The 144179-nt window shown below is 45.8% G+C and overlaps 2 protein-coding genes across 2 annotated transcripts in view; one reads left to right on the top strand and one right to left on the bottom strand.

Annotated features, from left to right (window-relative positions):
• LOC139276218 (cell adhesion molecule DSCAM) overlaps window positions 1–5310 on the top strand; it is a 699015-nt gene extending 693705 nt beyond the window's left edge. Inside the window, exon 32 of the mRNA XM_070893864.1 lies at window positions 4218–5310. Coding sequence (XP_070749965.1) covers window positions 4218–4558 — 341 coding nt within the window. The 3' untranslated portion in view covers window positions 4559–5310. The remainder of the gene's footprint in view (window positions 1–4217) is intronic.
• Window positions 5311–52964: 47654 nt separating this feature from the next.
• Window positions 52965–143419, bottom strand: pcp4b (Purkinje cell protein 4b). The gene is made up of 3 exons (XM_070893034.1): window positions 143256–143419; window positions 60793–60844; window positions 52965–53287 (listed from the first exon to the last, which is right to left on the bottom strand). The coding sequence occupies exons 1-3, from the start codon at window positions 143262–143264 to the stop codon at window positions 53154–53156; spliced, it is 195 nt and encodes a 64-aa protein (XP_070749135.1). The 5' UTR covers window positions 143265–143419; the 3' UTR covers window positions 52965–53153.
• Between the last annotated feature and the right edge of the window lie 760 nt (window positions 143420–144179).

Raw genomic sequence — 144179 nt, 5'->3', positions numbered from 1 at the left:
AGACTGGATAAAACCTAAGCGATGAGTGCTAGACTGCCCCGTTCCCGGCCATGCATGGGTCAGGCTCAATACCAGCAACAGGAATTATGGAACGATAAAACAAGCATATTGTCCGGACTGGAGAATTTTGGCTATGAAGGAAGATTGGTGATGCTGGGTCTGTTTTCTTTGGAACAGAGGAGGCTAAGGGGAGACCTGATTGAGGTGTATAAAATTATGAGGGGCCTGGATAGAGTGGATAGGAAGGACCTGTTTTCCTTGGCAGAGAGGTCAACAACCAGGGGGCATAGATTTAAAGTAATTGGGGCAGGTATAGAGGAGATATGAGGGGACATTTCTTCACCCAGCAGGTGGTGGGGATCTGGAACTCACTGCCTGAAAGGGTGGTAGAGGCAGAAACCCTCACCACATTTAAAAAATACTTGGATGTGCATTTAAAGTGCCGTAACCTACAGAGTTATGGACCTAGAGCTGGAAAGTGGCATTAAGCTGGGTAGCTCTTTGTCAGCCGGCGCAGACACAATGGGCCAAAATGGCTTCGTTCCGTGCTGTAAATTTCTATGATTCTATGAAAATGGCACAGCACAAAAAAGACCATTTCTGCTCAACAAACCTGTGCTGGTGCTTTTTTTCCACGCAAGCCACCTAGTCTAATCCTATCCTCCTGCAAGCTCCCCGATATCCTTTAATATTCCTCTTTTCCAATTATCTTTTAAAAAAAATGATGGATTGTTTCAACAATGGTTAATGCCAACCAATCCCACATTTTAACCACCTGGTATGTAAAGAATTTTTTTTCTTAACATCCCCTTAAATTCTTGGCTTGATCATCCTACAATAGGCCCTTTGACGGTGGTCTTACCAACCAGACAAAACACTGCGATCCCAGGAGGCCACTTTCCAAGTATGAGAGCCCAGAGTTTTGGGTGCTGTGAGCACACAAAGCAGGAATCCCAGCAAAGCGATCAGCGTACTTGATTCATTGCCCATCCACTCTTTGCGCTCACGCGCAATGTTTCCTCGTGCTGTGCATGGGGAGCACTAGCTCTATTTTTAAAAGTTTGCTACTTTCCAGACTGTCCACAGCCTTGCCCTCAGCATCCCCGTAGACCCTCCAGGTTGGTGGGGGGAGTTGGGGGTGGGGCACAAATCCTTCCACCAGCTACTTCAGGCACTCCAACACTGGGCTACATCAATGAATCAGAAAACCAAGAAGACCCCACCTCCAGCCGCATTGTAATAAGTGGTTTCCAGGTGCAGGCCCAATCTCAACACGACAGAGAACATCACCGTGTCCGAAGGCAGCACAATGTGGACAGAGAGCTGCCAACACAGGATTGCCAGCTCCACAGGTGCAGGGTAAAGGAGAGGAAAATCCCTCCTACTTTAAGAAGGATGTGCAATGAATGCGCAGTGGGATGTTGGAACGAGACACCATTCACTTGTCCCTTGAGCATCCCCCATTTTAATCACTCCACCACTGTGGCCGTGCCTTCAGCTGCCTAGGCCCCAAGCTCTGGAATTCACTCGCTAAACCTCTTCTCCTTTAAGACGCTCCTTAAACCTCTTTGACCAAGCTTTTGGTCAGCTGTCCTAATAGCTCCTAATGAAGCACATTGGGATGTTTTGCTACGTTATATAAATACAAGTTGTTTTGTAGAATGATTCCAAAGCACCACGAACAGTGATTGCAAGTTTTTTTAGAGAACAGTCACGATCTGGCTTTGTGTGTGTGTGTTTTTAAGTATTGATTGAGTGTTATTTTTTCTTTGCTGTAAGTCACTCTAGTAAATTCTCTCTATCGAACCCAGCCACAAAGTTAGAGTTACAGAGGACTCTGTAATGGAGCACTGTACTAGAGGATTTAATTTAAAGAGACACTCTGTGGATGAGTGCTTAAGAATAATAGATCTTGCCTAGAGAGTGTTCTTTCCCTTTAACACTGAGGCAGACAGCAAGGAACTGGTCCGATTACTCTTTTGGAAACTTGACATTGTGCTGAATGTCAACACCGAGGTGAGGTCTGAAGGCTTCTGAAGTGTTTGTGTTCATTTCACTAAAAAGTATCATGTTGGGACAGTGGGGGTGGGTTGGGAGCGAGAACGGGATCTTCAATCGTCCTGAAAAATACATGAAGTAGATTATGTTCAGATATTTTGTGGACAGCTACTAGCTCCTGTGTCGCATCGCTAATATCATTCCTTCATCTTTTATTCAGGCATTTTCCAAGTTTAAATGTGGGAACTGTTAACTGAGGTGCATCTCCCATTTATTACAAGTTCAGCAATCGTTATTGTTCTTGTGTAATTGTGCACGTGGTGTAATTAGAGGTGATAGGGTTGCTGGTTTGTAGCCCTCACTGGTAACCTTTAGTATGAATATCTGCGCTGATGATACTATAACTACATTGGAGCAGAAAGAGAAGGGGAATGCGCTAGGGAATGTCCATTCAACTAAAGACATCTTCTTGTCGCAGTTGTTATGAAGTTCAGCTGGTTGCTAACTAGGAAAGGCTTCAGAGCTTCACTGTTATTTGCTGACCAGCAACTTTAACTCAACCACCGCCCTTGTCAGACATACAAATACCAGCAGATCAGAGGAAACGGTGAAGGAACCAGAACTAGGGGAGTCAAAGGTTATGGGGAGCGGGCAGGGAAGTGGAGTTGAGGCCAAGATCAGATCAGCCATGATCTTATTGAATGGTGGAGCAGGCTCGAGGGGCCGTATGGCCTACACCTGCTCCTATTTCTAATATTCTTATATAAGTAGCTGTGCTTGGCTATGGATTATCAGTAGTCGCTTTTTCCATCGTACTCAAGATTGAGCGTACCAACAAAGAGGGGAGCATAAGTTCATGGTGGATGGGCGCTTTGATGACTATGTCAGTTAGTACGTGACACACATTGTCTACCACAAATCCTCACACAACCAAGTACCTTGGTGGGGTGGGGGGAGAGGCGGGGGCATGGGAGGGTACTCCTACCGGTCTCTATGTGATAAACTACTGTATGATTTATCTCATTTGTTCTTGGGATGCGGGCAACACTGGAAAGGCCATATTTACTGCCCGTTTCTAGTTGACCTGAAAAGGTGGTGATGGGCCTTCTTCTTGAAGCACTGCAGTCCTTGTGCTGATCGTGCTCCACAACCATGTTAGGCAGGGAATTCCAAGATTTTGATCCAGCGTCAATGAAGGAATAGTGGTATAAGTCCAAGTCGGGATGGTGTGTGAATTGCAGAGGGACCTGCAGGTGATGGTGTTCCTGTGACATTGCTGCTCTTGTCCTTCTCAATGGTAGAGATCAGAGGGTTGGGAGGAGCTGTTGAAGTTAGCTTGGTGCATTGCTGCAGTGCATCCTGTCAATGGCACATACTGCGGCCACGGCGCGCTGGTGTTGGAGGGGGTAAATATTAAGTTTAGTGGTATTAGTATATAAATGCAAGTATTAGTGTCGATTGGCTGTTCCAGTTTAATCAACACATACAAAGTAGCCCAGAGTTTTTTTTTAAATCAGAAACTGTTTCCATTTTAACTATAGGGGCAACTAACTGAATCTTTTCCCCAATGTTCTTTTCAGTCTAAGAGACTACTCACCTTTATAAAACACTGGTTAGGCCTCAGATGGAGTATTGTTAATTCTGGGCACCGCACTTTAGGAAGGATGTCAAGGACTTGGAAAGGGTGCAGAGGAGATTTGGTAGAATGGTACCAGTAATGAAGGAATTTACTTACGTGGAGCCGCTCGAAAAGCTGGGATTGTTCTCCTTAGAGCAGAAAAGGTTAAGGTGAGATTTGATAGAGGTGTTCAAAATCATGAAGGGTTTAGATAGAGTAGACAGGAAGAAACTGGTTCCACTGGCTGAAGGGTCAGTAACTAGAGGGCACAAATTGAAGTTAAATGGCAAAAGAGCAAGAGGGGAGATGAGGAGAAATTATTTTACGCGGCGAGTTGTTGTGACCTGGAACGCACTGCCTGAAAAGGTGGTGGAAGCAGCTCCTGTATTAACTTTCAAAGGGAGTTGGATAAATACTTGAAGGGGGAAAAATGGCAGGGTAATGAGGAAGGAGCAAGGGAGTGGGACTAAATTGGTTAGCTCTTTCAGAGAGCCAGCACAGGCACGACGGGCAAAATGGCCTAGTTCTCTGCTGTCAGATTGTATGATTATATAATAGTCTTGTACGAACAGCAATGATTCAGTTGTGATTGTCTACGCAGGTGACCTTATGCATCTTCCGCCATATCTAAGGGTGGACTTCCTGATTCACCGAGGGGTGGCGGGTCCGAGCAGAGACCTTGGTCAAGGGCATGCCTGTCTGGAGCCACAGAGAAGGGCCACCATGAAACGCACACAAGTCATGGAGCCAATCCCAGTGGAAGCAGCTACCAGGGACACTCAGCAATGGCAATCAACCGCCACGTCGACATTACCTCAGAGGGAGGGAGCGGACCATGGCAAAGCTCCCAAATTGAGCAGCTCGCAGGAATCCCTGCTGGACAATCGCGGTCACTTGAAGCAAGGGAACAACCCTTACGCAAAATCGTACACCCTGGTATAACAACCGCATGTCTGTACAAGGCTGTAAATAGTTCAATTTAAAGCTACCTTTTTTACTGATTCCAATATTTATAATCAAAGATTTGCCAAAATATTTAAAAAAAAATCAGATATTGCAAGGACTTTGTTGTGACCCGGGGTGTGACATGTCTGAACAATTGAATGTCTGTGCATTTTTTTTAAAAAGCCCTCTGATTGTCTGGTATGCACAGATGGTGTTTTTATTCAATTCCTATGAAATGCATGGAGGCAGAATCCGAAGACATTGACAACAGCAAAAAAAAAACCCGAGAGGATAAAATAAAGAATACCGATTTCTGTCACCCGCTAAAACGAGACGTGAATGGTTTAAATATCGCACAAATAAAAAAACAAACAAGCAAAAGCTACATTTGTGGTTGAGACAGCGATCTCCCTGATTGATTGAGGAGTTTGCAGCCTAGTCCGGGCGCACCTTTTTGCAGTTAGCTCGAAGTAGAATCAGAGAAGGATACAACACAGAAGGAGGCCATTCGGCCCATCATGCCGAAGTACTTCAAGTCCAATTTTTTTTTCTAGTGTCCATTAGGGCAACAATTAACGTTATTAAATATTTTTTAAAATGTAATTAATCTATTTAAAGCGACATTACACTAAGAACCCACAAGGCTGGGTATCACCGAGAAAGCTCGGTATCTATGTTTTCCTTGATTTGGTTGAGTTACAATCCGTATATATGCATATATGTATGTATACATATATTTAGCATACATATATGTGTATGTATATATAGTATACATATATATAGTATACATACATGTGTGTATATATATATATATACTTGTCAAAGTGTAAATGTAAATGGGTCTAACTTTATTTTAGGTAAATAAACATTAAGAGAGAAAGGAATTAACCCCAATAATAACTGGTGTTCCAGCTACATGTGTGTCTACCTCCTGAAGCTTGCATTGGTCAGACAGGTTCTGGCTTCAAGTACTAACCAAAGTTTGGTGACCTTTAGTTCTTTGCTACATAGTGTGTTTGTGTGTATTTTCTGATGTTAAATTTTAACAGTTGCCTCATGCGGAACTTTCCAGTCTTGTTGTTATAATAAAAAAAAAGATTTTGAACAACAAAAAACAAAACAAAACAAAAAAAAATATATATATGCACTATTGTACAAATGAGTGACTGCTGATGTAAGGTAACGATTACCCTGAGGGGGGGTGACTGATAGTGTTATTTGATACTGAAAGGCTTTCTTCTTGTCGAGGTCACTGGTTGGCACTTTTCACAGAAACGGAGCCGGTTACTGTGGAACAAGACCCCGACCCGAATTACAAATGACCCCCCACCCCCACCACCAAAAAAACAAACTGGTCATATTCCCGTGTAATAAAAGCGGAATTAATTTGTTCGGGCACTATAAACCAATGGCCCTAATTATTGCATCTTGCGACCAGAGATGATTTAGTCGTGTTTCTCGGTGCATGGGGTACATACACGCACATTCCGTCAGCTTGTAATGAGGGTGTTTCAGTCTGTGAAGAGCCGTGGATATAAAATCAATGAGGCTTCGGGCTCTCTTCCCTCCTCCTCTTGGGTTTGCCACCCTTGTAAGGTTTGGCCGAGATAGTTTTGGCTTTTCCAGGGAACTGCCCGTATAATTCTAATGGGGCGAACCAGACACCCGTAGTCTGCTTTTAAAATAGAAGTCAACCATTCTCCACGTTGCTTCTGCTGCAGAGCCATAAAGTTTTTCAATGAATTGTCTTCAGTTGCAATGATCAGAATTCAAGCCTTGATCCCACACCCTCTGGTCCATGTCCAGCTGTGGTCCTGGGAAGAGGTGGTAGTCCACAGATGTGCTGGCTTAACTCTAACTCCCACCATGATTATTAACTCTAGCAAACAGTTTGATTTGTTTTTATTCACCTCCTGACCCTCTGCCAAAAGCACAAGAAAGGACCATTTTAAAGACTGTAGAAGACAGAGTTTTGCAGAATATTTTCATCTGATGAAGGTAGACTATCAGATCCCCCCCAAAAATTGGCAGGTGACCAGATGGTTGTCTAACACGGTTAAAAAATATATATAATTTTAAAATCATTCCATCTTCTGGTTGAATACAGTACGTGTCTACAGAAGCTACAGCCTAGCACAAATTTGTCTGGAATGCAACGACAGATTCCAGCATCAATTCTAAGTGTTACAATCAAGTTCATGGTGGGATGATGGCGGGTTCCTGTGGCAGGATAAGTTATATGCACCAAATTGCCTCCCTCCTCTGAATTTATCTCCGTGAGTTCTCGAGGCAATTGGTCTCGCTCACAACTGAAGCATCCAGTTGCTGGTTGGGCAAGACGTACTGAGTGTACTCAGTCACACATTGCAAGGGCATGCACCAGCTTAACTGAGGGCATAGACAGAATGAAAGATACCACGGCGGTGGTATCAACTGCAGTGATAACCATTTTGTTCCTTTTTGGTATCTCTGTCGCAAAGGAAAGCAATAGAAATGAAAGAATTGATGTAATTGAATATTATAATGATTCTCTGGTTGAATCTCAGGTCTGCAAGGATGATATGACCCCTCTTTATATCGCCTACAGTGCACAGTAGGTGAACAGTCCACCATTCATATAGGTATAACTACTTCTCAGTGCGAGGGAGCTGGCTAATTGGTGAGAGAGGAGCTGATATCCACTTGTCTACCACGGGTGGATAATGTAGCCAAATAAATGGCATGTCTCTGGAGTTGGCTATTGGCACTTCAATGGGTTATCCTATGGAGAGGAAGGGTGAGTGAGGGTTTGTGCCTGTGATTCCCCAACATGCCAAGTTCTCAATCTTGGTTGTATCAATCAATGAAGAGAAAATGCTTCCTGACAGGAAGATGGAGAATCAGTGGACAAATCATCTCTCACCCCGTCTCGTGGCCAAATTACAAGCACTATTGGAAGCCTACTTGAGTGCCCATTGGTGCAAGGAAACATGATAAAGGGGGAGAAATGTTTCAAAATGCTGGGAAAGGAGAAATTATTGAAATAAAATGGCATACATGTTCCCTCCGAGGAGCGTATGTCTATTCGACATGCAGGATAATGCCCTTTTGTGCCACATTTAATACACATCTAAATGCTACCATTTACACCATGTGTACCGTGCCTTTTTTCATGTGTTGGCTCCAGGTGCTGCATCAATAAGATCATAGCTGGCCAGTTTATATTGCACTCCCAACAGCAATGCACTTCTTATTAAGCACAGTATGTGAATGCAACGGTTTCTGAATCACGGACTCTGTGAATCTAGTGCCTCATTCAGTGTTTTGCAGTCATCGGATTTTCATCAGTTTTCAAACTAACCATTGCAAGCTCTCACGCTAACCATCTATGGGCTCTCGACCTAACTACTGCAAGCTCTGAAACTAGCCATTGTAAGCTCACAAACTACCCAATACGGGCTCTCAAACTAGCCTTTACAAACATTTCATCTAATTATTGCAAGTTAAAAATAGCAAATGCCCAAACTAACCATTGCCATTTCTTAAATGAATTAGAGCTAATGCTTAAATTAATCATTGCAAACACTCAAACTTACCCTTGGAAACATTCAAACAAACTATCGCACGTTCTCAAAGTAACAATAACAAATGCTCAAACTAACCATTGTTAGCTCTAATACTTCAAATTGACCAAGTTCCACCCACAGCCTCGAGCCTCGAGGCTCAAACTGGCAGATCTCCCCCCCGGGAAAACATTTTCAACTTTTTCTTTAAAAAAAAAGTAATTAATATTTTTCTAATTTTCTTTTCCATATAAGGGTTGGGGTAATACTCTGAACAAAATCTCCAAGAACTTTCCTACTCTTTAAATCATGTAAAATAGTAATGTAATACTTATGTATATTTCCTCCACTCCAAGAATTAATCGTCAAGCAACACCGCTGACAAAGAAATCTCATTTTAACATTTTTATAATAAAGAATGACCGCACTCGAGAAATATTTGATAAATTTATTTAAAATAAACATTTTTTTTAGTTTTTAGAGAGGATGAATATTCACTTGGCACATAATGCTCAGGCTCCAAGATTGGGAAAGTATCTCCTGGGACATGCAAGGTTTCCCTCTGTGCAATTGTGCCTCCCTCGCTGAGGGAGGGGAAAGGAGGGAGAGAGAGAAGGGCTCTGTCATAACCTCAAAATTGAAAGACTATTTTGTACCATAGTTTAGTGGCCCTGCGTCATCTGACCTTTTTAGGAATTAAAACCTTTGTTCCGTCCCACAACTCTCTTACATCAGTCAGTCTGATATTGATCGCTGTTTGATTGCAAATGGTTTAAAAAAGATTTTTCTTTATTTACTGTCTGTGGGACGTTCCACCAATAATTGTGCAATAAAAACTTAATTTTTGATGCACACCAATGTTGAATGTGTACTTTCTTATGGAACTGGATTTTAAGTGTTCAGCTACGTATTGAGCATGCAAGCCTCAGTGAGTTTTCGCCATTTGTTTTCGGGGTGTGGACAATGCTGGCCAGGCCACATTTATTCCCCATTGCTAGTTGCCCATAAATGGCAGTGATGGACCTTCTCCTTGAATCGCTGCAGTTCATGTGGTGATGATGCTCCCACAATAGCGTTAGATTAACACTTTCAGGATATTAATGGAGGAATGGAGATAATGTTTGACTTTGGTAAGGCACTCGGAGGTGGTGGTGTTCCCACAATATCGCTGCTCTTGTTTTCCTTGATGGTAGAGGTTCTGGGAAAGAGAGGTGCTGTCGAAGTAACCTTGGTAAGTTGTGGATGTGCAAGCTGTAGATCATACTGCAGCCAGTGTACACTGGAGATGGAAGGGATGCAGTTTGCTCCTGGTGACAGGGGCATCAATCAAGTGAACAGCTCTGTCCTGGACGGCATTGAGCTTCTTGGGTATTGTGAGCTGCTCCCATCCAGGAAAGTGGTAGGTATTCACATTCCTGACCTAAGTCTTGTAGATGGTGAACCGCTTTCAGGAGATGAATTATTCAGTCTTTGCCCTGTTCTTGTAGCCACAGTTCTGGTCAATGGTGACCACCCCAGCTCCCCATCGCACCAAGATGTTGATGGTGGAGAACTCAGCAATAGTGGAGCCATTGAAGGTCAAGGGGAGATGGCTGTGCTTTCTCTTGTTTGAGCTGGTCATTACCTGGTACAAATATGACCTAGCATTTGTTAGCCCAAGCCACGGTGTTATACAGGTCCTGCTTCAATCTGTCTGCTTCATTTTTGAAGAGTTATGGAATCATCAGCAGACAGCCCCTCTCCTGACCTCAGGACTTCCCTCTACAAACTCTTGCCCCTCCTTCACCCCTCCTGCTGTGCCTGCCCGCACTGCAATCAGCGACCTGGCTTTGCAGCCGTTGCCCTCCTGCAGCAGCACACGCTGCTCCCTGCAGTGGTATGCCGCCACATGCTGCTCCTTGCAGTGGTCCCGGCCTGCTGATGGTCTTGCAGGCCAGGACCTCGCTGATTTCCGGGCCAGGCCACCGCACGCTGCTCCCTCCAATGGCCCCAACTGCTGATGGTCTTGCAGGAGAGGTGTGAATCTGGGGCCCAGAAGAGGTGAGGGCCCAGGGGCAGCATAGGCCAGCCCACAGTACAATATGTGTACGTGCTCGGTCTGTGCAGCACAGCTGGTCTCCAGTTAGTCTTGGGTAACCCTTGCCACTGAATCAAGACCTAGCTCTGTCAAGCCCGTGTGGTGGCTGGTGTGCCGTTAAAAAATCCAAGCACAGGCATCTTCCACCCTTCACGATGTACGGGGCCTGGAATACCAGGTCCTTCATTGAAACACCTGTGAACTCATCCTTTTTGGCGTGGAACCAAGTCATCCTCGCTTTGAGGGACTGCCTATGATGATGATGATGATCTTGGCCAGAGTATAAGACATGACATGTAGGCTAGATCAGGTAGGGATGGCAGGCTCGCTTCCCTGAAGGACATTAGTGAACCAATTGGGTTTTGTGACATTCTGGAATCCTTCATGTTTATTTTTTGCTGCTAGTCCACAAAATTACCAAATTTGTTGAATTCAATTTCACTGGGGCGAAATCGGGGTCAGTAACCAACTGGGGCCAGGACTTTGTGTGTCCGGTGCAGAAGTCTCGCCCCCGCTGCTGAATTGGGCTTACTGCCCTTCAAAGGAAGTGGAGCGCAATCTCGCACTCTCCACTTCCTTTAGGGGGGGTGGTGTTTCTGAGACACTACTGGGTTGGGGAGTTTGCTGAAAGGGGAAGGCCGCTGGGCACTCTTCAAGGCCTCTGATGGCCTCCACCGGGCCCACCAGGGCAGCGAGGGATCGGGCCTGCTGCCTGGACCCCAAAACGGAGTGCCGGGCTGCAGGCTGGCGGCCCGGACCATGTGATGGCCGCCATATTGGTGCCGACTCGAGAGTCAGCAAGCCACTAAAGATAGCGGCACAGGGTACTTGGCGCACTCCCCTTTAAGTTGCGCCCTGAGAGTTGATGTCAGCCAGCACTGCGACCCGTGAAGCTGTCATTGACAACTGCTCGTGCCAGCCTTGCGGCCCTTGAGGCAATTACCCCGCGAGGCGGTAAGGGGTCAGCGCGGGACGGTGAGGGATCGCCGCGCACGCTGATGACGTCATCGCCGGTTCCACGGCAGCGTGTGGCAGCACCTTTGCAAATTCACGGGCAATTTCTCGGGAACCGATAGTACCCCCCCCCCCCGGGTGAAAACTCTCCTCCGCCCTGTTAGTGCCCGCCCGCCCCCTGCCGGAGGTGCTAATGGGCCTCTAAAATGGGGCAATTTTGCCCGCTACAACTTGTCATGTTGTGGTATGAACTAGTCTCGTACCATAACCACTACACAACTGCACCCATAATATCACAAATATACAGCATAGTTACATACCACACATACCTTGCACTCTGAAGTTATATTTTCAAGGTAAGGTATTATCGTTCACTTTCCGATGCCCCTACTTATTTTATGTCAGAAACACACACGTACACATGGACGCATGGGAGAGAGAACCGAACAATGCAGTGGATTGCAACACTATCCTTCCTTCTCTGCTCAATCCAGCTCAGGATGAAAGTTCAAAGTGGAATGAATTTATCTCAGCCGTGTCTTCAGTTGGTGCAGGTGTCGGTAAGAATTAATTTGCTCACTGTTTGAAAAGACTTTTTTCTACACTGCCTAGCAAAATTGAAATGACTATGCTGATGACTACACTTGAAATACTGAATGTTGGAAATCTTTACAAACAAATTTAGGATATCGCTACACATTAGTGATCAGAGCAATGATTACCATCAACTTTCTGTATTTCGACACTCATTCCCGCTGAATTGGAAAACTCATTCTAAAGGGCCACAGGGTGAGTTGTGTGGTGGGAATGGAAATGTCACACATGCATTTGGAGGTAGTCTAAGATGTGGGGGGGAGGGGGGGATTAAGGCGCATTGTTGAGACAGATGGAGGCAGCTAGACGCCATGCAGTGACTGACCACCTAAGGTTAAAAATGATCCATTCCTTAGCACTGACACCCCTCTTTCTGATAAGAATCAAGATTCACTCAAGAAAAAAAGGAAAGGTTAAAAAGAGAATCATTGTAAAAGTTCACATTGCTGCAGGATAATGTAGCCTAGTGGTTGCGATACTGGACTAGTGTTCCAACGGGAACAAGATATGAAGTTGAATTCAAATAAATCTGGTAAATCGAGACTAAAAACCAACAAATCCCCTGAAGCTGAAGGCCTACATCCTCGGTTTTTAAAAGAGTTGGCTGCAGAAATAGTGATGCATTGGTTTTGATTTTACAGAATTCCCTATATTCAAGAATGGTCTCTGAGGATTGGAAGGTAGCAAATGTAACCCCGCTATTCAAGAAAGGAGGGAGAGCGAAAACAGAAGTATAGACTTGTTAGCCTGACATCAGCAGCAGCTGGAATCTAGTTTTAGGGATGTGGCCACAGGGCACTTAGTAAATAATAATAGGATTAGACAGTGTCGACACGATTTTAAAGGGAAATCATATTTGACAAATCTATTAGATTTTTTGAGGGTGTAACGAGCAGGGTTGATAATGGGGAACAAGTGGATGTAGTGTATCTGGATTTTCAAAATACATTCAATAAAGTGCTGCATAAGAGATTGTTACATAAGATTAGGGCTCATGGGATTGGAGCTAATATATTAGTTTGGATTGAGAATTGGTTAACAGACAGAAAAGAGAGAGCAGGAATAAACGGATCATTTTTGGGTTGGTAGGTTGGAACTGCTGGAGTGCCTCAAGGATCAACGCTTGGGCCTCAGTTATTTACAATCTAGACCAATGACTTAGATGAGGGGACAGAGTGTAATATATCCAGGTTTTATGACAATACAAAGCTAGTTGGGAAAGTAAGCTGTGAGGAGGGCACAACAAGTCTGAAAAGAGACATAGGCAGGTTAAGTGAGTAGGCAAGAAGGTGGTAGATGAAGTATAACGTGGGGAAATGTGAAATTATTCACTTTGGTAGGAAGAACAGAAAAGCAGAATATTTTTTAAAAGGTGAGAGACCAGGAAATGTTGCTATGCAGAGGGACCTGGGTGTGCTTGTGCACAAATCACAGAAAGCACAAAACCTGCAGGTACAACAAGCAAGTCGGAAGGCAAGGGGATAGGAGTACAAGAGTAAGAAGTCTTGCTGCAATCTGGAGTACTGAGCAATGAAGGATATATTTGCCTTAGAAGGGATGCAATGGAGGTTCACTCGACTGATTCCTGGGCTGAGAGGGTGGTCCTCTGTGGAGAGATTGAGTAGAATGGGCTGATATTCTCTGGAGTTTAGAGGAATGAGAGGTGATAGCATTGAAATGTATAACATTTTTAGAAATGTATAACATTTTTAGAAATGTATAAAATTCATAGAAATGTTTAAGATTCTGACGGGACTGGACAGGTTAGATGCAGGAAGAATGTTCCCGATGTTGGGGAAGTCCACAACCAGGGGACATAGTCTTAGGATAAGGGGTAGGCCAATTAGGACTGAGATGAGAAGAGACTTCTTCACTCAGAGAGTTGTTGACCTGTGGAATTCCCTGCCGCAGAGAGTTGTTGATGCCAGTTCATTGGATATATTCAAGAGGAAGTTAGATATGGCCCTTACGGCTAAGGGGATCAAGGGGTATGGAGAGAAAGCATGAAAGGGGTACTGAGGGAATGATCAGCCATGATCTTATTGAATGGCTGTGCAGGCTCGAAGGACCGAATGGCCTACTACTGCACCTATTTTCTATGTTTCTATGTTTCTATGACTTGACAGGGGAGAAGCTGAGGGGCCTGAGCGGTACGTCTCTGACGGCAATATTTGCCAACATTATGTCCTTCAGGGAAGGAAAACTGCCACTCCTACTGCTCTAGGGGAGCTCACCTAGACCTCACCACTGCCTTGAACCAGACATGCATGCAAAAACTGAATGTGAGAGGAGAGGTTATAATAGCTGTCCTTGACATCAAGGCAGCATTTGACTGAGTATGATGCCAAAATGGCATCAGCAGGCCGGGGCCATTAGAGGGAGCAGCGTGCGGCGGCATGCCACTGCAGAGAGCAGCGTGTGTTGCTGCAGGAGGGTGACGGCTGATTGCATGTGGGCAGGTACAGCAGGAGTGGCAAGGGCGGGGCAAAGGAGCGGCAAGAGTTCATAGAGGGATGTGATCGAGGTCTAGGAGAGGCAAGAGTTCGAGGCCCAGAAGAGGCATGGACCCAGGGACAGCATGGGCCAGACCACGCTGCGATATGTGTGCGGACTAGGTCAGTGCAGCAGAGCTGATCTCCAGTCGTCTTGGTTAATCCTTGCCACTGGACCAAGACCTAGCTGTCAAGCCCATGTGGTGGCTGGTGTGCAGCGGCCACCACACATTAAAAAAAATCCACACACAGGCATCTTCCACCCTTCAACATGTAGTTCGGGATACAGAATATTAGGTCCTTCATTGAAACACCTGTGAACTCATCCCTTTTCGGCGTGGAAGCAAGTCATCCTTGATACGAGGGACTGCCTATGATGAGGTGATGATGAGGTCCCACACTAGATGGTTGACCCCTGATGACCTCAGGGCTATAAATACTGTCTTGCCAGTGGTGCCCACATTCTAATATCAAATATCATTGTTGTGGTTCTGGTGGACCCACAATGCAAACAGCTATTATCTGGCTGTTCCAGGAAATCAGGTTAGCACATACCATCAGTTGAAAAAGACCCTTTAATTCACAACTGTGTTAGAACATAAGAACATAAGAACATAAGAACATAAGAACATAAGAACATAAGAACATAAGAATTAGGAACAGGAGTAGGCCATCTAGCCCCTCGAGCCTGCTCCACCATTCAACAAGATCATGGCTGATCTGGCCGTGGACTCAACTCCACTTACCCGCCCATTCCCCATAACCCTTAATTCCCTTATTGGTTAAAAATCTATCTATCTGTGATTTGAATACATTCAATGAGCTAGCCTCAACTGCTTCCTTGGGCAGAGAATTCCACAGATTCACAACCCTCTGGGAGAAGAAATTCCTTCTCAACTCAGTTTTAAATTGTCTCCCCCGTATTTTGAGGCTGTGCCCCCTAGTTCTAGTCTCTCCGATCAGTGGAAACAACCTCTCTGCCTCTATCTTGTCTATCCCTTTCATTATTTTAAATGTTTCTATAAGATCATCCCTCATCCTTCTGAACTCCAACGAGTAAAGACTCCGTCTACTCAATCTATCATCATAAGGTAACCCCCTCATCTCCGGAATCAGCCGAGTGAATCGTCTCTGTACCCCAATCCAAAGCGAGTATATCCTTCCTTAAATAACTGCATGCAGTACTCCAGGTGCGGCCTCACCAATACCCTATACAGTTGCAGCAGGACCTCCCTGCTTTTGTACTCCATCCCTCTCGCAATGAAGGCCAACATTCCATTCGCCTTCCTGATTACCTGCTGCACCTGCAAACTAACTTTTTGGGATTCATGCACAAGGACCCCCAGGTCCCTCTACACCGCAGCATATTGTAATTTCTCCCCATTCAAATAATATTCCCTTTTACTGTTTTTTTTTCCAAGGTGGATGACCTCACATTTTCCGACATTGTATTCCATCTGCCAAACCTTAGCCCATTCGCTTAACCTATCTAAATCTCTTTGCAGCCTCTCTGTGTCCTCTACACAACTCGCTTTCCCACTAATCTTTGTGTCATCTGCAAATTTTGTTGCACTACACTCTGTCCCCTCTTCCAGGTCATCTATGTATATTGTAAACAGTTGTGGTCCCAGCACCGATCCCTGTGGCACACCACTAACCACCGATTTCCAACCCGAAAAGGACCCATTTATCCCAACTCTCTGCTTTCTGTTAGCCAGCCAATTCTTGATCCATGCTAATACATTTCCTCTGACTCTGCGAACCTTTATCTTCTGCAGTAACCTTTTGTGTGACACCTTATCGAATGCCTTTTGGAAATCTAAATACACCACATCCATCGGTACACCTCTATCCACCATGCTCATTATATCCTCAAAGAATTCCAGTAAATTAGTTAAACATGATTTCCCCTTCATGAATCCATGTTGCGTCTGCTTGATTGCACTATTCCTATCTAGATGTCCCGCTATTTCTTCCTTAATGATAGCTTCAAGCATTTTCCCCACTACAGATGTTAAACTAACCAGCCTATAGTTACCTGCCTTTTGTCTGCCCCCTTTTTTTAAACAATCCGCTGATACCTCCCCAGAGTCCAGAGAATTTTGGTAGATTATAACGAATGCATCTGCTATAACTTCCGCCATCTCTTTTAATACCCTGTAGTGTTCCACTACAGACTGAGGATATTTGCACTGGGCTGTTCCTCGGATTTTAGTATGCTTGTAAAAGGGCTGGAAATTGTCATTGAAAATAGTTTACGACACGGTAAGGAGGGTGAATTTTCACAGAATTTCTCCCACATTGCCAATGTAACTTCATGAAAGCCCCAGAAAAATGGTATCAACAAATTAAGACAAGAACACCGTACTCATCAAAAATTAATAACTAACAGTAGGGTGCCAATATAATTAGCAGTGTTTCCCAGGTTAACTGATATTGTGTCCGATGACATTAGGAAGGAATCTTGGTCTTAGTTAGCACTCTTTTAGTCCTTTCCTTCTTCGGACCCCGCCACAAACTCCGTTCCGTTGCCACCATCTCCATCCTTCTCTCTGCCAATCTCCGTCGCTCTCTGTCCATGGCTGAACTAGATGGTTCACAACTTTGGTGTTATATTTGACCCCGAGGTGAGCTTCCCACCACATGTCATCACCATCACTAAGACCACCTAATTCCACCTCTGGAATATTGCCTGGCTCCCTCCCTGCCTCAACACATCTGCCGTTGAAATCCTCACCCACACCTTTCTTACCTCTAGACTTGACTATTCCAAGTTTTGGGTTCCACCAGGGACCTCTCGGCTCCAGACCTCATTACAGCTTTGGTCCAAACATGGACAAAAGAGCTGAATTCCAGAGGGGAGGTGGGAGTGACTGACCTTGACATCAAGGCAGCATTTGACCGAGTGTGGCATCGTTTTACTGTGAGAAAAGAGCATGGCATGGTATGGCATAAGCTAATGGACTAGGTAGTATCTTGAGGTCACAACAGTTTAAAATGTTTAAAATGTTACATGCCGCTGGTTCAGATCACTGTCCGGATCTTAACATGGTTTATGTAACACATTTAAGAATGACAAACTTAAATTCAATGCAGGAGATTCACTGTTGTAATAAAAATGTGCATGCATGCATTAGTAAAATATGAAATATAACATTTGAAATAGAAAATGCAATTTACTATTAACATGGTTTAATTAATACAATAAATAATGTCAAACTTGAATTAAATGCAGGACATTCATTGCTCTAATAAAAATTTCCATGCAAAAATAAAACATTAAACATAAATTATAAAATATTAAGTGCAAATTACTGTTAACATGGTTTAACTAATACATTTAAGAATTAGATTCAATGCAGGAGATTCATTGTTCTAATAAAAATTTGCATGCATCAGTAAAATATAAAATATAAAATGCAACTTACTCTTGCTGCAGCCACCAAGCTATTCCAGTGTTTTCTGCACTGGTCACCTCCCCTCGCCTCATGGGATGCAGACGAAACCACATCTGCAATTTCCACCCAAATTTTTCAGTAGACACAGGGAGGAGGTTTCCCATGAACACCCCGTGTCAAATCGGCCCACCTAGCATGCACCTCGTTGACAAGGGCCTCATTTGCCTCATCACTAAACGTTTAGCCCTTTTCCTCACTGAATCAGTCTCATAGGTCATTTCAGATTGCTTATACAATTATTTAGATTTAAATGTAATTATAAAATTGGAAATGCTGCAAATAAATCGACTGTAACATTCTTTCTTCCTCCTTTCTCAATCTCCTCTCTCTCTCTCTTTCTCTCTCACTCTACCCCTCCCTCTGTCTTCTGAGCATGTGCGATGACCCCTGACCTCCCAAAACCAGTCAGCCGAAAAAAAAATCTCACACATGCGCAGAAGGCCATTGCTAAGGAAGCTTTTGACTTCCTCGTTCGGTGGCCAAACGCGACATCGCCGAAAAATCAGATCATTCCACTTCGCCAGCCAAGTGGAAAATTGCAAAAGAAAATGGGCCAGTGATCAGTAAGATTGAGACGTCCTACATCGCTGGAACAAGGCCCATTTTTTGGGGTGATGGCCACCAAGTGGAAAGTCTAGCCCCAAATGAATACAAGTTGTTGTTGTGAGCACAAAGGTCCAAACTGACATTCCAGTGCAGTACTGAGGGAGTCTGCTCTCTCAGGTGGATGTGATAAGATCCCATGGCACTATTTTGAAGAAGAGCAGGAGAGCTCTCTTCCAGTGTTGAGGCCAATATTTATCCCTCAAACAACATCACTTAAATAAAACAGATTAACTGTTCATTATCACATTGCTGTTTGTGGGAGCTTGCTGTGCACAAATTGGCTGCCATGCTTCATACATTACAACAGTGACTACACTTCAAAAGTGCTTCATTGTGCTCGTGAAAGGTGCTACATAAATGCAAATTCCTTCATGTCTTTCTTATTTCACTCTCCTTTCTTTTCAACCTTGGTGAAGTTCTGTACTGTCAGTATTGCTTCCAGACTCAAAAAGAAACCCTTGTCCTTACAATCTAATGTGAGTATACTGCATTGCTCAGCTTTCTACAGAGTGTATGACAATCTATTCTATGTCTGCTGCATCAGGTGACCTTTCCCATCAGTTTCTGTTCTGTACAAGTCTCTCACGGAATGAGATGATTGCATTTGGTGCTATATGCTGAGTGGCAGAAATTATAATTGCTTGCTGTTAATAACTGATAGGAGAGGTAACTTCCACAAGGGGAATTCCTGCAGTGGTCTGAACCAATGCTCGCTATTTTCCGTGGGCCATTCCAAGCCTGGGTGCTGAGATTTTTTAGGGGCTGTGCTTTATACTGTGGTTTGACCCAAGTGGTTTCATCGGTACTAAGGAATATGGATAGGAATACCCACCATTTAAACACTTGGCAGTAGTGCCAACAAGGGAGCTTTTGATTAAAGGACCCAGACTGAAGTTTAATTTTGAGAAGCATGAACCCAAGTCAGACCAGCTGCAGAAGGTAACTTCATGGATGAAGGAGGTCAGAGAAATTTCAGGCCAAATTGTAAATTCAACGGTGGCGAATTTGGATCTCGATCCACCTATTTTCCTGGCGTAAAATGAGACATACAGAAGTCCAATTTAGGAGACCAACCTCCAATAGTTGGACAGTGTCGGAAACATGCCCGACGCAATGTTGGTTCAGGCACTGTAGCGTAAGCCTAAACAGATATTAGGCTCCTTGGATATATTAATAAGGGCTCTGACAGCTGAAATTCTTTTGCCCTGAGCAGAGAAGGCACCGCTCAGGATTACTCGTTCCACATGCGGCCTACAGGAACCAGCGAGTCTGTCACTAAAAAGGCGAAGTATTTTACTTATGTAGCCAGGACGTGCAGGAGCTATTTTTCCGACCCTGACAACTTGGCATCTCTCAATGTCCTGAGTCCTGATTTTAACCTAATCCATCTGGTGGGCACGGGACAGGTTTGGATCGGGTGCCCATTTTATCCTCTTCCCAAGTTTACGCTCCGTTGACTTCAAATGGGCAGGTTCAGTTAAAACCGGGGCTCTGAAATCAAAAAGTCACAAACAGCTATATTTACCAGGTTTCGAAAATTTAAACCACTCCCTCACAGGGATGCTGTGAACAATGAACTTAATATGACAAGTGGGGTTAAATATAGTTTCACCTCAGCAGCTAAACATTACATCCATGCTCCAGGGTCCACACTATTCACGAGCAATGCCATGGGGGGATCTGCCAATATCGACAATGTGGACTGTTATGTAAGTATGTAAACCTTACCAAAATGTAAGACTTGCCACTAGGGGGCACACCTGTGGGAGACCTAAGGGTCTCCTGTGCACCCTGGGGCAAGCAGGTATAAAAGGTGATTCACCATGCTGCTTCCCCACTCTAGAGTCTGAATAAAGAGACCAAGATCACAACAGTTTGAGCTTGCGATACAGTCCTGTGGATTTATTCTGAACATAACAAATTGGCGACGAGTAATGGATCACAAACTTTCATGTGGTAATGGCTGCCGTTGGTATTCTTGACAGATTTGTTGAGGGTGATGATTTGGAAGCCTTCATTGAGTGCCTCGATCAGTACTTTGTGGCCAATGAATTGGATATGGCTGAGATGGTGATCAAGCGCAGGGCGATTCTCCTCACCGTATGTGGTGATCGGTATATGGCCTCCTTAAAAATTTGCTGGCACCGGTCAAACCAACGGACAAATCTTACACAGAGTTGTGTACGCTAGTTAGGGAATACCTCAAGCCAAAGGAGAGCATCCTGATGGCCAGGTATCACTTTTACACGCACTGTCACTCCGAGGGCCAGAAAGTGGCGAGTTTTGTCGCCGACCTAAGATGCCTTGTGGGGCAGTGTGAATTTGCAGGATCCTTGGGGGAAATGCTGCGGGAATTTTTCATACTTGGAATTGGCCACGAGGTCTTTCTTCGCAAACTGCTGTCTGCCGAATCCCTAGATCTGAGCAAGGCCATCACAATAGCCGAAGCCTTTATATCCACGAGCGATAACACGAAACAGATATCTTCACAGAATCGAAGCTCACCGGCAAGTATTGTGCATAAAATAATGTTTTCAGCAGGCAGAACGGCACAGGGCAAGGCCCACACGACCGCAGAGGCCAGACGTAGGCCTAGAGTGATTCAGAGTTCGCCGTGGGGCGAGAATGCGTATCAATTAGCACCATGTTGGTGCTGCGGGGGCAGCCATAGAGCTCATCAATGTCGATTCAAGCCCTATGTGTGCAAGGGCTGTGAAACAATGGGGTATCTCCAGTGAATGTGCAAATGATCTCTGACTCACCACGTGGCAGAGGCAGGAGAGGATGACTGATCCAGCGAGAATCACGTGAACGAGCAGGAGAGGCAACTGAACCTGAGGATGAAGAGGAAGTATATGGTGTTGTGTATCTGCAAAGCATGCACTCCCATATTCCGCCACCAGGGAGCTCGTCCCCTGAAGTTCCAAGGGATCCCAGCATCCCTTGGGAGCACTGTATATAAGCCGGCCCCTAAGGCCTGTTCCTCAATCTGGAGTGTCTTATTAAAGACTGAGGTCACTGTTACTTTAACCTTGCTGTGTGCAGCCTCATCTGTGTTAGGAACACAATAACTGGCGACGAGAATACGAATCCAACTCAAAGATGCAGCAAACTGTGGGCATCCTGGAGAAGTTCTCGGAGGGTGAGGACTGGGAAGCCTATGTCGAACGGCTAAACTAGTACTTTGTAGCCAACGAGCTGGACGGAGCAGGAAGCACTGCAAAAAGGAGAGCGGTCCTCCTCACAATCTGCGGGGCACCGACCCACAGCCTCATGAAGGATCTTCTGGCCCCGGTGAAACCCACAGATAAGTCGTATGAGGAGCTGTGTACACTGGTTCAGGAGCATCTTAACCCGAGGGAGAGCGTGCTGATGGCGAGGTAACGGTTAATATGTGCCAGCGATCTGAAGGTCAGGAAGTGGCGAGCTACGTCGCCGAGCTAAGGTGACTTGCAAGACAATGTGAGTTTGATGGCCACCTGGAGTAAATGCTCAGAGACTTTTTTGTGTGGGCATTGGCCACGAGACCATCCTACAAAAACTTTTGACTGTAGAGACACTAACCCTCAGTAAGGCCATTGCGATAGCACAGGCGTTTATGTCCACCAGTGATAACACCAAACAAATCTCTCAGCACACAAGTGCTAGCAATGTTCACAAATTAACTGGAACTGTGTTTGCGAGCAGAAATGTACAGGGCAGAACCTACGAGTCTGCAACTGCCAGCAGGCCTCAGGTGACCCAGATGAACCAGAGTCCCCAACAAAGGATGAATGCAAGGCAATTCACACCTTGTTGGCATTGTGGAGGCTTCCATTCAGCCGAGTCATGCCGCTTCAAAGGGTATGTTTGCAAGAGCTGTGGAACAATGGGGCACCTCCAACGAGCTTGCAAACGAGCTGCAAGCTCTGCAAAACCTGCTAACCACCATGTGGCAGAGGAAGATCGGTTCATGGTGGATCAAAGCAATTTCGAACCTCAGAGAGAGGAGGCAGATGCTGAAGTACATGGGGTGCACACTTTTTCGACAAAATGTCCACCTATAATGCTAAACGTAAAATTGAGTGGCTCACCCGTAGCCATGGAGCTGTACACTGGCGCTAGACAATCCATCATGAGTAAAAAGATGTTTGAGACTGTGGTGTAACAAAGCATTCAGACCAGCCCTGAGCCCCATCCACACGAAACTGAGAACGTACACCAAAGAGCTTATCACTGTCCTGGACAGCGCCATGGTCATGGTCACCTACGAGGGCACGGTGCACGAACTGCCACTCTGGATTGTCCCGGGCGATGGCCTCACACTGCTTGAAAGGAGCTGGCTGGACAAAATCCTCTGGAACTGGGATGACATCCGAGCGCTATCACATGTCGATGACACCTCATGTACCCAGGTTCTTAACAAATTTCCTTCCCTTTTTGAGCCAGGGGCTTTTCCGGGGCGAAGGTACGGATCCACTTGGTCCCAGAGGCACGGCCCATTCACCACAAGGCGCGAGCGGTACCTCACATGATGAAGGAGAGAGTGGAAATCGAGCTGGACAGGCTGCAACTTGAGGGCATCATCTCCCCAGTGGAATTTAGCGAGTGGGCCAGCCCGATTGTTCCAGTATTCAAAAGTGATGGCGGCGATTATAAAGTAACTATTAATTGTTTCTCGCTATAGGACCAATACCCGCCTCCTAAGGTGACGACCTATTTGCGACGTTGGCAGGAGGCAAGACATTTACCAAGCTTGACCTGACTTCGGCCTACATGACGCAGGAACTGGAGGAGTCTTCGAAGGGCCTCACCTGCATCAACACACACAAGGGACTGTTCATCTACAACAGATGCACGTTTGGAATTCGGTCGGCTGCAGCGATCTTCCAGAGAAACATGGAGAACCTACACAAGTCAGTATCACACACGGTGGTCTTTCAGGACGACATATTGGTCACGGGTCAGGACACCGCCGAGCAACTACAAAACCTGGAGGAGGTTCTCCAGCGACTGGATCGCGTAGGGCTGCGGCTGAAGAGGTCGAAAACCATCTTCATGGCAACAGAAGTGGAGTTTTTGGGGAGAAAGATCGCGGCGGATGGCATTCGGCCCACAGACGCCAAGACAGAGGCTATCAGGAATGTGCCCAGGTCACAGAACGTCACGGAGCTGCGGTCATTCTTGGGACTCCTCAACTATTTTGGATCTTCCTACCGGGGTTAAGCACCCTTTTAGAGCCCCTACATGTGTTATTGCATAAAGGTGAGAACTGGGTATGGGGAAAAAAACAAGTAATTGCTTTTGAGAAAGTCAGAAACATTTTATGTTCCAACAAGCTGCTTGTATTGTATAACCCGTGTAAAAGACTTGTGCTAGCATGTGACGCGTCGTCGAACGGAGTCGGGTGTGTATTACAACAAGCTAACGTTGCAGGGAAGTTGCAGCCATCGCCTGTGCTCTCAGGAGCTTGCCAAAGGCCGAGAGGGCCTACAGCATGATTGAGAAAGAGGCATTAGCGTGTGTGTTCGGGATAAAGAAAATGCATCAGTACCTGTTTGGCCTCAAATTTGAGCTGGACCCAATCACAAGCCCCTTACATCCCTGTTCACTGAAAACAAGGGGATAAACACTAATGCCTCAACCTGCATACAAAGGTGGGCACTCGCGCTATCAGCTTATAACTACACCATCCACCATAGGCCAGGCACCGAGAACTGTGCGGATGCTCTCAGTCGGCTACCATTGCCCTCCACGGGGGTGGAAATGGCGCAGCCTGCAAACTTTTTGATGGTGGCGCAGCCCGCAGACTTGTTGATGGTCATGGAAGTATTTGAAAATGATAAATCACCTGTCACGGCCCGCCAGATTAGGACTTGGACCAGTCAAGATCCTCTGCTGTCCCTCATAAAAAACTGTGTACTGCATGGGAGCTGGGCCAGAATCCTCGTTGAAATGCAAGAACCAATCAAGCCGTTCCAGCGGCGAAAGGATGAGCTGTCCATTCAGGCAGACTGCCTGTTGTGGGGTAACCGCGTAGTGCTACCCAAAAAGGGCAGGGAGACATTCATCTTGGATCTCCACAGCATACACCCGGCGATAGTAAAGGTGAAAGCGATAGCCAGATCCCACGTGTGGTGGTCCGGTATCGACTCTGACTTAGAGTCCTGTGTACGGTAATGCAGCGTATGTGCTCAGGCAACGCGCCCAGAGAGTTTGTGGTCCTGGCCCTCCAGACCATAGTCGAGGATCCATGTCGACCACGCGGGCCCATTTCTCGGTAAAATGTTCGTGGTGGTGGTGGATGCTTTTTCAAAATGGATTGAATGTGAAATAATGTCAGGAAACACCGCCACCGCCACCATTGAAAGCCTGAGGGCCATCTTTGCCACCCATGGCCTGCCTGACATACTGGTCAGTGACAATGGGTCATGTTTCACCAGTGCCAAATTTAAAGAATTCATGACCCGCAATTCGATCAAACATGTCACCTCGGCCCCGTTTAAACCAGCCTCCAATGGGCAGGCAGAGTGGGCAGTACAATCCATCAAACAGAGCCTTAAACGAGTCACAGAAGGCGAGACCCCACTCGCTTACAGGGGTACCCCCGGCTGAGCTACTCATGAAAAGGACACTTAAAACCAGACTCTCGCTGGTTCACCCCAACCTGCATGATCAGGTAGAGAGCAGGCGGCAGCAACAAAATGTAAACGATGGTCGTGCCACTGTGTCACGGGAAATTGATCTGAATGACCGTGTGTATGTGCTAAGCTATGGACATGGTCCCAAGTGGATCGCAGGCACGGTGATAGCTAAAGAAGGGAATAGGGTGTTTGTCGTCAAACTAGACAATGGACAAATTTGCAGAAAGCACCTGGACCAAACGAGGCTGCAGTTCACAGAACAACCCACAGCCGACACCATATTTTTCGAGCCCACAACACACACCCAAAGGATCACGACACCACCCCGGACCAGGAAATCGAACCCATCACGCCCAACAGCCCAGCAAGGCCAGGCTCACCCAGCAGCCCTGCAGGGCCAACAACATGCCAGCCCAGCGAGGGCACAGCCAACACACCAGAACAGACATTTGTACCGAGGAGGCCCACCAGGGAAAGAAAGGCTCCCGTCCGCCTCACCTTGTAAATAGTTTTCACTTTGACTTTGCGGGGGAGTGATGTTGTGTACCTGCAAAGCATGCATTCCCATGTTCCGCCACCAGGGAGCTCAGCCTCTGAAGTCCCAAGGGATCCCAGCATCCCTTGGGAGCACTGTATATAAGCCGGCCCCTAAGGCCTGTTCCTCACTCTGGACTGTCTTATTAAAGACTGAGGTCACTGTTACTTTAACCTCCCTGTGTGCAGCCTCATCTGTGTTAGGAACACAATATATGGGATACACACCTTCACCACCAAAAGCCCTCCGATAATGTTAAAAGTTGAAATTAACAGCACTCCAGTCTCCATGGAACTAGACATGGGGGCGAGTCATTCAGCCATGAGCCAGAAGGCATTCGAGAGGCTGTGGGGCAATGAAGCACAGCGACACGAGCTGACCCCGATTCAGGCAAAGCTGCACACCTACACCAAGGAACTGATACCAGTTATTGGTAATGTGGACATTAGTGTATCCCATGAGGGAGCAGTGCACGATTTACCACTGTGGATTGTTTCAGGTGATGGGTCAATGCTGCTTGGTAGAAGGTGGATGGGGAAGATTCGATGGAACTGGGAAGACCCCTTCGTACCTTCTCCAGCGAACGACATCTCCCCTCTCAAAGGTTGAGCAAACCCCCACCTTCAGCTGAACCAGGCATCGAAGTGCAGATCCATTTGCAGAACCCTGAGGCACAGGTCGCTCATCACAACCACGAGGAGGTAAAGTTCAACCGAGCAGCGGTACAGGCCCGGTACCCACCACCTGAAGCCGACAACCTCTTCACGACGATGGAAGAGGCTCCAGGTCGACCATGCAGAGTGGGACTCCGGCCGAAACAATCCGAATGCGTCTTCCCGATGTCAGAGACAAAATCCCTGGGGTGGAAGATCGCAGCAGTCGACATGGAAGAGAGTGCATCCAGACCACGGGACGAGAGGGCGTCGAGACCACGGGACGAGAAGGCGTCCAGACCACGGGATGTCACCACAACGGAACGGAGTAATGTGTCGCTCAGCAAGGAAGACGACTGAGTTTGGGGCAAAGGTAAAGGGGCGGCCGCTGAGAAGGCCAGGAACCCACCACATTCCAATAAGTTGCTTGCATTATGTAACCTATGCAAGCAGTCCTTCGCAGCCAATGATGTACCATTATATGGGGTCGGGGGGACCTTACAACAAGCCAAAGTAGCAGGTGAACACCAGCCGGTCGTATATGTATCTGGCAAAGTACTTGTAACAAGTGATGTGTTATCACACGGGGTTGGGTGTGTTGTTCAGCAAGCCAAAGTAGCGGGCGAACCCCAACCAGTTGTATATGTATCTAACAAAGTATTCGTAGCAAATGAAATGTTACCGCACGGGGTCAGGAGTGTTGTGCAGCAAGCAAAAGTAGCGGGCGAGCCCCAAACAATTGAACATGTATCCAATAAGTTAAACAGAGCAGCAGCCTGTGTTCACAGGACTGAAGAGACGTAGTAAAGAGTGTCCCAATATGTGCTCGAGTCAGACAAGCTTCTCATCCCACGAGCTTGGGAGAGCAGAGGCACCATTATCGATGTGCTGTTTTGAGAATGTCTAACACTGTCTGTGCACTGTAACATGATCCGCCACGGGCCAGGCACTGAGAGTGGCACTAAAGCCCTCAGTTGGCTACCGTTGCCCACCACCGGGGTGGAAACATGTAGCCTGCAGACCCACTTGCAGTTGTGGAAGTGCTAGAAAGCCAGGGGTCAACCGTAACAGCCCCGCAGCTTTGGGGCTGGACCAGCCAGGATCCCATGTTACCGCCTGCCAAAGGTGAACTGCTAAATGGGATGTGACAATCTATCTGTCACAGTGACGAAAGACCCATCCCAACGTTGCAAAGTAAGGCAGGGCGGCTACACACAGTTGGTGGTCCGGGGCCCGCACACTACAGCCCAAGATCCACAGGGACCACAAGGCCTCCCGCCACTACCGAAAGTCTCAAGGCCATTGCGGTCATCCTAGGCTTGCTAGAACTGAGGGTCAGCGACAATAGCCCGGGGCAGGCGGTCCAAATCACTAAACCTGGCATCACGCATGTCATGGTAGACTCATAGAAACATAGAAACATAGAAAATAGGTGCAGGAGTAGGCCATTCGGCCCTTCGAGCCTGCACTGCCATTCAATAAGATCATGGCTGATCATTCCCTCAGTATCCCTTTCCTGCTTTCTCTCCATACCCCTTGATCCCCTTAGCCGTAAGGGCCATATCTAACTCCCTCTTGAATATATCCAATGAACTGGCATCAACAACTCTCTGCGGCAGGGAATTCCACCGGTTAACAACTCTCTGAGTGAAGAAGTTTCTCCTCATCTCAGTCCTAAATGGCTTACCCTTTATCCTAAGACTATGTCCCCTGGTTCTGGACTTCCCCAACATCGGGAACATTCTTCCCGTATCAAACCATTCCAGTCCCATCAGAATCTTATACGTTTCTATGAGATCCCCTCTCATTCCTCTAAACTCCAGTGAATAAAGGCCCAGTTGATCCAGTCTCTCCTCATAGGTCAGTCCAGCCATCCCTGGAATCAGTCTGGTGAAGCTTCGCTGCACTCCCTCAATAGCAAGAATGTCCTTCCTCAAGTTAGGAGACCAAAACTGTACACAATACTCCAGGTGTGGCCTCACTAAGGCCCTGTACAACTGCAGTAAGACCTCCCTGCTCCTATACTCAAATCCCCTAGCTATGAAGGCTATGAAGGCCAACATACCATTTGCCTTCTTCACCGCCTGCTGTACCTGCATGCCCACTTTCAGTGACTGATGAACCATGACACCCAGGTCTCGTTGCACCTCCCCTTTTCCTAATCTGCCGCCATCCAGATAATATTCTGCCTTCGTGGATAACCTCACATTTATACACATTATGCTGCATCTGCCATGCATTTGGCCACTCACCTAACCTGCCCAAGTCACCCTGCAGCCTCTTAGCATCCTCCTCACAGCTCACACCGCCACCCAGTTTAGTGTCATCCGCAAACTTGGAGACATTACACACAATTCCTTCATCTAAATCGTTAATGTATATTGTAAATAGCTGAGGTCCCAGCATTGAGCCCTGCGGCACTCCACTAGTCACTGTCTGCCATTCTGAAAAGGACCTGTTTATCCCGACTCTCTGTCTGCCAACCAGTTCTCTATCCATATCAGTACATTACCCCCAATACCATGTGCTTTAATTTTGCACACCAATCTCTTGTGCGGGACCTTGTCAAAAGCCTTTTGAAAGTCCAAATACACCACATCCACTGGTTCTCCCTTGTCCACTCTGCTAGTTACATCCTCAAAAAATTCCAGAAGATTCATCAAGCATGATTTCCCTTTCATAAATCCATGTTGATTTGGTCCGATACTGTCACTGCTTACAGGATCCTCTCACTCCCTACAGACCCAGCTATCCCGGGTGCTACGCAGTCAGCAGACAGAATCACTCAGAACCGAGCCTTCTGTATGCCATCAGCAGAGAATGCACCATAATTGCACGGCCCCTCCACGCTACATCAGAATAAGTGATGTAGTCCATGTTCAGGGCCCCAGATGGGCCGCTAGCATCGCACTAGCCAAGGGGTGGAATGGAGTGCATGTGATGAAAACGGACCGTTTGCTTGTGAAACCATGTACCGGGCTAACGAGTAAAGCATTTGGACAAAACCAAACTGCGAACTACAGATAATCAGGAACCACTATGAAAGGACCTGGCCCCCAGCGACCCACTAACACGATCAACTTCGCCATAAACCACGAGGATGAACCCACCACGTCAGGACTTCAGCCCAGACGATCGGCCCGGGGACGCAGGATGCAAGATCGCCTCAACTTGCAAATAACTTGCACAATAAGACTTTGTGGGGGGCGGCGGGGGGGGGGAGGGAGTGATGTTATGTATGTACGTAAACCTCACTAAAATGTAAGACTTGCCACTAGGGAGCACACCGGTGGAAGACCTAAGATCACCTGTAAACCCTGGGGCAAGCAGGTATAAAAGGTGATTCACCATGCTGCTTCCCCACTTTGGAGTCTGAATAACGAGACCAAGGTCACAACAGTTTGAGCTTGCGATACAATCCTGTGGATTTATTCTGAACATAACATGGACCATTTCCCATAGCTCAGGAGCCTCTTACCAACAAAAGCAGACATTGATAAGGAGATTCAACACCGCCTCCAATGCACCAGTGCAGCCTTCGACCGCCTGAGGAAAAGTGTGTTCGAAGACCAGCCACCAAAAAACTCACTTCAGGAGTGGAAGCAAGTCTTCCTCGATTCCAAGGCACTGCCTATGCTGGATGAACAAATAAAAATCATTTGCAGTGTGTCCAAGGCAAAGCGAAGATGCCAGGAAACGTAAATATTGCTCCCTTTATATTTAAGATTATAAAGATATTCAGTGGGCTAAATTCCCTTGAAGTCTTGCAAGTCATCCAAAACTCAATTGCCCGTGTCCTAACTCGCACCAAGTCCCGCTCACCCATCACCCCTCTGTTTGCTGACCTACATTGGCTCCTGGTTAAGGAACGCCTCAATTTCAAAATTCCTTGTTTTCAAATCCTCCATGGTCTCGCTCCTTCCTATCTCTGTAATCTCCTCCAGCCCCACAACTCCCCCCGCCCCGCGCCCCCACACATCCCCACGAGATGTCTACATTCCTCTCATTTTGCCCTCTTGGGCCTCCTTGATTATAGTCCCTAAACCTCTCTGCCTCTCTACCTCTCTTTCCTCCTTTAAGCTGCTCCTTAAAATGTATCGCTTTGACCAAGCTTTTGGTTATCTGCGCTAATTTCTCCTTATGTGGATCAATGGCAATTTTTTTGTCTTATAACGCTCCTGCGAAGCGCTTTGGAACATTTTACTACATTAAAGGCGCCATATAAATGCATGTTGCTGTTGTGTTTAAAGATTATTGACAGGCAGACTTTAATGGCATGATACTCCCTGGAACTGAAAAGTTATCTGTCAGTTAACTAGTTGAACTGTTGATGATGGATCGGATTAGGCGGTGGTCCGTCCAGCAATCGTCAGCTCCCGTCATGGCGCAGGTGATGCACACATCTTTGTGATCCCTGGCTCAGACGAAAGCAGGGAGGTCTTGCTGCAACTGTATAAGGTATTGGTAAGGCCGCACCTGGAGTACTGCGTGCAGTTTTGGTCACCTTGCTTAAGGAAGGATATACTAGCTTTGGAAGGGGTACAGAGATGATTCACTAGGCTGATTCCAGAAATGAGAGGGTTACCTTATGATGATAAATTGAGTAGACTGGGTCTTTACTCGTTGGAGTTCAGAAGGATGAGGGGTGATCTTATAGAAACAGTTAAAATCATGAAAGGGATAGACAAGATAGAGGCAGAGAGGTTGTTTCCATTGGTAGGGGAGACTAGAACTAGGGGGCACAGCCTCAAAATACGGAGGAGCCAATTTAAAACCGAGTTGAGAAAGAATTTCTTCTCCCAGAGGGTTGTGAATCTGTGGAATTCTCTGCCCAAGGAAGCAGTTGAGGCTAGCTCATTGAATGTTTTCAAGTCAAAGATAGATAGATTTTTAACCAATAAGGGAATTAAGGGTTACGGGGAGAGGGCGGGTAAGTGGAGCTGAGTCCACGACCAGATCAGCCATGATCTTGTTGAATGGCGGAGCAGGCTCGAGGGGCTCGATAGCCTACTTCTGTTCCTAATTCTTATGTTCTTATGTTCTTATGTTTAAAAGTATTTCGGTTGAGAGTCTAAAATGTAAGTTTTAAAAGTTCTCCCAGATTGTTTACTAAGTTTAAAAGTTGGCTAAAAGTTTAAAAAGTAATTAAAAGTTGGTTGGGAGTATGAGACGACGCCACGCCTCGGTCCCTTCAGCTGGTTCGGTGCCAGCCTTGGAGTCTCTTCGGCGGATTGAATGCCAGCCTTGGAGTCTCTTCGGCCGGCTATCCGCCCTCCGGATCCGGTACAGAGACCCTTTGGGGAGAACCCTCTGCAGAAATTGAGGGCCTGCCTTCCCCAAGCGGAACTCAAGTTTTGTTCCCTGCTTCCAGAGGCAATGCAGCAAATGTAAGCGGCCAGCTTACCGCTTGTTTCATTGGGATTCCATGCTGGCCGTTTCTGTTCAAGGCTGAAGGGGCTCCTTACAGACCGCGTCTGTCCCTGGCCGAAGGGAGTCTGCACCGGCCCGGACCAGCTGCTGGGGTTGGGCCGCGTCTCTGGTCGGTGTCCCGCTGGGGGTGGGGAGCGGGCGGGCTTGGGGGTGCTGGTGTCGGTGGTCTGGGCGCGGCTGGTGTCCCTGGAGCTCCGCTGGGCTGGGGTCCCCGCTCTCCCGGCGCCTCTGCTTATAATTAAGAACACGCTTCCTCTAACAGCCTGACAGGGAGACACCGGGTTCCCCCAGGAACTGCACCCTTAAAGGGCCGGGGTCTCAATCACCACGGCCAAAATCAGCTCAGTCAGCCATCATTAACATTGACATCCGATTCATCATCAACATTAATTGCCCCAAAGCAGAGGGGACAGCAGAAGCAGTTCCGCAAAAAAGTTAATGCTGGTGCACTTAGAGACCCAGCTAAGAGAGTCCTATACAGCCAGCGCCTCACAGCCAATCTGGCGTACCTTGATGACCCTGAGATACTGAATCCCCATAGCGCTTGGTCTGCCCTCCAGGCCTCTATGACCAGTGCCTGTGAAGAGACACTTGGGTCACTCAACCAGAAAACATCAAGACTGGTTTGATGAAAATGATCAGGAGATCAAAGAACTAATAGATCGCAAGTGCAAAGCATTTCTGAGCCTCAAGCAACAGCCCAACTCGGGAGCTACAAAACAACATTACAGAGGGCTCAAGGCTCAGGTCCAACAAAAAACGCGGGACCTAAAGAACAGGTGGTGGATGGAGAAAGCACAGGAGATACAACAACTGGCCGACAGCCACGATATACGAGGATTCTTCACTGCAGTCAAGGCCACCTACGGTCCAAACTCCCAAGGCCCCACCCTACTCCTGGCCAAGAACGGGGAAACACTCATCAAGGACACCGAGGCTGTCAGGGCCCGATGGAAGGAACACTTTGAAGATCTCCTCAATCGAGACACTGCCTTTGACTCGAGTATTCTTGATGCCACCCGCCACCAACTCAGTGAAACTCCAACGTTGCACGAGGTTGGCAAAGCCATAAAACAACTTAAGAATAACAAGGCTATTACAGATGTGGATGGAATCCCTGCTGAGGCGCTAAAATATGACGGAGAGACGCTGTTGGCGCAGATACATGACCTCATCTCTCTCTTCTGGAGGGAGGAGAGCATGCCGGGAGATCTTAAAGATGCAGTGATTGTGACCATTTTTAAAAAGGGGGACAAGTCCGACTGCAGCAACTACAGGGGAATCTCCCTGCTATCAGCCACTGGGAAAGTTGTCGCTCGAGTTCTCCTCAATCGTCTTCTGCCTGTGGCCGAAGAGCTCCTCCTGGAATCACAATGCGGATTTCGATCCCTACAGGCACAACAGACATGATCTTTGCAGCGCGCCAGTTGCAGGAAAAATGCAGCGAGCAGCGTCATCCCTTATACATGGACTTTTTCGATCTTACAAAGGCCTTTGACACTATCAACCGTGAGTGTCTATGGAGCGTCCTCCTCCATTTCGGATGCCTCCAAAAGTTTGTCAACATCCTTCGCCTGCTTCCCAACAGATCCATTACAGACCCAATCCACATCCGGACCGGGGTCAAACAGGGCTGCGTTATTGCTCCAACACTCTTCTCAATCTTCCTCGCCGCCATGCTCCACCTCACAATCAACAAGCTCCCCGCTGGAGTGGAATTAAACTACAGAACCAGTGGGAAGCTGTTTAACCTACGCCACCTCCAGGCCAGGTCCAAGATCACCCCAACCTCTGTCGTTGAGCTGCAGTATGCGGACGACGCCTGCGTCTGTGCACATTCAGAAGCTAAACTCCAGGATATAGTCAATGTCTTCACTGAGGCATATAAAAGCATGGGCCTTACGCTTAACATCCGTAAGACAAAGGTCTTTCACCAGCCTGTCATCGCCGCACAGCACTGCCCTCCAATCATCAAGATCCACGGCGCGGCCCTGGACAACGTGGACCATTTCCCATATCTCGGGAGCCTCTTATCAGCAAAGGCAGACATTGATGCGGAGATTCAACATCGCCTCCAGTGCGCCAACACAGTCTTCGTCCGCATGCGGAAAAGAGTGTTTGAAGACCAGGCCCTCAAATCTACCACCAAACTCATGGTCTACACGGCTGTAGTAATACCCGCTCTCCTGTATGGGTCTGAGGAATGGACGATGTACAGAGGCACCTCAAGTCGCTGGAGATATATCACCAACGATGTCTCCGCAAGATCCTGCAAATATCCTGGGAGGACAGGCGCACCAACATCAGTGTCCTCGACCAGGCTAACTTCCCCAGTATTGAAGCACTGACCGCACTCGATCAGCTTCGCTGGGCAGGCCACATAGTACGCATGCCAGATACGAGACTCCCTAAGCAAATGCTTTATATGGAGCTCAACCATGGTAAACGAGCCAAAGGAGAACAGCGGAAACGTTATAAGGACACCCTCAAAGACTCCCTGATAAAGTGCGACATTACCACTGACACCTGGGAGATCCTGGCCGCAGACCGCCTGAGCAGGAGAAAGTCTATCCGGGAGGGCGTTGAGCTCTTTGAGGCTCGACGCAAAGAGCATGAAGAGGCCAGGCGCAGGCAGCGGAAGGAGCGCGCGGCAAACCAGCCCCACCGACCCTTTCCCCCGACGAATGTCTGTCCCACCTGTAACAGGGTCTGTGGCTCTTGTATCGGATTGTTCAGCCATCAAAGAACTCACTTTGGGATTGGAAGCAAGTCCTCCTCGATTCTGAGGGACTGCCTATGATGATGAGTTGAACAGCAGAATGTTACACCAACTACCATTTCATGCTCACTATACAAAGCTGAGGGCAGGAGTGGGGATGATTAGTTCGGAGAGAAATAAGCTGTTTGATTTGCAGAACTATAAATATAGAAATAGATTAGTTCACTTGCATCCTATCTAAATCACCTTCAGTCTGTTTTGATTAAAAAAGGAGAGAATGATCTAATCGATTTTCAGCCCAGAAGGCATTACCAGTTCTATCTAGGAATGATGTGCTGTTTGAAGGGAATTACCTTCCTGGTTGCTCATTTTTTGATTCTTCATATCCTTACTGTGCTGAAAAAACAGGCCCCATTGCATGGTTTATTACATAGATAATACCTAGAATATGCAGAACAGAAACAGGCCATTCGGCCTAACCAGTCTGTGCCGTTTATGCTCCACTCGAGCGTCCTCCCATCTTCTTCAGCTAACTCTATCAGCATAATCCTCTATTCCCTTCTCCCTCACATGCTTATCTAGTTTCCCCTTAAAGGCATCAATACTGTTCGGTTTATGGGAGTTTGTGGAAAATAGCCTGGTTTCTTTGCATCTCTATAATGTCTTGGGCTGTTGGTGTGACGGCCTTGGTATTTAGGAATGACTAATTTATATTTTCACTGGTTTACAAGCTCAAAGACACTTTTGGCCCGTTTGGAATATCCCACGCATTTTATTGATTTTAACCTTTTGAAGATTTCAGCAGTGGCAAGGAAGGCTGCAGAGAGGACAGCGAATTGAAATACTCAAGATTATCAAACACTGCCAGCATAGAAAACTCGAATAACAGACAAAAGTGCTGACAGCTCAAAAGCAACCTTGAGCATAAGTCTACGTGTGGAACGTGTGGTAAATCAGTCCCACCCCTGCCCCCCTTTCCCTGACAAATGTCTGTCCCACCTGTGACTGTATTGGACTGTTCAGCCACCAAATAACTGACTTTGGGAGTGGAAGCAAGTCTTCCTCGATTCCGAGGGATTGCCTATGATGATGTTGATGATGTGTGAACACAGGCTGTTTCACGGCCAATGCAGTGGGACGTTGGCTGGTTGTAAGTTGTATGCTCAGCATTTCATCACATGTGTTACAACGGGAAAAATAAAGTGCAATTTGCAACACCGACATCTTACATTTATATAGCACCATTAATGTAGGAAAAGATTGCAGCATTAATACATTTAAAATATTTTGCAGAGTGTCAGGCTTATTTCCTGGGAGGTATTGGAGTTGGATAAACATAGAAACATAGAAAATAAGTGCAGGAGTAAGCCATTCGGCCCTTCAAGCCTGCACCACCATTCAATAACATCATGGCTGATCATTCACCTCAGTACCCCTTTCCTGCTTTCTCTCCATACCCCTTGATCCCTTTTGACGTAAGGGCCATATCTAACTCCCTCTTGAATATATCCAATGAACTGGCATCAACAACTCTCTGCGGCAGGGAATTCCACAGGTTAACAACTCTCTGAGTGAACAAGTTTCTCCTCATCTCAGTCCTAAATGGCTTACCCCTTATCCTTAGACTGTGTCCTCTGGTTCTGGACTTCCCCAACACCGGGAACATTCTTTCTGCATCTAACCTGTCCAGTCCCGTCAGAATTTTATATGTTTCTATGAGATCCCCTCTCATCCTTCTAAACTTCAGTGAATACAGGCCCAGTCGATCCAGTCTCTCCTCATTTGTCAGTTCTACCATCCCGGGAATCAGTCTGTTGAACCTTCGCTGCACACCCTCAATAGCAAGAACGTCCTTCCTCAGATTAGGAGACCAAAACTGAACACAATATCACAATATTCCAGGTGAGGCCTCCCTGCTTCTATACTCAAATCCCCTAGCTATGAAGGCCAACATACCATTTGCCTTCTTCACCGCCTGCTGTACCTGCATGCCAACCTTCAATGACTGATGTACCATGACAGGTCTCATCGCACCTCCCCTTTTCCTAATCTGCCGCCATTCATATAATATTCTGCCTTCGTGTTTTTGCCACCAAAGTGGATAACCTCACAATTATCCACATTATACTGCATCTGCCATACAATTGCCAACTCACCTAACCTGTCCAAGTCACCCTGCAGCCTCTTAACGTCCTCCTCACAGCTCACACTGCCACCCAGTTTAGTGTCATCTGCAAACTTGGAGATATTACACACAATTCCTTCATCTAAATCATTAATGAATATTGTAAATATCTGGGGTCCCAGCACTGAGCCCTGCAGCACCCCACTAGTCACTGCCTCCCATTCTGAAAAGGACCTGTTTATCCCGATTCTCTGCTTCCTGTCTGCCAACCAGTTCTCTATCCATGTCAGTGCATTACCCCCAATACCATGTGCTTTAATTTTGCACACCAATCTCTTGTGTGGGACCTTGTCAAAAGCCTTTTGAAAGTCCAAATACACCACATCCACTGGTTCTCCCTTCTCCACTCTGCTAGTTACATCCTCAAAAAATTCCAGAAGATTTGTCAAGCATGATTTCCCTTTCATAAATCCATGCTGACTTGGACCGATCCTGTCACTGTTTTCCAAATGTGCTACTGTTTCACCTTTAATAATTGATTCCAACATTTTCCCTACTGCTGATATCAGGCTAACCGGGCTATAATTATCCGTTTTCTCTCTCCCTCCTTTTTTACATTAGCTATCCTCCATAGGAGCTGATCCAGAGTCAATAGACTGTTGGAAAATGATCACCAATGCATCCACTATTTCTAGGGCCACTTCCTTAAGTACTCTGGGATGTAGACTATTAGCCCTGGGGATTTATCGGCCTTCAATCCCATCAATTTCCCTAACACAATTTCCCACCTAATAAGTATTTTCTTCAGTTCCTCCTTCTCGCTAGACATTTGGTCCCCTAGTATTTCCGGAAGGTTATTTGTGTCTTCCTTCGTGAAAACAGAACCAAAGTATATGTTCAACTGGTCTGCCATTTCTTTGTTCCCCATTATAAATTCACCTGAATCTGACTGCAAGGGACCTACGTTTGTCTTCACTAATCTTTTTCTCTTCACATATCTATAGAAGCTTTTGCAGTCAGTTTTTATGTTCCAAGCAAGCTTCTTCTCATACTCTCTTTTCCCCCTCCTATTTAAACCCTTTGTCCTCCTCTGCTGAATTCTAAATTTCTCCCAGTCCTCAGGTTTGCTGCTTTTTCTAGCTAATTTATATGCCTCTTCCTTGGATTTAACACTATCCTTAATTTCTCTTGTTAGCCACGGTTGAGTCACCTTCCCCGTTTTATTTTTACTCCAGACAGGGATGTACAATTGATGAAGTTTATCCATGTGATCTTTAAATTTCTGCCATTGCCTATCCACCATCACCCCTTTAAGTATCATTTGCCAGTCTATTCTAGCCAATTCACGTCTCATACCATCGAAGATACCTTTCCCTAGGTTTGGGACCCTAGTCTCTGAATTAACTGTATCACTCTCCATCTTAATAAAGATTTCTACCATATTATGGTCACTCTTCCCCAAGGGGCCTCGCACAATAAGATTGCTGATTAGTCCTTTCTCATTACACATCACCCAGTCTAAGATGGCCAGCCCTCTAGTTGGTTCCTTGACATATTGGTCTAGAAAACCATCCCTAATACACTCCAGGAAATCCTCCTCCACCGTATTGCTACCAGTTTGGTTAGCCAAATCTATACCTGAAGGAAAAAAATTATTTGCAGGGCTACGGAGAAAGGGCGGGAGTGTGGGACTAGCTGAAGTGCTCTTGCAGAGAGCCGGCATGGGCTCGACGGGGCGAATGGCCTCCTTCTGTGCTGTAACCATTCTATAATTCTAGATATGAGGGCTCAGAAATGTTTTATTTTTGCCACTTTATTTCGTGCTGTTCCAGAATTTTGAAGTCTGCTGCCATTCTGCCTTTCAAGCTAAAATAGTTTATCTTGGAAGAGTGAGAGATATTTTAAATGAAATAGTTATAAGGCGTCAATGCAACTCTGGAGGATCCATTTCCTTTCATTGGAAATTAAGTCAAGGCACATAATGTTGATTCTGAATTGAAAGAGGTGGAAATTCGGTGGTGCCACTTTTGCGGCGTTAATCCAGGCGGGACGGTAAATTTTGAACCGGGAAATGGTTTGCGTCTGCAGCCGCAACATTCACCAGCTGGGCCCTCAGTGTGGAGTGGAGTGCTAAGGAAGGTATTCCACACCGCTTTTAGGGCAAATAGGCAGATGCAAAGTATTAATTTAGCCCCTCTGCCATACCCTCTGCCTCCACCCATAGGTCTCCTTTTTGGTCCCTAATCAGCCCCCCGCTCCTCTTACTACCCGCCTCATACTATTTCTATGCCTATAGAAGACTTTTGGCTGCCCGAAATTGATGATCTCCCGCTGCCACCCATTTCTCGGCGGTATTCGAACGGTCTTCAATTTTTTATAGCCTGCTGCCACATAGATCCTCCAGCGCAAATCCTCCTGCTCTCTCTCTCCCCCTGCACCCCCCCCCCCACCCCCAGCTCTCTCACTCTCTACCCCCCCCGTTTCTCTCTCTCTCTCCCCCCCATCACCACCCCCCCCCGGCTCTCACACCCCCTCCCCCCAACTCCCCCCAACCGGCTCTCTCTCTCCCCCCCTGCTCTCTCTCCACCCCACCCCCCTCCCCCCGGGTCTCTCTCTCTCTTTTTCTCCCCCCACCGGCTCTCTCTCCCACTCCCGGCTTTTGCTCCCCCCCCCCCCGCCCCCCCACTCCCCGGCTCTCTCTCCCACTACCTCCGATGTTTTCTCTCCCACAGAAGGCCGTGAAATTGTTCCAATTAATGCAAAAGCTAGAAGCGAAGCTAGCTCCAGGCTCCAGCAGCAGAAAATTTTTCTGCAGCGATGAGCTCCATGGGGGCTCATTGTATGGCCCCACTTCTGACTTCCTTGTATGTCGCACTGCACATGCGCGACCAAATCGCGAGCACATGCTCCAAAATGCCAAAGCGTATGTGCAAAAGGACACAGAGAAACCTAGTACAAATAGTCACTCTGGATACAAATAGGCAGATGCAAAGTATTCATTTAGCCCCTCTGCCATACCCTCTGCCTCCACCCATAGGTCTCCTTTTTGGTCCCTAATCAGCCCCCCGCTCCTCTTACTACCCGCCTCATACTATTTCTATGCCTATAGAAGACTTTTGGCTGCCCGAAATTGGTGATCTCCCGCTGCCACCCATTTCTCGGCGGTATTCGAACGGTCTTCAATTTTTTATAACCTGCTGCCACATAGATCCTCCAGCGCAAATCCTCCTGCTCTCTCTCTCCCCCACCCCACCCACCCCAGGCTCTCTCTCTCTCTCTCCAGCAGAAAGTAAACAAAGAAGTAAAAAGAAATCAAAGTGTGATGTTACAGCCAAGGGGTAAGTGATTGGCTGGTGGATTGGTGAGTATTTTATCTTTCTCTTTTTCTTTTTCTTTTCGTATCAGTTAGAAATCTTTGGCATTGTTGCCAAATTAAGTTCATTAAAAGGTTAAGTCATGGCACGAGAACCCAGACCTGTGTCATGCTCCTCCTGTGCTATGTGGGAAATCAGGGACCTTTCCAGTGTTCCTGACTACTATGTGTACAGGAAGTGTGTCCAGCTGCAGCTCCTGACAGAACGCACTGTGGCACTGGAGCTAAGCATGGATTCACTCTGGAGCATCCGCGATGTTGAGGATGTCGTAAATAGCACGTTTAGTGAGTTGGTTACACCGCAGGTAAAGGGTACACAGGCAGATAGGGAATGGGTGACCATCAGGAAGAGCGGGGAAGGAAGGTAGTGCAGGGGTCCCCTACGGTCATCCCCCTGCAAAACAGATACACCGCTTTGGGTACTGTTGGGGGAGATGGCGCATCAGGGGAAGGCAGCAGCAGCCAAGTTCATGTCATCATGGCTGGCTCTGCTGCACAGGAGGGGAAGAAAAAGAGTGGGAGAGCTATAGTGATAGGGGATTCTATTGTAAGGGGGATAGATAGAAGTTTCTGCGGCCGCAAATGAGACTCCAGGATGGTATGTTGCCTCCCTGGTGCAAGGGTCAAGGATGTCTCGGAGCTGCTGCAGGGCATTCTGAAGGGGGAGGCTGAACAGCCAGCTGTCGTGGTGCATATAGGTACCAATGATATAGGTAAAAAATGGGATGAGGTCCTACAAGCTGAATTTAGGGAGCTAGGAGTTAAATTAAAAAGTAGGACCTTAAAGGTATTAATCTCAGAATTGCTACCAGTGCCACATGCTAGTCAGAGTAGGAATAGCAGGAAAGTTCAAATGAATACGTGGCTTGAGGAATGGTACAAGTGGGAGGGATTCAAATTCCTGGGACATTGGAACCGGTGCTGGGGGAGGGGGGAGCAGTGCAAACTGGACGGTCTGCACCTGGGCAGGACCGGAACTGATATCCGAGGCAGAATGTTTGCTAGTACTGTTGGGGAGGAGTTAAACTAATATGGCAGGGGGATGGGAATCTATGCAGTGAGGCAGAGGGAAGTAAAAAGGGGGCAGAAGCAAAAGGTAGGAAGGAGGAAAACAAGAGTGGAGGGCAGAGAAATCAAGGGCAAAAATCAAAAAGGTCCACATTACAACATAATTCTAAAAGGACAAAGAGTGTTAAAAAACAAGTATGGAAGCTCTGAGTCTCAATGCGAGGAGCATTCGTAATAAGGTGGATGAATTAACTGCGCAGATAGCTGTTAACGGATATGATGTAATTGGGATTATGGAGACAAGGCTCCAGGTTAACCAAGGCTGGGAATTCAACATCCAGGGGTATTCAATATTCAAGAACGATAGACAGGAAGGAAAATGAGGTGGGGTAGCGTTACTGGTTAAAGAGGAGATTAACGCAATAGTAAGTAAGGACATTAACTTGGATGATGTGGAATCTGTATGGGTAGAGCTGCGAAACACCAAAGGGCAGAAAACGTTAGTGGGAGTTGTGTACAGACCACCAAACAATAGTAGGAAGGTTAGGGATAGCATCAAACAGGAAATTAGGGTCGCGTGCAATAAAGGTACAGCAGTTATCATGGATAACTTTAATCTACATATAGATTGGGCTAACCAAACTGGTAGCAGTACTGTGGAGGAGGATTTCCTGGAGTGTATAAGGGATGGTTTTCTAGACCAATATGTCGAGGAACCAACTAGAGAGCAGGCTATCCTAGACTGGGTCTTGTGTAATGAGAAAGGATTAATTAGCAATCTGGTCATGCGAGGCCCCTTGGGGAAGAGTGAGCATAATATGGTAGAATTCTTCATTAAGATGGAGAGTAACACAGTTAATTCAGAGACTAGGGTCCTGAACTTAATGAAAGGTAACTTCGATGGTATGAGACATGAATTGGCTAGGATAGTCTGGCGAATGATACTTAAAGGGCTGACGGTGAATAGGCAATGGCAGACATTTAAAGATCACATGGATGAACCACAACAATTGTACATCCCTGTTTGGCATAACAATAAAATGAGGAAAGTGACTCAACCGTGGCTAACAAGGGAAATTAGGGATAGTGTGAAATACAAGGAAGAGGCATATAAATTGGCGAGAAAAAGCAGCAACTCTGAGGACTGGGAGAAATTTAGAATCCAGCAGAGGAGGACTAAGGGTTTAATTAGGAGGGGGAAAATAGAGTAAGCTTGCAGGGAACATAAATGCTGACTGCAATAGCTTCTATAGATAAGTGACGAGAAAAAGATTAGTGAAGACTAATTTAGGTCCCTTGCAGTCAGAATCAGGTGAATTCATAATGGGGAACAAGGAAATGGCCGATCAATTGAACAAATACTTTGGTGCTGTCTTCACGAAGGAAGACACGAATAATCTCCCGAAAATAATAGGAGGCCGAGGGTCTAGCGAGAAGGAGGAACTGAAGGAAATCCTTATTAGTCAGGAAATTGTGTTAGGAAAATTGATGGGATTGAAAGCCGATAAATCCCCAGGGTCCTGATAGTCTGCATCCCAAAGTACTTAAGGAAGTGGCCCTAGGGATAGTGGATGCATTGGTGGTCATTTTCCAATATTGTATAGACTCTGGATCAGTTCCTATGGATTGGAGGAAAGCTAATGTAACCCCATTTTAAAAAAAAGGAGGGAAAGAGAAAACAGGGAATTATAGGCCGGTTAGCCTAACATGGGAAGTGGGGAAAATGTTGGAATCAATTATTAAAGATGTAATAGCAGCGCATTTGGAAGGATCATTCCAAGTCAGCATGGATTTATGAAAGGGAAATCATGAGTGAAAAATCTTCAAGAATTTTTTGAGGATGTAACTAGTAGAGTGGACAAGGGAGAACCAGTGGATGTGGTGTATTTGGACTTTCAAAAGGCTTTTGACAAGGTCCCACATAAGAGATTAATGTGCAAAATTAAAGCACATGGTATTGGGGGTAATGTATTGATGTGGATAGAGAACTGGTTGGCAGACAGGAAGCAATGAGTAGGAATAAACGGGTTCTTTTCAGAATGGCAGGCAGTGACTAGTGGGGTACCGCAAGATTCAGTGTTGGAACCCCAGCTATTTACAATATACATTAATGATTTAGATGAAGGAATTGAAAGTAATATCTCCAAGTTTGCAGATGACACTAAGCTGGGTGGCAGTGTGAGCTGTGAGGAGAATGCTAAGAGGCTGCAGGGTGACTTGGTTAGGTGAGTGGCAAATGCATGAGACAGATGCAGCATAACATAGATAAATGTGAGGTTATCCACTTTGGTGGCAAAAACAGCAAGGCAGAATATTATCTGAATGTTGACAGATTAGGAAAAGGGGAGGTGCAACGAGACCTGGATGTCATAGTACATCAGTCATTGAAGTTTGGTATGCAGGTACAGCAGGCGGTGAAGAAGGCAAATGGCATATTGGCCTTCATACTGAGAGGATTTGAGTATAGCAGCAGGGAGGTCTTACTGCAGTTGTACAGGGCCTTGGTGAGGCCACACCTTGAATATTGTGTACAGTTTGTGTCTCCTAATCTGAGGAAGGACATTCTTGCTATTGAGGGAATGCAGCGAAGGTTCACCAGACTGATTCCTGGAATGGCAGGACAGACATATGAAGAGACTGGATCGACTAGGCTTATATTCACCGGAATTTAGAAGAATGAGAGGGGATCTCATAGAAACATATAAAATTCTGATGGGATTGGACATGATAGATGCAGGAAGAATATTCCCGATGTTGGAAAAGTCCAGAACCAGGGGTCACAGTCTAAGGATAAGGGGTAAGCCATTTAGGACCAAGATGAGGAGAAACTTCTTCACTCAGAGAATTGTGAACCTGTGGAATTCTCTACCACAGAAAGTTGTTGAGGCCAGTTTGTTAGATATATTCAAAAGGGAGTTAGAGGTAACCCTTACGGCTAATGGGATCAAAGGGTATGGAGAGAAAGCAGGAATGAGGTACTGAAGTGCATAATCAGCCATGATCATACTGAATGTTGGTTCAGGCTCGAAGGGCCGAATGGTCTACTCCTGCACCTATTTTCTATATTTCTATGTTTATCTCTACCCCCCCTCGGCTCTCACTCTCTCCCCGCTCTGTCTCTCCCCCCCTCCTCCCCGCCGCTCCCCCCGGCTCTCTCTCTCTCTCTCTCCCCCCCACCCCGGCTCTCACCCCTCTCTACCCCCGGCTCTCTCTCTCCCCCCACCAGCTCTCTCTCCCACCCCTGACTTTCGCTCCCCCCTCCCCACCCCCCGGCTCTCTCTGCCACTACCTCCGATGTTTTCTTTCCCACAGAAAGCCGGGAAATTATTCCATTTAATGCAAAAGCTGGAAGCGAATCTAGCTCCTGGCTCCAGCAGCAGAAAATGTTTCAGCAGCGATGAGCTCCACGCGAGCTCATTGTATGGCCCCACTTCTGACTTCCTCCTCATATGTCGCACTGCGCATGCGCGACCAAATCGAGATCCCATGCTCAAAAAGACCAAAGCGTATTTGCAGAAGGACACAGCGAAAACTAATACAAATAGTCACTCTGGATACAAATAGGCAGATGCAAAATATTCATTTAGCCCCTCAACCATACCCTCTGCCTCCACGCATAGGTCTCCTTTTTGGTCCCTAAACAGCCCACCCCTCCTCTTACTACCCGTTTTCTATTTCTATGCCTATAGAAGACTTTTGGCTAAGTTTTTATATTAGCCGCCATTCTATTCTCATAGACTCTCTTTGCCCGTTTAATTTTCTTTTTCACTTCTCCTCTCAACTTTCTATATTTAGCCTGATACCCAAGGGCCCAAAATTGATGATCTCCCGCTGCCGCCCATTTCTCAGTGGTATTCGGATGATCTTTCATTTTTTACAGCCCGCTGCTGCATAGATCCTCCAGCACAAATTTCATGGTGATGTAGCGAGTGGCAGCGGGAGCGGGCGTTGACAGGCGTTAGTGGGCATTAGCGGACGTTGGCAAGCGTTGGCAGATGTTGGCAGGTGTTGGCAGGCGTTGGCGGGTGTTGGCAGGCGTTGGCAAGCGTTGATGGGCATTGGTGGGCGGTGAAGGCCAGTAGACTCGGCAAAGTTCGGAGGCCTGCGCATGCGCGATTCATTTTTTTTCTGTTGACGTCTTCTGGTTGATGCTGCATGTGGTCATTGTTGGGCCAGGCCGGCTGACCGAAGGGACCCGGAGTCCGTCATTGGGCCCGGTGAAGGGGGAGTTTGGGGGAACTTGGGGGGGGGGGGGGGGAGAAGGTGGGGGTTGGCCACATGCGTGATTGTTTTTTTTTATGCGCATACGTGATTTTTTTTGACATCCATTTTGTTTTTGGCATGATTGGGGGTCGGCTGCACATGCGCAGAACAGCTTGGGAGGGAAAGCGACTTCGAAAGACAGAGAAGACAGTGAGAAGATTAGAGAGAAAGAAAACAGAAAGTACCGAAGAACTGACAAAGCAGATAAAGTCAGAAAAAAAATTATTAATAAAGATTTATTCACAATCTTAAAGAAAATCATGAGTGAGTAAGAAACCCTGAGAGAAGTCAAAGATGGGCAGAGGCTGAGGGCACCATGGTTTACGGACGAGGAGATGGACGCACTTGTCTCTACGGTGGAGGCAAGGTTTCGGGACCTTACCACGGATGGTCATGGGAAGCCAGACCGGTCCAGTACCAGCGGATCTGGAAGGAAATTGGAGAGGCCATGTCCGCAGTGGGGACAATCGTAAGGGATGGAGACCAATGTCTCAAAAGCTGCAATGACATTGTAGCCGCAGCCAGAGTGATGATGTTATTGATGCACTCCCTTACTACTAATGTAAATCTAAATGGGATTAATGGGACATAAAACTAAGGACTAGTGTTTTGATGGCTATTCGTGTGTGTGTGTCGCATGTACAAATCAGTTAAAGATTGCTTCTTTAATTTCTGCAGAAGAAATTGTCAACTAACGCCTCCAAGCAGCGGCGCACGGGAGGAGGCCCACCAAAGGTGCTGGACATAAGTGATTTGGAGCAGCGTGTCTTAGCCTTAGTGGGGGGGCCTTGTGACCACCCACAGTGGTGTTGGTCCCTTGCCACAGCATGGTAAGTTGCGGTCATGTAATGTCATCTCAAAATAATATAATGTACTGTGATGTTGGGGTCATGTAATGTAATGTCATGCATTTTAATGTATTGTCTGTCGGCCATATATAATGTAGTAATGCAGCAGTGGTGGTCCTTGATATAAAGCTGTGCTACATGACAATACTCATGTCACCCTGACCCCTCCCCTGCTGCTAATCACTGAAATGTTGTTTTGTACTTGCAGATGCTGATTCGGATGACACCGAGGTAGACTCTGCCTCGACCACAGGTATCCAAAACCTCACCGCCTCGACCTCCAGCATCTATTGAGCCTCCGCCTCGACCCCCGGCATCCATCGAGCTTCCGCCTCGACCCCCACCTCCTTCATGGAGATCTGGGTGAATGAGCAACACGAAGAGGAAGAAGACAGCCATGAAGGGAACTGGTTGAACCAGTTGAGGTGGAGTAGGGATTGGGGGAGGGGAAGAGGGGGGCGTGGGGAGGAGGAGTAACCTCTGGGTCTGCACCTGTGGGCACTTGCTCGTCGGCATCAGCATTTCTGGGATTCCCCGACTCTTCCGAACGATCGGGACTAAACGATGTCCAGCAATGTCCCCCTCTAGCCGCTAGGCCGCATGCACGGAGGTTGCTGCAGCAAAGGGGGAATGCTGCAAGACAAGCAGGTGCTCACCAGGACATGGTAAGACTGTCGACGATGAGCATCAACATCGGACGAGAGCTGCTCCGGGCCATGGCTGCGATAGCTGGGAACATTGTAGCACTTTCAGCCCGACATGATGAGAACATACCGAGGCCGATTGCCATGGTGGAGAGAACCATCGAGTCCGTCGATGCCATGCGAGAAGCTGGGCCTTCCACAGCCCGAGCTTGTCATGTGGCTCCAATCATGGCACCTCCATTGTCTACCCGCCAACGACAGCAGCAGTACTCTGGATCCATTGATGCATACCGTCTTGGTGCCAATGTGGGGAGTGCCAGGCCTAGGGGCAGGGGAAATGGGGAGGACAAGGGGAAGGAAGAGGCGGTAGGAGCGGTCAGGGCTAGAGGGTTGGGTGTTGGTTGTTTAGTTAATGTTGTTGATGTTGTTCTTGTTTTATATGTTGTTTGATTAAAACTTTTATTACTGTTGACTGTAAATTGTAAATTGTTCAAAATACTTTATTAAGTTTTAAATTTTTCACATTTTTGAAAGTTATCAAAGTTTTCCAAGTTTTAATGTTTTAAAAGTTTGTATAAATCTTATTATTAAATTTAACCACTTTTGTACAGTGTCTAACTTTTAGAAAATGAAGGGTAACAGTCATGAAGATTCCATACAGTGGGCAGACAAAGCTGGAGTTGAGGTTGGGGCGGGGGAGTGGGGGAGCTGCCATGGCACACAACTACCGTCTGCTTAAGATCTGCTAAGATCAGGTAAGACCTTACTTTTCAGGATGGTATAGGGCGGGCAGTAAATGGATCTTAATGATCAAATTTGCGTTTTTGGTGCCGTGGGCAGTAAGTGGGCAATAATTGAATTTTTTTGACGAAATTTGTATTTCTGGGCGGTAAGTGATAAATTTTGGGCCCCAGATTTTTTTTGACCTGACATCTGTCATACACGCTCTTTTTCTGCTTCATCTTCCTCTCTATCTCTTTCGTCATCCAGGGAGCTCTGACTTTAGTTGCCCAATCCTTCCCCCTAGTGCGAATGTACCTCGACTGTACTCACACTATTTCCTCTTTAAAGGCAGTCCATTGTTCCATGACAGTTTTGCTTGCCAATCTTTGATTCCAATTTATCCGGGCCAGATCCATTCTCATCCCACTGAAATTGGCCTGCCACCAATTTAGTATTTTTACTCTAGGTTTCTCCCTGTCCTTTTCCATAGCTAAATCTTATGATACGATAATAACTTCCCTAAAATGATTTTATTTTCTGTGACCCCCTTAAACTTCTATTTTCTTTGAACATATTTGTTTGCGCATTATTTATTGGGGAGGTCATTTGTTTGTGGCTTTCTTGGAACAATGGATGTTGGATGTGTTCCTCGAGGTTTTATCACATGACCTCCCACCTACAACCACCCTGCCCAGTCAAACAACCTTTTTGTCTCAGCTCCAATATTTTCATCACTAATAAACAAAAGTGTTGAAAAAAAATGAAATGAAAAAACGCAGACAATCTTGATTTAACGTCCCTATGATTTTACCTTGAGCTTAACCTTTAATTCCTGTAGACTCCAGGACAATCCCGGCGGGTTGGGAATCCTAAAGAGGCATGCGGTGATGAAAGCGTTGGTACAAATTTCTGCATCCCATGTGTTAATAGTGCATTTCGCGTGATTCAGTCTCTGTAAAGCGGTGGCCTTGTTAATTTGCAGTACAATTCTTGCTGGTTAGATAGCAGTAATTTTGTGCTGAGCTATGCGGTTCGAAGGTTAGCCAGTCAGTTCAGGGTGAATCGTGAGCCTTCCCTTCACAGTTTATTGTGGTGATTGGAAACATAACATTTAAAATCCTACTGCTGCCTCAAGGTCACTTACTGCTGGTTATTTCCATAAGCACTCAGATGACATCTCTTCGTTCCTCACCCCAACCTTTGTTCACATAAGCAGTATTTAAAAAAAAATAATTCTATCCTTTCAAAAACAACGATACAGCAGGAAATTAACTAGCAATTAACCTCAATAAGCATATTGCTAAAAAGAAAAACATTTCAAATGTAGCAAAGTGCTGCATATAATGCAAGAGCACGAGGACACATTATTCGGGAAATTCAATGCCCTTTACGGGGGAACAGACTTCCATTTTAACGTGATCAAAGCTGCACATAGGTTATTTTTCAGTAAATACCACGGGCCTCAATGCAATTATGACATTCACAAAAACGAATGTTTTGATGGGAACAAAGGGGTTTTGTGTTTTATAACAAACTGGAAGGTGGATTAGGCCAGAAGGTGTCCGTGGGCAGCAGATGGCACTGCCAGAGGTCAGAGTGCATAGCAGACACCAGGTGCTTGCAGATAGCGAGAGGTGGGTGAGGTCGGCTGCTGCGAGGCAGAGGCCAACAGAGTCAGAGAGTGCAAAGACGAGGATGTGGCGATGGCCAGTCTGCATCCATTGTGAAGGTTACTGAAAAGATAGATCCCAGCAAATTGTTCCCTTGTTTTAAATGTTGGGTTAAATGGTGAGCAGGTTAGAAGTAAGGAAGGAAAAGTTAGGCTCAATCTTTTCACCAGAAACGCATTGAAGTTGGGAAATAGAGGGGGGGTTGTTTACTTCCTGATGTGCTGGGAGGGGAGGGGGATCCGCTAGCACGTGGGAAACTCGGGAATCTGGGCATGCCCTGGAGTCTTAACTCCACAGCATGCGTTTTACATCATTGACAGATTCCCTGCCCGGAGGTTCATCTGGGCCTGGGGATTTATCCACTTTCAAAGCTGCCAAACCGCTCAATACCTCCTCTCTCACTATGTCTATTTCATCTAATATTTCACACTCCTCCTCCTCGACAGTAGTGTCTGCATCACCCCTCTCTTTTGTGAAAACAGACGCAAAGTATTCATTAAGAACCATACCCACATCTTCTGCCTCCACACACAGATTACCCTCATGGTCTCTAATAGGCCCTACCCTTTCTTTAGTTATCCTCTTGCGATTAATATATTTTTAAAACATCTTTGAGTTTTCCTTGATTTTACTTGCCAAGAATTTTTCATGCTCTCTCTTTGCTTTCCTAATATCCCTTTTGATCTCACCCCTGCACTTTCTGTACTCCTCCAGAGATTCTGCCGTATTTAGCCCTCGCTATCTGTCATAAGCCTCCCTTTTTTTTGTTATCCTACCCTGTATGTCCCTCGGCATCCAGGGGGCTCTAGATTTATTAGTCCCACCCTTTTTGTTTAAGGGACCATATTTGGCCTGAACCCCACGGATCTCCTCCTTCAATGCTCTGACACTGCTCTGACACTGATTTATCTTCAAGTAGCTGTTTCCAGTCCACTATGGCTAAATCACCTCTCAACTTAGCAAAGTTGGCTTTTCGCCAATTTAGAACTTTTATTCCTGGTCTAACTTTGTCCTTTTCCATAACTATCTTAAATCTGACTGAATTATGGTCACTAGCACCTAAATAATGCTCTTCTACTGATACCCCTCCCACTTGCCCAGCTTCATTCCCGAAGACTTGCATTTATATAGCACCTTTCACGACCACCGGATGTCTCAAAGCACTTTACAACCAATGAAGTAATTTTGTAGTGCAGTCACTGTTGTAATGTGGGAAATGCGGCAGCCAACTTATGCACAGCAAGCTCCCACAAACAGCAATATGCTAATGACCAGATAATCTGTTTTTGTTATGTTGATTGAGGTATAAATATTGGCTCCCCTGCTCTTCTTCAAAATATTGCCATGGGATCTTTTGCGTCCACCCGAGAGGGCAGACGGGGCCTTGGTTTAACGTCTCATCCGAAAGCCACAGGTTAAATCTGAGGCTTCTAGCCTCATTAACATATTTAAAATACCAACCCGTCTCCTGGGAATAGGTTTGACTTGCTGCCCCTTGTTCCCTCCGCCTCAGTAAAACCCAGAAGTTGACGGGTTGGAGCCGATTGCCCGACGCGCTTGCAATTTATGGCCATTTAACCCCCCACCCCCACCTGCTCACCCATGTTCAAATCCCACCCCCCAAAGCGCCAGGAAAGGTTATTAAAGCAGACAATATAAATGGGATCAAACAATGTGTTTCTGAAGAGAGGAGAGCCTGAGGGAAGTGGAAGATAGAAAGAAGGTAAGAAAGAAAAAAAAACGTGTTTATATTGTACGTTTCACACCCTCAGGATGTGCCAAAGTGATTTGGCATCAATGAATTACTTTGCTCTTGAAGGTTAATCACTGTTGTTATGTAGGCCAGTGCCGCAGCCAGTTGGTGCACAGCAAGGTCCCACAAACAGCAAACAGATCCGACCGTCTCTGGGCTGCTGCTCCTTTTCACTGCGTGGGACCGATTTAATCTTGCTCCTGCCCTGTTTACTTCTTAACCGGGGTGGTGGCAGGACAGTAAGTGCAAGACAAAAGTCCCGCAGACTTACCACTGGAGATCTGCACAATCTGATTTTCCGGCTGACCATGATTTAGACTGCAATATTCAAACAGGGGTCAAATGACACAGTCGGGACTCTCAACTCCATTTTACATAGATTACATAGTCAGAGAATCCACAGCACAGAATCAGGCCATTTGCTCCAACTGGTCTGCCGGTATTTATGCTCCACACGAGCCTCCTCCCACCCCTCTTCATCTAACCCTATCAACAGATCCTTTTATTCCTTTCTCCCTCGTGTGTTTATCCAGCTTCCCCTTAAACGCATCTCTGCTATTTGCCTCAATTATTCCTTGTGGTTCCACATTCAAGACCCCTTTCTGCGTAAAGAAGATTGTTTTGAATTCCCTATTGGATTTATTAGTGACTATTTATGGCTTCTAGTTTTGGTCTCTCCCACAAGTGGAACCATCTTCTCTACATCTACCCCATCAAACCCTTTCATGAGCTTAAAGACCTCTATCAGGTCACTCTTCAGCTTTCTCTTTTCGAGAGAAAAGAACCCCAGTCTGTTCAGCCTTTCCTGATAAGTATATCCTCTTCATTCCAGTATTATTCCTTCTCCAGTGCCTCTATATCCTTTTTGTAATATGGAGACCAGAACTGTTCACAGTGCTCCAAGTGCATTCGAATCAAGATTCGATTCAAGTTTACCATAACACCTCTGCTTTTCAAATCTATCCCTCTAGAAATAAATGTTCATGTTAATCAGGGCTTCCACCACTATTTCCTCAGCTCTCCCCTCAGCAAACCACATGGACGATACAGGTCAAGAGGTGGCCATTCACAGCGCTAATTAAAGGGATCATTAGCTGCAGTAAGGGAAAGCTAGAAACCTGAAACATTAAGCGGCAGAACTTGCCTTCCGCCAGTAACGGAGCACCTACCGTTTTTGAAGTGTTCTGGCCACTGCAATGGATGCAGCGGCCTATCGGCAAAATTCAGCACCTCAGGGGATTTTTTACAGCGAGGCGGAAGTGGATCATCGTGGGGGCGGAAGTGGGAGTGGAGCGCTGTGGCCGTCACTAGCGGGGCAGAAATGGGGGCAGGACGGAGTGTCCGCAGCAGTTGGCTTGTCACAACGTCTCTCCCCTGCAGTTAAAGGACGACAAAAAAAAATAACATGGCGGCCGCGGCAGTGACTTTTAAGGGCAGACGCGCCGCCATTTCACACGGAGTGGTCCGACAGCAAAAGCTGCCGGGGGGCACCGGCTGGTGGCGGGGCCGCTCCCGCGGGGCAATTTCGTGAGGGGGTCCCCGCCAGATGGTAAGGGGTCGGCATGTGCACGCCGCAGCGGGAAAATGGGCGGAACGGTCCCGGAAACTGCTCCTGTGGAAGGGCAATTTCTAAAATGGCGGCCCCTCCACGAAGAGTTGGCGGTCAGAGGCTTTATCGAAAGGGGCAATTTTGGCCCCTAAGTATTACCTGTCGCTCTCTCCATGGTTACCGTTAGACCCGCTGAGTGCTTCCAGCATTTTTTGTTGTTATTTCGCATTTCCAGCATCTTACAGTATTTCGCAAATGAGGAATGATCCCTTGTTATGAGGTAATTTGAAAGAAGAAAGTACTTGCATTTATATAGCACCTTTCACGACCACCGGACATCTCAAAGCACTTTGCAGCCAATGAAGTACTTTTTGGAGTGTAGTCACTGTGGTAATGGGGAAACGTGGCAGCCAATTTGCACACAACTAGCGCCCACAAACAGCAGTGTGGTAATGACCAGATAATCTGTTTCTTTGATATGTTGCTTGAGGGATAAATATTGGCCCAGGACATTGAAAACTGAAAGACCAGGTGGGAACCAAACCCCAGCAGTAGCCCTGACCTTCAGCAGAGGGTCTTGTCCAGTAATCACTCCTGTGAAGCGCCTTGGGACGTTTTACTATGTTAAAGGGGCTACATAAATACAAGTTGTTGTTGTTGTCATTGAGAACCTTGGAAAACGAATTTCCTGTGCGAACTGCACCTTCTACTTGTAGCGTTGCGAAGGAAAATCATTGGAAAAGTATCAGATACAATACTGACTTTATTAATGTATGCATAATAATAGGAATAGGTCACAAGTGAATGACTAAGGGAAGTATTACAGAGGCATTTTCAGGAGTTTATTCAATACACACATATCGACGGAGTGTTTTTACTGCATGCACCAACAGAAGAGAGCTATGAGGGAGTTGCCTGGTTACGTGCTGTCTTCCCAGCACCCGACGGAAAGCCTAAGAAGGATCCTGCTTCTTCTTCTGGAATTTTCTGAACTGACTCTGTATAGCGACAGCAGCCTTCTCTGTCTCAGGGGCGTCCAGATCGATGTCAAATTCCTCGGCATCCTCCTTCGAAGCTCTGGCTGCGTCTACAAAGATAGAAGAGTGGGAGGTCAGCCTCGGCTGTCGGTGGGTTTATCCCTCCAATTTGTTCGCAGTTTGCCCACCCCACTTGTTTCCTCTCCTCTCCTCAAGGCCCTGAGTCTCCCCTCCGCGCCCCAGTGTCTTGTTCCTTGACTGAGCCTCAGGGTAGTGGAACCAACTGTGGTTCCCTCACCACATGAGGTTGGGGAGCTGCAGACTCCTGCTGGGCCTATGCAGGCAGCTCTTTGGCAAAGAGGATTATAATTTTATGGGCCGCTGAGTCGCCAGGTAGGTCCAGGATGGGGGGCGGGGTAGGGAAAGCGATCGAGAGACAGAGAGCGACGGTGATCAGGGGAGGGACAATTGGAGAGGGGGACACGCAATTGTGAGGGAGGATGCAATGATTGGGAGAGGGAAGGGAGTGATCAGGACAGGGAGGGGGAGGTGATCGGGAGAGGAAGGGTGTCAGTGATTAGGAAAGGGAGGGGGCGGTGATCAGGAGAGGGAGGGGGGCAGTGATCGGGAGAGGGAGGGGGGAGTGATCGGGAGAGGGAGGGGTCAGTGATCGGGAAGGGGGGACAGTGAGCGGGAGAGGGAGGGGTCAGTAATTAGGAGAGGGAGAGGGCAGTGATCAGGAAAGGGAGGGAGCAGAGGCAACAGTGAAAGAAAGACTTGCATTTATATAGCGCCTTTCATGACCACCAGACATCTCAAAGCGTTTTACAGCCAATGAAGTACTTTGGAGTGTAGTCACTTTGTAATGTGTAAATGCGGCAGCCAATTTGCACACAGCAAGCTCCCACAAACAGCAATGTGATAATGACCAGATAATCTGTTTTTGTTATATTAGGTGAGGGATAAATATTGGCCAGGACACCGGGGATAATGCACCTGCTCTTCTTCAAAATAGTGCCATGGGATCTTTTATGCCCAACTGAGAGGGAAGACGGGGCCTTGGTTTAACGTCTCATCCGAAAGACGGCACCTCCGATGGCACAGCACTCCCTCAGCCTTGCACTGGAGTGTCCGGCTAGATTTATGTGCTCACATCTGTGGAGTGGGACCTGAGCCCACAACCTTCTGACTCAGAGGCGAGTGTGCTACCCACTGAGCCATAGCTAACCCTGAGAGGGAGGGGTAAGCGGTCAGGTGGGAGCTGAGGAGGGGCCGGCAATGATCTATGGCAGTACAGTGAAGCTAAGAGGAAAACTCCTGCAGCTCTAGGCTCAACATTCAGGCAAGAATTGTTTAGAAAACATTCCTTTTTTTGATGACACCGTCCAACAGTCTCTTTAAAAGCCGCTGGTTAGGCCACGTGCAGACGACATTTCTCCGAATGCAGCCGTCCCCAGCGATCAGGGCAGCCTGATTTTGCAAAGGGAGCCTGAAAGAGGCTTTAGGACCTCTATTTGCATATTCATGTTTCAGGCACGGGTTCTTTTCTGCCTTTACCAATATGGCGGGCGGCACACTTCTGGCACATAATAAGCTGGTGGTCCCTCCCACCATTTCCCATGCTCGGGCACCTGTTTTGCACCTGATCGTTTCTAGGCCAGGGAGGGGGGAGTATCTCAGTGAAAGCTATTTATAAGCAAGATCGCATAATCAATCTCCAGCATCTGATTGGTAAACAGTGGCAGACACGGCCAGCATACTCATCGATTGCCTTCCCTGAAGTGCTGATTCAGCAAATTAATTTCCCTACGTTGAATAATGATCTAATGCATGCAGAACCGATTGCGTTTACTGCTGTGGGGTGAAGGAGATGTGATACACCTGTAACATTTGTTTTTAAAGGGCTCACAAAGATCTTTCTGCTCATTAACACCACAGTTGCAATGATTTTTCCACTGATGAACTCCTGGTTTTATTTTATTCTTTCCACTTGCTCGCTATCAGCTCTGATGATAGTATCTGTTCGGCTTCACGGCTGAAGATTGCTACCCTAGCTTCCCCCTCCTCACCTTCCGATCACTGCAGAGCGTTTCCCTGTCGTTCCTCACTTTTTCCCCTTCCCATACCCTCACTATGTTGTCACTAAGACGTATCACACTGTCTCCTTCTCTAAATTATTCTTTCCCAGGATCTTAAAAGTGACGTCAGCACAAGGGAAGTAGCTGATTGGTGAGTAGTGGGTGAGTGTTATTTTTTCTGTTAAGTTAGTCTTTAAGTAAAGGTTAGTTAAATCAGCTGATTGCTGAGTAGTTGCTGTATGTGTTTTGCTAAGGTTTAAGAGTTTATTTTTGTTTGATAGTTCCGAGTCTAATTAGAGGGATGGCAGGGCAGATCATTCCCGTGAACTGCACATCCTGTGACATGTGGGAAGTCCTGGACGACCATGTGTGCAGGAGGTGTCTCCATCTGCAGCAACTCGAGCTCCGCGTTTCGGAGCTTGAGCGGCGGCTGGAGTCACTGCGGTGCATCCGCGAGACCGAGAGCTACGTGCATGGTACGTTTCTGAAGATGGTCAACCCGCAGCTATAGAGTGTGCAGGCAGAGAGGGAGTGGGTGACCAGCAGACAGATGAAGAGGACTAGGCAGGTAGTGCAGGATTCTCCTGAGTCCATCTTGCTCTCCAATCGGTATTCTCTTCTGAGTACCGGTGGGGGCGATGGTGCCTCTGGGGAGTGCAGCCAGAGCCAAATCCATGGCACCATGGGTGGCTCAGCTGCATGGTGGGGTGGTGGGGCGGGGGGGCGCAGGAAGGAGGAGAAGAATGGAAGAGCTATAGTGGTAGGGGATTCAATAGCAGACAGGCATTTCTGCGGCCTCAGACGTGACTTCAGGATGGTATGTTGCCTCCCTGGTGCCAGGGTCAAGGATTTCATCGAGCAGCTGCAGGGCATTCAGGGGGAGAAGGTGAACAGCCAGAGGTCATGGTCGATGTCGGTACCAATGACATAGGTTGAAAGAGTGATGAGGTCCTGCAGGCAGAGTTTAAGGAGCTAGGAGAGAGATTAAAAAGCAGGACCTCAAAGGTAGTAATCTCTGGATTACTCCCGGTGCCATGAGCTAGTGAGTACAGAAACAGGAGGATAGAGCAGTTGAATGTGTGGCTGGAGAGATGGTGCAGGCGGGAGGGCGTTAGATTCCTGAGCCACTGGGACTACTTCTGGGGGAGGTGGGACCTGTACAAGCCGGATGGGTTGCGCCTCAACAGAGCCCGGACCAATATCATCACAGGGTGAGGGGGAGAGGGGAGGCTTGCTAGTGCTGTTGGGAAGAGTTTAAACTAGCTTGGCAGAGGGATGGGAACCTGAGAATAGATTCAGTAGGGAGGGAAGTAAAGCTGGAATTGGAAAGCAAAAATGTAGAAAGTGAATTTGAAGGACAGAGGAAACAAGGGCCAGAAAGTAGTCAACAAGAAGGTCGGGCTATACTAAATGGTATATACTTCAATGCAAGGAGTGTAGCGAATAAGGCAGATGAGCTGAGAACACAGGTAGACACCTGGAAGTGTGATATTATAGCTATTACAGAGACATGGCTAAAAGAGGGACAGGTATGGCAGCTCAACATTCCTGGTTACAGGATCTTCAGACGGGATAGAGAGGGGGTTTAAAGGGGAGGGGGAATCGCATATTGATTAAAGAAACTATTACAGCTGTGAGGAGGGATGATAGGTTAGAGGGAACATCAAATGAAGCTATATGGGTCGAACTGGACAACAAAAAAGTGCTGATCACATTGCTGGGAGTGTATTATAGACCACCAAACAGTGGGAGGGAGATAGAAGAGCAAATATGTAGGCACATTTCTGAGAAGTGCAAAAACTATAGGGCAGTAATAGTAGGGGATTTCAACTATCCTAATATTAACTGGGACAAAATTAGTGTGAAATGTATAGAGCTTGCGGAATTCCTAAAATGCATTCAAGAGAACATTTTTAGCCAGTATGTAGCAAGCCCAACACAGGAAGGGGCAGTTTTGGATTTAGTTTTAGGGAATGAAGCTGCATAGGTGGAAGGAGTATCAGCAGGAGAGCATTTGGGTGCTAGTGACCATAATTCAGTCAGATTTAAGGAAGTTATGGAAAAGGACAAGGATAGACCAGGAATAAAAGTTCTAAATTGGGGAAAAGCCAACTTTACTTAACTGAGAAGATATCTGGCCATAGTGGACTGCAAACAGCTAGTTGAAGATAAATCAGTGTCAGAGCAGTGGGAGGCATTCAAGGAGGAGATCCGTAGGGTTCAGGCTAAATATGTTCCCTGAAAGAAAAAGGATGGGACTAACAAATCTAGAGCCCCCTGGATGTCGAGGGACATACAGGGTAGGATAAAATAAAAGGGGGGCTTATGACAGATACCGAGGGCTAAATACGGCAGAATCTCTCGAGGAGTATAGAAAGTCCAGGGGTGAAATTAAAAAGGATATTAGGAAAGCAAAGAGAGAGCATGAAAAATTCTTGGCAAATAAAATCAAGGAAAACCCAAAGATGTTTTATAAATATATTAATCGCAAGAGGATAACTAAAAAAAGGGTAGGGCCTATTAGAGACCATGAGGGTAATATGTGTGTGGAGGTGGAAGATGTGGGTATGGTTCTTAATGAATACTTTGCGTCTGTTTTCACAAAAGAGAGGGGTGATGCAGACGCTGCTATCGAAGATAAGAAGTGTGAAATATTAGATGAAATAAACATAGTGAGAGAGGAGGTATTAAGGGGCTTAGCAGCTTTGAAAGTGCATAAATCCCCAGGCCCGGATGAATTGTATCCCAGGCTGTTGTGAAGCAAAAGAGAAAATAGCAGCAGCTCTGACCATCATTTCCCAAGCCTCCCTGGATTCAGGTATGGTGCCAGAGAACTGGAGGACTGCTAATGTGGTACCTTTGTTTAAGAAGGGAGAAAGGGATAGACTGAGTAATTACAGGCCAGTCAGCCTAACCTTGGCAGTGGGAAAATTATTGGAAAAAATCCTGAAGAACAAGATAAATCTTCACTTAGAAAGACACGGATTAATCAAGGACAATCAGCACGGATTTGTTAAGAGAAGGTCATGTCTGACTAACTTAAAGTGGCAAGTTGGATCCAAAATTGGCTCAGAGGCAGGAAGCAAAGGGTAATGGTTGATGGGTGTTTTGCAACTGGAAGGATGTTTCCAGTGGGGTTCCGCAGGGCTCAGTATTGGTCCCTTGCTTTTTGTGATATACATCAATGATCTAGACTTGAATATAGCAACTATGATTAAGAAGTTTGCAGATGACACTAAAATCGGCTGTGTGCTTGATAATGAAGAAGAAAGCTGTGGACTGCAGAAAGATATCAATGTACTGATCAGGTGAGCAGAACAGTGGCAAATGGAATTTAATCCAGATAAATGTGAGGTAATGCATTTTGGGAGGGCTAACAAGGAAAAGGAATACACATTAAATGGTAGGATACTGAGAAGTGTAGAGGAACAAAGGGACCTTGGAGTGCATGTTCACAGATCCCTGAAAGTAGCAGGCCAGGTAGATAAGGTTGTTAAGAAGGCATATGGAATACTTGCCTTTATTAGCTGAGGCATAGAATACAAGAGCAAGGGGTTATGCTTGAACTGTATAAAATATTGGTTAGGTCATAGCTGGAGTACTGCGTTACTGGTCACCGCATTACAGGAAGGATGTGATTGGAGAGGGTACAGAGGAGACTTACGAAGTTGTTGCAGGGAGTGGAGAATCTAAGCTATGAGGACAGATTAGATAGGCTGGGTTTGTTTTCATTGGAACAGAGGAGGATGAGGGGAGACCTCAATGATGTGTATAATAATTATGAGGGGCCTAGATATAGTGAATAGAAAGGACCTATTTCCCTCAACAACCAGGGGGCATAAATATAAAGTAATTGGTAGAAGGTTTAGAGGGGATTTGAGGCGAAATTTCTTCATGCAGAGGGTTGTGGGGGTCTGAAACTCACTGTCTGAAAGGGTGGTAGAGGCAGAAACCCTTACCACATTTAAAAAGTGCTGGATGTGCCCCTGAAGTGCTATAACCTGCAGGGCTACAAACCTAGAGCTGGAAAGTGGGATTAGGCTGGATAGCCTCTTGTTAGAAGACATGGACATGATGGGCCGAAATGGCCTCCTCCCGTGCTGTAAACTTCTATGATTCTATGAAAGCAGCCTATCTCTCAATCTTTCCTTCTTACAATCTGCAGTCAATGTCGCTTAATTCCAATTACCAGACAATTCCCTACCAAATTTAATACTAAATTCCCACTTTGCTGTTTCATTCATAATTCAGGCCATTAGATGATTCAGATCTTTTTTGTGAAAACATTAACTTGTCAGGGGTGGACTGTACCAGGTGCTGGGCAAGGTGGCACAGGGGTCAAAGGACAAGAATGCTCAATCTTATAGTTTAATCTTTTTCCATCTGTTTCCTCTTCAACGTCGGCTCCAATCATGCGTTGTGCAACAAGACCACTGCTCAGGCACCCAGGCCTCACCATGGGGCAGTCACCTAACCTGCAGGGACATCAAGAAGCCTATTCGGTGATCCCTAGCTGGAAGTGCCTGTGCATGGTCATCGAAGGAAGGCAATGGTTGGGCTCCTCTGTGATGTGTCCCGAAGTTGACAGTCTACTGATACTCATTGCCTGGACTCAGGCATGAAGAATTGCCTTTTGGTGCAGTATTGGAGGGCTCTGACGCCCAGGGTGCTAACCCCTAGCAACTCCTTCAAGGGAGAAGGAATTGAGAGGAAAAGAACCGGCAGAAAAAGGGAAAACAATATCCGACGAGCCAAGTTTCCCTTTAGGGTGAGTGGTTGATTATATGCTAAACGAGCTTTGGTTCTTTTTAATGAAGGTAATAGCCCGTTAAGTAGATGGGTTATAATGTGGATAAATATATGGCTTTTCACATTGGAACAGGAGAAATGAAGGTGATAAAACAAAGGTGGGGACGGAAGAGTCACGGCGAATCGATTTTCAGCAAGGCTATTCATGTACTGGGGAGCATCTATGGGGCACCGCACTCAGGTTGTAACAAGGCATTCTGACCTCGAGCATATCGTCACTGAGGCCACATCTGGAAAATGGGGGGAAGGATTTCAAGCCAGCTGATAGGTGGAAACTGGATGGTGGCACCCCATAACCGGCGGGATGCGAGTTACCGCATCGTTCACGCCAACAGTGTGGCCATGCAAACTCTTTGCCTAGTTTCAGCTGGAAGTCTGGCCCATCATTGTTATTTGTTCATGTGTCTGGGTCTGTTGTAGACTTGTTGATAGAGAATGATTGGCGTGATTATATCATGGGACTACCAGGATGGTAGGAAGTGAACTCGATGGCCCTTGGCCTATTTTCGTGTAGTGATTCCTATGTTCCCATAAATCCAACTGTAAACCACTAGTATTTTCTGTGCCAACATTTCAAATCATACAAGTCTCTATTCATGGTTCACGAAATGATTGTGTCCCAGAAATGACAGAAGGAAAACCCCAGTGGTGGAGTGCTTTGAACTTCAATCATTGCTATTCCCTGCTGTGCGAGTGTGGATATCAATATAAAAATGAAAAATATTTACCTTTGCTGTCAGATGTCTTCTCTTTCCCATATTTTGCTCCAGTGTTTTTTCTCTGGAAAAGAAAAAGGAAATATCAGTTGAGTTTTGCATGCAGCTTCCTTACGCTAGTCACAGATTCATTTTAACCATCGGAATGTCCTGATAATTGCTGTAGCAATTAACAAGCACTCTACTTCGAGCTCCGTCACAGGAAGCGAGTCCCAGGAGGGCAGAGAAAACGCTTCAAGGACACCCTCAAAGCCTCCTTGAAAAAATGTAACATCCCCACTGACCCCTGGGAATCCCGGGCCTAATACCGCTCAAAGTGAAGGCGGAGCATCCGGGAAGGCGCCGAACACCTCGAGTCTCAAGCAGAAGCCAAGCACAAACAGCGGAAGGAGCGCACGACAACCCAAGCACCCGACCCACCTGTCCCTTTCAGCATTTGCCCCACCTGTGACAGAGACTGTAGATCCCGCATTGGTCTCATCAGTCACCTGAGAACTCATTTTTAGTGTGGAAGCAAGTCATCCTCGACTCCGGGGGACTGCCTAAGAAGGAGAATCCTACGGCATCCATTGTGCCATCTTCAGCAGAGACAGCAGGGCGCTCCAGCCTGGCACATCTCTGCAGATGTTGTCAATTCCACTGCTTGGTTGTCTCATCACCAACTGCCCAAGGGAACGTTAAAGATTTTGGCACCAGTCGAGACCCGGGAGAAGATTGCTTCATCCCAGTCAGGAATGGAAGTGGGTTTAGAGGCTAGTGGATCATTGGGTCAGGGTGCCCAATGGTGATTCAGTCACGCATTTAGTCCTTATTTTTTTTCTGTTATGAAGTCCTAAGTCCATATCTGTAGTGGAAGCTATCTATGTAAACTCCAATTCCGCCCCCCGGTCAGCGGTGCCGTGGAGCATGTAATTACTGCGTGAGAACATTACATAAGCACTCTCCTTTCACATCCTGATCGCTGTGCACTGAAGCATGCCCGGAGGGTGTTTGCATCTAGACGCCAGAAGACGAGTGATTTCCCCCACCCACCATATGGCAAAATAGCTTGCCAACTCTACAGACTCGCACATAGAGTTTGAATTCTATTGTTATGTCCGAGTAACCATTCAAATTGCTCTGGCAATAACTATCTGCCTTCATTTCCGGACCCTCTGAATTATTCCATCAAAGAATAACTAAAGCATTACGAGAGACCCTGGAGTATAATTATTACTACAATGTTCTTACTCCCATCAGGGCACCATCTGAAAGAAAGAAAGACTTGTATTTATATAGCACCTTTCACGACCACCGGACATCTCAAAGCATTTTACAGAGGTACCTTTTGAAGGGTAGTCACTGTTGTAATGTGGGAAACACTGCAGCCAATTTGTGCACAGCAAGCTCCCACAAACAGCAATGTGATAATGACCAGATAATCTGTATTAGTGTATTTGATTGAGGGATAAATATTGGTCAGGTCACCTGCTCTTCTTCGAAATAGTGCTATGGGATCTTTTACATCCACTTGAGAGAGCAGACAGGACCTCGGTATTATGTCTCATCTGAAAGACAGCACTTCCAGCAGTGCAGGGCTCCCTCAGCACTGCACTGCAGTGTCAGCCTAGGTTTATGTGCTCAAATCCCTGGAGCGGGACTTGAACCCACAACCTTCTGACTCAGAGGCGAGCGTGCTACCCATTGAGCCACAACTGACACTGTACCATTTTGCGGCAACAATGTGTTGTGCTGCAGTGAACTGGGATGTGGATTTGAGTCCATGGTCGCCCACAAGCTGAGTTACCAAGTGTGGAGTCTGGGGAACACTCCCCAACCCCCCCGCCCCCTTAGAAGAAAGAAAAAATTGGAGCGAGCAAGAGTTTTTCAGAGTGAAACCTTGTACACCCCCCAGCGAGCTTCACAAAGGTGCAGGAAGAACCAGAATGCAGGTCGCTCAATCACCTGGTCTTAGGTGCAGAAGGTGGGTAGTATAATGGCGATTAAGAAAGCAAAAGTTGTCCTGCGCCAATACTGATCCCTCAACTAACGTGACCAAAACAGATTGTCTGGTCATTTATCTCATTGCTATTTGTGGGAGATTGCTGTGTGCAAACTGGCTCCCGCGTGTCTCTACATTACAACAGCGGCTGCACTTCAAAAGTACTTCATTGGCTATAAAGCACTTTGGTCGTCATCCCGAGGTTATGAAAGGCGCTACAGAAATGCTAGGTCCTTTTCTCTATTTCCAAAAAGGTAATGCAATAATAACTCATCTCAGCAAACAAAAGAAGACTTTCATCGCTCAGAAAGAGTAAGTGAATACAAAATGTTGAGTGATGGGACCAAAAGCAGCAATTTCTGCTCGCTGACAATGATTAACTTTACAGCCCATCTATATTAGAAATCATACTATATTAGATAGGCCGCCTCCGTAATTCACAATTGATAAGAGTTTAATGAGTTATGGTTGTAATAATGCAAGCTTGGTGCAAACAAGCACTTTAAAGTCTCTTTCCATTAACTTGTGTAGAATTGGAATGCTTTGTCCCCTGCTGTTAAAAATATATCTAAGTATAGAAATGTTCAGCGGTTCAAACCTCTTATTATTGAGAGCGAGTGATAATATACTGCCATGTGTTTCTATAGAGATAGGAGTTCCTGTCCAATCACTGAATTTTTCGTGCCAAAAGACTTTTAACTCCTGTATTACTTGCTGGTCATACTGACTTCAACAGTGTTGAAATAAAACGGCACATTGTGAGGTGATGCAGCGCACTGGAGCAATGGCCTGTAGGTTTGGATTCTCCTCTGCAATCCCGCCCCAAATTGGAGGGGACAGTGACAGAAAATGATGGAATAGTGAGGACTACTGCTATCATACCACCTGACCTGCATCTTCCCCCTGCTCCCTTTTACTGCCCAATCCTCCCTCGCCCACTGCAGGTAAGTGGCGGCCAGGAGGGGAAGTCGCAGCCTCAGACCCTGGTGGATTTCCCACTCATCTATCTGTGTTACTGCCAATTCCCAGGGCTGCCGTGGAAATGGTGGTGGGAGACCCTGAGAGATGGCGGTAACAGGCCTGAGGTTCCTCCATGCAGGAAGCGGACCTTGTAGCTGTAATGTATGCCCCTATGAGGATGCTCACAGGTTTGTAGAGCTGTTGCACTGTGAGTGGCTTAGCCAGTCATGTGATGGTCACAAGCCTCAATAAAACCCAAGCCAGTTGGGTCGAGGTCATCCACGATGAGGTATGCAGTTGTGAGCCTAGTGGATCAACTGATAATGTGTAGTGTGATTGTTAAACCTTTTTTACTAAACCAATTGGCTTTTAATAGCAATGTGTTGCTATGAATTCTTAAGCAAAGAAACCATGAAACAAATAGACTACAGTAGCTAACCCCTCTCCTCCTTGATCTACTCCGCCCCCCCCCCACCCCCGGCCCCCTCCCCGGTGTAGGCCTTGGTCTTTGCCTCAGCCTGCAAGGCTGTAGCTCCATCAGTCTTTGGGGTTTCTGTCCATTTAACATATTCCCGTCGCTCTTGTGGAACAGTAGCTGGAATCTACAGATATTTCCATCAGACCAGTTGGTAGACTGTTGCCTTTGGTTCTTCTGCCAATCACCTTAAATCTGTGCCCTCTGGTTCTTGACTCTTCTGCCTATGGGAACAGTTTCTATCTATCTATTCTGTCCAGACTCCTGATTTTGAACACCTCTATCAAATCTCCTCTCAATCTTGTCTGCTCCAAGGAGAACAACCCCAGTTTCTCCAGTCTAGCCACGTAACTGAAGTCCCTCATCCCTGGAATTATTCTCACAAATCTTTTCTGCAACCTCTCTAAGGCCTTTACATCCTTCCTAAAGTGCGGTGTCCAGAAATGGACACAATACTCCTGTTCATCATAATTTCCACACTTTTATACTCTGTACCACTATGTCATTAAGCCCAGGATCCCATATGCTCTGTTGAGATGTAACCCATCCGGTCTGTACAGGTACTACCTCCCCCATAACTGACCCCAATGCCCCAAGAATCTGAAGCCCTCCCTCCTGCACCAGTATACTGGTTGGAGAGTGAGATGCACTCAGGGGACTAATGCACTACCTGCCCGGTCCTCCTTGGCTGCCTGATAGTCACCCAATCCCTCTCTGCCTGACACTCTTACACTGCGAGGTGACCACTTCCTGAAATGTGCTAACCACGTAGCGCTCAGCCTCATGGATGCACCTCTACTTCCGAGCTAGAAGGCGCTATACAGTATATAGATACCTCTTAGCTAAAGGGCGCTATACATTATTTTGTTACAGTCCGGAAATCGGCACGGTCCCGGCCTGCAAGACCATCAGCAGGCCGGGGCCATTAGAGGGATCAGCATGCAGTGGCATGCAACATCCAAGGGTATTCAGCATTTAGGAAGGATGGACAGAAAGGAAAAGGAGGCAGGGTGGCGTTGCTGGTTAAAGAGGAAATCAATGCAATTGTAAGGAAGGACATTAGCCTGGATGATGTGGAATCGGTATGGGTGGAGCTGCGGAATACCAAAGGGCCGAAAACACTAGTGGGAGTTGTGCATACACCACCAAACAGTAGTAGTGAGGTTGGGGACAGCATCAAACAAGAAATAAGGGATGTGTGCAATAAAGGTACAGCAGTAATGGGCGACTTTAATCTACATATAGATTGGGCTAACCTAACGGTAGCAATGCGGTGGAGAAGGATTTCCTGGACTGTATTAGGGATGGTTTTCTAGACCAATATGTCGAGGAACCAACCAGGGAGTTGGCCATCGTAGACTGGGTGATGTGTAACGAGAAGGGACTAATTAGCAATCTTGTTGTGCGAGGTCTTTTGGGGAAAAGTGACCATAATATGGTAGAATTCCTTATTAAGATGGAGAGTGACAAAGTTAATTTGAAAACTAGGGTCCTGAACTTAAGGAAAGGTAATTTCGAAGGTATGAGGTGTAAATTGGTGAGAATAGACTGGCGAATGATACTTAAAGGGTTGACGGTGGATAAGCAATGGCAAACATTTAAAGATCACATGGATGAACTCCAGCAATTGTACATCCCTGTCTGGAGTAAAAATAAAACTGGGAAGGTAGCTCAACCATGGCTAACAAGGGAAATTAAGGATAGTGTTAAAACCAAGGAAGAGGCATATAAATTGGCTAGAAAAAGCAACAAACCTGAGGACTGGGAGAAATTTAGAATTCAACAGAGGAGGACTAAGGGTTTAATTAATAAGGGGAAAATAGAGTACGAGAGTAAGCTTGCAGGGAACATAAAAACTGACTGCAAAAGCTTCTATAAATATGTGAAGAGAAAAAGATTAGTGAAGACAAACGTAGGTCCCTTGCAGTCGGATTCAGGTGAATTTATAATGGGAAACAAAGAAATGGCAGACCAATTGAACCAATACTTCGGTTCTGTCTTCACAAAGGAAGATACAAATAACCTTCCGAATGTACTAGGGGACAGTGGGTCTAGTGAGAATGAGGAACTGAAAGATATCCTTATTAGGCAAGAAATTGTGTTAGGGAAATTGATGGGATTAAAAGTCGATAAATCCCCGGGTCCTGATAGTCTGCATCCCAGAGTACTTAAGGAAGTGGCCCTAGAAATAGTGGATGCATTGGTGATCATTTTCCAACAATCTATCGAGTCTGGATCAGTTCCTATGGACTGGTGGGTAGCTAATGTAATGCCACTTTTTGAAAAAGGAGGGAGAGAGAAAGCGGGTAATTATAGACCGGTTAGCCTGACATCAGTAGTGGGGAAAATGTTGGAATCAATCATTACGGATGAAATAGCAGCCCATTTAGAAAGCAGTGACAGGATCAGACCAAGTCAGCATGGATTTATGAAAGGGAAATCATGCTTGACGAATCTTCTGGAATTTTTTGAGGATGTAACTAGCAGAGTGGAGAAGGGAGAACCAGTGGATGTGGTGTATTTGGACTTTCAAAAGGCTTTTGACAAGGTCCCACACAAGAGATTGGTGTACAAAATCAAAGCGCATGGTATTGGGGGCAATGTACTGACATGGATAGAGAACTGGTTGGCAGACAGGAAGCAGAGAGTCGGGATAAACGGGTCCTTTTCAGAATGGGAGGCAGTTACTAGTGGGGTGCTGCAGGGCTCAGTGCTGGGACCCCAGCTCTTTACAATATACATTAACGATTTGGATGAAGGAATAGAGTGTAAGATCTCCAAGTTTGTGGATGACACTAAACTGGGTGGCGGTGTGAGCTGTGAGGAGGACGCTAAGAGTGACTTGGACAGGTTAGGTGAGTAGGCAAATACATGGCAGATGCAGTATAATGTGGATAAATGTGAGGTTATCCATTTTGGGGGCAAAAACACGAAGGCAGAATATTATCTGAATGACGGCAGACTAAAAAAAGGGGAGGTGCAACGAAACCTGGGTGTCATGGTTCATCAGTCACTGAAAGTGGCACGCAGGTACAGCAGGTGGTAAAGAAGGCAAATGGTATGTTGGCCTTCATATCTAGGGGATTTGAGTATAGGAGCAGGGAGGTCTTAATGCAGTTGTACAGGGCCATAATGAGGCCTCACCTGGAATATTGTGTTCATTTTTGGTCTCCTAGTCTGAGGAAGGACGTTCTTGCTATTGAGGGAGTGCAGCGAAGGTTCACCAGACTGATTCCAGGGATGGCTGGGCTGTCATATGAGGAGAGACTGGATCAACTGGGCCTTTATTCACTGGTGTTTAGAAGGATGAGCGGGGATCTCATAGAAACATGTAAGATTCTGACAGGACTGGACAGATTAGATGCAGGAAGAATGTTCTCAATGTTGGGTAAGTCCAGAATCAGGGGACATAGTCTTGGGATAAGCAGTAGGCCATTTAGGACTGAGATGAGGAGAAACTTCTTCACTCAGAGAGTGGAATGACCTGTGGAATTCCCTGCCGCAGAGAGTTGTTGATGCCAGTTCATTGGATATATTCAAGAGGGAGTTAGATATGGCCCTTACGGTTAAGGGGATCAAGGGGTATAGAGAGAAAGCAGGAAAGGGGTACTGAGGTGAATGATCAGCCATTATCTTATTGAATGGCGGTGCAGGCTCAAAGGGCCGAACGGCCTACTCCTACTCCTATTTTCTATGTTTCTATGTTTCAGAGAGCAGCAGCACGTGCTGCTGTAGGAGGGTGATGGCTGACTGCAATGCGGGCAGATGCAGCAGGAGTGGCGAGGTCGGGGCGAAGGAGCGGCAAGAGTTCGTAGAGGGATTTGAGTTCGGGGCCTAGAAGAGGCGAGGGCCCACAGGCAGCACAGGCCAGCCCACACTGCAATATATGTGCGCACTAGGTCTGTGCAGCTGAGCTAGTCTCCAGTCGTCTTGGTTAATCCTTGCCACTGGACCAAGTCCTAGCTCTGTCAAGCCCGTGTGGTGGCTGCTGTGCAACGGCCACCACACCTTAAAAAAATCCACGCACAGGCATCTTCCGCCCTTCAAGATGTAGTGCGGGACCTGGAATATTAGGTCCTTCATTGAAACACCTGTGAACTCATCCCTTTTCTGCGTGGAAGCAAGTCATCCTCGATACGAGGGACTGCCTATGACGATGATGAGGAATGCACCCGAGTGACGCCAGCTGCAGCTCAAGCTCTGAAACCCGGAGCTCGAGCTCCTCCAGCCGACGACACGTCCTGCACATGTAGTTGTCCAGGACTTGGGAGGTGTCCTGGATTTTCCACACGGCACTCCACGGGACTGAGCTGCCCTGCCTTGCGCCCAGAGATCGTGACATCATCGGCGTGCACATCGCCCCAGGACCCAAAAGTCACGTTCGCCCCCTGCAGCAGCATCGGGGGAAAACACCAGCGGCTGCAGGAGGCATGGATCGGTCAGCCAGCCACTAAAGGCGAGGTGGCTGAGGTAAGTCAAAAAAACAACTTACCTTTGTTGATGCTGTTTTCTTCCCGGGTTCCTGCCCGCGATCGTTCAGTCTGGCACTCCGCTTGAGCGCCGGGCTGATGGCACGGGTTCGCCGCTCTCTTGGTAGTCCGGGTAGGTCCATTTTAAATTGCAGAGCCTTTAAGCGGGGTGGGGGTGCGGGGGGCGGGGAGAAAGGGCACTTTGTACACAGCAGCGCTGCACAGCCCGGTCTAGACCATCTAAAACATGAAGGCTGGCAACCTGGTGATGATTGCCACCCGCCCAAATGGAACTGTACTGGTAAAATCAGGAGCAGGAGTGGGGGGAAATAAAGAAGACAAAAATTGGGGTATAGATTCTCAACTATACATTTTTTTTTAAGTTCAACCCACGAACTACCCTCTGTGATATGCAGAATGAAACCGCAAACCGCTTTCTTGAAGTCATCACTTTTGTTCAAAGAAAATCTATCTGCCCAATCTGCGATGTGATGGTTTACAACGTGGCTCCTGGTATCTATAGCTGATAGGAGTCCTGATCCAGGCACAGCACGTCTCGGGAAATCCAATTACGTGTTTATCAGCATCTGTCTGCGTTGGCAACAAAAGTGCAAGGTAGCATATTCGGCAAAGCAAGGTTAATAAGCTGGCGGAGTCCCATAGATCAGTGCAAACAAGTTTATATTAGATGTAGAAAAATCTCAGCAAGCTCAGGCACTTACTCAGTGCCGATTAAATAGTGCATTCGAGCTTCAACTTCAAAGCAGAGGCTGGATCTCTCTAGAGGTGCAACACAACTTCTAATCTTTGAGCATTCCAACGAGATAGTCACCTGAGACGCAGAAGCTGCTAATATGTTGCATCTGATCTGGCCAGCATCTGTGCAGAACCTTAACCACATCTGTTGTATGCAGATATTTATACCCTGAACGTGTCCCAAATTATAAACTAATTGAAGGGTTTTGACAGATTTTTGTGTGTTAATTTTGTAATAAATTAGCATATTTCTAAAATGTTCTTGCTAGATACTTGCTTCACTGAAGCTGTACCTAATGCAGCCAAGTCTAGTGACATGATCATGCTACTTTGCTACAGTTTATATTGCCAAGAATCACATTGCTAAGATTCAAATTGCTATGAAACGACATTGCTAAAAAGATTCTGCTACATGCGATATCACACTATTAGTAAAGAAGAATGACCTTTCATTTGTATAGCACCTTTCATGACCTCAGAGTATCCCAAAGGACTTCACAGCCAATGATACTTTTGAAGTGTGGTCGCTGTTGCAATGTGAGCAATGTGGCAGCCAAGCTCCCACAAACAGCAATAAGATCATTGGTATGTCTGTAATGTACTTATGAATGACTCCACGAGGCAATGTGCTGTACTCAAACTGTAGTGAACTTGGTCCTTTATTCATAACTCCAGAGTGAGGTAGTCACATGGTGGGCAGCCTTTTATACAGCCCCTGCCACCAGGGCAGGAAACCCCGGTCTTCACCAGTTGCACCCTCCAGTGGTGCCAGCATATATATACACAGTGCAAACCTTATTGATCGTACATTAGGTAAACAAGTCTCCATCTTATGCAACTATACAGTGACTACACAAAGAGTATATCTATAGTCTGCATATATAACAATAAAGACCAAATAATCTGTTTTAATAGTGTTGGTTGAGGGATAAGTATTGGCCAGGACACTGGGGAGAACGTCTCTGCTCCTCTTCAAAATAGTGCCGTGGGATTTTTTATGTCCACCCGAGATAGCAGACAGGGCCTCGGTTTGGCAGCTCATCTGAAAGATGGCACCTTCGACAGTGCAGCACTCCCTTGGTATTAACACTGGAGTATCAGCCTACATTAGCTGCTCAGAACTTTGGAGTAGGGTTTCAACCCACAACCTTCCACCTCAGAGCTAAGAGCATGACCATTGAGCCAAATAATGACAAGTTTTAGTATACAACTGCCTTTCAGGTTAGAAAACTTAAGAGATAATTGTATAAATTCACACACCTTATGGATGGAAAATCATGGAGGAAGGCACGCTGGTTAGTTAAGTGAATCTCAGCCAAGCATCACTGGGATTTTTAGGTTGGTCTCAGGATCATTGGGCATGGAGGATTCCTGCTTCTGAACACTGGGAACTGCTTCATTATACACACTGAAGAGAAGGATGTCAGTGCCATGGAATGGAACATCTTTAGTGTCAGCATCAAGCACACCGGAGTTAGGTGTAGCATGGCCAAATGCAGAATGATGTTCCCTCTGCATAAACATCGGGCTTTAACCTCAACCTTAGAATGGAGCCGTCTAATGTAGCAGTGCCTTATTTCCATTCTCCGCATCGACCATCCTTACAGCAAGATTTGAATGCCAATATGTGGGCAGTTGTGTGCTGTGGATTTGCACCCATGAGGAACTGGAAACTTGACACTGACCAGATATGGCTCTTATTGGATTGGCAGCATAGAGGAGACCTTAGACGCATCAGACTGTACTGAACTCACACCTAGGTCCCAGAGATGGAACAGAAAAGTTCCAGCCTATCACACCATCCAACCCACATTGGAATACTTCCATTTGGAAAAATAGCACATTGGCAAGAACAATTGGAGCCTTATTCAGTTGAGTGACTGCTTTACAGGGCAATATGGTAGAGGTGTTTAAGATTGTGAAAAAATGGGACAAGCTAAATATAAGCAGATTGTTTCCAGTTATTGAGGAGGCAAGAATGAAGGGCAATAGATACAAGATTAAATTAAGGGGATTTAGATCGGAGAGAAGGAGAGACTTATTTTCACAGTGAGGCTGTGGAATTCACTTCCAAGGTACAGTACAGGGCTCAACATTTTAGGAAGGAGATTGAGGCAGAAACAATGTCAATGTTCAAGATTAGAATAGATAGGTAAATGAAGGATAGCGCGAGAAGGTGGATTTGAGGCTGAAGACCAAGCATGATCTTATAGAATGGCAGAGCAGGCTCGAGGGGCCGAATGGCCCACTCCTGCTCCTATTTCTTATGTTCTTATGAAGGAAAAGATGACTAAAATTATATGGAAACAAGGTGGGTAAATGCGATTAGGACTAATGGCTCGAATCATGGGTAAACATTGACAAGGGCTACTTGGGCTAAATGGCCTATTTCCATGTTGTAACTTCCATGTATTATCCAAAATCCACACTGGTGCACTTTTCAGTCAGTGGGGGCGGGGAAAGAGGTCACTGAATAACGATCAGTGGTGATTATGCTGGCTGATTTTTGTCCTCTCACTAGCACAGAAAAACTGAAGCCAACTATAGTACACAGGAACATAAGAACAGGAGTAGGCCATTCAGCCCCTCAAGCCTGTTGCAATTAGATCATGGCAGATCTGTCTTTCAGCTCCAATTGCTGTAATAACAACCGAGCCTGACACTTGAAAACTGCATCGCTCGATTCAGTCTGCTGTTTGAGGAGGTTAGGAGGTCTGCTGCAGCACAAGCATCACCATTCCCCAACAGGTGACATTTTCACAGCATGTGGCACCTCTCTCTCACGTCTCAATGCATAGCAGCTCGTCTCATCTGCACCAAGTGAAGAGAAAATAGCTCGCCACTGAAATAATGTTCGTCTCTCCCCTCTGTCTGAAAAACAAGGCATACGCACAGACTGAAATTAAGACAAGCCCATCAGCTCGTTATCACAGTTAGTTGCCATGGAAACAAAGTATTGCTGAGTGTCAATGGCAGAAGAGAAAGAACTTGCATTTATAGAAAAGATGGAAAGACTTGGATTTACATAGCGCCTTTCTCACCACCACCGGATGTCCCAAAGCTCTTTACAGCCAAGGAAGTACATTTGGAGTGCAGTCACTGTTGTAATGTAGGAAACGTGGCAGCCAATTTGCACACAACAAGCTCCCATAAACAGCATTATGATAATGAGCAGATAATCTGTTTTAGTGATGTTGATTGAAGGATAAATATCGGCCAGGGACAACTCCCCTGCTCTTCTTTGAAATAGTGTCATGGGACCTTTTATGTTCACCTGAGAGGGCAGACGGGGCCTCAGTTTAACATCTCATCTGAAAGACAGCACCTCTGACAGTGCAGCACTCCCAGAGTACTGCACTGGAATGTCAGTCTCTGAAGTGCGACTTGAACCCACAACCTTCTGACTCAGAAGCGAGGGTGCTACCCACTGAGCCACTGGCAGACACACCTTTGATGGCATACCTTTTATGACCTCACGATGTCCCAAAGCACATCAACAATGAGTCAAATTCTACAGTTCAATGTATCTCATTACCGAACTCACTTTAATCCGACAGATTAATTTCCTTTATACTGTTCCTTTCTAGTTCTAGGTGGTACCTACAGGTCGCTGGACAATATTGATGTTAAACGCTATTCATTATCAATAATTACTGATGGTTTGCATGTTTTCCAGAGGTCGGGAATTCTGTGCATCCTCTCAACCCACCCCCCACTGCCCCAATCCATGCCCCAGTTTCACCATCGTGACCCTCCACTGTTAAACACGGCTACTCTGCTACATTTCTCCTGACATTTGGCCTCCTCCTCTATTCCTCGTCTCCCAAATCTTAGTTGGTGCGTTTACCCAGCCACTGTCTTTGTGAAACACCTTATTAATGGTGCTATAAAGAAAAAGCTTGCATTTATACAGCATTTTTCACGACCTCAGGATGTCCCAAAGTGCTTTACAGCTAATGCAGTGCTTTTTGCAGTTCTGTTGTAAAGTAGGAAAGGCAGCAGCCAATTGGCACACAGCAAGGTTTCACAACAGTAATGGAACAATGACCAGGTAATCTGTTTTAATGTTGTTGGTTGAGGGATAAATATTGGCCAGGACACTGGGAGAACTTCTTTGAAATAGTGCAATGGAATTTTTTACGTCTGCCTGAAAGGGCAGACAGGGCCTGGGTTTAACGTTTCATCTGAAAGACGGCAACTCTGACAGTGCAGCACTCCCTCAGCACTGCACTCACTCAGCACTGCACTGGAGTGTCAGCCTCGATTAGTGCTCAATTCTCTGGAGTGGGACAATGAACCTCTGACTCAGAGGCGAGAGTGCTAACCACTGAGCTGCGGCTGACACAATAGAAGTGTATATAAGTGTAACCTATCGTTAAATAGCTCTGGATTACTTCCAGACTGGTCTAACATTGCAAGCAACACTTGAGCTGCTCCAGGTTACAGGGAATGGCAACCATATTAATTCCGCAGCTAAATGCCACCAAACAATACTCTGTATACTTTAAGGCTGTGCCTCTTCTTTGACAAAGATGAGGAGATATATCTCTGAACATGATTGATATTTTTGACTTCTGCGTTGTATGACATGATACAAAGTTGAAGTGCTTTTCTAATATGCAGTAACACTGGATTTTAATTTACTGCACCCACAGCCGACATACATATTATATCATCTCACCCGACATGTCATAAAGCTATAAACAGAACTCAGCCACAAGAATTTGCAAGGATGTCATTTATTGTAAGGTGTGAATTAGGGCATCGGACTTAATGAAAACCCATTACATGCATCATCAGCACCCATTTCATTTCTTGCACCATTGATAGGTTGGATTGTTATTAAAGCCGTATTTATGTGTGGAGCTTGTTTGAAGTGTGGTACATACAATGTATAATTGCTCCCAGCGCAAACACTGTCAAGCCAAGATACTTCGATAAATTAATGCATTCCTCTCACAAACTCTGCGCAGGTCAATTGTGGAATGGAGTCATTAATTATTAGTGACTTGCCCGTGAAATTCCCCACAACTGGTTGATGGATGGATATTTTTTACATATATGCAAGATAAAAGAAATACTTGCATTTATATAGCACCTTTCATGACCTCAGGACATCCCAAAGTGCTTTCCAGCCCATGAAGTACTTCTTTTGAAGCGTAGTCACCAGTGGATTGTAGGAAATGTGGCAGCCAATTTGTCCACAGCAAGGTCCCACAAACAGCAATGTGATAATGGCCAAATCATCTGTTGGTTGAGGGATAAATATTGGCCAGGATACCAGGGAGAACTCTCTCGCTCTTCTTTGAAATAGTGCCATGGGATCTTTTAAGTCCACCTAGAGAGCAGATGGGGCCTGGGTTTAATGTAACATTTGAAAGATAGCACCTCCAACAGTGCAGCTCTCCCTCAGCATTGCACTGGAGTGTCAGCCATATAAGAAACTGAGAATGGACCCAGGTTCCCTTGTGATCTATTGCGTGCCCCACCAATCTGATGCCTGTGAACTCAAACTCCCATACAGACCAGTGGGTAAGTATTTGACTTCCCTACCACTTCATGACAGTTTAAGCAGCCTCAAAAATGTCCATGTGCTTGTGTTATTCAAACTACAGGTAACTCATTCTCAGTGTGGAAACCATATCTCTGTACTGAAGGTATCTGGATTTTTATATCTTGTTTCGTATCTTCTCATGATACTTGTTCTATTCACATAATACAAGTTGAAGCTGGAAGATTAACAATGTTATGACTGGAATAGGACACTCAGCTCTGGTCCTGACTGATATCCGTTAACAGTTTTTGCTGTGGAGTGCCTCCACTTAGAATTGAACAGGCTGCATTCAGAATGGTCTCAACCCAAGGTTTCTGGTTACATTGCTGTCTATCTTCAGGTCTATCACAATAATGGAGCACATTGCGAATTAAATGGATACGATCCAACAAAAGTTTTACTAATATTTTTTTTAAAGTAATTATCAGTAATTAGAAAACATTCCAGGCAATTTATAACAGCTATGAGGACAGGTTGCACTCACTAGGCTTGTATTCCCTTGAGTATAGAAGATTAAGGGGCGTCTAATTGAAGTATTTAACATGATTAAAGGCATTGACAGAGAGAAACTATAGCCTCTGGTGGGAGAGTTCAGAAGGGGGCATAACAAAATTAGCTAGGGCGTTCAGGGGTGATATCAGGAAACACTTCTTCACGCAAAGGGTAGTGGAAATTTGGAACTCTATTCCCTCAAAAAGCTGTTGAGGCTGGAGGGGGTCAATTAAAAATGTCAAAACTGAGATTGATAGATTTTTGTTAGGCAAGGGTATTAAGAGTTACAGAACCAAGGTGGGTACATATAGTTAAGATCAGCCATCATCTGATTGTAAGGTGGAACACTCCCGAGGGACTGAATGGCCTCCTCCTGTCCCCCTCTCCCCTAAAAAAATCGAAGTGTATGCAACCTAAGTCAGTCTTCTGGGCATAGAATTATAGAATGACACAGCACAGAAGGAAGCCATTCGGCCCATCGTGCCCATGCTGGCTCTTTGAAAGAGCCGTCAAATTAATCTCACTCCCCTGCCCTTTTCTCAAAGCCCTGCAAATGTTTTCCTTTCAAGTATTTATTCAATACCCTTTTGAAAGTTATTATTGAGTAAGAAAACATGTAACAAGTAAAGGCCATTTTGGCCGACCCCACACACACACCACCACCCTCCCCCCCAATGTTTTAAATACAAAGCGGGGGATGTCACTAACAGATCATATTCCCACTTTTATCACCCACTATGTGATGCATTTTGGAAGGAAGAATGAGGAAAGGCAGTATAAATTCAATGGCAGAATTTTAAAGGGGGTGCAGGACGAGAGAGGAACCTGGTGATTCAAAGACACAAATCTTTGAAGGTAGCAGCACAAGTTGAGAAGGCTGTTAAAACGGACCTTCATCCATCCCTTTGTGACCTCTGGACTTGACTATTCCAACGCACTCCTGACTGCCCTCCCACGTACTACCCTCCGTAAACTTGAGGTCATCCAAAACTCGGCTGCCCGTGTCCTAACTCGCACCAAGTCCCGCTCACCCATCACTCCTGTGCTCACTGACCTACATTGGCTCACAGTTAAGCAACACCTTGATTTTAAAATTCCCATCCTTGTTTTGAAATCCCTCCATGGCCTCGCCCCTTCCTTATCTCAGTAACTTCCTCCAGCCCCACACCCACCCACCCACCACCCCCGAGATATCTGCGCTCCTTCAATTTCGGCCTCTTGAGCATCCTCGATTTTAATCGCTCCACCATCGGTGGCCGTGCCTTCAGCTTCCAAGGCTCTGAGCTCTGGAATTCCCTCCCTAAACCTCTTTGCCTTTCTACCTCTCTTTCCTCCTTTAAGATGCTCCTTAAAATCTGCCTTTTAGATCTGTCCTAATATCTCCTTATGTGACTTGGTGTCAAATTTTGTTTTATAATGCTCCTGCGAAGCGCTGTGGGATGTTTTACTAAAGGGTGCTATATAAATACCAGTTGTTTTTGTTGTTGGCCTTGGCTTTATAAATAGAGGCATAAAGTACAAAAGCAAGAAAGTTATGCTAAACTTTATAAATCACCAGTTAGGCCTCAACTGGAGTATTGTGTCCAATACGGGGCACCTCACAATAGGAAAGATGTCAGGGCCTTGGAGTGGGTGCAGAAGAAATCTACTAGAATTATACCAGGGATGTGGGACTTCAGTTATGTGGAGAGACTGGAGAAGCTGGGATTGTTCTCCTTAGGGGAGATATGATCGTGGTGATCAAAATTCTGAAGGGCTTTGATGGAGTAGATAGGAAGAAACTGTTCCTACTGACATGAGGGCCGTAACCAGAGGAAACAGATTTAAGACAATAGTGAAAAGAACCAGAGAGGGAGATGATGAGATTTTTTTTTTATGCTGCGAAGCGTTGTGATCTGGAATGTGCTGCCTGAAAGAGTGGTGGAAGCAGATTCAATAGTAACTTTCAAAAGGGAATTGGATACATACTTGAATTGGAAATAAATTCCATGGGGAAAGAGCAGGGGAGTGGGAATAATGGGATAGCTCTTTCAAAGGCTTGGCACAGGTATGATGGGCTGAATGGCCTCCTTCTGTGCCGTATGATTTTGCGATCACTAGCAAGTAGGTGCCACATGATTTGGCTGTAAAATAAAGCTCCCTCCGCAATATCCTTTAACCCCAAAGGCAGTGAGCATGAGTAATGTAGTGCAAGTGGGGCTTAATGCGTATATAATTTAAATTAAATCTTGGCAGTTCCACTAACATCAGAGAGCTTGTGACCTTCATCATTGGTTATAATTGGGAAATGAGTAACAGGAAAGAGCTTAGGTCGCTAAATCCTCCACAAAATGCACCAGGATCCATCACCGCAGACAGATATTCCCCATAAGAGGGCAGCACGCTCAAAACTGCAAACAGATTAAATCAGTAGGTCTGATAAAACGGTATTACAGTGAATGGCAGGAGTTCGATTTATAGCACCTATCAGAAGTACCTTCGAAAGCACTTCAAGCCTGAAAAAGGCCAGCATCAGATAAACCCAAGCAGGGAGACATTTGGAGAATTTGGGGCATACGTGTGGGTACTATTAACAGGAGATATTAATCCGACTAATTTCAATTAAAACCTTTGCCTGAGGAACCACTCCAATCTTAACCCTTCCTGGAAACCAGCATCATTTTTCACTATTATAATGAGGACTGGGGTTTAAACGTGCCCCACCAGGAGGATGCTCACTACATACTATACTAAATTAGGAATGTTTCCAGTTCTGTTATACTTTGATCATAGTGACACGAATGCTACCCTCATTTAACGAGATTAACTGTTTAAAGAGAGCACACTCCAGAGGGATTTGTGCCTTTTTAAAGGAATGAACTTCATTAACTCAACAAAGCAATGTTCTAATAGCAAAGGATTAATCTACATTATTGAAGAGGTGAAGAACATTATAATCAGCAGTTTGGTGGCTTTACCGTGCCGACAGTACTTCACCATGCAACAAGGCAATGCGGAGTTGTTCTGCAGTGCTGATGTGCTCATGGGTAACGCTACATTAAAGAAAGGTCATGGAACCAATCAATGTTGGCCTCATCTAGGAATGTTGCTTTTAGCAGCATGGGAATGGTGGTAATCTTGGAAGCACCTCAAACTGGAAGGAGGACGTATTTAATTTTTTTCCAGTGGCAATAGATAGCAAGAATGCTGTTGGCTGCCTCTGAATGGAATAATCACCATCCCAATCAATATCTGTAGTGCTGCACTCTGCAACTATAGGCATGTGTGTGTGTGTGCGTTTGATTGGGAAGCATGCCTAAATTACTTAGAAAACATTATCTGACATGGTGACCCTCCCGCTAACAAACAATCACCTTGGTTGTGTGTGACCCTTCATGAGTTTGTTACTGTATTGGATGTTAGCACACAGGTTTAAACCAGTTCAGCATATAATGCCCTTTTTCATAGTTTTTCCTCCCTCCAATGTGTCCCCTCCTTCTCTCCTAAGGCTGGATATGGTTTCATGGCTATCTAACCAACACCCAGCACCTCACCAAGATGGCTCCACACTTAAGCCTAGAAATTGGCCTCCTTAGCGCCTCCCATTATCGCCTCCAGGGGCAGGGACGCGAACCAGGTAGCAATCGGGTGCGGCGATAACATTGACTCCTGCCATATTCGGCGGAAGGTTTGCGGCAGCGATGCGGTGTTGCACCCTGATCCCCTTCCCGGAGATCGTGATGTCATTGTTGTGTGGTATCGCCCCAGACCCAAACTTGTGTTCGGCCCCCTGCAGCATCGCCGCGGGAAAACACCAGCAGCTGCAGGAGGCGTTCATCGGGAGGCCGGGCGCTTCTGGGGCGACGATTAAAGGCGAGGTGGCCGAGGTAAGTTCAAAAAATGTTTTACCGCTCTCTTTCAGCTTTGTTGCCGCTCTTCTTTGGCCGCGATTGATCGGCCCGGCACTCTGCTTCAGTGCATAGGGCTGACCGGGCCGGATCACGGCTGCGGTCGGGGAGAATTTAAGTTTTTATTTTGCCGAGCCTGCAGCAACAGCCCTTCCCTTTAATGGAGGGGCGGAGCCTTTCAACGCGGCAGCGCTGCACAGCCCAGTGTGCAGCACAGCTCAACTTACCGCCCCCCCTGCTGCCTCTTGTGCTCCAGGAAGAAGTAGAATGCCTGATTTAGTGCTCCATTTCCTTCCTGGAGCTCGACCACCAAATTTAAAAAAAAAAGTAGAATAAGATTAATTTTTCTACTTTTAAAAGTTAGCACCTCAAATTGAGCGCTCCCGAATTTCTCCCTCTTAGTGTTATGTTGATTTATGACTGCCAGTAAATCCTCCAGCTGGGTATTCATCACTTTTGAGTTTAAATAGTTGGCAGTCTATTCAAGCACATCGTAGCCGAGCCTGAAGCTAGTCTCACCCAATGTACAGACGCACTCATTTAACAGTCAAATTCTTGCCTGGTCTAGGCCACAGGCGCTGAGATAAGTGTCAGCTGTGGCTCAGTGGGTAGCACCCTCGCCTCTGAGTCAGAAGGTTGTGGGTTCAAGTCCCACTCCAGGGACTTGAGCACATAAATCTAGGCTGACACTACAGTGCAATGCTGAGGGAGTGCTGCACTGTCGGAGGGGCAGTCTTTGGGATGAGACATTAAACCGAGGCCCTATCTGCTCTCTCAGATGGATGTAAAAGATCCCATGGCACTATTTCAAAGAAGAGCAGAGGAGCTATCCCCGGTATCCTAGCCAATATTTATCCCTCAATCAACATAACCAAACAACAGATTATCTGGTCATTATCACATTGTGGGAGTTGCAGTGTGCAAATTGGCTGCCATGTTTCCTACATTACAACAAGGACTGTACTCCAGAAGTACTTGGCTGTAAAGCGCTTTGAGATATCCGGTGGTTGTGAAAGGTGTTATATAAATGCAAGTCTTTCTTTCTTTCAGATGAGTAATTTATAAGTCCAGAAAATAATCAAAACGTCTAATGGAATGCCGGCCTTTACGACTAGAGTACAAGGGGGTAGAGGTTATGCTGCAGCTATACAGAACCCTGGTTAGACCACACCTGGAGTACTTTGAGCAGCTCAGGGCATCACACCTTAAGAAGGATATATTGGCCTTGGAGGGAGTGCTGCGTAGGTTTACCAGAATGATACCCGGACTTCAAGGGTTAAGTTAAGAGGAGAGATTACACAAATTAGGGTTGTATCCACTAGAATTTAGAAGGTTAGGGGTGATCTGATCGAAGTTTTCAGGATATTAAGGGGAACAGATAGGGTAGATAGAGGGAAACTATTTCCGCTGATTGGGGATTCTAGGACTGGGGGTATTGTCTAAAAATTAGAGCCAGACCTTTCAGGATTGAAATCTGGAAACACTTCTACACACAAAGGGTGGTAGAAGTTTAGAACTCTCTTCCGCAAACGTCAAATTAATGGTAGATCAATTGTGAATTTAAATCTGAGATTGATAGCTTTTTGTTAACCAAAGATATTAAGGGATATGGGGCAAAGGCAGGTGTATGGAGTTAGGTCACAAATCAGCCATGATCTCACTGAATGGCGGAACAGACTCGATGGGCTGAATGGCCCACTCCTGTTCATACATTCCTATAATTGTAGCACTCATACTGCTACACTGAATGCTCACCAAAGACGTGGGCAATCTTAAAACTCAAATCTCTTCTTTTTTTATTTTATGCTGAGAAACAATTTTACTCGACTATTGAGGGATTGCCAGAGTTTAGATTAGCTTACTCAGCACAGTCTAGGAATTGAACTTGGGGCTGTTCTGATATATAAGGTCGACTTCAAAGTTGGACAGTATTTTTTTTCATGTTCTAAATAACAGTGGCTGACTGTTCTATTTATCTGTACAAGACTAGGCTATGAATCTTTCTATTTCTGAAGTCAGAATCAGGTGAATTTATAATGGGGAACAAAGAAATGGCAGACCAATTGAAAAAATACTTTGGCTCTGTCTTCACTGGTATGTTGCCTCCTTGGTACAAGGGTCAAGGATGTCTCAGAGCTGCTTCAGCGCATTCTGGAGGGGGAGGGTGAACAGCCAGCTGTCGTGTTGCAAATAGGTACCAACCATATAGGTAAAAAACGGGATGAGGTCCTACAAGCTGAATTTAGGGAGCTAGGAGTTAAATTAAAAAGTAGGAACTCAAAGGTAGTAATCTCAGAATTGCTAATAGTGCCACGTGCTAGTCAGAGTAGGAATAACAGGATAGTTCAGATGAATACGTGGCTTGAGTAGCAGCACAAGGGGAAGGGATTCAAATTCCTGGGACATTGGAACTGGTTCTGGGGGAGGTGGGACCAGTACAAACCGGACGGTCTGCACCTGGACAGGACCAGAACCAATGTCCCAAGCAGAGTGTTTGCTAGTGCTGTTGGGGAGGGTTTAAATTAATATGGCAGGGGGATGGGAATCTATGCAGGGAGGCAGAGGGAAGTAAAAAGGGAGCAGAAGCAAAAAGTAGGAAGGAGAAAAACAAGAGTGGAGGGCAGAGAAATCAAGCGCAAAAATCAAAAAGGGTCACGTTACAACATAATTCTAAAAGGACAAAGAGTGTTAAAAAAAAACAAGCCTGAAGGCTTTAAGTCTCAATGCGAGGAGCTTTCATAATAAGGTGGATGAATTAACTGCGTAGATAGTTGTTAACGGATATGATGCAATTGGGATTACGGAGACATGGCTCCAGGGTAACCAAGGCTAGGAACTCAACATCCAGGGGTAATCAATATTCAGGAAGGATAGACAGGAAGGAAAAGGAGGTGGGGTAGTGTTACTGGTTAAAGAGGAGATTAACGCAATAGTAAGGAAGGACATTAGCTTGGATGATGTGGAATCTATATGGGTAGAGCTGCGAAACACCAAAGGGCAGAAAATGTTAGTGGGAGTTGTGTATAGACCACCAAACAGTAGCAGGGAGCTTGGGGATGGCATCAAACAGGAAATTAGGGATTCTTGCATTAAGGGTACAGCAGCTATCATGGGTGACTGTAATCTACATATAGATTGGGCTAACCAAACTTGTAACAGTATTGTGGAGGAGGATTTCCTGGAGTGTATAAGGGATGGTTTTCTTGACCAATATGTGGAGGAACCGACTAGAGAGCTGGCCATCCTATACTGGGTGATGTGTAATGAGAAGGGATTAATTAGCAATCTTGTTGTGCAAGGGCCCTTGGGAAAGAGTGACCACAATATGGTAGAATTCTTTATTAAGATGCAGAGTGACACACTTAATTCAGAGACTAGGGTCCTGAACTTAAGGAAAGGTAACATCGATGATATGACGTGAATTGGCTAGAATAGATAGGCGTTTCTGCGGCCGCAACTGAGACTCCAGGATGGTATGTTGCCTCCCTGGTGCAAGGGTCAAGGATGTCTCGGAGCGGGTGCAGGACATTCTAAAAAGGGAGGGAGAACAGCCAGTTGTCGTGGTGCACATTGGTACCAACGACATAGGTAAAAAAAGGGATGAGGTCCTACGAAACAAATTTAAGGAGCTAGGAGCTAAATTAAAAAGTAGGACCTCAAAAGTAGTAATCTCGGGATTGCTACCAGTGCCACGTGATAGTCAGAGTAGGAATCGCAGGATAGCGCAGATGAATACGTGGCTTGAGCAGTGGTGCAACAGGGAGGGATTCAAATTCCTGGGGCATTGGAACCGGTTCTGGGGGAGGTGGGACCAGTACAAACCGGACGGTCTGCACCTGGGCAGGACCGGAACCAATGTCCTAGGGGGAGTGTTTGCTAGTGCTGTTGGGGAGGATTTATACTGATATGGCAGGGGGATGGGAACCAATGCAGGGAGACAGAGGGAAACAAAAAGGAGGCAAAAGCAAAAGACAGAAAGGAGATGAGGAAAAGTGGAGGGCAGAGAAACCCAAGGCAAAGAACAAAAAGGGCCACTGTACAGCAAAATTCTAAAAGGACAAAGGGTGTTAAAAGAACAAGCCTGAAGGCTTTGTGTCTTAATGCAAGGAGTATCCGCAATAAAGTGGATGAATTAACTGTGCAAATAGATGTTAACAAATATGATGTGATTGGGATTACGGAGACGTGGCTCCAGGATGATCAGGGATGGGAACTCAACATCCAGGGGTATTCAACATTCAGGAAAGATAGAATAAAAGGAAAAGGAGGTGGGGTAGCATTGCTGGTTAAGGAGCAAATTAAGGCAATAGTTCGGAAGGACATTAGCTTGGATGATGTGGAATCTATATGGGTAGAGCTGCAGAATACCAAAGGACAAAAAACGTTAGTGGGAGTTGTGTACAGACCTCCAAACAGTAGTAGTGATGTTGGGGAGGGCATCAAACATGAAATTAGGGGTGCGTGCAATAAAGGTGCAGCAGTTATAATGGGTGACTTTAATATGCACATAGATTGGGTTAACCAAACTGGAAGCAATACGGTAGAGGAGAATTTCCTGGAGTGCATAAGGGATGGTTTTTTAGACCAATATGTCGAGGAACCAACTAGGGGGGAGGCCATCTTAGACTGGGTGTTGTGTAATGAGAGAGGATTAATTAGCAATCTCGTTGTGCGAGGCCCCTTGGGGAAGAGTGACCATAATATGGTGGAATTCTGCATTAGGATGGAGAATGAAATAGTTAATTCAGAGACCATGGTCCAGAACTTAAAGAAGGGTAACTTTGAAGGTATGAGGCGTGAATTGGCTAGGATAGATTGGCGAATGATACTGAAGGGGTTGACTGTGGATGGGCAATGGCAGACATTTAGAGACCGCATGGATGAACTACAACAATTGTACATTCCTGTCTGTCGTAAAAATAAAAAAGGGAAGGTGGCTCAACCGTGGCTATCAAGGGAAATCAGGGATAGCATTAAAGCCAAGGAAGTGGCATACAAATTTGCCAGAAATAGCAGCGAACCCGGGGACTGGGAGAAATTTAGAACTCAGCAGAGGAGGACAAAGGGTTTGATTAGGGCAGGGAAAATGGAGTACGAGAAGAAACTTGCAGGGAACATTAAGACGGATTGCAAAAGTTTCTATAGATATGTAAAGAGAAAAAGGTTAGTAAAGACAAACGTAGGTCCCCTGCAGTCAGAATCAGGGGAAGTCATAACGGGGAACAAAAAAATGGCGGACCAATTGAACAAGTACTTTGGTTCGGTATTCACTGAGGAGGACACAAACAACCTTCCGGATATAAAATGGGTCGGAGGGTCTAGTAAGGAGGAGGAACTGAGGGAAATCCTTATTAGTCGGGAAATTGTGTTGGGGAAATTGATGGGATTGAAGGCCGATAAATCCCCAGGGCCTGATGGACTGCATCCCAGAGTACTTAAGGAGGTGGCCTTGGAAATAGTGGATGCATTGACAGTCATTTTCCAACATTCCATTGACTCTGGATCAGTTCCTATGGAGTGGAGGGTAGCCAATGTAACCCCACTTTTTAAAAAAGGAGGGAGAGAGAAAACAGGGAATTACAGACCGGTCAGCCTGACATCGGTAGTGGGTAAAATGATGGAATCAATTATTAAGGATGTCATAGCAGTGCATTTGGAAAGAGGTAATATGATAGGTCCAAGTCAGCATGGATTTGTGAAAGGGAAATCATGCTTGACAAATCTTCTGGAATTTTTTGAGGATGTTTCCAGTAGAGTGGACAAGGGAGAACCAGTTGATGTGGTATATTTGGACTTTCAGAAGGCTTTCGACAAGGTCCCACACAAGAGATTAATGTGCAAAGTTAAAGCACATGGGATTGGGGGTAGTGTGCTGACATGGATTGAGAACTGGTTGTCCGACAGGAAGCAAAGAGTAGGAGAAAATGGGGACTTTTCAGAATGGCAGGCAGTGACTAGTGGGGTACCGCAAGGTTCTGTGCTGGGGCCCCAGCTGTTTACACTGTACATTAATGATTTAGACGAGGGGATTAAATGTAGTATCTCCAAATTTGCGGATGACACTAAGTTGGGTGGCAGTGTGAGCTGCAAGGAGGATTCTATGAGGCTGCAGAGCGACTTGGATAGGTTAGGTGAGTGGGCAAATGCATGGCAGATGAAGTATAATGTGGATAAATGTGAGGTTATCCACTTTGGTGGTAAAAACAGAGAGACAGACTATTATCTGAATGGTGACAGATTAGGAAAAGGGGAGGTGCAAAGAGACCTGGGTGTCATGGTACATCAGTCATTGAAGGTTGGCATGCAGGTACAGCAGGCGGTTAAGAAAGCAAATGGCATGTTGGCCTTCATAGCGAGGGGATTTGAGTACAAGGGCAGGGAGGTGTTGCTACAATTGTACACGGCCTTGGTGAGGCCACACCTGGAGTATTGTGTACAGTTTTGTTCTCCTAACCTGAGGAAGGACATTCTTGCTATTGAGGGAGTGCAGCGAAGGTTCACCAGACTGATTCCCGGGATGGTGGGACTGACCTATCAAGAAAGACTGGATCAACTGGGCTTGTATTCACTGGAGTTCAGAAGAATGAGAGGGGACCTCATAGAAACGTTTAAAATTCTGACGGGGTTAGACAGGTTAGATGCAGGAAGAATGTTCCCAATGTTGGGGAAGTCCAGAACCAGGGGACACAGTCTAAGGATAAGGGGGAAGCCATTTAGGACCGAGATGAGGAGGAATTTCTTCACCCAGAGAGTGGTGAACCTGTGGAATTCTCTACCACAGAAAGTTGTTGAGGCCAATTCACTAAATATATTCAAAAAGGAGTTAGATGAAGTCCTTACTACTAGGGGAATCAAGGGGTATGGTGAGAAAGCAGGAATGGGGTACTGAAGTTGCATGTTCAGCCATGAACTCATTGAATGGCGGTGCAGGCTAGAAGGGCCGAATGGCCTACTCCTGCACCTATTTTCTATGTTTCTATGTTTCTAATAGACTGGCACATGATACTTAAAGGGTTGTTGGTGGATAAGCAATGGCAAACATTTAAAGATCACAGGGATGAACTTCAACAATTGCACACCCCTGTCTGGAGTAAAAAAAAAACAGGGAAGGTGGCTCAACCGTGACTAACAAAGGAAATTAAGAATAGAGTTAAATCCAAGGAAGAGGCATATAAAATGGACAGAATAAGCAGCAAACCTGAGGACTGGAGAATTTTACAATGCAGCAGAGGAGGACAAAGGGTTTAATTAGGAGGGGGGAAATAGAGTTCGAGAGTAAGCTTGCAGGGAACATAAAAATTAACTGCAAAAGCTTCTATAGATATGTGAAGAGAAAAAGATTAGTGAAGACTAATGTAGGTCCCTTGCGGTCAGAATCAGATGAATTCATAATGGGGAACAAGCAAATGGCAGACCAATTGAACAAATACTTTGGTTCTGTCTTCACTAAGGAAGACACGAATTACCCCCCGAAAATAATAGGGGACCTAGGGTCTAGCGAGAAAGAGGAACTGAAGGAAATCCTTATTAATCAGGAAATTGTGTTGGGGAAATTGATGGGATTGAAGGCCGATAAATCCCCAGGGCCTGATAGTCTGCCTCCCAGAGTACTTAAAGAAGTGGCCCTAGAAATAGTGGATGCATTGGAAGTCCAACATTCTATAGACTCTGGATCAGCTCCTATGGATTGGAGGGTTGCTAATGTAACCCTACTTTTTAAAAAATGAGGGAGTGTGAAAACAGGGAATTATAGAATGATTAGCCTGACATTGGTAGTGGGGAAACTGTTGGAATCAATTATTAAAGATGTAACAGCAACGCATTTGGAAAGCAGTGACAGGATCGGTCCAAGTCAGCATGGATTTATGAAAGGGAAATCATGCTTGACAAATCTTCTAGAATTTTTTGAGGATGTAACTAGTAGAGTGGACAAGGGAGAACCAGTGGATGTGGTGTATTTGGACTTTCAAAGACCTTGTGACAAGGTCCAACACAAGAGATTAGAGTGCAAAATTAAAGCACATGGTATTGGGGGTAATGTATTGACGTGGATAGAGAACTGGTTGGCAGACAGGAAGCAAAGAGTAGGAATGAATGGATCTTTTTCAGAATGGCAGGCAGTGACTAGTGGGGTACCGCAAGGTTCAGTGCTGGGACACCAGCTATTTACAATATACATTAATGATTTAGACAAAGGAATTGAATGTAATAGCTCCAAGTTTGCTGATGACACTAAGCTGGGTGGCAGTGTGAGCTGTGAGGAGGATGCTAAGAGGCTACAGGGTGACTTGGACAGGTTAGGTGAGTGGGCAAATGCATGGCAGATGCAGTATAATGTAGATAAATGTGAGGTTATCCACTGTGGTGGTAAAAACAGGAAGGCAGAATATTATCTGAATGGTGACAGATTCGGAAAAGGGGAGGTGCAATGAGACCTGGGTGTCATGGTACATCAGTCATTGAAAGTTGGCATGCAGGTATAGCAGGCGGTGAATGCGGCAAATGGCATGTTGGCCTTCATAGCGAGAGGAATTGAGTATAGGAGCAGGGAGGTCTTACTGCAGTTGTACAAGGCCTTGGTGAGGCCACACCGTGAATATTGTATACAGTTTTTTCTCCTAATCTGAGGAAGGACATTCAAACTATTGAGGGAGTGCAGCGAAGGTTCACCAGACTAATTCCCGGGATGGCAGGACTGACATATGAAGAAAAACTGGATCGACTAGGCTTATATTCACTGGAATTTAGAAGAATGAGAAACATATAAAATTCTGACAGGATTGAACAGGTTAGATGCAGGAAGAATGTTCCCAATGTTGGGGAAGTCCAGAACCAGGGGTCATAGTCTAAGGATAAGGGGAAAGCCATTTAGGACCGAGATGAGGAGAAACCTCTTCACCCAAAGAATTGTGAACCTGTGGGATTCTCTATCACAGAAAGTTGTTGAGGCCAGTTCATTGGATATATTCAAAAGGGAGTTAGATGTGGCCCTCACGGCTAAAGGGATCAAGGGGTATGGAGAGAAAGCAGGAATTGGGTACTAAAGTTGCATGATCAGCCATAATCATATTGAATGGTGGCGCAGGCTTAAAGGGCCGAATGGCTTTCTCCTGCACCTATTTTCTGTGTTTCTATGTTTCTATTTACTGTTGACCTCCCAGGTTACGAAAAGCTGTTGAAGGTGGCTGACCTGTATCTAGGCTTCAACCATGGCTCAGTTGGTAGTGCTCTTGTTTTTTTTGAGTCAGAAGGTTGTGGTGTCAAGTCCTACTCCAGAGACTGGAGCACAAAAATCTAGGCTGACACTCCAGTGCGGTACTGAGGCAGTGCTGCACTGTCAGAGGTGCCGTCTTTCAGATGAGACACCAAACATCTTTCCTCTCAGGTGAATCTAAAAGATCTCATGGCACTGATTTGAAGAAGAGCGGGGTAGGTCGCCCCAGTATCCTAGCCAATACTTATCCTTTAACCAACATCACTAAAACAAATTATCTCATCATTTATCTCATTGCTATTTTTGGGATCTTGCTATGCATAAGTAGGATGCCGCATTTGCTACATTACAACGGCGACTACACTGATAAAGTACTTCATTGGCTGTAAAGCGCTTTGGGACACCCTGAGGATGTGAAAGGCGCTCTATAAATGCATGTACTTTCTTATTTAAATGAATGTACTCGGAATTCCTTCACGGCAAGCGAGCCCCAAGCTGGGCAGAGGAAATGTTTCAAGGACACCCTCAAAGCCTCCTTGATAAAGTGCAACATCCCCACTGGCACCTAGGAATCCCTGGCCAAAGACTGCGCTACGTGGAGGAAGTGGATCCGGGGTGGGCGCTGAGCACCTCGATTCTCATCACTGAGAGTATGTAGAAATCAAGCGCAGGCAGCGGAAAGAGCGTGCGGCAAACCAGTCCCACCCACCCTTACCCTCAACCACTGTCTGTCCCACATGTGACAGAGACTGTAATTCCCATATTGACTGTTCAGTCACCTAAGAACTCATTTTTAGAGTGGAACCAAGTCTTCCTCGATTCCGAGGGACTGCCTATGATAATGCCTATGTGATGACTTTCTTTCTTCCAATGTCACACACTGGCTGCACAGAGACCATCCTCCCCCGCTGCTAGTTCTTTAGCCTCAGCGCTCGAAATGGTACAAGGCAGTGAATTTTCTTCCCCTGACACAGTTATCTAGGAGATACTTGATGCAATTGCACAGCACCAATCATTAAAACTCATTTATCAATGAGCGGCAATCACATCTTCTTTTGCAGGAAAAGCGATAATTTTGAGCAGTTTACATTAAAATCCAACCACAGGCTGCATTCATCTTGAAGAAAAATCATAGGCTTCTTATTAAAGCTGCTCCCACTCAATCCATAATGTTTAATCTATCTTTAGATGATGAAATTTACTTTGTATCTTATTAATTTAACCCCCCAGTCGCCGCAGTGCAAATATATTTTATTCAAAGTATCATCGTTGGCTCTCGTACTGCCCCTGTACTAACTCTGCACCCAAACCCCTGCTACAGATTCACTGCACTAACCACAGTGAAAGCTTATCTTGCAGCAGTTGTTAATTTACCAATTCTGCAGAACTAGAAAGTGTAATGTTTTGAGAACAGGGTGCGGGTGGGGGGAACCAATAGAAGCCCGTTTCTGTTTCCGCCCTCAATCGCAACCTCTCAGCTTGCTAGCACAATCACCCAAATCGCTTCTCGCTCCAGAAACACACACAATGGTCTCTTCAACTGAAATTAATGAGGAGCGAGACCTGCGAGCGATAACGGACTCAATGCTGGGAGTATCCAGTCATCGCACAGCAGCAGTCACCAAAGCACAAAGAACGTTCTATTACTAAATCAGTGGAGTATACGTGCGAGAGCATCGTGCTGAAGCTTGTAGAGACAGCTCTGTTCAGTCAGCAACTTTAGTCATTACATTCAGTTACAGTTCATAGAGGCGCAAGGGAATCAGCCAGTAGCTGGAAGCAGTGCGAAGAAGGTTCACAAGGATTGACCCCCAGTACAGAAGAAATAGGAGCAGGAATAGGCCATACGGACCCTTGAGCCTGCTCCGCTATTCAATAAGATCATGGCTGATCTGGTCACTGAGTTCTGAAGAAAGGTTAGGAAAATTAAGACTCTTCAGCCTTGAAAGAAAGCGAATGAGATAGGATGGCTTCATTTTAGGATTGACTTATTTTACTGGTGTTCTGCCCCAAAGAAACCTTCTGTAACAGTTATCAATGACTTTGATCCGTACTGGTTGACAGTGCGTCCATTTTACAGGCATAAAAACGGGCACCAAAGTGTACAATATGGCAGGCGGTGTGCACACACACCTCCCACACACCATATTGGTAAAGGTAGAAAAAGAGGTATCCTGGGACCAGGCTGGAGACGGGTGTAAGGGCCTTTGCATATGCAAATAAGGGGCCTAGCGCCGGTTTGAGGCCAACTTTGCAAAAGGGATCTGCCCTGAATGCAGCCAGCGCTGAGCTGACTCTGATTAGGAAAATGTGGTCTGCGTGCAGCCTAACCAGGAAGGTTTGGAGACTGGCAGATAAAAGGTAAGCTTGTTATAAAAAAATATACTGACCTGAACGTTGAGCCAGGAGGAGCAGGAGTGTTCTCTGTGGTTCAACTGCAGTGCTGAAGCTCGTTGCTGGCTTTCGCTTGGCCGCCTCTCAATCGTTCCTCCCTATCCCCTCCCAGGACCTACCTGAGGGTCTCTGCCATTGACTCAGCAGCCCCAAATCCGATGCATACACGCCGGCGAGCTGACTGAGGGCACCCAGCATGCCCGCAAATCGGTCTCATTTAAACAAGGCCCGAGGCCTTGGGCGTGCCTTGGGCCTGTCCGTTCTGTCGCAGAGCGCCCAGTTCACCCGGCAAGCCGATTTTCTGGGCCAATATCTGGTAATGTAGCACTGCTCACGAGTTGAGGAGAAAACCTTTGGTGCTGTATTCAGCCCCCTTGATGTGGCACAAGCCCTCTTGTGATGATCTAGATTTTGGCAGGTGTAGTGAGTATGCCCACAGGTTTGTAGAGCTGTTGCCTCCTGGTAGGACTGCTCCTGGGACTGGCCAAAGCGGCCATTAACAGATCCAGGCAGAGGGCAGTCGAGGGGATCGTTCAGCCCGACTGCCTGCCTCTCTTCTGCGGCTACATTCGAGCCAGGATGCCGCTGGAGAAGGAGCACGTGGTGTCCACTACGCTCGCGGCCTTCCGCAAGAGGTGGGCACCGGAGGGACTGGAGTGCATCATCTCGCCGGGGAACAGAATTTTAATTTAATTTGGTAAAGTTCCCAGTTGGTTTGGAAATTTGTACGTTCTAGTGCCCTTACTAAAAAGGGGTACTTGATTTAAAAGTTCTATCTAAAATAGTTGTAGAGCTGTTGTATTGTGAGTTGTTTAGCCAGTCACGTGATGTTCACAAGACTCAATAAAACCCCAGTCAGTTGGGTCTAGGTCATCCATGATGAGGTATGCAGTTGTGAGCCTCGCGGATGAACTGGTAATGTGCAGTGTGATTGTTAAACCTTTGTTAATAAACCAACTAGTTCTTAATAGCAATGTGTTGCTAGTAATTCTTAAGCAAAGAACCCATGATGCAAATACATTACAGCAGACAATATTAATAAACACTCTATGATTTAGACAATAAACTACAGAACATGTTGATTCAAATAACGGATCAGTAATAAAGCAGTTTATACTAATGTTAACATTTAACTCACAGCCCCTTCTAGGGTACAAAAATAAACAAAATATAACTCTACAGATAATAATAAACCTGGACCAATGTCTCTGACATAGATCGTAGACATGCATCTTGCTTGCCCAGCATGAAATCTCGTTGGATTTAGAGTTCCCAACTCTGGTTGGACATATTCCTGAAGGTGTGATCACATGACCCCTGTCTCCAACTGCCCCGCCCCCATGCTCCTGCTATTGGTCGCCCAACATGTCCATCCTGGTGGTTCATCGCCTTCCCATGCCAATTGGAAAGCGAATCGACACTTTGTTACCCGAGTGGATGATTCTTGACTGTCAGTCAAACAGCCTCTCTGCCCATGTCCAATAATTTTATAACTAGTAAAAAGTGTTCAAAGAAAATGTAAAAATATTTGAAAAACAAGGCTCTCTATTGTCACAAAGACCTTGTAGAGGTATAGAAGGTACGAGAAAATGTTATTCCAGAGCACTGCTTCAAGTTAACCACAGCTGTAGGGCAAAGGTACCTTGACAGAACTGTCAGAAGTTGCTGTTCATGCAAAAAGTGGTCAATACCTGCAATAGTAGGGGCGGAAAGAGCTCTTGATTTAATCAAGAATTGGTTGAATGCTGGACTAAGGACCAATAGATGGATGAGCTAAATGAGTCTCCCTCATCTGTACTTACCTTCGTAACATTGAAGCAGCCTAACCCGAATGTTGATGCCACTTCCCAAATCCTTTCCCCCATCTACAAGGCACAAGTCAGGAGTATGATCGAATATTCTCCACTTGCCTGGATGAGCAGCTCCAACAACACTCAAGAAGCTCGGCGCCATCCAGTACAAAGCAACCCGCTTGATTGGCACCCCATTCACTACCTTCAACATTCATTCCCTCCATCACCGGCGCACCGTGGCTGCAGTGTGTACCATCTACAAGATGCACTGCAACAACTCGCCAAGGCTTCTTCGGCAGCACCTTCCAAACGCATGACCACTACCACCGAGAAGAACAAGAGCAGCAGACGCATGGGAACACCATCATCTGCAAGTTCCCCTCCAAGTCACGCACCATCCTGACTTGGAAATATATTGCCATTCCTTCATCGTCGCTGGGTCAAAATCCTGGAACTCCCTCCCTAACAGCACTGTGGGAATACCTTCATCACACGGATTGCAGCGGTTCAAGAAGGTGGCTCACCACCAATTTCTCAAAGGCAATTAGGGATGGGCAATAAATGCTGGCCACATCCCATGATGCCCACATCCCATGAACAAATAAAACATTTTTTTTAACCATTATTCTCTTCTAGTGATTGTGTCTGAAAGTCATTCACAGCCCATGTGTGTTCATTAACCTATGACTCCATTCGAATCCCCCTTAAAGCTTGACTATCTTGGCTGCTGATCAGGAAGAAGCAAAATGATTGACGGGACAGTAAAAGGTGCATCTGAGCTTAGCTGACAAGCGACTGTGATGGGGGAAATAATACAGTTACCACACTGACAGCACTACCACTGTTATTCTCAATGACTGTGCTAAGCTGGTTTGTATGAATAATACAATAAATTTTTGCTATATATTATATTGCCAGCTATTATATCACAGTTTAAATTTAAAGGGCAAATAATGCAAACTTGTAAGTGTGATATATATCCCTAAACTTGATGAGGAGAATGCATTAAGAGCCACGGTCAGCAACAATAGCACTCAGAGTTCAATAAAACCATCCTATGCTGTTGGCAGTATATTTTATAAAACACAATAATAGTCGCCTTGATTGCAGGACTGTAAACTAACCGGCAATTCATAATTCAGTTTATTATGCTTTTGAAATTCTTCAATAATAATTATAGGGTTATAGCCAATATTTGAGATAACAACTGTTCTTTACCTATAAACTATCTAAACCCTGCAATTATATTAGTCTTTATCCTGATCCTAGGTACTAATTTCTTTATGTGTAGTCTCTATGGGCCCAAGTTTCCACATGATTTGCGCCTGATTTTTAGGTGCAACTGGTGGAGAACGGACTATCTTAGAAATCGCAATTCTCCACATTTTTTTTTCTGCAGTTCTAGTGAGGTAGAACAGTTCTACTTTGGAACAGAATTTTTTCTTCAAAAGGGGGCATGTCCGGCCACTAACGCCTGATTTCAAAGTTTCCACAGTGAAAACGTACTCCAAACTAAAGTAGAATGGAGCAAGTGAAGATTTTTGTAGAACTGAAAAAACCTGTTCTACACATTAAAAAATCAGGCGCAGGTTACAAATTAGGCGTCCAGAACGAGGTGGGGGGGAGGGAACTCATTAAATTCTACAATCAATCCTTATTTATACTTCTACAAATATTATACAAATAAATCCAACCTGAATAAACATTTATAAGCAAAGAAAAGATTAAATAAACCATCTTCCTACCTGTGTGAAAGTGCTTCAGCCATCGTTCGTTCCCGCGGGGGGTGGGGAAGGAAACCGCCGCTTGTTGCCGCGGAGGGGAGGGAGGGGAAGGAGACAGCGGTTTGTTGCCGTGGAGGGGAGGGAGGGGGAGGAAACCGCCGTTTGTTGCCGTGGAGGGGAGGGAGTGGGAGGAAACCGCAGTTTGTTGCCGTGGAGGGTGGGGAGGGGAAGGAGACAGTGAGAAAGGTAACCTCAGTGCTGATGTGCTGATGGCAATGTGCTTTTATTAAAAAATGTTCAAAAATTAAACAGCTACAAAGAACTACAAAAATGGCCGAGTGCCAATGTTTCCTTCACACTGCGCGTGCGCGAACGCTCCAACGCGCACGCGCAGCGTTGCCGGCAGGAAAAAAACTAATTTAAATAGTACCCGCCCCCTCCCACTTACAAAATCGGCGTGAGTGTAGGCTCCGCCCCCCCTGGGCGCCGCGCCAAACAGACAAGGAACTGCAAAGCGCTCGAGAATAGCGCGTTTTTTTTCTGGCGCCGTTTTAGGCGCGAAAAACGGGCGCCCAGCTCGGAGGGGCGCCCGTTTTTTATCCTGTGGAAACTTGGGCCCTATATGTCAACCCCTCCATTTGTGCTCAATCTGTAACTCACTCAGTCCAGTTAAACCATCCAAACATCTTGATTATGTTACAGCCTTTAACTCTTTTTGAGTATCCATTATTTTATATGCAAACAATCCATGTATTCAACAACAAGTTCTATTTACACAGCACCTGTAATGTTTTTTTTAAATAACTCAAAATGCTTCACTAAAGGAATGTGGAAAACAGATTCCAGATCAGGAAAGGTGAGATTAGGGGGGAGGTTGAAAAGCTTGGTTGAAGAGTTCGGTTATGAAGTGGATTTTAAAAGAGAAGAGAGTTGTAGGGTTTAGGGAGGGCATGACAGAGGTTAGGGCCCAGATGGATGAAGATTGTGCTGCCAATGATGGGGGAAAGGGAGAGGGCGCTGAGCACCTCGAGTCTCGTCGCCGAGAGCATGCAGAAAGCAAGCACAGGCAGCGGAAGGAGCGTGCGGCAAACCAGACTCCCCATCCACCCTTTCCTTCAACCACTGTCTGTCCCACCTGCGACAGAGACTGTAATTCCCGTATTGGACTGTACAGTCACCTGAGAACTCACTTTGAAAGTGAAAGCAAGTCTTCTTCGATTTTGAGGGACTCTCTATGATGATGATGATGACGAAAGGGAGAGGTGGATGCACAAGAGGCCAGAGTCCGAGAAGTGGAGCGTTAGAGGGTATGTATGGTGGGAAAAGGGTGCGCTGTGATCATTGAAGAATTTAAAGACAAGGATGAGGATTCTAAACTTGAGGCATTGCAGGTTGAGGAGCCAATTTAGTTCAGGGAGTCAATTTGATCAGATTACAACCTCTTGTATATATTTATTTCTATTTGCTTCTGTAAAAAGCAGTATACAACTTGTCAAAGGAACCCGACCGAGACAGTAAACAGTTGCTGCAGCTGAAACAGATATGACTCACAAGAAAACCGAGCACTTCCAGGAACCTAGAAGATGCCACGGACACGTGTCAGTCGATAACAAGTCAGAAATTAGCTAAAGACTTCCTGAAATCCAACGAGACTTTACATCGAGCCAAAAAGTAAAAGAAATATTTCTCCAGGTAAGTCTACAGAGGTGGGGGCAAATCTAGCTCAGTGTGACGGATTGAAAATCTACTCAAACAGTTGTGAGGCTCTTATGTGAAGTCAGTGAGAGCAGTTTCAATCTGTTTCTAGTGAGCATGGGGCTATTGCACAAAAATATCCCTATTTTCGCATTATATTGGCAATTGTGCTCAGCAAGACCATAAGATGACTGGTGTGGAGAGCGAAAAAATGCTACACTGTTGCAAAAGGTTGCCCTTTTGAGGTCACATACAATCATAGAAATTTACAGCACAGAAAGAGTGCCAGCCAAAAAATAGCCATCCAGCCTAATCCCACTTTCCAGCTCTTGGTCTGTAGCTCTGTAGGTTACGGCACTTCAAGTGCATATCCAAGTACTTTTTAAATGCAATGAGGGCTTCTGCCTCCAGCACCCTTCCAGGCAGCAAGTTCCAAACACCCACCACTCTCTGGGTGAAAGAAATTTCTCCTCATCCTGGCAGTAACGGCAGGAATAGTGGATGCTTTGGTTGTAATTTACCAAAATTCCTTGGATTCTGAGGAGGTCCCAGCAGATTGGAAAACTGCAAATGTAACGCCCCTATTAAAAAATGAGGCAGACAAAAAGCAGGAAACTATAGACCAGTTAGCCTAACTTCTGTGGTTGGGAAGATGTTGGGAGTCCATTATTAAAGAAGCAGTAGCAGGACATTTGGAAAAGCAAAATTCGGTCAGAGTCAGCATGGATTTATGAAGGGGAAGTCATGCTTGACAAATTTGCTAGAATTATTTGAGGGTGTAACTAACAGGGTGGATAAAGGGGAACCAGTGGATGTGGTGTATTTGGACATCCAGAAGGCATTTGACAAGGTGCCACATAAAAGGTTACTGCACAAGATAAAAGTTCACGGGGTTGGGGGTAATATATTAGCATGGATAGATGATTAGCTAATGAACAGAAAACAGAGAGTAGGGATAAATGGTTCATTCTCGGATTGGCAATCAGTAACCAGTGGGGTGCCGCTGGGATTAGTGCTGCGACCCCAACAATTTACAATCTATATTAAACGACTTGGAGGATGGGACCGAGTAAAATGTAACCAAGTTTGCCGACGATACAAAGATGGGAGGAAAAGCAATGTGTGAGGAGATCACAAAAAATCTGCAAAAGGACATAGACAGGCTAAGTAAGTGGGCAAAAAATTGGCAGATGGAGTATAATGTTGGAAAGTGTGAGATCATGCATTTTGGCAGAAAAAATCAAAGAGCAAGTTATTATTTAAATGGAGAAAGATTGCAAAGTGCTGCAGTACAGTAGGACCTGGGGGTACTTGTGCATGTAACACAAAAGGTTAGTATGCAGGTACAGCAAGTGATCAGGAAGGCCAATGGAATCTTAGCCTTTATTGCAAAGGGGATGGAGTATAAAAGCAGGGAAGTCTTGCTACAGTTGTACAGGGTTTTGGTGAAGCCACACCTGGAATACTGCGTGCAGTTTTGGTTTCCATATTTACAAAAGGATATACTTGCTTTGGAGGCAGTGTAGAGAAGGTTCACAAGGTTGATTCCAGAGATGAGAGGGTTGACTTACGAGGAACAATTGAGTAGGATGGGCCTCTACTCATTGGAATTCAGAAGAATGAGAGGTGATCTTATCGAAACGTCTAAGATTATGAGGGGGCTTGACAAGGTGGATGCAGAGAGAATGTTTCCACTGATAGGGGAGACTAGAACAAGAGGGCATAATCTTAGAATAAGGGGCCGCCCATTTAAAACTGAGATGAGGAGGAATTTCTTCTCTCAGAGGGTTGTGGCTCTGTGGAATTTTCTGCCCCAGAGAGATGTGGAAGCTGGGACATTGAATACATTTAAGACAGAATAGACAGTTTCTTAAACGATAAGGGAATAAGGGGTTATGGAGAGCGGGCAGGGAAGTGGAGCTGAGTCCATGATCGGATCAGCCATGATCGTATTAAATGGCGGAGCAGGCTCGAGGGACCGTATGGCCTACTCCTGCACCTATTTCTTATGTTCTTATGTTCTGATGTAACTCCCCTCTAAACCTCCTAGCAATTACCTTAAATCTATGCGTATTTCACAGCTGAGTAGCATTGTTGCATCCGTATAGAGAGAGTTTTAATCTGCATCTAGGTGACAGGCATCTTAAAACTGACAACCAAGTTTAAATGAGCACATTGGAGAAGATAATAACTGTCTCTCAGGAAGCCAGCATCCCACCCACCCTTTCACTCAACGACTCTCTGTCCCAACTGTGACAGGGACTGTGGTTCCCATATTGGACTGTTCAGCCACCTAAGAACTTATGTTTAGAGTGGAAGCAAGTCTTCCTCGATCCCGAGGGACTGCCTATGATGACGATTAAGACTCAGCAGACCTGAGCTACTGGGACTTATCTTGAATCCAACGAATGCTTTCCGTACCTAAGGGCTTGACAGGTTCGATATCGCCATGGGAAAGTCACTGAAACAGCAATATTTATCAACACACTGAGTACAGATCCAGTTCATGTCAGAAGATGTCACCTGTGCTGCTTTGAGCATGGCGCTGCTATGTCCCTGAAATAACAGCAATCCGCTTTTCTTGTACTCTCTGATCTTAACTGCTTGGCGACTGCCCAACGCAGTGACTCTAAATGCAAGCAGATTATTGAGCAACACTAAATCATCTTGCAACCTTTCCATGTGAAAATCTCCCTCCCTCCATTTTTGAGATCCTTCCTCAGGTACTCTCGCCTCAGAGTCAGAAGGTTGTGGGTTCAAGTCCCACTCTACAACTTGAGCGTGTAACTTAGGCTGACACTCCAGTGCAGTGCTGAGGGAGCGCTGCACTGTCGGAGGCGCCGTCTTTCAGATGAGGCATTAAACCGAGGCCCCATCTTTCCCCCTTAGGTAGACGTAAAAATCCCATGGCTCTATTCGAAGAAGAGCATAGAATCATGGAATCATACAGCACAGAAGGAAGCCATTCAGTCCATTGTGCCTGTGCCAGCTCCTAGTAAGGGCTATCCAATTAGTCATGTGCACTTGTGGTGTAATATCATTTGCTTTCCAAAGTCCAATTCTGGCCTCTTGAGCATCCAAGATTTCCTTTGCCCCACCATTAGCGGCCGTGCCTTCACTGCCTGGGTCCTAAGATCTAGAATTCCCTCACTAAACCTCTCCACCTCTCTCTCTCCCCCTTTAAGATGCTCCTTAAAATCTACCTCTTCCCTGTCCCAATATCTCCCTTTCTCTGATAACGCTCCTGTAAAGCGCCTTGGGAGGGTTTTACTACATTAAAGGCGCTACATAAATGCAAGCTGTTGTGAAACCTGAGAGTTATTATACATCCTGGAAGCCCACAGTGCCCTGCTTCATGCTATGTAGACTGCACATTATTGATAGGACAGCGCAGCAGCAACATATTACTTCAGTGCCGAGAACATCGATCATAGTTTATTAAATCACTGGAACACCTCCTTCATTACTTTCTGAAGTCTTAAATTATCTTTTTTCTACCTCTGACAGTAGCAGGGCTGTATCGAACATTTAAGCTAATGAAGGAAAAGAGAAATGTGAAGCAGATGGAGACAGACGGAGAAGTAGCAGCAAAATCCAATCTTTGCAAGGATGGATTGAATTACTGCACTTTGTGTAGCTAGTTTTGGTAAAAGTATCACGATACTACAGGAAACTTATCCCAACACATCTGTTATATATAATAAAAGAATACTCGCCTTCCATCCTCTTAAGTTTGTGTTATAAAAAAAGATAAGCCCTTTGTTTAGTCACTTTAACTAATGGAAAGCCTCTTAGCTTTCAAACCAATTATCTCCATCCATTCATTCGTGCCTTTTTTCTATAAAGCATGCCCTTTCATGACCTACTTGTGCATATGCATGACACCCATCAGATGCTGCATGACTTGTAGTTTAAAACGGGAGCACTCATCGATTTTGTAAATGTTTTCATTGTATTATTCACTGTGGCTATTTCCAAGTCTCTTTTTTTGCACATTTCTTCCATTTTCTCCCCTCCTCACTTGAAAAGCAGCATTTAAAGTGTTAGAGTACAGTCCTACCAGCAACCATGTTACCATCCCCAAGCCTCCATTCCTCATATCTGAGACCAGACAGTGGACGGCTGTGGGGCTGTTTGACTGTGATGGGCATCATGGCAGACTTCAATATTGTCCTCATCCAATGATCATAGATCTGTACACGCAAACACGCACGCGCACATGCACACACAACTTTCTAACAGAGGCAAATGGAGCTGCCTGACTCACTAATGAGGCCCGAATGGGTAGGCCTGTTACTGGGGCTGGGACAGTCTCCACTCAGCTCCATATACACCTGTACATCAATGCACCATAGCGTGATCTTAGCTTGAGAAACTTACTGGTGCTCGGCGCTGGTAAGCTCATAGAAACATACAACACAGGAGGCCATTCAGCCCATCGTGCCTGTGCCGGCTCTTTGAAAGAGCTATCCCATAATTCCCACTCACTTGTTCTTTCCCCATAGCCCTGCAAATTTTTATTTTATCAAGTATATATCCAATTCCCTTTTGAAAGTTGCTATTGAACTTCTACCTGTGTAGACTTATTAGTACAAAAGCCTTGCCTTAGCACAAAAGTCCTGCTTTCCGCCTTATCACAGACCTTCCCTTTCGTTCTCTCCTCCCCTCCCCCCTTTCCCTGCCCCTGCTTAAAAACCCGTTACATCAGTTGGGCAGGCCACATTGTTCACATGCCCGACACGAGACTCCCGAGGCAAGCGCTCTACTCAGAACTCCTACTCAGCAAGCGAACGCCAGGTGGGCAAAGGAAACGTTTCAAGGACACCCTCAAAGCCTCCTTGATAAAATGCAACATCCCCACTGGCACCTGGGAGTCCCTGGCCAAAGACAGCCCTAAGTGGAGGAAGTGCATCCAGGAGGGCGCTGAGCACCTTGAGTCTCGTCACCGAGAGCATGCAGAAAACAAGCGCAGGTAGCGGAAAGAGCGTGCGGCAAACCTGTCCCACCCACCCTTTCCCGCAATGACTATCTGTCCCACCTGTGACAGAGACTGTAATTCCCGTATTGGACTGTTCAGTCACCTAAGAACTCACTTTTAGAGTGGAAGCAAGTCTTCCTCGATTTCGAGGGACTGCCTATTATGATGATGACATCTTTAACTTTTTCCAATTCTGACGAAGGGTCATCGACCTGAAACGTTAACTCTGTTTCTCGCTCCCCACATGCTGCCTGACCTGCTTGAGTTGTTCCAGAATTTTCTGTTTCTATTTTACATTTATTAATAGTTTGGCTTGGAGACATTTAAACTTGATGGTGGGCTTCTGACATTTATTTTTAACAATCCCATTTTCACATCCTTTTTGCTTATGAATATAAATACCCAATTTATTGCTGACTTTCAAACCAAAGGCAATCATGCACGAAGAGCTCGGAACCCTGCTCCACCGATCTCTCATGCATGCACGTTTGGATTGATTTTGAAAAATATCCACCTTTCATTTTATTGCCTTCGTTTACTGACGCTTGTGGATGTATTTCTGTTGACTTTAATTTATATCTCATTGTTATATTCTCACATGAAGGTGTGACCCCCTCACACAAGCCGGTTTCTCCAGGGATGTTTATATGAGTCGTTGGGATAAATAATCGTAATTTTGCGGATCATTTGTTTGCTTGTCTGTCTTTCAGGTGAGAAGTTAAACCGAGATCCCGTCTGCTCTCTCAGGTGGACTTAAAAGATCCCATGGCACTATTTCAAAGAAGAGCAGGGGAATTATCCCCAGTGTCCTGATGAATATTTATCCCTCAATCAACTTGGCAATAACAGATTACCTGGTCATTATCACATTGCTGTTTGTGGGAGCTTGCTGTGCGCAAATTGGCTGCCGCGTTTCCTACATTACATCAGTAACTACATTCCCAAAAGTACTTCATTGGCTGTAAAGTGCTTTGAGACATCCGGTGGTCGCGAAAGGCGCTGTATAAATGCAAGTCTTTCTTTCATATATTAGTTCCAAGCATCTCAGTGATTGAAGCTTCAGGATTTAATATTTCAGTTCACTGCGTGTTAGACGTTTTTTCTATGAATGCTACAATACGAGATCAGCTATATGTTATTAATATTTGTAAAGAATGCACATTTGCTGTCCATAAACTTCACTTCCTACTGTCATACTTTTGATCATGTGCTTGTGTCAATATTTCCCATTCAATTTTGCTTTGGCAATTGTCACAATCCAATTGCAGACTAAGGCTGCAAAGTGCCACTGTGGAGTAAGTTTATGAAGTTTTGCTCCAAATTTTGTCTACCATATTTTTCTGTTTTGTGTTAATATTTAGACCATGGATCAGTGGGTAGCACTGCAGTGACTGGAGCACAAAATCTAAGCTGACGTTCCAGTCCAGTGCTGAGGGAGTGCTGCTCTGTCGGAGGTGCCGGCTTACGGATGAGACATTAAACCGAGGTCCCGTCTGCTCCTTCAGTGTGGGTGTCCATGTTTGACCAAGCTTTTACTCACCTGTCCTAACCTGTGGCTCGGCATGAAATTGTGTCTGATAATGCTCCTGTGATTAATGAGTGCACTTGGTACCTTGGGATTGTGGCTCATTGCTTGCTAATATTGCAATCTCAGCTGCCGATCAAACAGACCAAACAGAGGCCTGATTCTTTGGTTAACTGGCCCTGTACATTTACCTCCAGTTTTTCAATATCACATTTAAGAAAGTGCAATATATCAGCAGCAGTTCATCAAGTAGCCCTCTGAGAAACAGAGCTTCCTGTATAGAACACTGGCGAACTTACAGCACTATTGCTCCAACACCGGTGTACAAATGCGAGTAGATTTTAGGAACCTGCAGATCACCACAGAATGAATGGCAACGTCCGGGCGTTCTGTGAAAGGAGCCTCCAACGATTGAGAGCCCAAGCACTAAGGCAGTTTTGCTCACCAACATGTGTCTGTCACGATTGAGATTTTGGCTCCAACCTACAAGAGGTTTCTACCTCTCGTCTATGGAGGCTCCTTTACCAGCTTGAGAACGGCAGGCTTCATGCTCGTTGGTGGCCACCAAGGGTCTATCCTCATTTAGATCCCTGATTTTCCAATGCGGGTCAATGAGTGAGTGACCACCTATCCACTTCTCCCAGCCAGCTATTTGCCAGGCCTGCAGAAGAGGCAGGTAGGAGACAGCAGCCATCAGCCGGCACAGACACCTGGGTACTGGCAGTGGTAGAAGGAGTATCTTAACACCTGGTAAAAAAACTGGGCATTCACCATGTGCAGAATCACAGGGTGGTGATTGAGGAGGAACAGCCTGCCACCATCCCCTGGCCCACCAAATGAAGTGGCTCTTAGAAGAAGCGGAAGATCAGAAAGAAGACGACATACAACCGATACATTCACCATGGGCAAGCACTGCGATGGAAAGCATTACCATACCCACACGGATGTGACGTAAAGAAATAAACTGCCCGTGTCCTCTTTGGAATGTTTGCTGGTGATTTGTTGGCCAGAAAGAACATATGATTGTTAGTATTTGTATGTGGAGTACAGAGCAGCTCGTAGGATTGTACAAGTTGGGGCTCCAGTGCTGCTTTGAACTAAAGATCAAGTCAATCGGTCCTTGAAGCCCTCATCCATGCCTTTGTTACCTCTAGACTTGACTATTCCAATGCACTCCTGGCTGGCCTCACACGTTCTACCCTACGTAAACTTGAGCTCATCCAAAACCCGGCTGCCCGTGTCCTAACTCGCACCAAGTCCCACTCACCCACCACCCATGTGCTTGCTGACCTACATTGGCTCCCGGTTAAGCAATGTCTCGATTTCAAAATACTCATCCTTGTTTTCAAATCCCTCCATGGCCTCGTCCTCCCTATGACTCTCATCTCCTTCAGCCCCACAACCCATCGAGATATCTGTGCTCCTCAAATTCTGCCCTCTTGAGCACCTCAGCTGCCTAGGCCCCAAGCTCTGGAACTCACTGCCTAAACCTCTCCACCTCTCTACCTCTCTTTCCTCCTTTAAGACGCTCCTTAAAACCCACCTCTTTGACCTGCCCTAATTCTCCTTCTGTGGCTCGGTTTCAAGTTTTTGGTCTTATAATACTTTTGCGAAGCACCTTGGGACGTTTTACTATGTTAAAGGTGCTATATAAATACAAGCTGTTGTTGTTGTTCATGCCTGTGACTGAGGTGCTCTTGCACAGAGCCGGCTCGGGCTCGATGGGCTGAATGGCCTCCTTCTGTGCTGTAACCATTCTATGATTCTGTGAATCTTCCAAACCCAACGTAGCTACTGGCAGGAACACTGGAATATTGATGGATAGCCTCTACCTGCAACTGCAGGGGCGAAATGGTGACAGCAGGAATGGTGCTGTGGGCGGTGTGCATCAGGGTCATTACCGGAAGGGGTGCTGAAGTGTAGGAAGCAATGGGGTGAGGGGGGGGGGTTGAAGAAAAACACATGAGCATAGTGTGACCATATTTTATAAACCAAATCCGGGGACACTGAGGGTTGGAGCACAGCCAAGTACCAGGATGGAAAATGTAGGTCATGCAGCGTAGCGAGGCAAATCTTTTAGCAGCCTATATTTTTAACAATTGCACACAGACACTACAGATGAAAAATAAATGTGCATATGATTACGGCGGATGAAAAGTCACACTATTGAAGCGCATTCAGATTCCGCTTATAAATAGTACAGGAACACTCTTCAGTCCATTGACTGGAAACTGTGATTATGTCTAACAGTCTGATCTGCATATATTCCAATGACTATGGTTCTAGTCTAGTCAGGGACGAGTTTCGTGAACCGCGGAATCCTCCAGGGACATTGTTTGCCCGACTGTCCCCAGTAAAAATGCACACAGTTCAGTTTCTGAAGTCAAAAACCAATATATTAAACTGGTTAATATACCGGTGAGATATTAACCAGTAATATCTCACTGACATATTCGTGAGACCAGCAAGTCCCACTAATATGGCAGCCACGGTTTAAGTGGTTGGGTTCTATAAGGGACAACTTGCAGACTGTCCGACTGTAATTTTATATCTGGGCTCAGTGGATCAAGAGCTGCTGTGCAAAACAGCATGGAAAGAGGAACTGGAGAAGGTGCAAAAACAGATTGACAAGGATGATACCAGAACGCAGCGGTTACAACTTTCAGGAAAGATTGAACAGGCCGGGGCTCTTTTCCCTAGAAAATGGAAGGCTGAGGGGTGACTCAATAGGAGTCTTTAAAATGATGAAGAGGTTTGATAGGGTAGACGTATAGAAAATGTTTCCACTTGTGGGGGAGATGAAAAGTAAGGGTCATAATTATAAGATAGTCACTAATAAATACAATTGGGAATTCAGGAAAAACATCTTTACCCAGAGAGTGGTTAGAATGTGGAACGCACCACCACAGGGAGTGGTGGAGGCAAATAGCTTGGATGTTATTAAGAGGAAGCTAGCTAAGTGCATGAGGGGGAAAGGAATAGAGGTTATTCTGTTGGGGTTAGATGAAGTAGGTTGGGACGAGGCTCGTGTAGGGCACAGACCAGTTGGGCCGAATGGCCTATTTCAGTGCTGTAAATTCTATGGAATCCGATGTAAAAGTCCACTTTACAACAAGCGGCATAAGGGTTGATCTTAACTTTTGGCTGTAGCGGGAAACGGTTGGCAGTGGATTGGTTGTCTGTTCTACACCTCCTGCCCCATTTACCCTTCCACCCCGAAGTGAATGGAAAGAAAAACCAGGTGGGGTGTATAATGGGCAGCCAATCAGCTACTGATCCTTTTGGCCACTGCCGGGAGTTAAGATCAGCCCTGTAATCTTTGAGGATCAATGAGGCCAACACACGCAACACATAGTCACACACGCACACACACACATACACACACAAATGCATGCACAGGCACGCACGCACACATGCATACACGCATGCACACACACACATAAATACATCCATACACACACATACATGCTTACACACACACACACATAAATACATGCATGCAGACACATACACACACATGCACACAAACGCATGCACAGAAAAGCACACACACATGCATGCATACACACACACACATACACTCACACACACACTCTCACACACACTCACACAAACACACTCTCACACTCTCACACACACTCACACAGACACACACATACACACACACTCTCACACAAACAGACACACACACATACTCTCACACTCTCTCACACACACTCACACAAACACACTCACACAGACACACTCTCACAAACAGACACACACATACACACACACACACTCTCACACAAACAGACACACACACATATACACACTCTCTCACACACACACACTCACACAAACACACTCACACAAACAGACACACACATACACACACACAGGCACACACTCTCACATAGAGCTACCTCAACGAGTTCCAAAACTTTTGCTCCCATCAGTTTGGGAGCTGACTACCAGGTTCCGGAGACCTGCCCACCTGATTCTGCACCGCTGGTGGCAGTGCACCTCTGTGGAGTCAGCCCTGGTGTGATGATTGTATAATTTTTGCTCATCACCATGGTTTCTGGCACTCTGCTAATTTTGTTTATATTATAAATTCATAAGGCATAAAATGGATCTTTTATGCAGGAACACAAACAGATGCTATTCTGAACTACTAACTTCATAATGATGAGCTGATTTGAATGAGGTTTCCTCACATCCTTTCTGACCTGTGAACACAAACTATACTGTGGTGGCGGGGAAGAGACAGCATGTGTGATGCAGTAAAAATAACGTGCCCATTTCCTCCTGAACTTGGCTGAGAGAATCGTTAAGTCAAAGAATATTTTAGAGATATATATGTGCCACAGACATGCCGTTTAGGCTGAGCACGAGGAACAATGTGGGAGCGGAGGCTGGTCTACTCCCAGTTAATCGACTAAATAGTCGTGGCAATATCTCATTGTATCACACCACAAACAGCACTTTTCCCCCCATTTCCATTACTAATTCTATTACTAATGTACGAAAGTGTTGAAAGAAAATGAAAAAGAAAACGTTTGATTTTTTAATGCTCCTATGGTTTTGCTCCCAGCCGTGTCCAGGAGATTAATCCCTAATTCCTGGAGACTCCAGGGCATTCCTGAAGGGTTGGCAACCTTAAGCCCAATGTGAATGTCCTATGTTGCCGAAATGGTGATGGGGATACAAATATGTCAAGAGATATAGAGGGCAAATATAATTGCATAGCAGCATAGAAGACATAAAATCCCATGGCTTACATAGAAACATAGAAAATAGGTGCAGGAGTAGGCCATTCGGTCCTTCGAGCCTGCACCACCATTCAATAAGATCATGGCTAATCATTCACCTCAGTACCCCTTTCCTGCTTTCTCTCCATACCCCTTGATCCCTTTAGCCATAAGGGCCATATCTAACTCCCTTTTGAATATATCTAACGAACTGGCCTCAACAACTTTCTGTGGTAGAGAATTACAGAGGTTAACAACTCTCTGAGTAAAGAAGTTTCTCCTCATCTCGGTCCTAAATGGCTTACCCCTTATTCTTAGATTGTAACCCCTGGTTCTGGACTTCCGCAGTATTGCAAACATTCTTCCTACCTCTAATTTGTCCAATCCCGTCAGAATTTTATATGTTTCTATGAGATCCCCTCTCATTCTTCTAAACTCCAGTGAATACAGGCCCAGTCGATCCAGTCTCTCCTCATATTTCAGTCCTGCCATCCCGGGAATCAGTCTGGTGAACCTTCACTGCATTCCCTCAATAGCAAGAACGTCTTTCCTCAGATTAGGAGACCAAAACTGAACACAATATTCCAGGTGAGGCCTCACCAGGGCCCTGTACAACTGCAGTAAGACCTCCCTGCTCCTATACTCAAATCCCCTAGCTATGAAGGCCAACATGCCATTTGCCTTCTTCACCGCCTGCTGTACCTGCATGTCAACTTTCAATGACTGATGTACCATGACACCCAGGTCTCGTTGCACCTCCCCTTTTCCTAATCTGTCGCCATTCAGATAATATCTGCCTTCCTGTTTTTGCCACCAAAGTGGATAACCTCACATTTATCCACATTATACTGCATCTGCCATGCATTTGCCCACTCACCTAACCTGTCCAAGTCATCCTGCAGCCTCTTAGCATCCTCCTCACAGCTCACACCACCACCCAGCTTAGCGTCATCCGCAAACTTGGAGATATTACACTCAATTCCTTCATCTAAATCATTGATGTATATTGTAAATAGCTGGGGTCCCAGCACTGAACCTTGCGGCACCCCACTAGTCACTGCCTGCCATTCTGAAAAGGACCGTTTATCCCGACTCTCTGCTTCCTGTCTGCCAACCAGTTCTCTATCCACGTCAATACATTACCCCCAATACCATGTGCTTTAATTTTGCACACTAATCTCTTGTGTGGGACCTTGTCAAAAACCTTTTGAAAGTCCAAGTACATCACATCTACTGGTTCTCCCTTGTCCACTCTACTAGTTACAAGCTCAAAAAATTCTAGGAGATTTGTCAAGCATGATTTCCCTTTAATAAATACATGCTGACTTGGACCGATCCTGTCACTGGTTTCCAAATGCGCTGCTATTTCACCATTAATAATTGATTCCAACATTTTCCCCAATACCGATGTCAGGCTAACCGGTCTATAATTACCTGTTTTCTCTCTCCCTCCTATTTTAAAAAGTGTTACATTAGCTACCCTCCATTTATTTTAAGAAACTTGCAGGGGAGCAAGTAAACTTGAGGCCATCCAAAACTCAGCTGCCCGTGTCCTAACTCGCACCAACTCCCGTTCACCCATCTCCCCTGTGCTTGCTGACCTACTTTGACTCCCAGTTAAGCAATGCCTCAATTTTAAAACCCCCATTCTTGTTTTCAAGTCCCCCCATGGCCTCACCCCTCCCTTTCTCTGTAATCTCCTCCAGCACCACAACCCTCTGAGATATCTGCGCTCCTGTAATTCAGGCCTCTTGAGCATCCCTAATTTAAATATCTCTACCATTGGCGGCCGTGCCTTCAGCTGCCAAGGCCCGAAGCTCTGGAATTCCCTCCCTAAACCTCTCCACCTCTCTCTCCGCCTTTAAGATACTCTTTAAAACCTACCTCTTTGACCAAGCCTCTGGCCTACAATCTCTTTATATGGCTCGGTGTCATATTTTGTTTGATAACCCTCCTGTTTTGTGCCTTGAGACATTTTACTATGTTAAAGGCACTATATAAGGGTTGTCGAAAAGTTAACTCTGTTTTTCTCTCCACAGATGCTGCCTGACCCGCTGAGATTTCCAGAATTTTCTGTTTTATTTCAGATTCCAGCATCCGCAGTATTTTGCATTTGTATATAAATAGAATGTTGTTGTCTGTGCAATAGTATAAAATGTGTAATATCAATTCAGCCGCCCGTTATACATCCTGATTTTCCTTTCCATTGACTTCAATGCTCATTTTACGCCATCTCCCAAAGTCAAAATTACCCCCTCTGGGTCTACTACCATCTGTGGAGATAGGAGCCATTCACAGAAAAGTGCATTATCTGCATAGATATAATAATTTAAATGCAAATTAAAACTCGCCCCTCATACAAGTCTCTGATTACAACTAGCGCAGTTAATCTTCAGTGTATGTAATATAAGGTACAAAATAACCTGAAGGGGTTGAATTTTCCCCCACATGGCTTCTTACAAAGATTGAAAGGAAAGTGAAACTAAAACAGGTTTCAGACAACTCGAGACAATTTGTCTCCAATCAATCACTCAGGGCTCCTATAAATTGCATAGTTCCACTGTATTCAGTCCCAGATACCACACTAAGTGGGGAGGTTTACAATATATCCTTCCTCGGTCAAGGTAATGTCAAAACAAATGATTAAAAAACATTCATACTTTATATTGACAGTTTCACTTGTATTTTGTCCCTCTGTGGAGACAATAGTCCAGAAGTCCCCTAGCTTAGCGCCGACCATTAACGCCGTTTTACTTGAGGAAATGGAAGTGTACGCTTCCCGCGCGGGATACGGCAGCCGCCTTTTTGGAGAGGTCTCTAGTGCTGCCGTTGCCAGCGCTCACCTCTCCAATGCAAATGTGCAGATCGTGACATCAATCATCATGCAAGGCCTGATTTTACACACAACTGCGATATTGGACATTACCGCACGCCGTAACGCCTTCTCCTAACCACAGACAAAAGAATGCATGTGCAGCAGTATGGCAGAGACACAGTCAGCGCTTCCTAAAGGGGCACACACATCTTTTATGTAAGTTTCGATTTCAGCTTTTGGAGTGTTCCTATTTTATATTTTATTGAAGTAGTGGCTTGGAGCAATACATTGAAACAGTTTGTTAAAGTGTGCAGGGACTGCTGCTAGATGCTTGCAAGGCTTTGGATGTTAAAGGGAGGCCTCTGAGAATACCACTTGCTCAAAGTCCTGGGGGGAACACATGGAGATGAAACAGAGGCAGCAAAGGGGACAAGCTGCTCACAGAGGGAAGAGGAAGATGCAGAAGAGGAGGTAGAGGAAGGAAGGATGCAACCCACACAGCTCCTTTCTGGCTGGGATATCCAGGATCAAATCATCTGCCTGCGGTACCAGTGACCACAACCCCAATTCCACTTTCAACATTTGTCCCACACCTTACCTTCCATCCATTACTGACCATCACAGCATCCTCTTGGCCGCAATGCTGAAGTAAAAGCCAACACAAAGCAAACTGTCCGAACCAAATTTAATTACATAGGCATCCAGTAGTACATAAAAAAAATCAACTCATCATCCTTGTGTATTCCCTTAGTGACTAATGTGTGTGTGCCTTTGTCTATTCTACTCATGTCACGCAGTGCTACCCCAGGGGCTGCAGCATGGCTGGGGGATGGCCGCTGACTTTCAGTGCGGGACACTGCGGATGGCCTTGCAGGACAACCTCGAGCAGTTGGGAGTGTGAAATCGAGTGACGGTGTTCCTTCTTCTACTTCTTCACTCTCCTCTCCCTCTTCTTGGTCAACCAATGCCTGGGCAGACTGGATTTCTTGGGTGTCTGACATAATGAAGGCACACGGGTAGGATGGTGGTGATGAGAGGGCAGGAAAGCATGCACCGCTTGTATATCAGAAGAGAATGTGGGATGAGGGGGAAGTGGGATGCGAGAAGGAGAACAATGTATGAGGATACCGGCCATCTTGTATCCTTTCAGCCTCCTAGGTCTTTGTGGGTAGAGGACCTCTCTTCCAGTGTAGACCCCTGCACAAAGCTGGAGTGCTGCGTGCGAGACCCTGGGTGCACTTCCCCTGGTCGGTTGAGCCATTTGTGTTAGCGCTAAAGCACTTTTACCATTTTATTACGTGCAGAAGGCAGTTCAGCATTAAGAGCTGAAGACTGTCGCATCTAGAAGGATTTTTAATGCTGTTTTTACAGAAGGCAATTCAATTTTTAGGGCTCAATGCTGCTTTCTAAATGGCAGCCTTGCTTTAAGAAAAGGCAGCCTCACTCCAGGGATGTGACACTGGGCCTCCTGCTGAGCACACAGCCTGAAGCAGCAGGGACGGTGTTCAGCTGGGCGCTGAAATCATTCAAATCAGCAGATAGCACTGTGCTGCCTCCAATTGTTTTTTCGCACTCTCGCACTGCAGTACCACCACTCATTTTCAGGCCTGATCGAATTTCTAGGTCAACCTATTTTGATTTTCCAAACTTGGGAGAGGTGGACAACAACAACAACAACAACTTGTATTTATATAACGCCTTTAACAGAGTAAGATAGCCCAAGTTGCTTCACAGGAGTGTTATCAAACCAACTTTGACACCTAAGGAGATATTAGGACAAAAGCTTGGTCAAAGAGGCAGGTTTTAAGGAGAGTTTTAAAGGAGGAGAGGGTAGTAGAGAGGTTTAGGGAGAGAATTCCAGAGCTCAGGGCCTAGGCACCAAGCAAAGTTTTCCTCTGTGAGTGCACATTCATAAGATTATTCCTTTCCTTCCCCCCATTTGAAGGAGTGGTTGTCGTAAAAAGAAAAGACTTGCATTTGTATAGTGCCTTTCAAGACCTTGGGGACATCCCAAAATGCTTTACAGCCATTGAAGTACTTTTGAAGTTTAATCACTGTTATAATGTACCTATTTACAACCCTCTGTCCCATTGCACTTTCAGTGTAAATGCTTATTTTGTGAAGTCAGGAATTGCTAGTTCTCGAATTGTTGGCATGTATGATTTCTCACTAGAATCTCAGCCATGATCTTATTGAATGGCGGAGCAGGCTCGAGGGGCCAAATGGTCTACTCCTGCTCCTATTTCTTATGCTCTTATGTAAAAGCAGAATGATTAGAAGTTCGAGTTCAAGCTGGGCACTTTTCTGCGAACAACAGGTGGTAGAGCTGTTGCATTGTGAGTGGTTTAGCCAGTCACATGATGTTCGGAAGACTCAATAAAACCCCAGTCAGTTGGGTCTAGGTCATCCACGATGAGGTATGCAGTTGTGTGCCTAGTGGATGAGCTGGTAACGTGTGGTGCAATAGCAATGTGCTACTATGAATTCTTAAGCAAAGAACCCGTGAAACAAATACATTACAGTGGTGAAATATATCACAGAAGCCTGTCATGCCTCATAATTCTCAGCATCAACAAGGTAAACAGCATGTCAGAGAGGCAAAGAGAATAGCTGAAAGATTCATAGTGTTGCAGTAGGTGCCTTTCTCTTTGGAGATCCAGAAATCAAGGCATGTTGTCGGGGCAGATTAGAAGGAGCACTGCTCTGCATCTAACCCATATAGATTGCCCAATGAAATATAACCTACACGGTTATAATTACCTATATAAGGAGTAATGTCAAGGCTTGGTAACAGCTTTTATACGCCAGAATAGTGCCAGGAATTTATTCAGAACATATCCTTCCCCCTTTTATAAAGCTGCCTATGAAAACCAAACAATACAGATAAGAGAGAGGGAAGTGCCTTATAAAAAGGATGATTTATATGGTTAGCTGTGCTTGTGAAGGCCATAAACTGTGTATATATTAGAAAGCTTTATAAAGAATCCCTAAAATTCTTCTCTGTATACTATTTATGTCTGCTCTCCATCCCTGTGCAATGTCCACCACAAGTATTAATATGTCCAGGCTTTTGTCAACTTTAGCTCATTTATTTAATCACCTATCTTTTAATTAAAGGCAAAATTATGAGTTCCTTTATTAAAGCTGCATTGAGAATAAACAATTGGATTGTATTTACCTTTTATTGAAACCCAAATCATATCAATTGACATGTTAACATATCCCAAGAAATGGATCATGAAATAAAAGACATTAAGGAAGGGCTAGTTCCCATTTTTCAAAGTTCTGTAAGCAGGATAAATGCTCAGAAGTGAATTCAGCTGCATTAAGTCAGGACATTTCTTCATGTAAACACATTAGATGTAAGTGGACAGTGTTATTTCTATTCTTCTATTTTTGGTTTTGGCAGAAGCCAGTGGGTGGAGGTGGAAAAAGCATATTTTCCATTTTGCAGTTTGTCATGCTATAGGCGGGCTATATATCACACTTGTACATCAAAGCAGAGGCAACTAAAACTACTTCTTTGATTTCCCCTGATTCATTTTCATCGTGTATATAAAAACTACACAAAACTGTTAAGTTTATTCTCCTCAATAGTTTTCTCCGTGGTGTAGTTGAAAGCTACTCTGAGTCAGAAGGTTGTGGGTTCAAGTCCCACTCCAGGGCCTTGAGCACAAAAATCTAGGCTGACCCTCCAGTGCAGTGCTGAGGGAGTGCTACACTGCCGGAGGTGCCGTCTTTCAGATGAGACTTCAAACCGAGGCCCCGTCTGCCCCCTCAGGTGGACCAAAAAGATCCCACTGCAATATTCCAAAGAATAGCAGGGACGTTCTCTCCGGTTTCCTGGTCAATAGTAATCCCTCAATCAACATCACTAAAATAGATTATCTGGTCATTATCACATTGCTGTTTGAGGGAGCTTGCTGTGCGTAAATTGGCTGCCGCGTTTCCTACATTACAACATGACTAAAGCGCTTTGGCACATCTTGAGGTCATGAAAGGCGCTGTATAAATGCAAGTTCTTTTTTGGTTGGTGCCCCACTCAGGTGCCGGTTAAAATATCATTGGGCCCTATTTACATTGCAAGACCCCAATTTACATTTATTAATGAGGCTCCCACCAGAGTCTGGCAGGCACCTGCCATTAAAATGGTGAATGAGCGGAAAATGAAGCCGCTCCATTTCAACAGCTCTTTCAGTCCTTTCCCATCGATCAGAGAGCATTAAAATTCCACTGTGAGTGTTCGTGGATTGACTGCAACATTCCCGCGAGGATCACTAGACAGTAGTCAGGAGTAGGGTCCCAGGTGGTTACATCCCCCGGAACACGAAGGCCAGTTGTATCCCTCCATCACTGTCCTGGTTAAAACCCAACAACCTCTTGTATTTATATAGCGCCTTTAACATAGTAAAACATCCCGAGGCACTTCACAAGAGCATTATAAGACAAAGAAATTTGACACCGAACCACATAAGGAGAAATTAGGGCAGATGACCAAAAGCTTGGTCAAAGTGGTAGGTTTTAAGGAGCATCTTAAAGGAGGAGAGAGAGATAGAGAGGCAGAGAGGTTTGGGCAGGGAGTTCCAGAGCTTAGGGTCTCGGCAGCTGAAGACACGACCACTGATGGTTGAGCAATTATAATCAGGAATGCTCAAGAGGGCAGAATTAGAGAAGCGCAGATATCTCAGGGGAGGGTTGTGGGTCGGGAGTTGATTACAAAGATAGGGAAAACATAAGCAGAGATCAGACCTGGGGCGTTCTCAATGCTACACCAAGCAGTGTATTTACCCAATGAACCATTGATGGAATTCCCAATTTGTGAAGTGAATCAATTAGAGAATCAAAGACTTCTAGAAGGCTGCACTTTGATTACACAAGTATAATGTGCATCAGAGACATATTTAATCTTTATATTCTCACAAAGAGCAAAACAGAAAATATTCCGTTTCTGGATGGAGTGGTATATACACACAGGATAATGATTTGGGACAAACTTTTTCCATTTAGTATTCTTAAGGTAGAAGTCCCAGTTGTGTAGGATTAATGTGTAACAGTAATGTTCTGCTCCAAGGTGTTTTAATGCTTTATAAACATAGGGTTGATTCTGCAACTGCTGGAAGCAGCAATAGCCTGTGATTTTCTGTTCATTAATGGGAGGAAAATCACTGGCTGTACACCGGAGATTTCACACAAAGTTCTCCCTGCAAGCTCCATTCCCCATTGGAAAACCGAGGCCTCGATGTTAATACCCATCCCCAACCCTTTGGATTGGCGGGAGAGTGTTGGGGAAAGGTTAAAATATAATTGGGCAACCTAACCCGACTCGATTCCTGGCTGTTTACAATTCAAAGTTCATCATTCGGGGCACAGACAACTATTTTTATTGAAACTTAAATCAAATGCTCCCCTTTTGAGAAGGGCACTAGAACCCACAAATTAACATTTTAAACTTTAACGAAACCTTAAAATCAAATTAAACTTTGGTTGCCAGGGGTGATGATGCACTGCAGTCCCTCCAGCGCCCACCTTTCGCGGATCGGGGCACAGACAAGGCTCCCGCAGAAGGCAGATGGGGGCTTAATTACCATAGCAACAGCGCCTTAAATTTAACTGCAAACGAGGGGGAGCCCCGAGCTGTGGGATTTCTGGCACTCTAGGCAAGTGGTTCTTGCAGCACGACTTGTGGGCCAGGAGGGGCAGGAGGGGCAAGAGTGCCCCACCCCACCCCCAGGTCCCTCAAGGAAGCCTTCGGCCTCCTTCAGGCCGCGATCCCCAGCCTACCCGGCCCCACCAGTCCTCCCGATTGCAGGCCTCCCCCCCCCGATCCCCACCCACCCCCTGATTGTTCCCCAAAGCTTCCTTCTCCTCCTTCTGATTGCCGACCTTGCTCACCAATCTTCCACCCTCTGAATTGGCGGCCGGAGCTTACCTCCCAGTGCTCTGGTCTGGCCCAAGGGACTCGGCTGCAGCCTCTTGCCGCTGGCATTGTCTCCTGCCGGCCAGCCAGGCTGTCCATTTGGCTGGCTGCCGGGCGGTGCTGCAATCAATATGTTACCGAGATCCTGCCGTTAGCAGCGGCAGGCCCTCCACACCTTCGGTTTCACGGCTCTTTTTGACCTCTCCGCCTCCCCATTAATACGGGGCCCAAGAGTGGGTAATTGGCTCTGGAACAGTGGACCAGATTATGCTGAAAAAGCAATGGCGTCTAAACAAAGCATGCTGTTTGTTATACGCAAATCGGCCAGGAATTTATAGCAAGGAAAAGGAACTCTGTAAATTGCGAATCGCCGCAAGTTGCTGGCCCATTCGCGCTACTCCACCATCTCGCTCTTAACCTCTCTGTGACTTTCATGAAGTTGTTGCCTTTGTACAATAATTGTCCATTAAACTCACCACTGGCAAGTCTAGTAATTAATAGTGTAAGTACCCTTTTAACAGCGCGATAGTTGTTAATGATTGCCAATCAACCTCTCTGGCCCAGAAAGTGAACAATTATAAGTGCAGAGTCTCATTCCTTCAGGTTGTGACGTTTTAGATTTTTAAAATGTCAAATTTTAAATTTTACATTTCTTTTTCTTGCTGTCTCTTTTATCTCTATTAATCTAACCTTTCTTTCTCTCTCTTTCTATACCTGATTTGGCATTGAATTCACTCACTCCAATTCACCCTCCTTTTCCACTGTCCCTGTTTACTTCTCAATCCTTTGGTTAAGGAGAGACACGGTTTGTCCCATTGTTCTCAAGGCCCCAGATGTCCTGTTACCCTCACTCTGTCATTATCAGCTCGCACTTCCAGCAACTCTGTGGCAACATTTTTTCTAACACCTAAACAAACAAGTCTAACTAATGGGGCACGCCACAAGGTGCCATGCTCCAGAAAAATCTGGCCCATCACAGTGTTCACTCAACAGACTGGTAACACCTACTAATAGAAGATTGCACCCATATTTATCTAATAATTGTGGATGTCCTCTGGCGTTGTTTGTCGTGAGTCACAGGATCTGCTGTTTAATAGCATGGTCGCAACGTGGTGTCAACAGCAACTGGCCCTTTCACTCCCAGCCAAGCTAGAAATACCTTCCACAATAGGGTTTCTCTCCCCCTTTTCCCTCCCCACTCAACAAGGTCTTCCACCTCCAATAGGTCCTCTCCGCCTCTACAACACATTGTCTCTTTTCTCATTCGCCCACCCTCAACAGGGTCTGTCACTCATTTCTCTCTATTCACCACCCCCAAAGAGTGTCTTTCTCTGTATCTGCCCCACTAACTGGATTTCTGATAGGTTCTCTCTCTCTCTTTCCCATCCATCTCTCTCTCTCTTTCCCTTCCATCTCTCTCTCTCTTTCCCTTCCATCAAGTGTTTCTCTCTTACTCCCTCTCTTCACCCAACAGCATTTCTTTCTCTCTCACATATATACATCGCACTCTTCTTACAAGGTTCCAGCCTGCAGCACTACTGAAATAAATGAAGTTGCGATTCTGATCCCCAGGGCTGGTTTTCTGTGAATGTACATTTAGTGGCCATCATTTCTTATGTGAAGAATGAAGTATAGTCTTTTGTGCGTGAATTGTAGCCCAAACAATGTGCTAGCTCTTGGAAATTGTGACACGCACATTTAGTTTGTCAATATTGATCCCAGTATGCTGAAGCAACTGGCTGAGTAAGGATAATGAAGTATGGAAGACTAGGGAGAGGTATCCCGAGACCAGGATGGTCGGGAGGTCCAGTAGAGTGCATCATCCCATTCGTGCAAGTGAGGGGAGTTGTTGCAACAGAATAGGATTGAGGGGATAATTTGCATAATGCGATTGATTAGTAATAAGATTGGAAAATAATCAATTAGACCTGTTCCACTGGGTTGTCAGCCTGTTTTATGGTCATACGATTTCTTGCTGGAAGTAATGGATGCCAGACACTATACTTGTAATGTATTTGCTTCATGGGTTCTTTGCTTAAGAATTCACAGCTACACATTTGCTGTGAAGAACAAGCTGGTTTATTAGCAACGGTTGAACAATCAAACTGAACACTACCGGTTCATCCACCAGGTTCACAACTGCACGCCTCATCGTGGAAAATCTGAACTCAATTAACTGGGGTTTTATTGAGGCTTGTGAACATCACATGATTGGCTAAGCCACTCACAGTGCAACAGCTCCACAAACCTGTGAGCATGCTCACACGTGCATACATTACAATGCGCAACCATATATGGGCTGGTGTATGGTAATAATATTCAAATGATGGAAACATGTCATCCGTCATAGCATTGCTGGACTCAAAAGATGCCCATTCATCCCCTTTGGTGGAATGTCCCTTTTAAAATGTAAATGGCCAAAACCCCCCATGCATTCGATTGGCTCGGGTGCCGGTATTAACATTATTTTTTAAATATCATGCCAACAGCATAGAGGCTGCTCTGTCGCAACTAATTTTTGAAGCTTGAAAACCCTCCAGAACGAAGAGTGCGTCCTCGCAGAGGATGGACGTCCCACCACATCCTGCTGCACCTCCCCCTTTGCGTAGTCGCAGAGTGGGGGATTCAGGATGTGACTTCGTCTGTGGTTGCAGGCTCTCTGCAGGACCACAGCTTATGATCTGGGCTCACACAGTATGAAGGGAGTGCCATACCATCACCGGTAATGTCTTTTCGATAAGACATAAAGGATCCTGTGGCAACTATTTGAAGAACAGAATCCTGGCCAACATTCCTCGCTCAGCTAGTCCCAGCAAATATAAATAGCCTGGTTATTCACCATAGGGGTACGGTAGCACAGTGGTTATGTTACCTGACTAGTAACCCAGAGGCCTGGACTAATGATCCGGAGAGACAAGTTCAAATCTAGTTTTGGAATTTAAATTCAGTTAATTAAGTAAATCTGGAATAAAAAGCTAGTGTCAGTCATGTGCCCATGAAACTACTGGATTGTCACAAAAACCCAACTGGTTCACGAATGTCCTTTAGGGAAGGAAATCTGCTATCCTTACCTGTTCTGGCCTGTATGTGACCCCAGACCCACAGCAACGTGGTTGGCTCTTAACTGCCCCTCTGTGGTTCAAGAAGGCGGCTCACCCTCTCAAGGGCAATTAAGGATGGGCAATAAATGCTGGTCTTGCCAGCGACGCCAACATCCTGTGAACGAATATATTAAAGGGGGCACAACCTTATAACCTAGGCCGTACAGCGGCAATGTCAGAAAGCTCTTCATGCAAGGGGTAGTGGAAAACTGGAACTCTCTTTCTCCCAAAAAGCTGTTGAGGCGTGGGTTCAATTTAAAATTTCAAAACCAAGATTGATAGATTTTTTTTGTTAGGTAAGTGTATTTAGAGTTATGGAACCAAGGCGGGTAAATGAAGTTACGATACAGATCAGCCATGATCTAATTCAATACCAGAACAGGCTCAAGGAGCTGAATGGCCTATTCCTGTTCCTATCTTTTTGCTATCTGTGAGTAAAATTAGCGACTGATTTCCTTACCTATAATAACCGTGACTTCACTTCAAAAGTAATTTATTGGATGGGACACCTTGAAGATGCAAGTTCTTTCTAAAATATGAAAAATAATATCACATGCTACCTTAAATTCTATTATGTTACCATATCAATTATTTTTAAAATTTATTCTTTGTTCTCCAGTAATTGACTTGCAATTCCGCATTTTCTTTTTGCACTCAATCTAATTACCCTTTTTTCGTGATTCATTCCACGAGTTTAAGATATGCTTACTGGTGCAAATTCACATTAAATCTCGTATTTAGTATAAGTGCCTGCCTTGACTCAGTGGATAGCACTCTCACCTCTGAGTCAGATGGTTGTGGACTCAAGTCCCACTCCGGAGACTTGCGAACATATTCCAGGCTGACACCTCAGTGCTTGCTCTGTCGGTCGTGTCGCCTATTAGATGAGGTGTTAAACCGAGGCCCCATCTGCCCTTGCAGGTGGACGAGAGGGGGGGTGCAAGTCACCTCTAGAGGAGGAAAGATATGCAAGCCCAAGTCACAGAGTTGAAAGGGCAGCGTTGGAACCCCCAGTCTTGGCGTGACGGATTTTTGATGCTATTTGAAGTTGAAAGCAGTGCCACATGATGCATTGCAAATGACATCAGCAATTTAGCAGTGTAGGGTCTGAAAGTATATTGGATTTGTGATGTAGCATCAAAAAGTGTATTTGATTATATAAAGCACTTGGAGTATTACTAGATTATCTTTAATAGTGAATTACGCCAGCTGTATATATTATACTGCAGTACCTGTCACGTGATCATGAATATCCTTCAGGTATTTCTTCAATGTCATTAGTATTCTCAATGTCACTGGTTGCATAGATTGTTTCATTACTCTCTTTGGTTCCTCCACGCTATTCGTATTACAATTTTATGGCTACATTCCTCTCTCCAGGCAACTTTTATTTAACTTTTACAATTAAAAAGATCTCCCAGGTCAATTTTTGTTACCAGCTTCCACAGGATTCCTCCTGAGTGCTGTTGTGAAGTATTATGGGCATCCATGGAGTTGCCTCCTACTGCTGTTCATTTGCGGACTGCTCTGTTAAGCTGCTACAGGTATTTGTGTTCAGTCCTTTAAAGGAGAAGCACCTCTGGTCTTTGGGAAGTTTGAAAGCCAGCTGAGCCAAGAAAGAAGAAAGAACTTGCATTGATATAGCGGCTGTCACCTCAGGACATCCCAATGGAGTACTTCGGAAGTGTTGTAACGTACGCGGCAGCCGATATGTGCACACCACACTCCCACAAACAGCAATGACCAGATTGTCTGTTTAGGATGTTGGTTGGTGGATAAATATTGCCCAGGAAACCGGGGAGACTAGTGTTGTGGAATCTTTTACATCGACCTGAGAGGGCAGACGGGGCCTCGGTTTAACGTCTCATCTAAAAGATGACACCTTTGACAGTGCAGCACTCCCTCAGCACTGCATTGGAGTGTCAGCCTAGATTATGTGCTCAAATCTCTGGAGTGGGACTTGAACCCACAACCTTCTGACTCATGGCGACAGTGCTGCCCACTGAGCCACGGCTGACACTGAATACTTAGAATGGGTGGGCACTGCTCGTTCTGAAAGCTATTCCGATTTATTTTTACAGTGAAAAGTAATACAGAGAGGAAATACATCACTGTCAGGTGATTATCGGATTCCTCCATTTTCCAAAAATTGGAATCCTGGAAGCACCTATTTCAGGTTATGCTGAGTGATGTCCATCAAGGGCTCCTCCACCTCTGGAAAATCAAGAATCACCAGTCCTCCACTAGCAAGTACCGCGGCAAACATCCGACTGCAGCAAGTTTAGCCCACACCCGGGGACAGCAATACCCTGAACTTGCTTCTTCCCCGTTGAGTGGACAAGGACAAGCCACTGAATGAGCGGTGACCTCAAAGCTGTCAAAGCACTAGGCTGTGTACACCCAGAAAGGACCAGGAGCACATATCAAGAATTCAGGCACGGAGGCCAGGAACTTCTCTCCATTAAAATGAATGGAGAATGAAGCGTCTATCTCACCCTGGCCTTAAAAATACCAAATCACAAAATGTACAGCCATCTCACACAGTCTCACTGGGCCAACTTTAGTTGTTCATTCCCTCGCTCTTGTGAATATTATTGAAGTTTTGAATCTACAGCTCAAAGTGCAGACAAAATGCACCATGTGAGGAAATTGGTTAGGAACGAGTGACAAATGGCAGCGGGTGGTTGGGGGTGGGGGTCGGTGGGTAGGGGGACTGGGTGGTGCAGAGGGTTCAACAAACACTGTCTTTTCGCCTTTGGAATTGGCATTCAAATCCAGCCCAAACCAATGGTGTGAAGACCTCTGCTGTACAAGAGTCCTGTGTGAGACGAACCTAGGGATGTGTCAGCCCAATTCTGAATGTGTGTAGGCTGCCATTTATCTTAATACTTCTACCATTTATCTTAATACTTCCACTGCACCAGCATGAGGTTTGCATTTCCTACGCCAACGAGCTTTGTACCCGCTTTGAGCGAAACTAATAAATTTGGTAACAACTGGCAGAGAACAATGGCAGGTTTGTGCTGGGGGAGTCACGCCTACTGGGTTGAAAGTGCCCTGACTGGTTTTGCAGAGAGAGAGAGAGGAAACTTCAAACTACTCAGTCGGTGCTGGATTTAAAGGCATCATAAGTGTTGGTGATGTTGTTGCAACATTGGCTGATTAATGAGCACATGGATTTAACATTTCTATGTGGCTATCTACCTGACGCACTTAATTGCCGAGAAGCCACCAAGATGGCTGACGTGGGAAGTGGAAGTGTTGGACAGGCATAATACATGAGAAGAATGCCCAATCTTTTCTCTTCATGGGCCACGGAAGTTTGCAGCAGTCCTCCCCTTTAAAAGAAGGGAAGGGACGTTGTGATGTGTTAGCGTGATGCTGAGTGACGTCGCCGCACATCCATCCCTCTCTCACCCCGTTATCACGGATACCGCCCGGATGTTTTTATAAATTTTTATTTAATTCAAATTGTACGCCCCAAATGGGGCAGGGGCAATTTTGCTCTCTTAGTCTTGCTAAGTCCTGCTACAACTGTACAGGGTATAGGTGAGGCCACATCTAGAGTACTGCATACAGTTTTGGTCTCCGTATTTAAGGAAGGACATACTTACTTTGGAGACTGTTCGGAGAAGATTCACAAGGTTGACTCCCGAGATGAAGGGGGTTGACTTATGAAGTTAGGTTGAGTAGATTGGGCCTCTACTCATTGGAGTTCAGAAGAATAAGAGGTGATATTATTGAAACTTATAAAAGATAATGAGGGGGCTCGACAAGTTGGATGGAGAGAGGATATTTCCACTCATAGGGGAAACTAAAACTAGGGAACATGGTCTCAGAATAAGGGGCCGCTCATTTAAAACGGAAATGAGGAGAAATTTAGGTAAATCAAGGTGATTCTCTGCCCCAGAGAGCTGTGGAGGCTGGGTCATTGAATATATTTAAGGTAGAGATGGACAGATTTTTGAGCAGTAAGTGAGTAAAGGGTTATGGGGAGCGGGCAGGAAAGTGGAGCTGAGTCCAGGACCAGAGCAGCCATGATCTTATTGAATGGTGGAGCAGGCTCGAGGGGCCTAATGGCCTGCTCCTGGCTCCTTTTGTTTTATAAGGGTATTTATGATTTCACTGCAGAGGAGGTTTTTCTCCTATTACTGGAGCAAAGGTGAGGAAGTTTTGCTCTGCATCTCACCCGAGCTATACTGAGCTTAAAGAGCTTGATGCCAGCACTGAGAAATGAGGCTAAAAGTCTTGGTGATACTAGTGAACACTTCATGCTTTTGTATGACATTCCTCTTCTGCTATTTTAATAGAGGCATTAAAGCTAAGTATAATAAATGGGTTACATGTTCGCCTGCTAATATTTCCAATTCATTTCTAGGCTAAAATGTTCAATTTTAGCGCTGGGATCCTGACCCATGAGTAAAAAAATTCATCTAAAATAAGACTAAATTAACATATCAGGGAATACAACCTAGAGTGTAATCCAATCTCAGAGTTCAGATGATAATTTCACAGCATATATTGTCATCTGAACCTCTTGATCAGATCACAATCTGTTTGCAAAATCTAGGCTGACACTCCAGTACAGTGCTGAGGGAGTACTGAACTATCGGAGGTGCCGTCTTTCAGATGAGATGTTAAACTAAGGCCCCGTCTGTCCTCTCATGTGAATGTAAAAGATCCTGCAGCATTATTCTGAAGAAGAGCAGGGAGCTGTAGTTCACCCGACCCCCCGGTGTCCTGGCCAATATTTATCCCTCAATCAACGTTACTAAAATAGATGCTATGGTCAGTGCCATAATATTTATGGGAGCTTGCTTTGCACAAATTTGCTGCTGCATTTTCTACATTACAACAGTGAGTTCACTTCAAAAGTACTTCATTGGCTGTAAAAACGCTTTGGGGCGTCCTAAGGTCATGAAAGGTGCTTTATAAATGCGTTCTTTATTCATTTTTTAATCTTGATATTTTTCACTTGAAAAGTCCTCTTCCCTACACCTCCTTCCTCTCTTGCAGACCACTCTCCTGTCATAAACTCCTTCCCTGGGAGAGGGCTCCATGGATGTTAGTCACCCTTTTATACCTCACCCACGGACCCATTATTCACGTATAAGCCAGAACACCAGCTGACTGTCCAAGACATGATAGGGTAAATCTTCCAAAATGGATGCCCAGCAGTCGCAGCATGCCTGCGAGGAAACAACTGCCAACGTATTTCCTCCGCCGGGCCAGTTCTGAGGCCCAAGCAGTCTCCAGGTGCAGGGCTGCCCCCTTGGCTGCACAGTAGGTGCAAATAGGAGAACGGCATCAAGACCTTTCAGGCCTGATGCTGTGCTCTGGTCTGCCAGGATCTTGAATTGTCCTGGGGGCAGGTGGTGGTGAACATAAAGTATCTATATCCCTTATCTTTGGCCTAACCCAGTATCCTCCCAGGCCCTCCAGTTGGCAAGGGTCCGGGGACAGGCTATAGTGTCAGCTTCTGACGGGTCCTCTTCTCTTGAGGCGCCAAATGGGTCAAATTCGAGGAAAAAGAGTCAAAAGGCTGGGGACACCCACTTCGACATGGATTTTAGCAAGTTGCCACATGGCAAACTGATCAGAAAAGTAAAAGCCCGTGGGATCCAAGAGAAAGCGGAAAGTTGGATCCAAAATTGGCTCAGAGGCAGGAAGCAAAGGGTGATGGTTGATGGGTGTTTTTGTGACTGAAAGGATGTTTCCAGTGGGGTACTAGTCCCTTGTACTAGGTCCCTTGCTTTTTGTGGTATATTTCAATGTTTCAGACTTGAATGTAGGGGGTATGATTAAGAAGTTTGCAGATGATACAAAAATTGGCCGTGTGCTTGATAGTGAGGAAGAAAGCTGTAGACTGCAGGAAGATATCAATGGATTGGCCGTGTGGGCAGAAAAGTGGCAAATGGGATTCAATCTGGAGAAATGTGAGATAATATATTTGGGAGGGCAACAAGGCAAGGGATACACATTAAATGGTAGGGCACTGAGAAGTGTAGAGGAACAAAGGGATCTTGGAGTGCATGTCCACAGATTGCTTAAGGGCAGATAGATAAGGTGGTCAAGAAGGCATACAGAATACTTTCCTTTATTAGCCTAGGCATGGAATACAAGAGCAGGGAGGTTATGCTTGAACTGTATAAAACACTGGTTAGGGCACAGCTGGAGTACTGCATTCAGTTCTGGTCACCACATTACAGGAAGGATGTGATTGCACTCGAGAGGGTACAGAGAAGATATACGAGAATGTTGCCTGGACTGGAGAATTTTAGCTTTGAGGAAAGATGGGAGAAGCTGGGGTTGTTTTCTTTGGAACAGAGGAGGCTGAGGGAAGACCTTATTGAGATGTATAAAATTCTGAGGGGACTAGATAGGGTGGATAGGAAGGACCTATTTCTCTTAGCAGTGAGGTCAACAACCAGGAAGCATAGATTGAAAGTAATTGGTAGAAGGATTAGAGGGAAGTTGAGGAGATTATTTTCACCCAGAGAGTGGTGGGGGTCTGGAACTCGCTGCCTGAAAGGGTGGTAGAGGCAGAAATCCTCACCACATTTAAAAAGTACTTGGATGTGCACTTGAAGTGCCGTAACCTGCAGGGTTATGGACCAAGAGCTGGAAAGTAGGATTAGACTGGATAGTTTTTTTTTGACCGGCATGGACACGATGGGCTGAATGGCCTCCTTCTGTGCCGTAAATTGCTATGATTCTAGCCACATTAAAATAACACCGCTGCACTAGCCCCTACTCCAGACACAGACTCAATCACACCTGTTGGGTTTGCCCCAGGAAATAGCGGAGCAGTACATTGGGGACAGAGACCTGAGGGGGCCCCTGTCTCACCTTTTTTTCTTTGCTTTGCATCTGGTTTCTTTCCATTCCCTAACGCAGGGTTGCTGAAGCCCACAGCCGCGCCCTCACTGCTGCCCCTGGCTACAATCAGCTAATTCAGGACAAACGGAGGGTAAAACATCCTGGTCTGCATAGCTGTAGATTCCTCTATATATATATAAAACTATCTCGAAGATATATTTTATGTATCCTACCATACAACACTGCCAATGGTACCGGTGTTACTCTGAGTGCTCCACGCTCATTATTGAGATTTTCCTACACACTGCAGAGTTTTTCCCTCCATTTTTCTACACATGATAGGCCTCAGACCTCCAAGAAAAAGGTCACAGAAACAATGACTCTATTGATTTTCCTTTTTATTAAACAGCAAAAGAATACAATCTGCCAAGACTACCAACATTTGAAGAAGGAAAGTCTCGGGGGGGAGGGGGTGGTGGGGGGGGACATTTCTAATCAAACAATTTCCATTGACAGCTTGGCTCATTTGGGAGATAACCTCACTGGGCCACAACATTGTGATTTTGAGCCCCCATTTGAACAGGAGTATGGTAGCATAGTGGTTATGTTACTGGATTAGTAATCCACAGAAGTGAACTCAAATCAAACCAGGACACCAGCTGGGGGAATTTAAATTCAGTTAATAAAATAAATCTGGAATTAAAAAAGCCTGTATCATTAATGGTGACCATGAAATTGTTGTAAAAACCCATCTGGTTCACGAATGTCCTTTAGGGAAGAAAACCTGCTGTCCTTACCCTGGTCTGGCCTATATGTGACAGCAATGACTCTTAACTGCCCTCTGAAATGACCTAGTAAGCCTTTCAATTGTACCACACCACGACAATAAAGTCAGCGCTGTGGGAGTACCTTCACCATACGGGACTGCAGCGGTTCAAGAAGGGGGCTCACCACCACCTTCTCAAGGGCAATTAGGGATGGGCAATAAATGCTGGCCTTGCCAGCGACGCCCACAGCCCGCATACATGAACAAAAAAAATAAAAGATAACGACACTCCAGAGTTTGTTCAAAGTACTGTCCTTCAAATGTTATGTTGGACCATCTGTCTGTTCCGATAGTTCCGGCTATTAAAAAAAAAACAATTCCATTTTTCAAAGAAGAGCAGATTTTATTTTTTGGCGAGCACTTCTCCCTCAACCAACACAAGCAAAAGCTGACCGACAGGTCATTCATCCCGTGGATGTTTGTGGGAAGTTGCTGTGGGCAAAATGGCTGCTGTGTTTTATCTACACAACAATGGTGACTGCAATTCAAAATAAATCACTCTCTGTGCAGAGCATTGAGATGTTTTCAAATGGTGTGATATGTGTGATTGTACTCTAGGATTCTATGAGGCAGTCGTTAAGGAAACGAACAAAAGAAAACATGGTAGCTCATTTTGTGTTCCTATGTCAGACAATTCTTTTCCTGTATGGTATAGGACTATACAGAATTATTGTATTCTCTTCTACCACATATACTGTAATATGAGGCATTTGGTTTCAGAAAATTGCTACATATCGCAAAGCAGTCCAATGGAATGATTGCAATGGCTCCATCTCATCACACATGGAATCGCTTCCCTAGAATTAAATGTACCATAAAATTTGGTCTATTGGTCGCACCGACATAAAAGTTGCATGACACCAGCCAATGCAATTACAGCATCTGCTGGAAAGTACTTGCATTTTTACATCGCTTTTGCAGGGTTTCCCAAAGTGCCAATGAATTATGCTTGAAGTGTATTGTTTTCTAGGCACATGCAGCAGCGAATTTATGCACAGCAAGGTCCCACAGACAACAAAGGAGATAAATGGTCAGATAAACTGATTTTGGACATGTTGGTTGATAATTCCAAAGGCAGAAGAAGCACTATCATAAACTTTTCAGATGTTTATTCAGTATGGATTAGTACAGAATGCTTAAAACTTGCAGCAGGGGCAGGAGCCAATTTAATGCCATTATTTTTTTTAATTATTGGTTCCTGGGATGTGGGTGTCGGTGGCAAAGCCAGCATTTATTACCCATCCCTAATTGTTGAATTACTGTTATGATATATTAACTTTGTCAGCGAATTGCCTCTTAAGTTCTATATCGCTGATCCAGACTGCAGTCAGTCTGCAGGATGAAGTTTGTAAGCTAGCAGTGAGCTGCTATATGCAGTTGAAGGTAAAGTTGTTTTCAGTCATAAATCAGTTATTCCTTTATTATTCACTGTTGAATTAACCCGAATGTGAGTTCAACGCAAGAACAGTATAATCGCAACACGCATTAATTTTGGAGGTGCTGTGTTGACTCCAGTGATAATGCTGGATTCCGTCTGAGTAAGTTTCAGTAGGTGTAAAATGATCATAACAGAATGTGATAGGACTGAGGTGTGATTTCAGAACAAAAATATAATGATCATGCACAGATAAGAAACACTTTCTGCAAGTGTGCGTGGCATATGAATCATTTTACCTCCCATCCAAAGGGGAAAACACCTAGGGGCCAATTTTCCACATTGCCGATTTTTGGCACAGTTGTAGACGTACGTCCGAATTGTTTAGTGGCCGACTGCGCCAAAAAAAAAGCTGCAAGTTTCACTGGTATAAACTTTCATTTTGGAGCGGCGTAGTTCTTAAGTTCTGTGGGCGGAGCTTAAGGTCTGTGCTGAAAAACTGAGGTTGCCAGGGTAACGAGGGACACACTGCAGGGCTGAGGCTGGAAAGTGAAACATACAAGATGCAGCAAGACATGAGCTATCCTGGGCCGATTAGCCCCCCGCCCCCCCGGGACCACTCCTATCCCAGGCCGAATGGCCCCTGCCCCTGTGCCGCACCTATCCTGGGCCGAATGGCCTCCCGCCTCCCCCCTGCCCCCCACCCCGGGACCTCTCCTATCCCGGGCCATGGAACTCGATCTTCTGCTCAATTTTCTGAAGTCACTGTAAGGTTTTTCCAGAACGGTGCGCTGCGTCGTTTTGGAAACATTTCTAGTTGGCCAAACTCGCTTAAATGGCCAGAAATGACGCAGTCGGCACCCCTAGTGATGTCAATAAATCGGGAACTAAAATAATCGGCCGTAAGTGTACGATGCCGCACAAACCTTAGTGAAACTTGCAGATTTTAGTTTACTCCAAAAAAATAGCGGACGCCAAAAGATCAGCTCCAGAATGGTGGCGAAAATAGGGCCCTATTATAGTTTCCCCTTGGATCTTTCCCCACAAGGCAGGACTGACATCAGCTGACTGTATGAAAGATCTGAAGTACAAATCAATGGATTTCAAATGATACTTCTCTCTCTTTCAATCTCTCCCTTTTAATTTTTTCACTCCAGCTTTCTCCCTTCTCTCCTCAAGGCTTACCTTCTTACTGTGATATTGTACCAGGGGCGTCGGGTCCCAGCTGATACTTTGCCAGAGTGGCCAACTTCACGTGCGGACCCGAGCACTGTCAGTACCTTTGGAAGCCCAGCCCAAGCCTGTCCTTACCCGGTCCCCTCAACCCCAGTGACCCTTGGATGAGACCAACCCAGATTGGGGATCGACTTCCAGTCATGCACAAGCAGCAATTTCCTCCAATTAGATACAAAAACAGAAAATGATGGAAATACTCGGCAGGTCAGGCAGCATCTGTGGAGCGAGAAACAGCGTTAATATTTCAGGTTGAAGAAATTCCGTCAGAACTTCGACCTGAAGCATTAAACCTCTCCATCGATTCCATCCCAATCCCTGGACACTGTCTCAGGCTGAACCAGACTGTTTTCAACCTCAGTGTCCTATTTGACCCTGAGCTGGTCTTCGAACCCCATATCCTCTCCATCACAAAGACCGCCTACTTCCACATCAGTAAAATCCCCCATAACCACCACCCCCCCCACCCCGCCTCCAGATTTGACTATTCCAACGTTCCCCTGGCCGGCCTCCCCCTCCACCCTCCACAAATTGGAGCACATCCAAAGCTCTGTTGCCCATGTTCGAATCCACACCAAGTCCCGCTCATCCATCACCCCTGTGCTCACTGACCTTGCAGTGGCTTGCAATCCACCAATGCTTCAACTTTTAAATTCTCATCCTCGTGTACAAATCCCTCCCTGGCCTCACTCTTCCCCATCCTCCCCTCCAGCCCTACAAACCTCCAAAAACTCTACCTTCCTCCAACTCTGGACCTATCAGTATGTCTCTGTTCCCATGTGATTTCCTGCAGCAGTCATGCTCCCCCTGCAAAACTGCCTAAGCACGCACATCTGACACAAGTGCGACTCTGGCAGATATGTAAATCAATGGATATCTGAGCAAAAAAAAATGGACAGGCAAAATTATTTCCCGTCACTTTCTATTACCTCTAATTCAGCAAATAAGCGTTTTTAGGAGGTAATACAGAAAGCTGCTGACACATTAACAAAGTTCATCTCATCAGAGTGCTTTAAATCTACCTCGGCTTGCACTTCACTCTCCAATTTAAAATTGTAAATCAAGAGAGGGTTTTTTTCTCCTTTAAAGGTTTGGTCTGAATGTGCATGCCAATTAAATAAAAGATCCTTGATTTGTGTGTAAATTTTAACGGCTAAAGAATTGTCTGTCCGGGAACTATAGCAATAGTAAACAATGGCGTCCTCTTTAATTAACTCCCACCCAAAACATATTCCAGATCCCTATCTTATTTGGTTTTACTGTTGGCACACAGGGAGATCAGCTTGTTCAGCTCGAACCCGGGATCAAACCTGAGCCTCCTTGATCTGTTTCACAGGCCGGGATTTTGCAGAGGGGGCAGTGGGGGAGGGAGGCGATCAGCAGATGCGATCAATGATGGGTCGGGTGGGAAAGTGTATTTTTTCCCCCAGCGGGCCGGGACCCCACTGTGAACCCACCGCCACGCCCCTTTCCTAATGTCGGGTCTGTCAGCGCTGAGCAGACCTGACGTGTAGTGGCTGGGGCCCAATTCAGGTCATTAATGTCTTGTTTAGAGCCACTCAAGAATGATTTTCAGCTTACCTTTTGCATTTTGACTGCTCGCCCTCGGGGTCTGCATTGGTTGTGGACCATCTCCATCAAGTTGAGGCGGGAGTTCAGTGGCCATTGAATCAGCTGTTGAGTTGACAGCTTCACATGTACAGTAAAAGCTCCCACCTTACAGAATAACTTCCCTCAGCCACAAGATCTTCCTCATTGTATTTCCACAACAGATTCACCATGCTGCAAGTCTTTACACAAGTCTCCATCCAGTCTGACCTCATTACCTCTCTCACCATTGACAGATCGCTTCTGTCTTCTCTACTTCACCTGCCATCTATTCCATTAGTGTCAGTGCACTTTATACTCTCTCACCTTGGTCCTCAGAATCCCACCACGAACAGCCCCAACACCAGCAGCACCAGGACCAACAGCATCACCAACAACAACACCAACCTGTTGTTGCACAGGACAGAGAGCATCAGCACCCAACCAAGTTGCTGCTCGGGAGGTCAGGGATGGCCGCACCATGACCAGATTTACTTCACTTGATGCTGTACCCACTGGCTGCCACATGATGTGCCAGGTTAGCGCCACCCCACACCAGTACCATAAAGCATCCCGACAATGCCCAAGCCATTCTTTTCACACTCATCACCATTGTGGGGATACTGTTATGTCTCACCATTCACTACAACTCACTAAGCCACTTCCAAAGTTGCACGCAAATCTGTCCAAGAACACAAAGTATTAAAAATAAAGGTTTCAATGTTTGACACCACATTAACAGAAACTTTACATGGACATTGCATAAAACACCTATCACTCTGCCTTCCCTACCCTACTCCTGCGCATCCTTGCTCACACAAACTTACCTGGCACCTCCACACATCCCCATTATCACATCCCCATCTCACTAGCCACCCCTCACACTCACCCTCATCCGAGTGCAATCATACCAATAGCACACAAGCTTGTTCAAAGAGATAGGTTTTAAGGAGCAACTTAAAAGAGACCAAGTGGAGAGGTTTAGGGAGGGAATTCCAGAGCTTGGGGCCTTGGCAGCTGAAGGCCGCCAATGGTGGAGCCAATGGTGGAACCAATACTGGGCCATGGAATGGCGTTAGTGCAGCTGAGTGGGAACCCTCTCCACCCATGTCTGAAAGCATGAACCCCTTCCCAAATTGCAGGGAGAGGCTCATTTTCCCGGCCACGATGGGAACATCATGCCTGTAGTATTCAGCAGAACCCACCCTGAGTCGGAGCGGCATTGTTCCGCTCCAATGGCAGAGAAGAGAAAAATGCTCCCTCTTTAAAGCAGGAAAGACTTGCATTTATACAGTGCCTGTCATGACCTCAGGATGTCCTAAAGCTCTTCACAGCCAATGATGTAGTCATTGGTGTAATGCTGGGAAACGCGACAGCCCATTTGTGCACAGTAAGCTCCGACAAACAGCAATGAGATAATGGTCGTGAATTTGGGAGCTTTAGTGCCAGCCGTTAAGGTCGGTTTTGCTGAAATAAAATGGTGGCCGCCACGCTTCTGGCGTGGAATGCGGTGGCCACGATTTTCGACAGGTCAGCAGTGCTGCCGTTGCCTGAGCTCGCCGCCCATATTCAAATGATGTAGGTCATGACATCAATCAGCATGCAACGCCTCAAGTTGTTGAGGCCAATTCAAGTTGTTGAGGCTAATTCACTAAATATATTCAAAAAGGAGTTAGATGTAGTCTTTACTACTAGGGGGATCAAGGGGTATGGCGAGAAAGCAGGAATGGGGTACTGAAGTTGCATGTTCAGCCATGAACTCATTATATGGCGGTGCAGGCTCGAAGGGCTGAATGGCCTACTCCTGCACCTATTTTCTATGTTTCTATGAATTGATGCACAATCTGCGATTTTCTGCATTGCTGCTCTTGATACTCCCATCACCAAACCACTCACAGAAGAACGTGTGGGCAGCAGTACAACAGAGACACTGCCAGCGCTTTTTAAAAGGACACACACATCTTTCAGGTAAGTTTAGATTTTTTGCTTTTGCACTTTAAAAAAAATATTTTATTGGAGTAGTGGCTTGCTGCAATTCATTAAAAAAGTGCACAGGGAGTGCTGCTGGACATTTGCAAGGCTTTAGCTGTTAAAGGATGGCTCCCGAGAATACCAATTGCTCCCAGTTCTGGGGCTGCAACATCACATGGAGAGGGAGCAGAGGCAGCAAAGAGGACAAGCTGCTCCCAGATGGAGAAGGAAGCAGAAGAGAAGAAAGCAGAAAAAGACTTGCATTTCTACAGCACCTTTCATGATCTCAAAGCATCACAAAGCGCTTTACAGCCAATGAAGTACTATTGGATTGTAGTCACAGTTGTAATGTTGGAAATGTGGCAGGCAATTTGCACACAGCAAGCTCCCACAAACAGCAATGTGACAATGAGCAGATAATCTGTTTTTGTTATGTTGATTAAGGGTTAAATATTGGACAGGACAGGATAGAGGCAAAGGATCTTTTATGTCCACCTGAGAGAGCAGACGGGGCCGTGGTTTAATGCCTCATCTGAAAGACGGCATCGACATCATCTGCACCAACAGTGCAGCACTCCCTCAGCAATGCACTGGAATGTCAGCCTAGATTTATGTGCTCAAGCCCCTGGAGTGAGACTTGAACCCACAACCTTCAACAAGGATGTAAACCAGACAGCTCCTTTCTGGCCAGGATATTCAGGATCGAATCATCCACCCGCAGTACCAGTGAACACAACCCCAATTTCCCTTTCAATATAACCCATAGTTTCTCCCTGTTACTGACCATCGCAGCATCCTCTTGGCCAGAATGCTGAAATAATAGCCAAAACAAAGCAAACTTTCCAATCCAACTTTATCCATATATGCATCCAATAATGCATCACAAAAATCAACTCGTCAGCCATCTGCATTCCTTTAGTGACTGTTTTGTTAGTGTCTTAGCCTATCCTAGTGATGGTATGCAGTGCTACCCCAGTGGCTGCAGCATGGCTGGTGGAAGGCTGCTGACTTTCAGTGGTGGACACTGCTGATGGCCTTGCAGGATGACCTCAAGGAGCTCGTGGCTGGGAGTGTGAAATCGAGTGACAGTGTTTCTTCTTCTTCTTCACTCTCCTCTCCCTCTTCTTGGTCAATAACTGGCTGCATTTCTTGGCTGTCTGAAATGAGGAAGGCACAAGGGTAGGGTTTCAATGAGAGAAGGAGGGTAAAGCAAGGGGTGCATGCTTGCACCACGCGCAGCTTGTAAATCAGAAGAGGTTGTGGGGTGAGGGGGAAGTGAGAGCTGAGAAGGAGGATTCTGTCTGAGGATACCGGCATCTTGTATCCATTCAGACCCGCCGTTGTCCAAGGGCTCAGCCATGCCCCTGCCAAGAATGGCCTGCACTGTCTCCTCCAAAGGGGTGAGGTGAAGCTAGGAATGTGAGGTATGCCTCTTGTTTGTTAGAGATTTTTGGTGGGTCAGAGATAAGGGGGTGGGGGAATCTTGCATTGAACAGTGGTGCAATTGGTAAGAGATGGCTTTTGAAGATGCATTCACGGACCTTGACCAGTGTTCTGAGTTCATGAAGCTTCATTGGGCACTAGAGCCAAATGGTGGGCACGACACTGCTGGCAGTAATGGCCTTGGTGATCTGGTCCCACATCGATCTTTCTGGAGGGCCTCATGGCCCCCTGTGAGTAGAGAACCTCTCTTCCAGTGTTGACCCTCTGCACAAAACTGGAGTGCTGCGTATGAGAACCTGGGTGCCCTTTCCCTGGCCTGTTGAACCAATTGAGTTAGCGCTGAAGCACTTTTAGCATTTTGTTTATGTGCAAAAGGCAGCTCAGCTTTCAAAGCTGCAGACTGCCTAGTGCTGAAGAATTTTAATTTTTTTTATGTACAGAAGGCAGTTCAGTTAAGAGCTGAAGGCTGCCCGCGAAAGGAAGAGGCTAGCTTAAGTAAAGCTAGCCTCGCTCTAACGATGCAAACTCTGGCCCCCTGCTGAGTACACAGACTGTCAGCAGCACATTCGGCACTAGGCTGTGCGTTCTTATCATATTAACTAGCAGGAGCACAAAGTTGATGTGCTGCCTGCGCTTTCCAAACGGGCACGGGCGGATCTCACATCACATTGCCCCCGCCTCCATTTGTCATTATCAAATTTCACCACTAATGTGTTTTAGTGATGTTAGTTGAGGGATAAATATTGGTTAGAACATGCTGCTCTTCCAAATAGTGCCATGGAATCTTTTACGTCCACCTGAGAGGGCAGACATGGTCCTCAACTGAAAGACGGCACCTCTGACAGTGTGGCACTCCCTCAGTACTGCACTGGAGTATCAGCCTGGATACTGTGCCCAGTTGCCACCACTTATTCTGAGTTTGCGGTAATTTCATTTTTTGCAGTCACTTACCAATCGCTGTGGCAGCACACAGTTGGTGTTGGAGGTCATGGGAGAAGTGCAGATTTGGAAAGTAGAACAATGTTTTTCACACACTTTTAATCAGCATATTGTGGGGATTGAGCCAGTAAGATGTTCCCGATGTTGGGGATGTCCAGAACCAGGGGCACACTCTAAGGATAAGGGGTAAGCCATTTAGGACTGAGATGAGGAGAAACTTCTTCACTCAGAAAATTTTGAACCTATGGAATTCTCTATCACAGAAAGTTGTTGAGGCCAGTTTGTTGGATATATTCAAAAGGGAGTTAGATGTGGTCCTTACAGCTAAAGGATCAAGGGGTATGAAGAGAAGGCAGGAATGGGGTACTGAAGTTGCATGATCAGCCATGATCATATTAAATGGTGGTGCAGGCTCGAAGGGCCGAATGGCCTACTCCTGCACCTATTTTCTATGTTTCTATGTTTCTATGTAAGTCCCAGGAGTGGGACTTGAACCCATAACCATCTGAATCAGCGGCGCGAAGGCCACCCACTAAGCCAAGGCTGACACCTTTACTCTTTTTCTCCAATGGGAGGGATCAATTATCTTTTTAAGGCCCTCAAAGGAACTGACAACAGCCGAGAGCTGTCCTGACTTCCCCCAAAGCCTTACAAGGGCGGAATGGGCGGAACTTCCTGAGATCTCCTCCGGACACATGGATGGAGATCCACCTTAGGTCCCGTCCACCAAAAGTAAAAAAGGGCTGGATGGAATCCTGGCAGGAACGTTTCAATCTGCCTCCCTGGATTCCAGGAATTTCAGAGCACAATTCTGTGGCTGATGCTGCGCCCTCACCTCGCAGTGCCAATTGAACCTTTCTTCCACCAGTTAACCTCCAGAAGTTGGAGGTTTCCACACCCATAACTTGCAGAATGACGACTGGCACTGAGGCTAATTCCTGATGTTCATGGGAGAGTCACTAATACATTTCAAAAATAATCCTAAATAAGGTTTATCAATACCACCCTGACTGCTGTGATATAGTGTTGCCTTGAACCACGTCGTATTATTATACACTGGACCCTGAGGCAGACATTTTAACAGCAGGACCTATCAGAGCTGAGCAGCAACAAAATTAAATTGTGCGTCAACAGCATGAATAAAACTGCAGTGATATCAAACAGCCAAATAGTGCTGGAGATCAAGACGTATCATACCTTTTCTATACATTCTATACTGGTAACATACTGCCCCTTTCTCCCAGATGAGGAGGAATTTCTTCTCTCAGAGGGTTGTAAATCTGTGGAATTTGCTGCCTGAGAGAGCTGTGGAAGCTGGGACATTGAATAAATTTAAGACAGAGATAGACAGTTTCTTGAACGATAAGGGGATAAGAGGTTATGGGGAGCGGCGGGGAAGTGGAGCTGAGTCCATGATCAGATCAGCCATGATCTTATTTAATGGCGGAGCAGGCTCGAGGGGCCGTATGGCCTACTCCTGTTCCTATTTCTTATGTTCTTATGGTTATCATGCCAGATTCCTTCAGGTTCACCTTCAAAACTAACACTGTGACAAAAACATTTGACTTCCTCCAGTTTTTCACTGCCACACATCCATGCCCACAATGTGCAACCCCAGTATGTCACGATAGACTCGCGTGCCAGCCACGTCAACTATATCTTAGTTGCTTGCCACCAGGAATTCCGATGGAGTTCATAGCTCCCCGGGTGCTGGCAATCTTCAAGCAAATTCCTTCAAGCGAAAGCTCCATTTGTTTCTGGCTGCAGTGGAGATCAGCTCTTACAGAAGGTAGGTACTGCAGGGGACGAAGCACTGACCACACTCGTCCAGCTCCTTTGGCCGGGCCACATTGTTCACATGCCTGACACAAGACTCCCAAAGCAAGCGCTCTACTCGGAACTCCTACACGGCAAGCGAGCCCCAGGTGGGCAGAGGAAACGTTTCAAGGATACCCTCAAAGCCTCCTTGATAAAGTGCAACATCCCCACCGACACCTGGGAGTCCCTGGCCCGAGACCGCCCTAAGTGGAGGAAGAGCATCCGGGAGGGTGCTGACCTTGGGTCTCGTCGCCGAGAGCATGCAGAAACCAACCGCAGGCAGCGGAAGAAGCGTGCGGCAAACCAGACTCCCCACTCACCCTTTCCATCAATGACTGTCTGTCCCACCTGTGACAGAGACTGTAATTCCCATATTGGATCGTTCAGTCACCGGAGAACTCACTTTTAGAGTGGAAGCAAGTCTTCCTCGATTTCGAGGGACTGCCTATGATGATGATGATGACTGCAGGGAATTCAGGGCCAGAGTGATCTCCTGGACTAGTTTCAATCACCTAGATGGGTTGGAGAGGAATTTCCCAGATTTTCTCTTCCCAAATTGGCCTGGCCTTTTAATTTGTTTTATTGCCTCTCCCAAGAGATCACATGGTTTCAGGTGAGGTGGAGCCTATATGTTGTGATACACAAGGTATCCCAATTGTGTGGGACAGGCCCAATGGACCAGATGGTCTTTGCCTGTTCGTATGTTCGTAACCTTCTGGTACCTCGCCCAAATGATCATTTTCCATGTGTGAGTCTAGAAACCAGGGCCTGAAAAATCCCACAATCCTCGCGGATGGCGATGGAATTCGGGACTCATTTATGCCCCTTGCAGCCCGACATCAGGAACAGAGGTGGAACTGGCAGGATATCATCACCAGAATCCCCACCAGTCTGGCTTCTGCTGTCGCTCAACATGCTCCATTCTTGCACGTGCCATTACTTAATATTGACGGAAGTGGACTCACCAAGGTGGCATAGATTCCCTAAAGCAGGCGGTCATAAAGCAATTGGCCCCTGTAAGGCACACGGTCTTCTTAGAAAGGGGCCAATTAGTCTTCACTTCAGGCACCTTCTGCGAGACCTGCTGGCTCTGCCCCTAAGCAGCTGCCCACTGCCGCATATTCCTGCCCTTGTGAACAACCCCAGTCTGCCAATATTGGCTCAGGTGCCCGCCGTGTCTTGGATGCCTGGCATCAGAAATTCCGATAGGGTCAGGCATGTAAGCCCATGGTGCAAAGAAATTCCTGCAGCGCCCTTGTAGGGGTATGTAATGTATGCACCTGTGAGGATGCTCACAGGTTTGTAGAGCTGTTACCTGCCTCTCTCCCATGGTTACAACTGAGCCAGGGTGTCCCTGGAGATGGAGCACGTGGTGTCCACCGGTACTCTCGCGGCCTTCCGCAAGAGGTGGGCTCCAAAGAGACTCGAGTACATCATCACCCCCGGCAACCAAATTTTAATTTGATGTTTTGTCTAACGTTTAATTTGTTTATTGTGCTGGTTTTAGTGCCCCCTCCCCTTTAGCCAGGGGGCACTTGTATAAATTGTATTTTAGTCCCCTCAAAAAAAAAAACCAAAAAACCTCCAAAAAACAAGGGGGCACTTGAAAAGTTTTTGGAGTGTGCTCCGCCTTTAATCAAGGGGCACTTGAGTTAAGTTACAACTCAAAATAGTTGTAGAGCTGTTGCCTGCCTCTCTTCCATGCTTACATCTGAGCAGGGTGTCCCTAGAGATGGAGCACGTGGTGTCCACCGGTACACTCGCGGCCTTCCGCGAGAGGTGGGCGCCAGAGGGACTGGAGTGCATCATCACCCCCGGCAACCAAATTTTAATTTGATCTTAGTTTAAAGTTTAATTTGTTTAATGTTGTCGGTTTTAGTGCCCCCTCCCTCTTTTAGCCAGGGGGCACTTGTATAATTTGTGTTTTAGTGCCCTCAAAAAAACCAAAAAAAAACAAGGGGGCACTTGAAAAGTTTTTGGAGTGTGCCCTCCCCCTTTAATCAGGGGGGCACTTGATTACTAACACAACTAAAATAGTTGTAGAGCTATTGCATTGTGAGTGGTTGAGCCAATCACGTGATGTTCACAAGACTCAATAAAACCCCAGTCAGTTGGGTTTAGGTCATCCACGATGAGGTATGCAGTTGTGAGCCTAGTGGATGAACTGGTAATACGTAGTGTGAATGTTAAACCTTTGTTAATAAACTAACTAGTTCTTAAGAGCAATGTGTTGCTATGAATTCTTAAGCAAAGAACCTATGAAGCAAATACATTACAGGGTGATAGGGTTGCATCGCCGGTTTTTGGACCACCCCCACCAATTGCCAGGAGAGCGTGCAACTGTGAGATGGCATCACAGCTGAGCTCAATTTTCTGCTAACTTGCTTTTCACGCATGCTTACTTTCCAGCAGGGCTCATTGCATAGCAAGAATTGTCCAACCCTGCACATCACAGCCTGCCTGGCTGGCTGAATGTGACGCTGGGCGGGGGAGGCAGAGAGGCACCTTGACCCTCTTGGCCACTGAAGGAGCTTCCAAGCTTAACGGTTTTAACTCATTTATATTTCTTATTTGAAAGTGCCAGATCCACAAGTTTGAGGTCTTCCTCGGGGCTCGGAGTTTTGTTTTTGACATTAATGTCATCGCCTGAATCCCTCGATTGATTTTCAACCTTCCAGCTCCCTCTCATTATTCCCCCAATCCCATCTTTTCCCTGGCAGCTGCCTTTCTTTCTGTTCTTTTTTTTTTACTCAACAATAATTAAGCAATGATTTCTCTGATATCCTGTGGTGTCCCACAACAACTGAAATATTTACAGACTATAAATGTTTAATTCCTGTGGCCATCTGTTGGACTCGCTTTGCATTGCTGCCATGTCTCAGACTGCCTTTTCTATGCACCAGTTTTCTGCATCCTCTCAGGGTTTCTGCAGTCTCGTTTTCCTCACCTCTCCCCTTCTCGTCTCTCCTCTCCTATCCTCGTTCTGCCCTCTCTTCTTTCCCTCTCCTCTCATCTTCTCTTTGCCCTCTGCTCTCTTCCCCTCTGCTCTCTTCTATTTCCCCTCTCCTCTCCTCTCCACAAAGGTGCTGACTCATGCTACGTTCTGATTCCCCACTCAGGTAGCCAAACTTTATGTGTAACTCTAGACAGTGGGTCAACGATTTGGTCATGACAGCATAGCAGTGACTGGTGCCTTCCTGACTTACCGATCCACACTCTCATTCCCATACAGGAGTCACTGGGTAATGAGCGGGAGCAGGACAAGCCCTAATTGATGTTTTTTTTTCCCTTGTTCAGCGCAGCAATTATAGCAGCATGACTGTCTGCGGCGGGGATTGGGGTGGGGGGGGGGGAGGGTCCGGAATTCCTACAGCTCTTTCCCTTCTGGCGGGAGAACGCAAGCAGAAATTTATCCCCCCTCCCCCAGCACCAAATGGAAGCTGTCTCTATGAACAAGGACAGTAAATCACGGCGTAGGCTACATCCATTGTCCAACCCTGTCCTCTCGCACATCCTGGATTATAATCGCTCCAGCCATTGGTTGCCGTGCCTTCAACTGCCGAGGCCCCAAGCTCTGGAATTCCCTCCCTAAACCTCTCCACCTCTCTTTCCTATGCTCCTTAAAACCCTATATTTTCAACCGAGCTTTTGATCACCTATCTTAATATCTATGTGTCTCGGTATCAAATTTTGTCTGATAATGCTCCCCTGAAGTGCTTCGGGGCCTTTTCTACTGCGTTAAAGGTGCTATATAAATGCAAGTTGTTGTTGCTGTTACCACCCACCCGCAGCGCCACCCCCCCCCCCCCCCGCCACACCTCCGCCCGCCACTCCACCGTCTCAGTCACACCATCTCCTCAGACAGGCAAAACAAAGATCTTAGCCAATTTAGGACCCATTGTGTCAATAATGAGGAGGGTCTGACAGTGAAGTATTAGCTTTTGTGAACTCCATGTTTGTTCATACCCCTTTCTCCTGCTAACATCATAACTCGATAGCGGCTGACACAAGGGCGAGAACACTGTGTACACCTCATGAACACTTTCTTTGACACAGATTGATTTGAATCAGATTGATGGTGTTAAGGAAGGGAAGCCCGTGACAATCTCGGCTATATAACAATCTATTATTCATTACCGATTGCCAGACAAAGCATTTAGCTCCACTGTTTCATCTCTAAACATAACCTCTCATATGGTGGATTGGAGAAACTCTGCATGCCTGCAAGAGAAAGCGCATTTCAAAGCAAAGAATTCAAAATTACACAGTTTGATTTTTGCAGAAGAAAAGAATTAGTCAAATAGCAAATAGCCTTTCTTTAACAAGGTCGCATCTTATAGAATCTTGAGTTCTTGTCTTGAGTTCAGTGGACTATTTCAAACAGAAATGGAATGGGAGAGAGGGGAATCCATTATACAAAGAGCACAATTGGGCGGAATTGTTCGGAGTTGCATTTCTGGCCTATTGCCGACATATCAAAGCTTTAATAGAGAATTTTACAAGCGCAGTTGACTCTTGATGTGTTGTACATATATGGTCCTCCTGTCTTTCAGTCTCAGTCTGTTATTTATGATGAGTTTTACCTTTTTGATGATTCTGTGATTTTCTCTATCTTTATTTTTGACCTCATGTTGCTGCCCTTACGTTGCTTGCTATATCCATGTTTGTCTTGTCCCCTGTTTCGAACCGAGTTAATTTGTATTTCTGTGTGTTTCTCTTCTCTGGTTTTGCTGGTTTCATTCTCTCAGTCTCTCTCATACATTTCTCACTATCAGTCTCTGGCGCTGTCAAATATTCTTCCTACGTCTCTCTCTTGCTTTCAGCCTCCCTTGCTCTTTAGTCTTGATTTCTCTTTAGCTCACTCTCTTATACACTCTGACTTTCGTTCTGTGTCCCTTTCCCTTCAGTCCATCATAGGATCATAGAATGGTTACAGCACGGAAGGAGGCCATTCAGCCCGTCGAGCCCATGCCGACTCTCTGCACTTCAGCTAGTCCCACTCCCCCACCCTTTCCCCTTGGCCCTGCAATTTTTCTTTCCTTCAGGTACTTATCCAACTCCCTTTTTGAAAGCCACGATTGAGTCTGTCTCCACCACCCTCTCAGGTAGTGAATTCCAGATCCTGACCACTCGCTGTGATAAAAAAAGGTTTTTCCTCATGTCACCTTTTGTTTTTTTGCCAATCACCTTAAAACTGTATCCTCTGGTTCTCGACCCTTCTGCCAATGGGAACAGTTTCTCTCCATCTACTCTGTCCAGATCCCTCTCACTCTCTTTACTTGCTCTGTCAAGCTCTGGTTCTCTCTCTCTCTCTCTCTCTCTGTTAGATCCCTCTTACATCTCACTTGTTTTTTCCCCCCACCAAACTGGAGCACTGCCCAACAGTTTAACTTCACTTTCTCTTTTAATTCATCCCATACTGCTGCCTGCATGCACCACAATGTCCTATTAAACAAAACACCTTAGTGCAGACCAAAGCCATAAATGTACACACACAACTATTAACATGCAACGCCTTGGTAATAATGAAATTCAGCTTGCAAAAATGCACCAAACATACAGAATTTATGCAACAAATAAAATTAACATTTTCAAAAAAGCAAATAAATCAAACCAGAAAGTGCTGGAAATAGGCAACAGGTCTTGTGAGCATCTGACAAGTGATCAAATAGATGCATATTCCCTCAGACCATTGGGGTCTCTCCATCGATATAATAATCTTTTTTTTTAATTTCTTTTTTAAAATGTGACTGACCTCCTGGATAGATATAGAATGTTTTCCTTCAACGAGACTTTAAATATTTACAGTTTTGTATAAAAAAAAACTGCATTTAAAAAAAAATCTGTGAAAACATCATCGAGTTTAAAGCTAATGGCACAGCCAGAACTTGAGAGCTGCAGCAAGAGGCTATGCACACCACACCGGGTTGAAGGCACCACAATTAAGCATGCTTTACATGCACACAAAAAAACCTCGAGTCATTTTACTTCTAAGCCTCACCTCGCTCATGATTAGACTGCAAATGTCTCTCTCTCTCTCTCTCTCTCTGTAGGGCTTCTTTTTTGCCGCTTTCTCTCTTCAAGGTAGTTCGGGTTGACACTCTGCTGGCGTCGGGAGCTCAGCAACCAGCCCTCTGCGATACCGTGCTCACTGAGCAGATCCTTTTAAACTCAGGCAGAACCTAATGTCATCACACCTTCGGGAGAGCCAATGGAAATCGCCGTTCTAAACTTCAGCAACCCTTGTCTGACACACTCTCATGCCACCCAGTGTTTCAAATATTAATAGAACACTTATTACTGACTCGAGCTTCTCGCTCTCCCACACTCATTGTGGTTGAAGAAAGACTTGCATTTATATAGCGTCTTTTTACGACCACCGGACGTCCCAAAGCATATTACATGCCAATGAAGTACTTTTTTGATGCTGTGATGTAGGAAATGCAGCAACCAATTTGCACCGAGCAAGCTCCCATAAACAGCGATGTGATTATGACCAAATAGTCTGTTTTACTGATGTTGGTTAAGGGATGATGCTGGAGATAACTCCCCTGCGGCTCCTTCGAAAGAGCACTCTGGGATCTTTTACGCCCACCTGAGAGAGCAGATGGGGCCTTGGTTTAATGTCTCATCGGAAAGACGGCACCTCCAACAGTGCAGCGCTCCCTCAGTACTGCACTGGAGTGTCAGCCTAGATTTTTTGTGCTCAAGTCCCTGGAGTGGGACTTGAACCCACAACCTTCTGCCGAAGGGGCGAGGGTGCTGCCTACTGAGCCATTGGCTGTCTGGTTAAAAAGAAAAGCAAACCCCATCGATATTTTGAAAGAGCCTTTTCTCTTGAAGGCTCCACTCTGACCTCTTAAGCACAGTAAACAGAATGCTTTTCATCACGCGGGGGATCCTTGAGCCTCATATGCTGCCCACT

This window comes from Pristiophorus japonicus, chromosome 11, assembly GCF_044704955.1.
Source record: "Pristiophorus japonicus isolate sPriJap1 chromosome 11, sPriJap1.hap1, whole genome shotgun sequence".
Taxonomy (NCBI): domain Eukaryota; kingdom Metazoa; phylum Chordata; class Chondrichthyes; family Pristiophoridae; genus Pristiophorus; species Pristiophorus japonicus.
The sequence above is the reverse complement of the archived record's forward strand: the minus strand, read 5'-3'. Positions and strand labels throughout refer to the sequence as shown.

What these genes read in the sequence shown, in the direction of transcription:
- pcp4b (XM_070893034.1), bottom strand. An exon ending in GAAGACATCTGACAGCAAAG is followed by an intron (nt 53,288 to 60,792) that starts GTAAATATTTTT and finishes CTATCTTTGTAG; the next exon opens with ACGCAGCCAGAGCTTCGAAG.